The sequence below is a fragment of the Cinclus cinclus genome, chromosome 12 (assembly GCF_963662255.1).
Source record: "Cinclus cinclus chromosome 12, bCinCin1.1, whole genome shotgun sequence".
In the NCBI taxonomy this organism is placed as follows: domain Eukaryota; kingdom Metazoa; phylum Chordata; class Aves; order Passeriformes; family Cinclidae; genus Cinclus; species Cinclus cinclus.
Genome location: NC_085057.1, coordinates 11,903,208 through 12,006,826, shown reverse-complemented (window position 1 = coordinate 12,006,826; position 103,619 = coordinate 11,903,208). Strand labels below are relative to the sequence as shown.

Sequence of the window (103,619 nt, the reverse complement as noted above, 5' to 3'; positions counted from 1 at the left end):
GGGACAGGATCCCTTTGGCCACCTGCCCACCTTGTCAGGAGGGATGGAGAGGCTTCAGTGGCACAGACATGGTGGGGGCTGTTTTTTTGAGACCTGAGGTTCTGGAGCTGTGGAGTCCCTGTGCTGCTGCTCATTCGATGAAGGTGGCAGGCAGGGTGGCATGATGGAGACCAGTGTATCTCCTGTGTCCTCTGTGCCCTCATTGCATCCAGAGCATGTCCCTTCTCCGACCCCACCATTGGGGCCACTTGTCCCAGAACCTGACTGTGCCTCGACAGGTTGGACAGCTCCTGTCTGAGCCAGAAAAGCCTATTTCCCTTCACAAGCTGAGAGATAAACCTAAAAATAACTTTGTTATCTTCCACTTGATCCAAATCAGCATCAGTCCCAGCTATAAATAGCCATGCATATGTCCAGGTGGGTTGCAGGGTGTGGAGCACAGTGGGGAGACTCTCCCCTGTCAGGGGGGTCTCTGCACCAGGCTGCAAAGTTGCTGCTTTGGCCCCACCAAATGCTGGCCATGCTGAGAAGGGCTGCGCCCTCAAGGTAGCTGCATGCCAGTGGGTACAGAGGCTCTGTCCCATTGCAAAACAGGTCACAGAAATAGCTGGATAAACACTACTCCATGCGCCCTCTCTGACATGGGACCTTGCCCAACATGCTATCCGAAAATCCTCTGGCACCATTATAACTGCAAGGCTTGGCCTGGAGGGGTTGCTGTGTGGGTCCTACCCAGCCTCCTCCTGCCCATGGTCTCACCCACACTGTTGTGTTGTGCTATGCTGTGCCACCCAGGGCTTGCTGCAGCCCCATGTGGTACTCCGCAGTTGCCAAGGGTGGGCTCCCAGCATCCTATAATTTGATACTTTCACCCCAGAATTTTCTGCTCCCCTGTGCTAATCTTCCCCATCCCCAGGGAGCTGTGTGTTCTCCCAGCTGCAAATGCAGAGGATTTTTGGGATGGAGGCAGCAAAAAAACTGTCAGAGGGGAACATGGTAGGGCTGGGTGGGTCAGTGAAAAGGATGAGCAACTGGGTATTTGGAATAGGAGCCTGTGCTGTTACCTCCAGGTTAGGAAGAAATTGTTACACTGGTTAATCTATTGGCTTAGCCAATAGGAACAGCCAAACTGGGACAAATCCCTTCTTTTGCAGTTGCATGTACCTTCTGGGAACGGGTTCTGCTCCCTCACAATATGGCCATGTGTCTTCAGACACATCACCTGGCAGTGATGTCAAGCTGCACATTTTACACCAGCTCCAAGGTGTGGTTTGCTCTGGCCTGGCTGGGTGATGCCTGATGGCAGTGGCAGCCACATGTGTGCCCACCTGTCTCTCTCCCCAGCTGTCCCAGGCTGGGAAATGCCTGTGGTGGCATGCTGGGTGAGGGAAATGATGCAGTGATCTGCAGTGTGCTGGGGGGAGCCTAGCCCTTGTCTTGGCACCAGCAGGCACATGCAGCAGCAATGCAAGAGGGACAGAGCAGGCTGGGACTGCATCAGCTGCAGGTTTGGAAACCAGAGGTGTAGGTGCTGCTGTTGGGGTGATACTACAGCCTGGGGCTGTTCTGGGGCTCGGGGTCACAAGCAGCCCTTTGCAGAAGGGCTGGGCCTTTGCTGGCTTTGCAGAAGTGGCAGGGCAGGGAGCCCATGGTGTCCCCAGTGCTGGGTCCTGGCCAGTGCCCTTGTGCTTCTCTCTGAGCACTGAAATTAACCACCAACATCAAAGAGGACAGGGTTAAAAAAGAGAGGAGAGGTTCTGTTTACTTGAAACAAAAATAATTTGTGGCAGTGCATCTTCTTCCAAGGCAAACACTGCAGGAGCCTGTCCTTGCTAATTTGGGAAGCTGAAAGGGAGTTAAATAAAAACATGAATGTCTGACAGGGAAACAAGTGGTCTAGTGCGCTAAAATAGAGCCAGGGACGCCAGTGAACTGGGGTTGGAGGAGCTGGGGAAGGCCTGGGAGGGAGGGGTGAGATCCAGGGCAGCAGGAGGGAGGAAACCCACTATGCTCCAACATTGTGCAATAACAGATAATTCACTCTGTGCTGAGCCCTGCACTAGCAGCCAGGTCCAACCTGCACCCTGGGTGGGCAGGGCTGGGGTGCTTGCAGGGAGGGGATCTGCTTGTGTGCTGTACAGGGGGTTTATATGTCTGTGTGTCTGCCCGCTGTGCTCAGGACTGAAGCTTGGGACCCAAAAGGCCCATGTGAGGAGACACACAGACCCCCCAAAACTGATGTGTGTGACCAGAACTGCAGGAAGAGAATTGTTACCTCCTACCATTCTCATGATACCTAAATAGCTGTTGTTGTCCCCGGCATAAGGGTGTCACCACCCTTAGCAGCAATAACCTGGGGGTCGGCACAGCCCGGGGACCCCCTTGCAAAGGCTTCAGGAGGTTGTGGGGTAGTGATGGTCCTGGCCCAAGGCAGCAGACAAGCTGTGGGAAAGGGTCTGGGCGCTGCCACTGTGGGACATCCCCTCCAGCTGTGTTCCTGCTGCAGGTTTTGTGTGCCCCAGGAGGCAGGGAAGCCCTGAGCTGGGCAGTGCTGCTGCGTGCTGCAGAGCAGGCAGCCGAGCTGCAGGAAAGGTGGCTCCAGGTCCCCGTGCTGCCAGGTGAGGTGGCACAAAGTGTCACCTCCGATCGGTGCTGAGCGTCACCAGGAGGCTGCTGAAAGGCCTCTGGCATGTCACCGTGCCGCTGGCACCCGCCCACGGAGGTGTGACCGCAGGGAGCCGGATACGAAATCCAGGTGCTTTAATGAGCTTGCGATGTGTTCCGGCAGCGGGGAGGAATGTGCGACATCCGTGCCCGCTGTGGGAACAGCACGGGCTGTACTGGGCTGCAAACCTGTTCTGGCAAGTTTCTATATGCTCCGAGGGGCACCCGGGATATGCCCCCAGTGTCAGCTCTACCGGGAGCTGAGGGACTCCTCAGCACTGCAAAACACTGATAAGAAGACCCTGCAGTGTGTTGAAGAGGCTGGGACCCAATCGAGCCTGCTGGGGCACGACAGGGATGGGGAACCAGCCAGCAGGTTTTCTGGGGGTGCTTCTGTGTGGCTGCTGGGACATTTTCCACTAGATACGGTGCTTGATCTTGCTCAGCTCCAGCCCCATTGCGGCTTTCCTGTGGCCAAAAGCAACTCAGATTTTGCCTCTGGGGTCAGCACCTAATAACACAATGGGCAGCATGGTGGGACACCAGGGTACCAGCACCAAGGGCTGCAGAAGCCCCATGTCATCAAACACTAGAAATTGTTTCTGAGTTAATGGTAGATCTGAGCCTTGGCTGTGCAGGGACAGGGGTCCATCTGGTGAAAGGGGTGTGGGCGACAAAGGACATGTCTTGGGAAGGGCGGAACTTCAGCCCAGTGTTTACCAGCAGAAATGTGCTGCCTTGACAGTCAAGACCTGTCAGTCAGACCTTACTTGCTCAGGATTTTTTACATTGGCATGGTTTGTCTTCTTGTCCTCACCTGTTTTCTGTGGAGTGAGGAATGTCCCGCCTCTCAGAAAGGGATTAATAGCTTGTCTGTATTTTTAGCCGGTATAGTTTGAAATTATCTGAAACTGGAGCAAAGGGGAATGTGGCACCAGGGTGCTCAAAACATCAGGGGTAGCAGTTTGAGCTGCACCCTGGTAAGTGTTCAGCTGGAACTGCAGGAACAGTTACCAAGGAATACAAGGGAGCATGTACAGCACTCAAAGCAAACAGAGCTACCCACAACCCCCAGATCTGCACCTCTGCTAATGACAGGGCTGGGTGGCTCTGGGGGAGGCTGGCACAGGTCTTTGAAGAAAGCACATGTACATCTGGCCATGCCAGCTTCTTAAAATAACCAGATAGCAAGTCTGTTTAATGCAAGCAAAGTAAAACCAAGGCAGTTTCTCATTTTGTCTTTGGCACAGTCCTGAAGCAGAGGGCTTCAATAGAGTTGTGCAGACATACCAGCCAAGTTGCAGCAGTGCCTCACCAGTCTCATCAAATATAGACATTTTTCAAGGCTGCCCATGTCTGTGTCACCCCAGCCTATTCCTGTGAGGCAAGTATAGGCTGATGTCATAGTTAGTAATATGACACATGGGCATTTTCCCCAAGGGCATTTCTTTGAGAAATTGGACTGAGGAGCAACCTTCCACTAAGTACAGTTAATTGCTAACAGGAGCAGGGAGTTGAGGGGTGCCAGCCCTGATGCATAGGGTGGGGAGGGAGGGAGATGTGGTAATTTGACATTCCCTTCCCATCCAGGTAAATTTGCAGCATTTTCCAAAACTTAAGTGACTCAGCCCTACCTGGTTGCCCAAGACAGAGGACACTGGAGCAGGTGAGCTCCTGTGAGAAGCCATTGGTTGGCTCCAGCATCAGATGGCTGTGGAGGGGGAGCATTGCAAGGATGTTTCCTGGCAAATCATTACATTTGTGACTCAAGTTGCCCTTAGAGAAGCAAGCACAGCCTGATCCCTACTGAGTTGCACAGCAGGGAGGTGATGTCACATCTGTTGGGATCACAAGCCTGTGTGTGACACTATTGCCTCCCTCTGCATCAGCACAGTGGGATGTCTCATATACTGAAATTTAATGGTCCCTGCTTAGCCTGCTTAGCTCGGGGCATGCAGGACCCCACACCAGGAGGAGTTGTGAGTGTGCTGGAACAGAGGGTTTGGGTTTTGCTCTGTGCGTCACCAGCCCAGGGGGGTGACTTCTCTGTGGTTTCTCCCTGGAACATTGGTGGTTGACAGTCAATTTTGTCTGTTCCCCCTCCCTGCTGTGCCCTGGGTGCTGTGAGGATGGTGGTTTATGTCCTGGGGGCCAAGGCAGTGGGCCTTGGTCCTCTAGGGGTTTCTCCCCCTGCAGTTTCTACAGAGGGCTGAAGGTTTTGAATTGCTGAAACCAGCACAGTTGAACCCAGAACTTGCTTCTGCCCAGCTGTGTGCACAAGAGAATACTGGTGTGGGGACATGGGCAGTTGCCTCTTCTCCCCTGCAAGAGCCTTTGCCACTGTGCTGGGAAAGGTTTATTTCCTCAGGCATATTATAACCCATTAATTAGGTAATGGACACTGTGGGTTGAGGTTTGGGTTTCACCCACTGTGGTGTCAAATGGAGGTCAGGCTCTTAGCTCATCCCCTGCCCTCATTTAAGGGCTGTGCTGTCTGTGGCTGTTATGAGGGCAGAAGGGCATCTCTGCTGCCTGTCCTGTGCTTGGCATGGGCAGGTGTTTGGGGCTGGGACTGGCATGCATGGTATAGCTGTTTGTGGTGCAGCAGCTGCTCCTTTGAGTCTCAAGGGTGGGGAAAGAAGACAAAGGGTCTCCAGGACATCCCCCAGCATTCCAGTTCAAGACATGGAGGACTGTAGAGAGGTTGGGGTGACCCCAGCATAAACTCATGCTTGAAGTGTTCCCATTTTTGCCAGGTGAGGGAGGTGGCACATGCTGTTAGCTGGCACAGGAGCAGGTTGACAGTGCTGGCTGCAACCCGTCTGCTATCCCAGCATGCCTACAGCTATTTTTATAGCCCAGAAATATTGCATTCCCTAACCCATGGGTTAACAAAAGTTCTGGCATCAACTGCAGCATCTTCCTTGTGACTTGGAAACGTGCAAGGATCCAAGGGCTAGTGCTCATTAGTCCTTGGGGACCCAGAGTGGGAGTGATGTGCAGCCAGACTTTACCCTGGTATGCAACCTGGTGAAATCCATGCACAGCCACCCCAGCCTGGAGGGAGGAGATCCATCTGCCCCATGAAGGCTCATTGCATCACTGCCAGTGTATCCATGCATCCTGCTGCTCATTTTAACATGTTTTTCTCATTTGCTATACCGTTATTTTGTCCTGAAAGAACTTCAGGAGATTGCTTTGTGTCTATCCTGCTGGGAGAAGCAGAGGGGTACTCTGCTCTCCTTGCTCGTTGGTGTAAGGAGGCCTTTCTTTTCCCCTTTTATTTTAGCACTTTGATGCCATCATCATTTATTTTTGCAGCAGAGTTGTTTTCATGATAAAATGGAAATGTTTCTCATGGGTGGCTTTGGAATGAAAGGCTGAGTGAGAAGGCTAAAAATAGCATAATGTGAGCCTCTGGCTGCATGAGTGACTGGGCTGGGCAGGGGCTGCTTGCAGAGCTGTCCAGGGGACTTGCTCCCCAGGGCTCCTTGTGTGAGCTCTTGATGGCTGGATGAGGACACAGAATCCCCACAGGAGTATTGCAAATGGCATGGGTGCACAAAGCAGAGCTAGTCAGGGGATGCTGAAACCCCCAGCTTCTCCCCACCTCCAGAAAGGAGAAAGTCAGAAGCTGATGAGGCTAAAGAACCATAACTGAATAGCTGGGTCTTCCCAGCCCCTGCCTCTCTCCCCAAGGGTGCATCGAGGCTGCTTCTGTGGGAGTTGGATGTGTCCTGAACAGGATGTGGCTGTCAGCCTTTATCCACTGGAAGTAGTGCTGCTGGGGAGAGCTCTCCCAGTAATGTCTCTCATTACATGAACTGACTGCCCCGTTAGGAGGAAAGTTCATTCCTGTTTACCCTGTTGACTCATCTTCCCTTTCATCTTCTCTCTCAGATGTAGCTTATTATATGGTGCTATAAATAGGGTTTGCTCCTGATTACATGTGCCCAGCTCTTACCGTTTCTTGCCCAGGCATGATGTCAGCAGAGAGCCTCCCGGCAGGCTTGTGTAACATTTCGTTATGGCTCTGGGAATGCGAGTGGGTGAGTGAGCTTCTCTGGGGCTGTCTCCTCCTTTTATTCTTGATGGCAATAGCTCTGAGGATGCCTCTGACCAAACCTCATCACAGCATCCCTTTCTGCTGCTCACTCACATCTCTTCTGTCCTCCAAGTGCTGACCCCAAAGTCCTGCTGCTGTATGCCAGGCCCACTGCCTGGCTCCCCTTGTCCTGGAACTGCAGAGCAGAACTGTTCAGGCTGTGACCTTGCTCCAGAGTAGCTGAGAGCAGCTGGGCAGCACAGCAGATCCCTGTCCTGGTGGACAGAGACAATGCAGTCACTTGGTGTCTCATGCTTCAGTTACGTATTAGCAGAACCCAGCAGATTTCCTGAGCGTGGCTTCAGAGCCTTGTAAGTGTGTCATGAATGGCAGGAAGACCATCATAGGAGCTTTTTTTTTGCAGTGTAGGTGCACCAAGTCACCCTGCAGCCTGACGAGGAGGTGCCAGGCTGGCTGGCCTGGCACAGCAACACTCCCAGGAAGCGTCAGCACATTGCTCAAAGGCGTTTGATATAAATAGATGGGCGGCTCAAACCGAAAGCTGAAATCACATATGTGCCAGCACGAGACAGGAATGGGTAAACACAGGTGGCTGCTGTGTCCACCAAATGCTGCTCAATGACACCACCAGCACCTCACAAGTGTGGCCTAGTGACATAAATATCCTCAGCATGGCTGTGAGGTGGGGAGCAGGATGAGCAAAGCCCACAGCTCTGATAGGATGGCAGAGTCAGCAGAGATTATGGGTCCTTTGGCCTCCTTGTCCTCCATACAAATCCACACCTGGGAAGTTAAGGACACTGAAAATGATGGCACAGATTGAGCTGACCTTGACAGTGATCACTGGTGCCAAGAATGACTGTTTGGTAGCAGTCTCTGCAGGGTTTGGGGGCTGGTGATGCAGCTGAGGCACAGTGAAGTCAGCCTTTTATTGAGAAATTACTTTCAGTTGCATGCAGGTGGGGTTAAATTGCAGATGATAATTTATGGCATTCAAATTAGCACAGTGATCTTCCGGGTTGGGAAACCTTGATCACCAATTCCTTTGTTGAGCAGAAATGTTGGCAAGTTGGTGGCTTTGCCCAGCTCTGGTCTTGCCACAGAGAGTGTAGACTAGCTAGCCTTGTTTCCCAGTGCTGTCCCTGGGAGATACCGATTCCCTGTGGGTTTTTGGTGACAGTCACAGTGGGTGAAAGTTCTGGGTTGTGCTGCCAGGTTTCTAAGGCCAGGAAAAACAATGATCTCCATTAAGTGGATGTGTTCCATAATAGGGACTATTGTGACTGTTACATTTCTTGGTCACCATTTGGGTGGTTTATTACCCTTGCTCTTAAGTAAACAGATAATTGTGCCTTATTGAAGGGAGGATGTTGAAGACACAAAAGTTGGGGTATGGGATCTGCTTATCTCAATTGCAGAGAGCTTATCTCCTTGCAGGAGCTACTGTTCCTCAAGGACCTGCCATGAAGGAGAAAGGTAGATAGCTGCTATACCAAGGATGGTGCTGCATCTCCAGACCATGGGTCACCAATGCAGCTCTGCCTTGAACCTCCTACGACACTTTAAGGAGCCTGTCTCTATAGATCTGGGGTGATTTTTGATGAATTTGCATGACTCAGTGAATAGGGAATTGATCACTTGCCAACAGGGCTGGCGTCACCAGCCCATGTGAGAGAAATTTGATGGGAGCAATCAGTATTTATTGAGGTGCTGGCACTGGAAGTGTCATGGTGAGGGCCCTGGGGAAGAGGCTGGGACTGGAGAGCCTGGGTTTCCCAGCAGATTTAGGCAGCAGGATCTGGGCAGCCTCAAGCAGGTAGAAGCAGAAAACCTTATTGCCATAATGACTGTTGTGCCATTGTTCCTGGTTTTGCTTTGCATTGATGGTCACAGACTTACTAGTTTTAACTAGTAAGTTAAAACTAGTAACTGAGATGCTGGAAACTGCCCCAGTGATAACGAGTGTATCAGGGCAGGGCCATGCAAGCTCATGCTGTGATGTACCCACTTCGCCCTTTCCAAAGCCCTCAGTGACAAGAAAGGCAGGAAAATGAAGAACCACAAATTCACACTTTGAAGAATTTCTCTTTTCACCTAAAATAAGGGGCAGAAGAGGCCGAGTGTATTTTCTCATCCTCCCCAGAGCAACCCACAGATTGGTGAGGCTGCCTTGAAGCTGCCCAAGTAGAGATGCAGGATATGGGACTCCGCAGGGGGTTAAGGAAAACTCTCATGTATGGGTTCCTGCACATGACACAGGTGCTCTGTCTGTGATGCTGATTTGCTGTGGATTGCCTCTGTGGCACCAACCATGGCAGGATGGCACATGCTGTGCTCCAAAAGCCTGGGGATAGGGCAAATAGGACTGGAGAGATGCTCAAAGAGGGCTGCAGCCCTGTCTAAGCCACACAAACTGTCCCTGTGGGGTGACAGTGATAAGAGGTGACAAAAATCCCTGCCAGTTTTCAGCAGAGGTGTGCCACGGGCTTCACAAGCAAGCATCAAGTGGGCCTCTTGTCAACTTCCCAAAGATGGAAAAGCCAGTGCCAGCCCCTTCAGATCCCTGTGGCTCCCAGCACGTGTGCCCACCACCAGCCTTGTGCCTCCCCACTGGCACACAGCCAAGCTGCTTGCAATGAGGGAACCAAAACACAGCAGCCAGGAGGATTTTGCAGGCTCTTTCATTAACCTTGGCCCAGATACGGTTTGGTTTAATAATCCCTGCACAGATTGCCCAGATCAGGGCAGCATTTGCCTCATCTCTGAGATGAGATACAGAGAAAATCATCAGGAATATTTTTTTCAGAAAAGTTCATCATCTCCATGACCCATCTGACAGATTGGCCTAGGAAGGGGGGCTGCTGCCCTGCTCCATGCCAGACACAGCTCACGTTCCGGCATGGCTGATGCACTCACTCAGCTTATGCAGCCTGCCCTACTTTGGATCAGCCCACAGCATCTTTGATTTTGAGGTCAGTGACAGCTGCTGGCAAGCCTGCACGCCCTTACGCCGTGTTTATTTTTTAAGCAGCTCAATGTAAATTCAGAACTAACGGCTTCCTTGAGCTGCTTTAACTGTTTCAGTATTCCTGCAGAGGAATTCGGTATGAATTGGTATGGAGCTCACAGCCTTCATATAGCTGTGGTTTTGCACTGGATGAAACTTCAATTCTTCTGCTTAATTCTGGGTTTGATTATTGAGCCCTCACTAATAACTGAAGAGGAGACTGGGAGGACTTCATCATGATCTATAGCTTCCTCTTGAGGGGAAGCAGAGGGGCAGGCACTGATCTTTTCTCATGATGAGCAGTGACAGAACCCAAGGGAATAGCATGGAACTGTGTCAGGTGAGGTTCAGGTTGGATATCAGGAAAAGGTTTTTCACCCAGAGGGTGGTTGGGCATTGGAACAGGCTCCCCAGGAAAGTGGTAACGGCACCAAAGCTGTCAGAGGTCACAAAGTGCCCAGTGCTCTCAGGAACACGGTGTGACTTTCTAGAGTTGTTCTGTGCAGGATCAGGAGTTGGACTCAGTGATCCTTGTGGGTCCCTTTCTCAGGGGTATTCTATTATTCTATGAATTTGTGATAATTGCTTTATGTACACACATAATCTGTAACCTATTACTCCTTTTACTTTGGGAGATGGAGAGGATCTTTGCAATTCTCTGATGACCTTCTATAGCCTCTTCCCTTTGGGGAATGCTGAGCTTTTCTGGTGAGGTGTTTGCCCCATGCCACTGACAATGCACCCCCTGCCAGCCCTTCCCCGGGGAGAGGCACCAGGATATACCCTCCAGTTCTTCTCCACTGGCCAACCCCTCCTGCTGCCTCACTGGGAGAGCCTCAGCCCGTGGTGACAGGCAGCTGGAGAGCAGCAGGAGGCCAGCAAGATGTCATCTCTGTTCTAGGAGAACATGCTGTTCCCTTCTATGAATGACTCGGGAGGAAGGAATTTAACTCAGAATTTCCTCCTTAAGAGCTCCAGCCTTTGTTCTGGCCAGATGCTTCTGAGAGAGGAATTTTGGCCAGCTGGAATGCAGGAGGAGGGCAGAGGGTGACTTTAGGGACAGGATGCCCCTGGGTAGGGGGGCTGAGGGTTTGGATCCTCTTATTTCCTAATTTCTGCTAGTGGCTGTGGCACAGATTTCTGTCGCTGGCTACCAGGGAAGTTCTGGGAGCTCAGTGAGATGGAGAGGTGGGGAAGAGAGAGGTTAAAACTCATTGTAGCTCAGGCAGCCTCTGCAGGGCCCCAGAGGTCCTGGTACACATGGAGACAGCGTCAGCATGCCTGGGAAGGCACTCCAAGCACTTGCAGCCTCTCTGGCATGCCAAGGGCCTGAAGGAGAACCCCTGCCCCTCCTTGCTGCCCTGGGCCTGTAACACTTGCCCTGGGCAAGCTGCCCACAGCTGTCCACCCAGGGGCTGTGGGGACCCCCATGTGTTCTTGGAAAAGAGGTGCCAGGTGAAGCTTCCTCTTCGCCACGTGGCTGCTTGTACCACCTTACAAACTGAGCTACCCTTCCACGTGGCTGGTCAGCACGTGAACTACTCTTGCCCAGTTGCCAGGCAGGAAATCATGACATCCCTGCCACAGCAGCTCTTTTTTACTTGCTCCAGAGCCGTGATGTTCTTGTTTTGGCTTAGCAGTAGGTTCTGTGAACAGCTGGCATAATTAGTGCTTTTGGTGCCACTTGCTCATCATGGGCATTGAAACCCTCTGCAAATTTCTCTACAAGAAGTAGGTCAGCATAAACGCTCTCTTTGGAAAGAGGAGAAGCACAGAGGATTAATTAACTTGCTTGGCATTGCACAGCTAGGCAATGGCAGTGCTGTCAGAAAGCATCCCCCAGTCCCAAGGGAAGCAGGGGCTCTTGCAGCAGGGTGCTCCTCTTCCCTGCTGGACATGATTGAGAGGCTCCATCCACCAGCTCCCTCGTGCAGCCTGGCTGTCTGCTGGCTGAGTGATAAAGTTCCCATCCTTACAACCTTACAGCTCATGGTTGCTGATGCCTGAATGTTTGCAGCCGCTGCCTGTTTCAAAGCAGCAGATGCTGGCAGTGATGTAACCAGGTACTAAAAATAGCCTGAGGAAGAGTTCCTGAAGCAGCATGAGGAGCTGCAGGGAAGGGGTAGATGAGAGAACTGAATTCACAAGAAATTACATTCCCAGTCAATGCTGATTCAGTCTATCCACTTGGCATTGCCTGGAGGGCTGCAGGGGCAATGGGCCAGGAGCACTTGCTGCTGCCAACTCCCTGGGTCCTGAAGACCTGATGGAGCATGTTCATCTCAGTTGGGAGACGGCTGTGCTCATCCCCATCCTTCCCAGCTCTCATGTGGGTCTTCTGGTTTGCATTTTTATCTGTGGAGAGCTGGTGGGGAAAGCTGCTGGAGAAAACCATAGCTGGATGGTAGGGAAGGATTGAGAGCCTTCAGCAAGGGACAGGAGGGTGCAAGTCACAGCCATGGACATGCACACTGCAGCATTTTTTTGGGACTGGTCTGCTAGTGAGTGAAGCAATCTGCTTGGGAAGCCCCCATGAACTAACTGTGGAATCAGCAGTAGTTCAGCCCATTCTTCTGTGTTGCCCATCACATGGAGCTGAGTATCCCTCCATGGGCATGGCTCCAAGTAGTCCTTGGAACTCATAGCCACTGCCAGCCTGCCCTGCAGTACTGTGGACTCTGCCTTCAGCACCATTAGCTCTTCAGGGGGAACAAATCCATTGAAGGGAAGGGTTTTGTTCTTCCATGACTAAAGAGATTTACATTTATTTTCATATGAGCTAGACCTCCTTGCTTAGGACAACCTGGCAGAGATTTTCCCTTCAAGGTGGGATGAAAATGCTTTTCTGTAAAGCTAAAAGGTACATGGGGTTATGTTCTGACTTCAACAGCATCATCTCCTCCTGATGGCTGCGGTAATGTGCATGACTGCTCAGGGGAAACCAACAGGAAGAGCAGGCAAGAGGAAGGAACAGGAGGAAACCCACAACCAAGTTCCTCCACATCAGATAAAATGTGAGAGCAGTGGCGGGGGCTGCCTCTGTGGGGCACACTAAGGGGTGAAAGGGAAAAGGAGGGAGGCTTTGGTTCCTGCAGTGGGGCATTAGTGCTGGAGCATCTGCAGCCTGAGCCTGAGGTCATTTGGTTTCTGCGGGCTTGGCAGACAGGGGACAGAGCTGCTGGTGAGTCTGTGCTGTCACAAGCTGTAGCCACACTTGATTTCTGTAAGGAGGGAGGTATTGCAATCAACACCTGCCCCATCTGCAGCAAGATGGATTGTGCCAAGTGAGTGAGGCTTCAGAAGCCCTTCCTGCACAAAAGGCGCCCTGTGATGTGTGAAATACAGACAGTCCCCTCTCAATTGCTATTTCTGCCAGCTTTTATTTCTCTCATTTGACTTACTGGTGTAAAATCTTGCAAGCATTAAGTCTGTTGAATGGGGATTAGAAGTTTTAACCAGTTCTTTACCTGAGGGACTCAATGAGGGATGTCTGCAGCTGCTGAGACAAAGCTCTTGACCTTCTCTTGCCTGCAGACACCTCCCAAAAAGTCTGCTATGACTGACCTTGATCCCACAAAAGTGGGAGCAGGATTTATGGTGTATCTCTGGGCAAAACCAGGCTGTGCAAAGTGGCCACAGAAGTGAAAATGGCATTCAAAGGCCAGGGGTGGAAGGTTTAAAGCAGCTGAAGGACAAGCTTATTTTGATTGATGTTTATATCTGAACCAACTTACCCAGCCCAAAATAATCTGCACTGCTGTGATGCACTGAGCAGTGCTGGTGACATTTTGGCAGTATCAGGTGGGTAGGTGTAGTGGGGCGTGTGTCTGGGACACCAGCCAAAGTCCAGTATCACCCAGCTTGGGAAGTTGCCCAGATGTTCACTGGAGGAGTTTGAGCTCTTAGTCATGCTGCTGTGCATGCTGGGGAGGTGGGCCTGTTTTGCTGAAGGCAAAATCATGAAATTGTGACTGTACAGAGGGCAGAGAGCAGTGCTGCAGGGTGAGGTCTGGGTGCACCAGCCAAGACTGAGGTCTCTGGCCAAAGTCTGGAGCAGAAAGCACAATCCCAGACACAGGGATCTGGCCTTAAACCAGATAACCCTCATGATTAACGTAAGTATTCCACAAATAATAATACAAATGGAGATAATTAGTCCAGCCTGCTGGAACGACCATTGTACCACTACCTGGTCCTGTGGGATAGAGAAAGGAGCAGAGGGACTTATACACCAAGGAGTGCCTAAGGGAGGCTCAGAAGAAGGAGAATCAGCCAGTGAAGCTGCGGGAGATCAGGCACTGGGGGATGGGGCTGCTGCAGCCTATGAGCACAAGAGGAAACTGAAACTGAAGGCTCTGTCTGGCTTCAGCTGTAGCTGAGATGGTCGCCCACAGAGCACCATGGCATTGACATGGAAGACAGGAATAAGGAGTTCATCCAAACCTTTGTGTGTTGAAGTTTTCACTCTGGCTGCCATGTGCTGCCCCCAACAAAGCCCACCAACCTGACAGAATCTCTCCCAACAGTGCTGGAAGACCATGTGTGGGTGATATCACTGTGCCAGGGTGGGCATGGCTGTGTACCTGAAGAGTTACCAGTACCCACTAGGAGTTGGGGTCCTGTCTGTGCATTTAAAGGCTTTGCCTTGCCCAGCAGGAAAACTTAGAAAAGATTGTATGGAAAAAATCCCTCTGGCTCCTCCTAACATTTGGGAACTTGCTATCTCAGTATTGTTCTTTTCGTGTGTTTTTTGGCAAGCTGTTTCATCCTACAATAGCACATTAATTCTGCTGTGACAGCAGATCACTAGGTAGGAGTCCCACTGGAGAGTTACAGCCTGGGCAGACAGGACTGGTGAAGAGAGGGTAGTGAGGAGACACAGCTGTAACTGGCATTTTGTTGGCAGGAGACCAAGCCAGATCTCTGTTAGGATCCCATGGACAGTTTCCGGAGTGCTGTATGGCAGATTGACAAGAGAAGCTTTCTGAGGCTAGGGATCTCATCTAGGGATCTCACAGGAGTGGATTTGGGAGTGGGTCTGTCAAGGGTCCTTGCTCTCTGAAGAGGCTGAAGGTCTCTTGTGTTGGGCCAGGTAGAGGTTTGCATGTGTCACTGGTTCAGAGACAGCTCTTTGTTGCTGAGCTCTTTTCTGATTGCACTCCTTCCTCTTCCCCAGGCAGCAGAGCAGGCTGCAGCAGGATGTGGGCACAAACAACCAGTTCAGACTCCTGCAGAAACCCAGCAAGCACAGGCAGCTGGGCTGTGACACTCAGTCCCTTCCCAGCAGTGCACTGCTGGGCACTGCTGCTGGCCCTATTACCAACACAGGCGGGTCACAGGTGCTCCCTGCTTCCCTGAAGCCCAGCCAACAAATTAAACCTTAAACCATAAATTACAGATGATTTTTTGGCCTGTGGTTCCTGGATCTGGTCAGATCAGTTGAAAGGAGCTTGGGGTGGAGAAAACCCTTTCCATTATCACAGCCTTTTTCAAGAAAGCACTGATCCTCCACCTGCAATTCCTCACACCTTGCCTGGTGGAGCAGCAGCTGCCAGTTCTCTGTCCCTATAGCTCTTGAGAAATTACAGAGCTGTGCTTCTATCCAGTAAACAAAGTCCAGTTGTGTTTTTCTTACACGACCCATCCATTGATATGTGACTGCTCAGGAGTAACAAAAAGTGCCTGGCAAGGGACAGGGTTGCCCAGAGGATGAATGGCTGGGGCTTTGCTGGCTTTGTTGCTGCCCCATGCAAAAAAAAAAAAAAAAACCAAAAAAAACCCAAAAAAACAAAAACAACTCGTTGCTATACTTCTTCTCCTAGCTCCATTCTCATAATTACTTCTTTTGTCCTTGGGAGGACTGAGGATAGAGCATGGGATCTATTTCCATGGAAGACACCTTTAAAGCATGATGTTTCCCTGCTACTTCATTAAGTACTATCCTCCTTTAGTGGCCTGGCTTTTCCAGTCCTGAATCAGGCACATCATCTGATGAAATGTTTTGCAAGTAAATAATAACTAGAACCATGTGCATTAATTTGAGCCACCACAGACACACAAAAATGGCACAGACCACACCATCCAAACAAAGCATGGGATTAAGATTGTTGGTAAGGAATATGCTGTCAGAACATTATATTGGGTTGAAACTGGGTTAGTGAGAAGTGGTTGAATTTTGAGAGGTTTATAATTATTTGATTCAGGGTCTTGGTTTTTTAATATAAATGAAATTTTGCAACCCTCACATGGTAAGAATAATACTGAATTAGGGAACTTTATAATAGTCCACTGCTTCCTGTAAAAGGTTCAATTCTTAGATCCTTAGCAAGGGAGAAGAAAAAAGAAAAATTCAGTAACTTTGTGCTTGTAGGTATGTCCTCTGGATTGTGGATTTGACAACCCAGGAGGGAGAAGCTTACTCTGCTGCTTCCTGCATTGTACCAGTTTACAATAACAGGAAGTGCTTGTTCTTTTAAACTGTCAGTCTGGCACTTAATTGTACATATGTGTATATATACACAGTGTACACAAGGGAGAAGAAGGTGTTTGTGGAATCAGAAGGTTTGTTGTCTGTTTTGTGAATGCTTTTGGCAGAGGGAGAAACTGCCTGCATGAGCAGATCCTCACTGGCTTAAATGCATGTCCTTTGCCTTGACGAGGAGGAGGAGGAGAAGGAGAAGGGTTGAGTTGTGCTGCTATTGCAGTGACTCCTGCAGCTAAAGCTCCTTACATTGGCCTCACACCATTGCTCAGGGGAAATGCTCTCAAGAAGTGCTGTGGGGTCACCATACATTCCCTGTGTGTCTTGGGAGCACAGTGCTGGAGGTTCATTCTGGACCTGATGGGATGGGGGGCTGGAAGTTTAGGAAGTGACTGTAGGACGTATGCAGGCAAGAGCAGTGTGGGAATGAAAGGCTTGCCAAGCTAAACTCGATGCTGACATCTTATTACAGGCATGAACTGTATCAGGGAAGCTGATCGTGGAGGAGGCAGGAGATGCCAAGTAACTCAAATAGCCTGGAATTACTCCCCCGCTAATTAAGAAGAACGCAAAGAATTGCAGTGAGGAGAGAGGCTTGAAGAAACCTATTGCTGCTGTGAGCACGTGGGAGTATTCCCAGCCTCTGGAGGGATCATGCAGCCACCCACTGAGGAAGGGTCCCACGGTCACCTCAGATCCCCTCTCCCTGTGGCAAGGGAACATAAATTACATGTGAGCCCTAGGCTAGCTCTGGACTTGCAAGCACAGATTAAAACTAGTAGCACATGTCAATAACCTCCAGTCATAACTGCCAGTCTGATTTCTTCAGTAAATTACAGACCTGCCCTCCCAAGACCAGCTTCAGCCTGAAGAGACTAGATTTGAAACAAAATTTTTAAATATCCAAGGGCAGTCACCAGGTTTAAATAGTGAGAGACACACAAAACCAGATTTTTATATTAAGGTAATCATGATGGCACCAGCCAGATAAATGAGAACACTCTCACCAAGCAGGTCTGCTTGGCTTTGACTGTCAGCCTGATGAATAAGAGGCATATTTTATGCAGTGAGAACCAAGGGGTACAATTGTCTCTTACACAAGACTCTAGCCATGCTTTTATTTTAGAACAATTAGAAACCAGAGATCTCTTGCCCTCTAAACCTCTTTGGTGAACCAATGCTCACCTCCCCAAACCAAGGAGTCATTCCTGAGCCAGAGAAGCCTGAGGCCCACACACAGGGAGGCAGTGGGAAAGCCAAAGTGGGAGGTTTCAGCAAGATGCCCTATGCAGCCCTGCCATGGCAGCTCAGAGCCACAATGGCTGGGTCCCTTCTAGAGAAAAAAAAAGGATGCCTGTTGCTGGGTGTGTTGTGCCACAGAAGCGTGCTGGCTTGTGTGGCTTTTAGCTCTCTGACCTTTATTTAAATGAAATGCAGAGTGATTTGTATCTAAGTGGAGTTGTTCTGTCTCATTAGTGTGATTAAATAGATGGCAGAGCGTTACTAAGTTCATTGTCAGAGAGACTGTTGCTTAGTAATTTAAACTGCAATTATCTCATTATTCTTTTTTTCCTTACAATGATGATGGCTGTGCTGCTACCCACAGTTCATGGCTTTGCATTGAAACCTTGACGACTGTGGTTGCATTTTGAACATCAGGCACCGGACCCGAAAAAGTCATCCAGGGTAAAGCTGAGTGGGGAGAGCCTCAAGGACTTTCAGCTGCGTTTGCCCAAGATTATAGCAAAAGCAGCACAGGCTGTGCAGTGAGCTCAGGCACGCAGCCCTACCAGCCTCCTCTGCTCCACGGGCTCTGCAGACGCTGCGCCGGAGCCCTGCAGCCATGCCCTGAGCCCGTCCGAGCTGACCCAGGGACGAACGATTCTCAGGCAGGCACCGAGGGGAAGTTACGGAGAGCCCTGTCCACGGCCGCTGCGGCCTGCGGAGGAGGAATCCACAGGTCAAGGAGGTGAACGGAACAGGCCCCGGCCTGTGCATGCCTGGGTGGTGCCTCCACGCTCGGGGCCACGGCCGGCTGGCCAGCGCTGCCCGCTCGGGCGGAGGCTGTGCCCTGCGTTTACCTGGCGGAGCGGAGGCAGCGCCCGCTGGGAGACCCTGAGGGCTCGCCTGTCCCCGCCGCCCCTGCTCCGGTGGAAGGGGCGCGCGGCCGCGCCGGGCTGCGGAGGGAGAGCGAAGCCGCTCCTGCCCCGCTCCCCTGGCAACAGCGGCACCGGCGGCGCCCAATCAGCGCGCGGCGGTGCGCGCCCAGCCAATGGTGAGGCGGCCGGGAGGGCGGGGCGCGCCGGAGCGAGGAGGGCCGGCCACGCGCCGCGCCGCCATCTTGACGTCTGAGGAACAAAAGCGCTGAGGCCGCCGCGGGCGCCGGCCCAGCACCAGGTAACGGGCGCGCCCCGCTCTCCCTGCCGCTGCCCCTGCCCCCGGGGCGGTCTCCGCTGAGGGGACGGCTGCAGCCCCGCCCTCAGATCGGTGCCTGGCCCGTCGAGGTGGGGACGGGCGGCTACCCGGAGGGGATGCTCGGTGGCTGCCTCGGGGCATTGCCGGGCGCAGCGGGCGGGGAGGGGGGGGTGCTGGCCAGGGGTCACCTCAGGGGTGCGAGGATGGCGGGGAGACAACGGTGACAGCGTTCGCGGAGTATCCCCCGGCCGTACGGCGCTTCCAGCGCTCCCCGCGGGGCTTACGCCGTGGGGGCTGCCGGCCGCGCTGGCCCGGGCTTGGCGCGGGGAGGGCCCGCACTTGTGGCTGCTGGCCCCGGGGCTGGTGGTCGCCTCACGGTGTTACTCAGCAGTTCTGTGAATCGGCAGGCGTTGTCTGGCCGTTTTGCCCGGGTGATGGGTGTCCTGCGGCTCTGACGGCTGCTTGGTACGCCCGGTAATAGTTCTAAATGAAAAACGGGTGCTGCGGGATGTGTTGCATAAGTGGATGTGATGCTCAAGAATACCCTTTTTCTCTGTAAACTGGAAGTTCTGGGTGATGCCTTGTTGAGAACTGGGTTGAGAATCACGATTTTGTAATACCTTGTTAACGTAGCTACAGACGGTTTGAACAAAAACACTTGCGGTTGAGGCTTTGGAAATAAGCATTCTGCTTAAAAAAATAAATGTTGTCGTTGTTGATAGAATAACAACTTCTTGGTGGTTACACCCTGATATGCCCTTGGCCTTAATTCCACTGTGAAAAGTACGCATGTTTAACACTGATATCTTTCCAGATATATGCTGGCATTTAATCGCCCTCTACTCCCCCCCCCCCCCCCTCCTTTTTTTTTTTTTTTGCCTTATGTGTCCCATATACTCAGGTGTTTTAGAAAGGCATCCAGTGCCCCAGTGTTTTTTGTGAACATCTAAGAGGGCAGTTTTGTTTCAAATACTGTAATTAGTTTTTTGCTTTGATATTTGTTCTGGAATATTAATGTTTGGTTTAACTTCTTAGTCAGGAGATGTATTGTTGGTCATTTACTCAACATGCAGCACTGAAATGGTAGTAGAACAGTTCAGATCTGACACTTGGGGGGATAACAAAGTCAGGGCTGTTTTGGCCAAGAACTGGCCTCTTTGCTCACAATTTTTCTCATACGCAAGACAAAACTGATTTGTAAATTTTTCTTTAAGTTAAATTGTGTGTTTTCAGGACTTATTAGTAACATTATGGAATGGAAACTGGGTTTATATACCCGTGCATCCACACATAAATATGTGTGTTTCAAAAATGAACTCAGTTTGTTTACTTCTGCTGATTTATTGTCTTCCAGATTGCTGTTACATCTTTTTCTTTAATAAATGAGGAAGAACCCTGTGATTTAACTGCCAGAATTCAGGAAAGTTTATTTTAACAATATTTTTTATTTTAATTTTCAAATTTTAAAAGAGCATTCAGAAGTGTATCCTGGTTAAGCATTGTGGGAAGGATTACAGCCATTCACATGTACTTGTTTGTAAGAGATTGTAGACATTAAACTTGGCCATGTAGCTTTTCATAAATTTACATTCATTTAATTGAAAAACTGGTTTTTTGCCTTTCCTGTCTTTGATATTTATACCTTTCTGAAGTAACAGTCTTTTATCTTGTCTGTGGTACTTCAGTTATACAAGCAATGGAAGCTTTATGTTGCTGTTTCTGTTGGAGGAATGGTAGATCAGAGTTGTCATAACCATGTGGTATGGTAGTTTGGAAGCAGCTGGAAAACTGGACAGTGGTCAATCATATGAATCCTGGGCTTTGTACTCTGAAAAATTCTTTCCCTACCAGTTGCTTTGAAGGAAGATTTAACATTTGTCAGTCATGAGGTTTTGAAAAGCCAGGATGAGAAAAGATGTTAAAGAACCTCTGCTGCCTGTCAGTGGTTGGGTTTCCATCCAGATCAGTGGTGTTGGTGTTGCTTTGGTTGTTCCCCAGTCAGGTGGGGAGTGAGTGTGAGGATATTTTGGGGATGTTTTTTCTTTTGAAGGCTAGGAGAAGGGTGCAAACCTCGAGGCACTGAGGGTGTCTCCGTCTATCAGCAGTGGTGACACACAAATGTCTGCCCTTTTTGGGTTAGCTGGAGGCAGGGAAATGTGTGCTGTCAGGTTGTCAGTAAAAGATCTACTTCACTAGTGATGTACAATATCCTTGTGGAATTTACCTACAGAGATAAATTAAATAGAAACCATTCTTTAGAAATCTCTAGCTCTTTACTGTCTGAGTACTCTGAAGGAATTGAATTAGATAAGATCTAGGGATATTCTGGAGTAAATTGTATTAAATGTCAATTATTTTCAATGATTCTTAATTTGATGGTCATTAGAAACTGGGAGATAGCTGAGGTGTTTCTTTGAGAGGTCAGTTCTACTCCTGCAGCCAAGTTAATTCCTGCCTGAGCTTGAGAGCAGGTCCAGGATCAGAATAGGCAAAACAAGTGGGAAAGGCTGGGAGCAAAGGCTGGCTTTTGAAATGAAACAAGAGTTGATGTGGTTTTTGATGCTAAGCCAAGGTATAGGCTCTTCCTTTTTGATGTAATTCACCAGTTTCCTTAATGTTTCTGCACCCTTGCTTAAACTTGTTAAACATAAAGTGTTTAATGGGTAGGAATACATTCCAAAAATTCACATACCGCATCCAGAGATTGAGAAGGGCAGAAACTGAGGTACAGCTAAAATTTTTATCTTGTGTAGGGTATTTACTGCTCTAGTTGTACCCAAAGTGTGAGGGTAGGAGCCAAATATAGAGCAGTTTGAAGCTTTCTTAAGCTGACATTTTACATTCCTAATAATTCATGTTTATCTAGTGAGCATGGGCTAGAACCAGTATCTGGAAGCTGTTAGGTTTTTACATTGACGTGTGGAAAAACCTTGCTGCCTCTCATTCAGTTCATCCACTTACCAGCTGTTGAATTTGCTGATGCTTAGCTCCTCCCTGTTGGCAAGAAGCTGTGGTTGGTCTCCAGGCAACGCAGGTCCGGCTGAGCATCTCTGCCTTGCTTGAAGAGATGAAAATTTTCCATTGCGGGGAGAGGATTTTTCCTCTTGCTAATTCTTTTATCTGGCTTCTTGTCTTGTCCAAGGTCATTGAATCTTTGAAACAATACAGGGATAGTTCACAATTATCAATAGGTTGTATTTTAAGAGTTTTACGGTATAACTGCAGATATGTGTTTCTGTAACTTTTGTTAGAAATATCTTATTAGAATGGTAATTTTGGGCCTTTCATAGTAATTATTGTAAAAAAGTTCTTTACCCTTTCTGCAAAAAGCGGCATGACATTGTATCACTTCCTGCAAGGAGCTAGAAAATTCTCCTGCAAAATCTGAAATACTGGAAGGCATAATGGAAACAAAATTGTTTGTTCCAATGAAGGTCTGTCATTGGTTGTGTTTAATCAGATGTTCAGAGCTTGAAATCTGAAATCTTCTGCAAATTCTTGGCTTGTGTGGCACAAAGCCATTGCAGCCCTTCCTGTGTCTCTGAAAGACAGGCTGTATTAGAATAAGGGAATGATAATCTTCATAATAGGTACAGAACGTACCACTGTGCTGTTATCAGCTATCAACATGCAGCCTTTGACCCTCTGTCCAGATTGCTCCTGAATGTGGGGGATTCTGTATTGGAGACAGTTACTGCCCAGTTTTGCATTTTTACTGGAAAAAGAAAGGCTTGCTCATAGAATGGTTTTGACCACTGAGAGTCTTGCTTTGTGTGTGTGCCATGATGGATGGTAGGACGTGAGGGATGATGGGGCAAGAGGTGGCCCAGGCAGTGCCTGGTTTGGAGCTGAGCACGTGCTCATCAGCCAGTTAAGAGTCCAAAAGATCAGGGAACACACAGTAGCCATTCAGCTGCACTGCCTCTCTTGGTCCCTGCCTTCTGTCTTGCTGTGCTGGCAACCAGAAGGTTGGAAGGAATGAAAAAATAATTTGGATGACTTGCTTAAACTGGTTAATAGTGCCCGGGGTTGTTGAGACTTAAAATGAATAGACTCGAGGGCAGAAGATACAATTCTTGAGGTTATTTTTTGTTAGAAAAAGCAAGGGTTTGGGGGGTTTATGCCAAAGTCTGTATTAGAATGAGCACAGCAAAACCAGTTTTACTTTCTTGAGTCACAGAGGGCTTTAAGCATACCCAAATAGCTGTGCAGTGCTGTGATGCAGAAATTTTCTACACTGCCTGAAACCTTGTCAGGAACGTGGGTACTGCTTAAGTTCATGCTTATTGAAGATGATCTTTTTGTCTTTTAACATTTGCTCTTTTCCTTTTTCATATCTTTTTCCAGAAAAATGGCAATTCATTTGCCTTGTGCTTTGCATGTATTGAGACAGTGTTTGACAGCAATTGATTTTTTTTAAATGACATAATTTAGTTTAATGAGGCTACAGAAATGAGAAGTGAAACTGCCTGACATGATAGGCCTCATCTTTATCTTTCTAAGGTGTTAGCACTTTCAGGTGGCTGATTCAATTTAACAGGAGATACAAGGTTAAATCGATGGGTAGGTGTGTTCATACTAATATAACTGTCATTGCAACTGGGAATCTGTTCAGGATACCTTAGGAAAATTGGTTCTGGTTTAATAGAACCAGTCAATTTTCTGAAGAGACATCTGTGGGTATTAAAGTTGGGCTATAGTTTGAGATAACCCTGACCAAAGTTACATAAGAAAAAATTAAAAGTTGTATCATTTCCAACAGGGAGAGAACAAAATAGTTGGGGGTGTAATTTGGAATTTGTGGAGATAGATAAGTAGTCTCTTGAGGATGAAGGTAGATGAAGTAAATGCTGATGGAGCTGCAGTGAATTGCCTGGTGAGAGGATGACTGACTTCAAGTTGTTCCATTAAACAAAGCCTTTGATGTATTTAAACCCAAGCACTGAATCGTGATTGTTTTAAAGTGCAAATAACATTTTAACATAACTATGTGCAAAGTTTGCTTTCAAAAAATAAAGTGTTTTTTTTTCACAAGCTTGATTTCTTGAAATATTTTTTCCCCTCATAGTGTGCTGTTTTTTGGAAATGCAGAATTGGAACATCAGCACACTGTGCATGGTGGTGCAATGTTGTGGAATTTTGAAGAGAAAATAGTTTTTTTGCAATCCTGTCTGATTCTTCCCTTTTTGGTGAGTGATGGTTTCTCTTTGAAGACAGTTGTGCAGCGCACACTTGCTGGCTGCTATAAAAATTGCTTCTAAAGCAACAGATATTTTTAAGGGAATAAGGCAAAATACAGCTGTGTCCTATTGCCTGGGCTATTTAAACTAGCTAGCTCTTATGTATCATAAAATGTGTTTCATGCTGCAAGGATAAGTGCAATACAGCCAAGCTCCTGATGAAGCTTCTTTTTCTAGATTACTGAAATTTATAATTTTTTTTTCAAGTGATGTTGTATTGCTGTTTGAATATGTAAACTGTATGAGATTAAAATGGATTAATTCTTTGGCAGTGATTATTATGCTAAGCCTGTAACTGGCCCTAGATGGTGTAACAGCAGATCACTGAACAATGAAAAATGAAATAAATAATTTTTTAAGCATTTTTAAAGTACTGTGCAGGTGTACTTGTAGAAAAGGTCATTTACCTGGGAAGAAACTGTTCTTGAAGTGAGTTGCATTTACCAGAGGAAACAGTCTAGATTTTTTCCCTTGGTTTTATTGTGAGAGTCTGTCTGGTAAAACGTCTGTCCTTATTTGCTCTTGTCCAATCTGCTGCAGTTAAACAAGAAGCACATGGAAATTATTCTACTGTATCTTTTGCATGTGAACTTCTATAATTGCACTGGCATCCCTGTAGGGAGCTAAGGTCTTGGGTCCCAGTTACTTTCAACTCTTTAGGGAAAGAGCCTATAGGGATCACTGAATCATACAAACTCTTCCCTTTAAGATGCAAATCTGGGTTGTATTATCTGAATTGAGATGTGTTTGCAGTAGTTTGAGATGTTTTGAAACATAAATGCAGTTCTAAAATATATATTAAATGCATCTCATTACTGTGACCTGTTCTGGAGCAAAAACTCCATTGATTTTTGTCATCAGAAATATTCTTGGAACCTACATTTGTAGAACTACAGTTAAAAATGGAGATGAGCATTCCAAGGCATAATGACTATCTCTTTCTGGGCTACTTTTCAATCATTTTTCCACATAAAGGGACTAAATTCCTTCTGAGGGGTGTTTATAAATGAGAAGCATGAAATCGGTAACTGTGCATTTCGGGTACCATTCTTCCTATAATTTGTTAGTGATCTTTGCTGTGCATTCCTTGGGAAGTTTTTGATCAAGGAGTTACCTTGGATTGTAGGATTTAGGCATCAAAGCTTTAATTTAGCACTCTTGTCCTTTGAGCCCCTACAGCTTATGGTATAAAAAGCATTAGAGGTTGGGATTTCTAAAGGAATTACATGGAGACAAAATCTTTGTGTAGCTAAATGAGGGTGGACTTTGAAAGGGACTTGACACTTGTCCTATATGAACATTATTTTTCTTCTCATACATGACAGATGGGTTACAGCTGAAGGGCTGGTCACAAAGATTTCATGTTCTTTCATTGAGTGACTCGAAATACAGCTCCCAGACTGCTAAATTCATGGTGATGAGAAAGGCATAGGCTTGGATTTATTTTAATCTTAATGCTGGAATTTCTTGGGGGTGTTGGTGTCTTGAATAATACTTTCATGTGTGTAATTCACACAATTTAGTTCTTGCTGTCATATTTTCAGAAGATTAAAGGCTGAGTGCTATTTTGGTTTCTCCATGACAAAGGGTGGTACTGTCTTTTTGTAGCAACTGGTGATTTTGGCCTCGGATGCCAGAATACTGTTTTAAGATGGATCAGTTTCTAAATAGGAAGTTTAAGTAGCTTAGTTTTGGTGGTTCAGGTTTCTTAGTTTCCATGGCATTTTTACTTGGAAAAGAGACTGGTTCTTAAATTACACAATCCCTGAAAAAACTGCATGGGTCAGAATTGCATGCTCTTTTCTGTCTGAATATGTTTAGTAACTTGTAACTTGGCTTTATTTTAGTTCCAGGGAGATAAAATAGCTTTACTTGAGAGGTAAAACTGGCATTTTTCCAGAACTTTGTGTATGTAGGTGTTAAGATTACAGATTACAAATGGTGTAAGGAAAGCTGAAAACTGTTGCTGTTTTTTAGATGTTGAAATATCAGTTGCACTGGGTACATAACCTCCTTGCTGAATTTTAAGAAATTGTAGCTGAGGGGCTGCTGTGCATGCTTATATTAAGAAGCTAGAAGTTCTGGGAGATGGCCTTGGTGACTTGTCTTTCATAGACAAAAGGATTGGGGAAATGAGTTTCTCCTAATAATGTAGAGCTGGTTTAAGGAAGATAGGAATAATAATTGTGTGTGAGGAATAAGTCATAGAACATTGTGCAGCTTCAGATGGGTTTGTGTGTGGTTTGCTCCCTTAATATGCTATGCCTGATGTTTCATAATTCTTAGTTTTGTCTGTTAAAACTGTATTCAAAAGTCTTTTTGGTATAGGAGGTGGCTCTGCAGCTATGGTGTTAAATATACAGGTATAAATACATATCTTAACCTCTCTGGCAGTGTTTATTGTCTGTGTTTGGATTATATTTAAAGGAAGACAAAACTAGAACTCCATGTTTAGGAACTAAAAGGAGATAGGATAAACATGTTGCTAGTTAAAAAAAATGTTTTGCATTGAAAGAGCGCATCTTTATACATTTTTCAACATCTCAGTGTATGGTCTTTCATTTCTGTCTTAGAGACAAAATTCTTAGTGAATAGGAAAGGCTTGATGCTCTGGTTACAAGAAAGGATATCTCAGGGTGCTATCTTACACTCCTGAGGAACAGCAGACCAGGACTTTAATGTAGCACTTGTGAGTCCTTTGCCATTGTAGCTGCTGTTGGACTGTCCCTGTCCTTTCAGAGTAGAAGAAATACCTGGAGGAGTAGTACCTTTTGGTGTGATACAGCTGAAATCCTCAGAAGAAACTAGGGCATTTCAAGGTATTTTATGGCAGTTTGAAAGCAGAAAAATGTGTTCTTCCTTGATGGGAATCTTTTGTTTGCTAATGTTAAACGTTTGCTAATGTTTTGAAAGCTAATGTTAAAAAGAGGATTAGCTTTCTAACTGCTATGGAGTCATTATGTTCCCAAAGGATTTTGCATACATGTTTTACAGGAATTTTGTGCACAAGTTCATGTATAGTTCTGGGATTCTAGATTCCATCTGTTATGCATGATTAAGTAAATTATGATCCTTGTGGGTCCTTTCTGACTCAGAATTTTCTGTGGACAGCCTGTATGCCTCTGCAGTACATAGCCCTTAATTTGTGAGATTAATCCAAGGCATTTGTTTTATCTGGAGACATTACTTAATTTTTCTAAACTGCAGCAATGTAGTGCTGCAATTACCAGCCATTTAGTAAAGGTAAGATTAAAAAAAAAAAAAAGACATTATATCAATATTTTTAAGAAGCAGGTGGCTTCTTTTATTGGTCTAGCCCAAGCGCATGGCATGCAACAAGGAAAATTTGCTTTTTCTTGGCTTTTTGTGTCTGTAGGTGGTTATGATGGATGTACCACTACGGTGTCTGACTCCCAGCCACCCTCATGATTTACCACTAAAAGCTATAGTGGAAGTGTATCTGCTTCCAAAGGCAATGCACACATAGACTGAATATGTGGGTCTGAAGGAGTTGGTTACTCTTGAGTTTAAGTGTTCTGCTGAGTGTTTTTACAAAACGTGCTTACTCATCCCTGAGTAATTTAATGATCATTATATTGATTGATTTGCTGCAGAAGAGCTTAAATAACCTTGACTTGCATAGAAAGTTACAGCTCAGCATCACTTCATCATCACAACTACCTGTTTCAAGTTATGCTTAATGAAAAAGAGGGGGTTTTCCTCCCCCAGTCTCTTTTAAAGTATTTCCTCCCCCTTGACGCTATGATACTGTCCCTCTACCCCTCATAGGGTTGAAGACTATTGTCTGCTTTATTAAATTTGAATTATTTGATGCTTATAATACTTTTTTGTTTATAAATAAAAAAATTCTGAGAACTGACAATGTCAGTGCACTTTTCTACTAAAGATAAACTTTCCCCTCCAAATTAGTTACCAAAATAGACATTTGCTTTTTGTAATCATGTAGAATTTAGGGTTGCTTTTAAGACTTTTCCCAAAACTGCAGATTCATACAAGCACATTATTATGTAGGCTTTGCATTTCTGTCCCAGTGAGTTAAAAATTATAAACTATAGCTTTTACTGCTTAGTTATATTAATTCTACTGTAGATACAGAAGGCTTCAAAAAGTATCCTAGTGTGGGATTTGCATTATATGTAGAGGTATAATGTATCCTTAAAATGAGGAATTTATTAAAACAATTGTGATGAATGCCGAGCTCATTTTTCTGTTAAGAATTAGAAACACTTATTTTAAAAAGTTTGCTCCCTAATCTGATGTAGTTAATTTTAAAAATGTATTTCTGATACTGTTCTAAGGCAGCTGACAGGACACTAGAGGATACGAGTATCTACATTCTAATCTTAAGAACTTCTGGAAACAGAGCACATCAGAGTAACTTCAGTTCCTGAGCCAAGCAGTAGCTAGAGTGAATGTAAGAACTCTGGGCACATTTACTAATAAAACAGTGTTTTGTGTGGAGGAATAGCATTGATTTTCATCAAAATTAATCACAAGCTGTGCAAGACCTTTTAACCTGAGCATGTTAAACGTATCTAATGCATTTAATAGTCTAAAGTTGCATCCTCTGCTTTCTCTGATTCAAGGAATGTGCCTTGCTATTTGTAAAGTACCACGTTATTAGTAGCAGAACAAGTAGTTCAGTCATATGAGGAGTCGTAAAATTCCTGTAGCTATTCTTGCTTTATAGGTGTATTATTTTAAGCTCTTATAATGTGTTTGTCCTGCTTCAGTTGTGAAAGATCATTCTCTTTGAGCAATGTAATGACTTACCAACTCAGACCTCAAGTACCTTTTCAATGTTGAGCATGCAACAGGTGTTGGGGTGGGCTCTCGGAAACATACCATGTTTTCCACCTTGTTATTTGCATCTCCTGTGTCCATTCTCAGCTTTGTTGTTTCTTCATGAGTGTTCTTTGGGCTGAAGCAGCATTCTCTTTGGCTGATCTAATAAGTCACTGATACTCTTCTCTCCTGTTAGCTAACTGTGCCATTCCTCTGTTTCCTAGTATATTGATTTGGCACGGCCTGGTTTTTGGTAGCTGGGGGACCACAGAGGCAGCTCCTGTCCTTGGAGGACTTCACACCATGGAAAGACACCCACATCACAGCAGTTTTGAGAGGACTGTGTGCCCCTGGGGGGAGTTCAATTTGCAGCAGGTGCTGTAGACCTTCTGCTCGTGAGATTGGAACCACACTGGAGACCTGTTGCCTGTGGGTAGGACCCTGTGGTCTCACAGGGAAAGCACTCAGCTCCCAGTGGAAGAAAACCTCAGTGATGAACTGACCAAAAACCCCCATGCTTTGTCTCCCTGTGCTGTTAGTGGGAAAGAGGGAGGAGCTGGGGGGAGAAGGTGTTCTAAAGGCTTATTTTACTTCTCTTTATGCTCTTCTGATTGTGTTAGTAATAAATTCACTTTGCAACCTTACGTTGAGCCTGTTTTGCCCTTGAAGTGTTTTCTCCCAGTCCTTATCTCAATTTGTGAACCCTCTGTTAATTTTTTTCTCTCCTCTGTGCAGCTGTGGCAGGGGAGGGGGAGCGAGCGACTCTTGTGGGTGCATGGTGTTGTGCCAGTGTCAAACCATGACACCTTGGAACCTTGGGAAGGGGCTTTGCTTTGTCTGATTCAGCACCCTGCAGCATCTCTGCTCTGCAGATCTCTGCCCTGTCAGCTTCCTCTGCACTCCCCAGTGAACTGAGAAAAAAGGACAGGCAGAAAGCATTGCTGCCTTGCTATTTCTGTCCCCGTAAAGCTGATTTATGGCTACGTGGAGTTGAAGATGCTAACCATGCAAAGTAAAAAGCCTGAACTAGGGAGAACCCAGTTTTAACAGAAGGGCAGCTCTACATCAGTAGTTTTACCATGACAAAGTTTTGGCAGGACGTGTATTATTTTTGAGATTGTTATGAAGGAAGAAGCTGCTGGTTAATTGAGACCTGTGCTCTCCAGAGGATGTGTTCATTAATGCAATTATGTGTGGGACTAAGTCAAGAATCTGTAATGACATGAAGTACCTTCCAAAGAATGAAGTCACCTGAGATTAATATTAAAACCCTGAAAACATGAATTAATTGTGGTATTCTTTTGATGGTCATTGTCATATGTGATGGGGATAGGATGTCTATAAATGTCACTTATGGTTTGCAGGTTTGGGTTTTAAGCATCTTTTTCTGCTTGCTGTAGGAATGACATTGCTCAAGCTAATGTTACTGTGTCTAGGCACATGTTTGTTTGCTCCTTCAAGTTATGTCAGATTTTTTTAAAATGCTTGACATGTGCAGGGTTAGTAAATCTGCTTTTTTGGCTGATGTGTTATTTGAACAAAAACTCTTAGTCAAAGGCACGTAAAAGCATGTAGGAGGAAAAGGGCAGGGTACAGCGAGCTTGCATTTGCTGTCTGGGAAGATTGCCTAAAAACAGCTGTTCTGGGCTCTTTCTTCCCCAAAGAGCATTGAGAACAAACTGGGTGTAGAATCAGAGGAAAGGCAGTGAAGAACTGCATTGTGCTTGTGCTGGTCAACATCAATGCCACTTGAAACTGTCGGTCTTAGGTGAAAGCTTTTATTTGTAAGGAACTGCAACCATGTTGGCATATTGTGAGGCTGTTTATGGAGTTAAGGTATTTCTAAATGAAACAGTGCAAAGCATTTCTGATGGACATTACAGTTGTGCTCCAGGCCCTGTTAAATCTGAATGGCAAAATTCTGAATGTTAAGGAGAGCCAAAACCACAAAGAAATCCTGATTGTTAGTGATAGTAATATTAAGGCATGCAGCAGAAAAAAAAGATCATAAGACCTTACTCAAAACCTTTGTGCAAGTGAGAAGAATGTCATTGACTGAAAACAGACTGTATTTATTAGGCAAACAGTGCTTCTTGAATGGCTAGAAGATATTAATTGATCAGAGTGAAAACTAAAGCCTCATTGAAATCTAAGTTGTTTACAAGATTGAGGTCTTGCTGCTATCTTCTTGAGCACTATTACTATGTTCAAATCATACCTGTTTTAGGTTCAGAAAAAGGCACAAAGTTGCCTTGCACAATTACGGAGCTCAGCTAAAGGCTTTATAGCAAGTAACTCTTTGCTGACACAGCCTTCAGCAGTCCTTGCATACTGTGTCTGCTGCAGAGCTGTATTAATAAAGCTTTTACAGCAGGGATATGTACTACAAAAATTCAGTCGTAGAAACGGAACATGGGGGAGTTGTGCTGTAGTGTTTGGAAGATAAAAACAGAAGAGAGCTTACTAATACAGGCACAGTAAACTCATCTCCATTTGTGTGAGCCTCCCCCTTTATTTCTGATAGAGATTCACATTTGTCTTGTGGTAGTGCTGACTGTGTTGGCCTACGTATAAATGCTTCTAACCTTTCTCTCAAAAAAAACCCAAAACACCCTTATCTAAATACTGTGTAACTTATAATAACTTATAAAATAATTTATATAACATCAGAGCACTAAAAAACCTTGATTTCTTTTTCCTCGAATAGGAAGTTAGACTGTGTGATGTGCGGCCAGATTTTACTTGTTCAGGAAGGGGTGAAGTAGAATGAGTAGTCCTGTCCTATTCTGTGCTTGGCAGTTCCGTTGCTGAGTTCGTGGGGTGATCTGCATGCAAGTATTGTCCAGATCACTTGGGCATCCGTGAAAACAAACAAGTTGAGCTGCTGCTAATGAGCTCCCTGAAGATGTGTTGGGTAAACAAGGTGTACATTATCTGTGTTGGAGGTGATTTTGCTAGAGTAATTTCTGTGGCATAAGTATCTTCCAGATTTAACTCCTGGTGCAACTGTAACACAGGAGGAATGGGACAGATTTAAGTGCTTGAGGTTAAAGGATGTTGCAAGGTACTTTCTCAGTCTGAATCCCTGCAGTTGGCAATCAGTGTCTCTCTTTCGGGTAATTAGAAAGACAGCCACAGAATGGTGATACTATCTTGGAAAAACTGTTCTTTTTGTTCTGCAAGGCTGTTAAATGTGGCTGTGCCAGTGTAAAGCTCTGGCACTACAAGATCATGTACATGTGTTACCACACCTCCAGTGAAACCTGGTACACTTCTGGCTTTCCCTCGGAAATTCCAGACACCGGAGGCATTATTGGCTCTAGAAAATCCTAATGAAAACTCAAGAGTTGTAAAATTACTGGTGCAGTATACAGATTGATGCTTATAATTTCTGTAAGAGAAAATGGAAACAATTCTCAGAGTTCACTCAGGAGCTAATGTGGCTTGTCAAGTACGTGTTTGGAGACATCTCCAAGTGTGTTACACATGTGCTGGTAAGTCAGCTTGCAGGTGAGCCTTAGTGAAGAGCAGTGTGGCTGTGCATGGGGTGGGTGCTGCTGTGGTGGGAGTCATGGAGAAATAAATCTGTCACTGGATCAGTAGCAGTACTCCCTTCTGACTGAGGCAGCTGAGGAGCTACAGTGGACTGCCCGGACGTGGGGACAAGCCATGGTTACGTGGCTTTTTGCACTTCAGCTTGGCTGCTCAGCTTGGTGCAGCTGGGTAAGTTTTTTTGAAGTGGCTTGTGTTTGGGGTGTAACTGAGAGGTTTTTATATGTGTGTCTCTGAGTTGTTGAATTGTTGATGCTGAGGTAGGTGAGAAAATTCTGTGGTGATGCAGTAGCTGCATTAGAAAAAAACAGTAGGAAATTAAAAGTAGTACAAAGAGAAATGAAACTTTATTGATATTGCTTTAATAATAATACAGCTTATCAGAAGACAGTATTGCTTCTGGGGAATACTATTCCAGATTAAAGGGGGGGGAAGAAAAAAAGAAAAACCTGATACGATTTTGTCAAATAAGGCACTTGGAAGAGAGGAGTGTAAAAAAAAAAAAACAACACCAAAAGTCCTACCAACAAAAACACATTCACCTCTTATTGACCTGTTATCCTTAGGTGCAGGTAAACATTCCAGGACCTGGAGTTCATTCAGTTGATCGATCTGTTGTTTCTTTAAGCAGTTTAGTTGTTAAATTCAATTAATGCTCTTATGTCCAGGACATGCTGTAGGCGTCGGTAGTTCTGGTAGTGCCACTGCTTTAAGCCTGCAGGTCTTTGCTTTTCCAGTTAATGTAAAGCTGTTAAATATCTAAGGAGGACAAATAAAAATAGACCTGTGACCTAGAACACTTTGTCGTCTCTTTGAATTAAGTGCATTATTGTTCGTGTAACTATCTTCAGGCAAAATGAGTATGAGGTTGTTTTTAGCCTCAAAAAGTTAATCTTTAAAGCTTTGGTCTAAAATTAGAGTAACGCAACTTAAAAATTTACTGGAAGGCAGAGAGCAAGATAGTCATGTTCTGATTTTCAGCGTCGCTCCTTTAATTGCTTTCTGAAATGCAGGTTGCACGAAACTGGCGTCTGCCCAGAACCGAGCAGCTGAGGTCACAGGGTACAGAAGCAGATCCTTTGGATGCAGCTGGCACAAAGCACTGCCTTCTGCTGAATGTAGGGAAATAAACGTTCTTGGGAAATGGCACATTAGCGTTATGGCTTGCCTGTAAAGAGCTTGCACCTACGCTATATTTTCGGTATCTGACATGTAGTTGTGAATGAAGCGGTGAAATAAACGTCCCACCCTGGACGTCTGTTGGTTGCAATCCTTGCCTGGAACGGAGCGATTGTACGCTCGGTGTTAATTCCCGGTGTTAATTTCTCGGACTGGCCTGCGGAGGAGGCCGGGGTGTCGTTGGGAGCGCTGGCGCGCCTGTCCCCGCGGTCGGGCGCTGGAGTCCGATCGCGACAGGCCCGGTGGTGGCGGGAGCGGCCGGGTGGCCACGGGCGGCTTTCCTCGGAGGAAATGGCGAACGGCACTGGCCCCCGCGCTCCCTCTGCCGCTCCGCGCCTGCGCTTCGTGCGCTGGCCGCCCCGCCCCGCGAAGCCTCCCATTGGCTGCGGCTCGGCGGGGGCGTGTCCCCCAGAGCTTTCGTGACTACGCTCCGCGTTCGCCCGCAGTCGGCCGCGTTCGGAGCGAGAGCGACGTGCGCTCGGCCGTACTCGGCCCCGTTTCGCCCTCGCCGCGCTGCCCGGGCCGCACCGTGCGCAGACACTGACGGCCGCCGCTCTCTTGTGTTTGCCTTAACAGACTTTTCAGTCAGAGTTAAACACCTGCGCGTCTCGGCGGCTTCAGGCTCTGAGCTGCCTTCACTACTGTCGCCGCCTTCTGTCTAATGTGCTACAAGGATGAGCCCAGCATTTGGAGCAATGGAAGTGGAACACTATTCCAAGGGTGTCCTGCTCGAGCCTTTTGTCCACCAAGTTGGAGGACACTCCTGTGTCCTCCGGTTTAATGACAAGACCATCTGTAAACCTCTTATTCAGAGAGAACACCAGTTCTATGAGACTCTCCCAACAGAAATGCGTAAATTCACTCCACAATATGAGGGTAAGTTACCAAACCTTTGAATGGGGTTGGTTGGGCCTTTCGTTTCTGTTAATGCAAGTGTGCTGTGCTTTCTGTTCTCTCTGAAATCTCTTCTGGTGGAAGAGATTTTAGGGGTTTTTTTTCATGTATTTTGATGTTGTCTGAGGCAGGCTGTGGAGATGCAGGGTGGAAATGCTTGCCAAGTTGGTGTTTGGGCTGACTAACAGCATTAGAGTAGAGCAACTCTGCTGGTGATAGCCCATATATCTCCCTTAGGCACAGGTAAGTAACTAACAGCTTGAGAACATTTTCAGTAATTATCTGCTGGTGGGGTGTTTTTTTTGTTTTATTTTTTGGGGGGCTGATTTTTTGGTTTTGGCTTTTTTTGGTGGAGTTTAAATTTTTTTTTTTTTTGCCACTTGTTTAATGTTTGTTTACAAAGGATTTGGTAAGGATGGATAACAGTGTTTTGTGTAAGCTTAGGTGTGGTCTCTTTCGTGCTTTGATTTCTCCTCTGACTTTCATTTCGATTGCAATAAGTACATGCCAGTAAGGTGTCTTGTTGAATACTTGAAGTGTTATTTCTGCCATTAAGGAAATTAAAATTCATGGCACTTAGCTAGGCAAGGATCAAGTAGCTGTGATGAGGCTGAGTCAGAAATATAGGAGTGGAAATTCCAGTTCTCCTAAGAACTGAACTAGTTAACAGGAATACTTCTTTTTCTTTCTCCTATTCAATCAACTGCTGCCTGATGATTAATAAATAGTATGTCTGAAGCACTTTTTTAAATGGAATTGCTTTTTAAAGCACATTAATTTTAACAATTGTGATGGTAATGAAGTTTTGTGTTCTGTTTGTGAAAGATTTGTTGGAAGACTTAAGTGATGTTTCAGAGTTAATGTTCTCTGCTCATTTACAGAGACTTTTTGCCATGTCTAATTGCAAGTTCTGTTGGACTGGAAGAAAATCTGATCTTTGAATGATACTTTTCAAAATGTAATAGCACAATTGTACTAGTGTATGTGGCTTTCTGGGAAGTATGGGGAGGGAAGGAGCCTCACTTGGTCCACCTCTGGGGTTTTTTTTGTTGTTGTTTTTTTTTTTTTTTTTTTTGTTTTTTGTTTTTTTTTTTTTTTTTTCTTCCAGAGTAAAGGCAAAGAAGCCATTTGCTAGCTGGCTCCCCCACCCTTTTTCCCATTGTCCTTTCCTTTGTGACAGCGGGACAGTCAGAGTTTCTGTACTCCGTGCTCCAGCCACTGCAGGTCTGGGAGCTGCCTGCCCAGCTTGGAAATTCCAGTCTCTCACCAAGACTTCTCCCCTAGCTAGTGATGAGCTGCAAGAGCTGTGCAGACTGATTGGTCTGAAATAGAGGACTGGAAAACAAAATAAAAACCAATTCAAATAATTGCTATGGCTTCTCTATTAACCTATGAGACTTTTTCACATAGCACTGGGCACATCTTTCAGTGCTCCACTAAGAGTCTTAAAATGCAATGCAGTGTTCTAGAGACTCTTGAGGGGAGGATGAGGAGAAAAAAATGCTTTAGAGGTTCACCATATTTCTGTACCACAAACAGATTTGCTTTGTATTGCATTTTTGTTACTTATTCCACAAGATTGCTGCGTAACCAGTATCAATAAAATATATTCCAAAAAAATAGAAGAAAATGTGTAATTTAACATGGTGATTTTAAGTGGAAGCTTTTGGACTAGTTTCTATTGTAATGTGACATTTCCCTTGTTTTGCTCTCCTTGCACATCTTTCCTTTCCCTTAGGGATCTGTTAACCAAGTATTGCTTGGATACGTGCTTTTTGCTTTGCTGTCGTGCAAAATTTAAGGAGTTTTTGGTGTGAGTTATTTTTTTGTGCAGGTCCCTTTTCACTGCAAGATGTTAACAAATGTTTTGCATCTCACTTAGAATCAGACCAGTCAGATTTATTTTTTTTAATTAATAAAAAGATTTATTAATTGAAATTGTGTCCTGTTATTATTTGATTGTTACTTCACTGCCTCAGAGAGAAAATTACCTTTTGTATCATTGCTGTGCCAATATGATAAATTGTCTTTTGTGAGGTGTCATTTTTGTCTAGCTCTTTTGATATTTGTTAGGTTGGCAGATGAGGTTTGGCCTGTGGCAAGATAGAAACTAAGGACTGGGGTAAGAGAAAAAATAAAGTTGCTGTATTCTTAGTGTAAAAGAGTGTGTTCTACAAGGCTTAGTTGTCACTTGAGCAATTCATAACTGTCTGGGTCCTTTTTCTCTTCAGGTGTGGTATCAGTGAGCTTTGAAGAGGATGAAGATGGAAACTTATGTCTAATAGCATATCCATTAAATGGGGACCACGATAACTTAGAAAACTTAGATAACTCTGACTGTGAACCCAAAAGTAAGCTATTGCGGTGGACTAACAAAAAGACAATGTTGTTAGAAAATGAGAAGATATCTAAGGAATGGGTCCGGCAGCACAGGAAAGAGGAAAAAATGAAAAGGTGAGTTTCACTTTTAGCTGTCTGATTGTTTCCAGAGAATTCTCCAGAACTCTTTCGCTTTCATTTCCTTCTTGTTTCTTTTGTTTTTCCTGATCTCTTCAGTGCAGACAGGTCCACTAGTGAAACTAGTATGTTCTTAGCCCTCAGTAAAGGCTAAATTGAGTAATTTCATTTTTTTCTGCTGTGGTCAGCTGAAACAGATTTCCCAAAGTTATTTCTGAAGCTTCAGAAAGAAGAAGAAAAAAAAAACGCAAAACAAACAAACCTGGCCACAAAAAAGCACCCCTACAAACAAACAAAAAGCATTCACCCACCTGCAGAAGAGCAATAGTTAAAAAAAAAAACCCAAACATATTTAAGTCCTACCATGTATGGCATACTTTGTTAGGAATCCTGCTTTATCCCTGCTAGTGACATTTTCCCCTTTGTTCATTACTATTAATAGTGCCCACCATAAAGTCTGAGCTGTGATGTGTTGTGCTGAAAACAGTGACCTTAGCAAAGGATAAACCTTCAAGTGCATCACTACCTCTTGCATTGTAATGGTTGAAATGCTACTCATGGGCATCTTGTTCACATGTACAGAGAGGAAAACAAAACTTTTGCTTACTGTCAGTGATGGTGAGCAAAATAACTTGTAAAGTTAAATCCATCGATAACCCCTCTTCAACAGTTTGTTTTTCCTCTTGATCTGTAATTTGTTATGTTATTCTGTGTTTCTAGTCACAAACTGGAGGAAGAATTTGAGTGGCTGAAGAAATCTGAAGTCTTGTATTATACTGTAGAGAAAAAAGGAAATGTCAGTTCTCAGTTCAAACACCATAATCCTTGGAGCATGAAATGTCACCAGCAACAGTTACAGCGGATGAAGGAAAATGCAAAGCACCGAAATCAGTATAGTATCCTTTCCTGAAAGTACCTCATAACAATGGAACGAGTAGGGCTCTGCCTTTTATTTCTTGAACATTCCAGATAAGAGTACAGAGCAGGCTTAACTGCAGTCCCGAGAGACTCTCTGAAGCTGAGATTTATTTGGCATCTTTGAAAGGTTTGCCAGCACTTTCTAGACATGGGTTTTTCCAGCATGTAACAAACTACTTAAGCTAGGAAATACAGAGAACCTAATTAAAATCTTCACATTGTGGGTTAGTGGACAGGTTCTACAGCACAATGTGTTTGGTGTCTTCCACATGAGGAGTTTCTAATGGGAGTTTTCAAAGGAGATGAGTTCTGTCACTTTTTATTACTGTTTTGCTATTGGTAATCTTAAGAACCAGTGTGCTCTTCCTCTTTTCATTAGTTTCTTAAATATTGAGGATGTTCTAGTAGCCTCTCTTTAATGAGTGTTAAGGGAAGTTGAATATAAACAGTCATGTAGGATTGGAGCATGAGAAACAAAATCTGACTGAATCCATGAAGGCTGAAGCACACTGGGTTTGTGCTGTGGTACCATAGGCAAATATCTCCACCCTGAGTATTCCAGCAAAAAATGATCTTGATGTAGGCTTGGATACAACTGATACATCCTGCAAAAGTAGTAGTATCTAAATGCTGAGTTAAACAAATTTCTCATGTGTGAGGAGTTTCAGTGATGAAATACTGAAACATCCATGACTAATAAATTATCAAATTGATAGGATTTTTTGGCTGGTACCCTCACCATTTCACTATAGATTATTATTCACTTGCCTAAGAAGTATCTGATATCTTTGGAACAGTAATAATATAAATGTTACTGGTTTTGAATGGTAGTACAAACACACCAAATCTTCACTTCCCACAGAAAAAAAGTCCCTTGCTAGACAGGAAATACTTCATAATTCAAAGTCAGCTGCCACGTTATATTTCTGTATAACCCTGGTTGCTTTTGGTTTTCACATAAAGTGGAAATTCGCTAGTCTCTCAAGACCAGTAAAGCTGTAACTAGCTTAAAACAGAATGGGCATCTTAAGTTTATGTAACTGTAACTTTTCTAGATTACTTTATATTAGACAAGTTTTAGATATGCCTAAAATTAAGAGTGAGGCACTATAAAATCTGTGGTAATGTTTTTAAAACCTGTATTCCTCATTGTGAGGCTTGTTCCTTAACTGATCAGAATTCATTTTGCTGGAGAACCTGACATCTCGCTACGAGGTTCCATGTGTGCTGGACCTGAAGATGGGGACCCGGCAGCACGGCGACGACGCGTCCGAGGAGAAGAAGGCAAATCAGATCCGCAAGTGTCAGCAGAGCACCTCGGCCGTGATCGGAGTGCGGGTCTGTGGCATGCAGGTGAGAGGAGAATCATCCTGTCTGACCAGCAGTTTTGCACCTGTTTCTGTCAGTGGAGTTTTGGCTTTATGTAGTCATCTCACAAGTTGTTATACTTGAGCTGCTGTGCTTCGTTTCCTTCGCGGAGGGGAGTGAGGACTTTGAATATCTCTGATCAGTTGGAGGTGGCAGCATCTGCAGGAGCAAACTGCATCCCGTGTTCTGCATCAGTGAGTGCAGGCTCTGGATATACAGCCTCCTGCACCATGTCAGCAGTTCCAAACTGTCAAAACTACCAATTCAATTAACATTTCAGGACAGCATAGGGAACAGTTACAGGGGGTCAGTTATATGCATTTTGAGTTAAGCATGTGGAAATTTGTCAAAATATTAACAAGCAATCAGTTCTATTTTGTAACTTTGAAAAGCCACAGATCTTTCACTGCTTAAGTTGCAAAGTGCAGGCAGTAAGTTATTGGTAAATGTGATAAGACTTGTTGCCAGATGAGGAGGCATTGTGTGGACTTTCACCTGAATTTTTGTTTACTTGTTTCTGTATTCCTAGAGTGACAAATGGGAAACAACATGTTTGTGTTTGAGTTTTTTTTCCTGAAGCTTCTCTCCTCCTATCCAGTAGATTCCAGGAATGCTAGCAGTTTGCTAGGACTTGTTCCACAGCAGGACTGTTGGCATGTTGTGGTGTTCAGCTTACTGTTCAGCTTCAGAGAAAAACATGAGGCAGAAATGAAAGTGTGGGAGCTGCATTTCTAACCGCGGAGTGCTGAGATTTGAGCAGGGCATGGCCATTGTTCACTTTCCAGTGTTGACTTTTGCTGGAAAACAAAGAGGGACTTTGGAAGCACCTGCAATCCTTTCTTGACCCAGATGTTCAAGCATTATTGAACTATCGGTTGTATATACCACTCTCCTGTGCCTTCCTGCAGGAGCACCTCTGATTTCTTGAAATACAGATGATTATGGGGTACCACCTTAGTTTTGTGTAGGAGTGTTTGCTGTCACTCAGATCATAGCATGCTGCGAATCAACTGGTACATCCTAGAGCAGAGGCAGGTAATGAGCTGAATGAGTGGTGTGGTACAAGTTGCAGCTTGACTTCGGAGATTCTGGCTGCAGCCTTTCAAATCTCACTTGAAGTCCTTGTTCTTACATTCTGGGTGGAAAAACTCAAATCTAAACTGAAGGAACTTTCCACTTCCTCTGAGTTGCACAGGCACTGCTGGATCTGTTGATAGCAATTTCTGTAATTGTGCAAGAGCAATTTTAGAGTAGTATGTCATCTTGTAAAAGCTTTAAGGAGCGTGCGTTCTTTAGTTTTTAATTTTTCTTTGTGTCCCCCTCAAGGCTTTGGTGTCAGTGTACCAGCAATTTTAACGATTCCTTATTTCTTGTCTTGTGTTTACATATGCAGGTCTACCAGGCAGGCACTGGCCAGCTGATGTTCATGAACAAATACCATGGAAGAAAACTCTCAGTCCAAGGATTTAAAGAAGCACTTTACCAGTTCTTTCACAATGGCAAATACCTGCGCAGGGAACTCTTTGAGTCGGTTATTAAAAAACTTACTGAACTCAAGTCTGTGCTGGAGAAACAGGAGTCTTATCGTTTCTATTCAAGCTCCTTGCTGATCATCTATGATGGAAAGGAAAGGCAGGAAGTTGCCGTTGACTCGGATCCAGAGGACATAGAGGACCTTTCAGAGGAATCTTCAGATGAGTCAGCAGGAGCCTATGCCTACAAACCAACTGCCAGTACTGTCGATGTCCGCATGATAGACTTTGCCCACACAACCTGCAAGTACTATGGAGAAGATAGTGTGGTGCATGAGGGCCAAGACACGGGTTACGTTTTTGGACTCCAGAATTTAATAGATATTATTAAAGAAATAAGAGACGAAAGTAGTGAATAAACAGTGTGAATGCACATCAGTAGAAAGCACTATTGTGACTCTCTGTATTCCAAAATTATTGGCCACTTTCTGGTGGTAGGAATCTTTACAGGCTCTGCAGGGATGGTCCTGTCAGAGTCAGACTTATTCAGAGGGCATTTATTTACATTGGTGCTGGACCTAGCACTGGCAAAACTTGGTATCCTTATTTATTTTAACTTTCTTAAACATTCCATATTTGATTACTCAGATACCTCTGTTATCCCTGTGTGTATATGTTCCAATAAAATTCTTTTTGTTCATTGTAAGTGATGCTTCTGTTGTTGCTGGTGACTGAGGAGGAGCAGAAGCTCAGATCTCTGGTTTCTGGTGTAATGCAGAAGCAGCATATGAACAGCAAGGCTTACCTGCCTCATGAGACCACCTTGTCTGTCCTGGGCCTCCTGTCAAGAGCAATGAGCAAGCCCAGCAGAGCCACTGAGCTGGCAGGGCCTAGCACCTGCCCTTTGAGGAGAGGCTGAGACAGCAGGGCCTGTGTAGATGGGGTGAAGACAGCTCCCAAGAGGCCTCCGGGGTCCCTTCCAGCCAGAATGAGGACTGATCTGTGGACAACTTGCTCTTGAAATCAACAACCTGTTTCTTGTTCCTGCATCTTGTAACTAGATCTTACACTGTGTAACCTATTTCTAGAGAGCTATAGATGTTATTTAACCTAAGCTAAGGCAAAATGTGTAAAACTTGCACAGGAATAGCTGCAACAGCAGAAACCAAGGCACAGCTGCCAAGCCTGAAAAGTAGTACCTTAAGCAGTTTAAAATCTTACTTGGGACAAACTGACAGGAAGGAAGCATCAGGAGGTGAGAGGGTAGTGAGTAACTGAAATAACAAAGTAACTAAATCAACGGTTCTGTTAAGAGGAGCATTTATCTAACCATTTTTAGATACAGGACTTCTCCCCTTGAGAGGTTTGTACGTCATCATGATAGTGCTTGAGAAAAATGGGTGTGGAAGTTCTTGTTACAGATAATCAGAATGAAGGAGTCAGTTTGTGCAGAAAAGTCAGGTGAATCATCTTCCTGGCCCATACTTTGCCTGCAGGCATGTTGAAAAGAGGAGAGGTGGGATGTGACAGGAAGGCTGCAGATCTGCTTGTGGAAGGTCACCCTCTTCAGCTGGCTATAACCCTGTAGCTTCCGTTTCATATTCCCAAGCAGTTGCTATCAAGTTCTCTTGATCAAAGTCTGTTTGGTGGCTCTCCTGTGCTCCTTTGTACTTTTTAAAGAAGATTTTTATCTTCGCTCATACATGAGTTTATGGGTGGGGTTTTTTTGTTTGGTTTTTGTTCAGGTTTGTGTTGTTCCACAGAGTTTAGGCACTGACTGATGTTGGTTTTAAACGGGTATTTTTACATCTTGCAGTCACCTCAGTATTTTATGCCGGTACATGGGTTGTTGTCTCTGCAGATGGGCTTGTCCAGCCCATCTGAACAGGCCATGTGTTGCTTCTGGGTGAGACTCTAGTGGTGAGTGCAGCTGACAGGGCCTTGTGAACCTCTCTTGGCACTGGCTGCAAAAAGCCTTGGGCAAGAGGGGAGGATGGGGCTACTTACTCTTGGCATCTCAGCTGCAAAATGTGTTCAACATTGATGAGCAACTCTCCTGCCTGTTGTTTCCAGGATGTGCTCAGCACAAGAAGAGGAGCCATGGCTGCAAGGTGATGTTTCCTTTTGAGTTCTCCAGTCTAGGATATGATGATGTCCTCTGCTAATGAGCTAATGACGAATCTCTTGGCAAGCACTGTAATCGCCTATCATTGCTGCTACTTATGAATAAGCCTCTCTGTGCAGATGCATCTGATACATGGTTTGACTTTGTAGTCTGAAATTAGCAGGGATAAAGTCCCCTAAAGTACTTCTGTTACGTAGGAACTCCGGGGGGAATTCATAAAATCCAGTGAGAACAATCACATTTGCTCTGATGAAAGCTGCCTCCAGAACAAGCCTGCAGACACAGCCCTGGGTACAGGCAGGGAGCTGCAGAAACACTGCCAGCGGGGTAAGCTTGGTCTACGCGTGGTTTCAGCAGCATGGTGTCAGCAGCCAGAGCTAGAGCACTAGGGGCTCCACATAGAAAATAGCAAACCCTCAGGTGTAATTGGTGCTGCTGCAGGAAGGCAGAGGGACCTGCCCCTGTGGGCTCAGGCCAGCACTGTTAAAATTCTTTCACCAATATTGTCTGGGGATTAAGAGATGCTCTGCCAGGGCTCCAAAGCAACAAAGTGGTTGGGAGCTTCCTGGGCTGTAGCAGCTGGGAGTGGGGAAGCAGAAATAGAGAAGTTACTTTGAGGTATGTTACGGCAAAAACATCAGGAGGAAAAATCCCTTCCTTGCACCACATCCTTGAAGGTTAAAAAAGGGGAAACACTTTTGCAAGTAACTCTAAATGGCATACTATCTTGCAAAGTTCAAGAGCAGGTTTCTTTTCCTTCCATGCTGCTCTGCACACACCCCTCTGAGCAATTCCTTGTTTGTGGAAAGGCAATTGTGTAACTGCCAGCGTGCTGGGGTAGGAATTGGGTTACCACAATCCCTGTAAATGAGCCCCTAGCCCTGTGCCTGGGCTTCTTGGAGGACAGAAATGGGATGAGCAGGGGTTGGGGTTGAGGAGGATGTTCGTGGTCAACTGCCTGCTGGACCATGGCAAAGGACAGAATGAGGCAATAATGGGAGAGCAGCAGTTGTGCTTGGGAATAGACTCGAGGGGTGTTTTTGTTCCTGTGCATGCTCTTTTGTGGCAGCAAGAACACTGCGAAGGGGCAGCTGGGCTGGTTCCCTCATGTGTCCTGGGGAACCCTGCATCATGGAAAGGCACTTCCACAGAGCAGCGCTGCTGCTGGGATGGGGAACAGGAGTTGGGACAGCCTGTGCCCTGACAGGGACCCCCCATTCTGTAGTTTCTGCAGCCTCTGCTCCATGGAGGACAATGCTGAGTGCACGTCCCTGTTCCTTAAGGCTCCCTTGTGTCTGGTCTCCTCCCTGTCTGCTTCCTGATGCTTGGAGAAGACCCACCTTTTCCTTCCAGCCCTGCCCTAGCAGGACCATTGCCCAGGGTGGCTGTAGTGTGCTGAGCCTGACCCTACACTGCTGGCTTTGCAGGGGCTGGGTGAGATACAGCATGTGGTCCAGCCTGGCTGGGTTCAGGCCCCTATGCACCTGCTCCTGCTTTCCTCTGGCTGCCCCTGGAGGATGCTGCACCAGCCCCAGGTTTGTGGGGAGCTTGCCTTACATAAATAGGCCGCTTCTAGACCAAAACTGGGGTGACTGATGGGAATTGCCATGCATCAGCTGGCTAGAGATGAAACACATTCCTGCAGCTGGAACTGGTTTCTCTAGGGGATTGAGCTCTGCTTTGCTGGCAGGGCACTGGGGACTGAGGTGGGGGGTGAGTGGCACTCTGTGGACCTGCCAGGATGTTTTGGTAGGTGGCCTCCCTGGCACTAGGGCTGGGTAGGGCAGAGGCAAGAGGTAGGGGCCAGTCCCTGGCCTTGCTGGAGGAGAGGGCACCTTTGTCCCTGCACTGTCCCCATCCCGTGCTGCTGGCTCTTGAGTAGCTGTTGGACTTCTTCCACTGAGCTGGGTCTGTGCCAGTAGGGAGGGACACACAAATGCCTTTTATGGAGCGAGAACAAAGTATTTCCTTGTGGCCAAGTAATGACATTTCACAGGGCAGCAGCCCGAAGTTGCTGTGCTCCCTGCCCAGGGGAGAATGGTTCATTGCCCTGGGCCTGCAAAAGGGCTCAGACCCAAGACGCTGGGACACGGTGGTTCTCAGTGCACAGGAGCAGAGGCACCCTGTGCCTTGATGCCTCTGTGGCACCCACTACTGCAGACAGAGGTCCTGTGTGTGGCCCAGCAGCTGTGTCTTCCCTGTTTCTAATAGTGGAGGACTTAAGTTTATTTAACTGGAGGTTAACAAAACTGGTGAGGCTGTAGTGGGACTGAGTGCCACTGTCTGTCCATCCTGTGCTGGATCCATCCTTAGCACAGGGTGAGGGTCCTGTACTGCCCTATGGCCATCTCCAGTGGTGCCCAAGCATTGGAGTTATGTAAGACAGGGCAGAGGGGGCAGGGAACGAAAGGCTTGTGTCCATGGCTGGGAGCAAAGCCACCTTCCTTCAATTGTATGGAAATGAGGGTTAACTAAGGGGCCTCCCCCAACCCTCTGTTGCCTGTCCTTCATTTGAAGCTTGTAACTCAGACACCTGAATGAAAGCAGAGCAAACCTTGGAGGCAGCCTCCACCATGCTGAGCACCCTATTCCATCAGTGGGGATCCCCATCCCAGCACCCCTCACCTGCTCACCAGGGCCTGTTGCATCCACCCACCAGACCAGGGCTCCCCCTCATGGAAAGGATGTAAGTAGGGCTATGGTCCCTGTCCCTCCTGCCCCACAAACCATATGGGCAGCAAAGGGTGACGCTTGGTCACTTGTGGGGGCTGATGCCTGCCGTGCTGGGCTGCCAGCTCCAGATGAGGTGATGGGCTCTGTCTTCTCTTGGGTTTGCACCACAGCACTGTCCCTGCCAGCTGAGCTGTGACAGGCTGCATTGGCCTCATGGTGTCTTCTCAATTTCTCTTTGAAAGAGAAGCAGAAGAGCTCCTGCAACCCACAGAGGCAGGTTCCGCTGCTGCACCCCAGGCAACCCCTTGTTCTGCAGCTCTTCCCACATGCAAAGAGCAGGACGTGAGCAGGGTGGTGTTGGGCAAGGCAGCATTGGAGACAGATGTGAAGCCAAGAGTGTCCTTCATCAGGCAGCCCTGCGGCTGGAAGGACAGTGTAGGGAGCTCAGGGACTGGTGCTCTCGCTGCCAAGCACCTTACCCCTGTGCCCCACTTCCCTCAGCTTCTTAATTCCTTCTATGTGCCTATTGGGTTGGTGGCAGAGGAAGTGACATTGTCCTGAGCCGCTTGTTCCCGCAGCATGGCATTGGAGCCTGCAGAGCTGCCCTGGCCGGGAGAGCTGGGAAGGAGCCGTGCCGGCCCACAGAGTGCGTGGGCTGGCAAGGAGCTCTTCAGGTCTGGACGCGAGCAGAGTTTAACAAAGAACAGGGAACTGTGTGAAGCCAAAGAGCTTGTTTTCCTGAAGAGAAGCTACAGGGCAGGCTGCGCTGCACGCTGCTCTCCTTGTAACCTGCAGCGCCTCAATCCCTCCTGCAGCATCCCCCGGGCCCCCCTCCATCATCCCTCAACTCTCCCGACCTTCTGTCTTCTTCGTTTCTAGGAAGTGCAGCTGTTGGCAGGCACTGGCTGCTCCTTCCTCCAGCCGCAGGAGGGGTCTGGGCCCCAGCCAGCCCCGGCTTTGTGCAGGACGGGTTGCGCAAGGAGCCCTGCGGGCACCTCGGCCCCGCAGGCAGGCGGAACAGAGCGGTCCCAGAGCCACCCACAGCCGCGGCAGCTTCTCCACGTGCTGTGCCCTACGGGGAAGCCAAAAGAGCAGCCCCTCGAGGGTGTTTTGGGGCTCAGCACGGATCACTGTGTTCCTTGCAAGAGGCACGAGCAGAGCTTGCTCCTGCCGGGTGGAGCGCCCTTCCTTCCCAGATTGCTGGAAGGAGCGCTGGTTTGGGGGCCTCTGTAAGGGAGCAGATGTAGTTGCAGAGGTGAGATCTTCTGGAAGCGATACTGATGTATGCAAGTGAGGGGTCCTATCCACAGCCTTTTAATGAGGTTTTCCAGGAGGTAGGGTCGTCAAGACCCTGGGAAATAGGAACATGTCTAAGAAGTATTCCAATGCCTGGCCATTCTGGCCATGAACACTCCCAGGCCCTGCAGGACACACTGAAGGACACTGTCCCTGGAGCTGTGGGCCCAGGGTCCTCACAAAACCTCACATTCCTATGACTTTTCACCCAGAGAGGGCTCTTGGGAGTGCAATAATATTTGTATACCTAAAAGTAGAGCGATTGATCCCACTGCTGTTTTGCAACGTGTTGACGAGCAGACGGTGCAGAATTATATAAGTATATGTGGAGCTGGCAAGTTTGTGTTCCAGTCATATGAGTGCTGTTGTGCAACGCTTCCCCTCCGCAGCTCTGGAGGAAAACAGGAGTGTGGGGGCTGCTACACATGCACTGAGCCCTTCAGGGCTTACAGTGATCCCAGTTCCCAAGGCTCTGAGGGCAAGGGATGTAAAGTATTATTTCCTGAGGTCTCAAGTTCAGCTTTAAAAGTCACCTGCAAGTGACGCAGCAGGATCCTTGCTCATTGCTGCTCCCTGTCCAATATAAATCACCTGGCACTTGCAATTCAAAGCTAATTCCTCAGCAACTGGAATTTGTCTTGGGCTCTGCATTCTACCGGGATGCAGAAGGATTTGCAGGTGCCTTTAAAGAGGAAATCCTTCCCAGATGCTGTCTGGCAGAGGTGGGATGCTGTACTAAGCAGAGGAAGAGACTGGGGTGCTGCTGCTGCTGCTGTGCATGTGGATGGTGGGTGCCTGCATCCCCCTCAGCTGCCTCTGCCTGCCAGCACAGCCTGTGCTGCTGATTTCACAGAAACAAAGTGCTGTTATTCCAGCACAAACAGCTGGGTTGGTGCCAGGGAGTGGCCAGGGTTCACCTGGAGTGGGGACACAGTAGCAGGGTGAACACTGCAGCCAAACCTGACAGGGGATGGGCAAGCAAAGAATCCTGTTCCCGTGGGATACAGGTGGTACCTAGAATAATGACTCCACAAGTGGGTTTTCTCTCCTGCAGTGGTGATCCCTGGCTGCCCAGTCCTTGCCCATTGTCATGCTGTTCCCTGCTGGTCATCTGGATGGGACTGTCACCAGGCAGGAAGTTCAGACCTGAAAGGCTCCTGGATTCAGCCCTGATTACATCTCACAGTTCCCAATTAAAGCACTCCACTGTTTTTCCAGCATGAGTGTGCCCAGCTTCAGCTCACTGCAGCGATTCCAGTACCCACCGCAGTGGGGGAGTCTAGGCAACAGCTCACTCCCACTCCATCCTCCATCCCTGCATAACCAGGATCAGCCAGAATTACCTGACTGCCAGTGCTGGGAAAAGTGAGGGCCTGGGTGGGCTGTGCTGGGAGCAGGCAGGGTGTTGTGGCCACTGCAGCCTGGTTTTTACTGTATTACCACGGGTTGGATTTGGTTGTGAATGGTTTCTGAATGAATTACACTCCCCCGTAACTGTGAGTGGGGATCTGTGGACTGTTCCATCTCTGCATCCCTGCATCCCGGCGGGATGGGGGTGAGCAGGATGGGTAAGAGGTGTCTTTGTGGTGGGCTTGGCTGCAGGAGTATGTACTAGTCCCACTGGGGTGCTGTAATCAGGTCCCCACCCACTGTGCTCCAGGCTCTGTGCTGGCTTTGACAGGCGGAAAATGTATCTTGTTCCTAGCGTGGAGAAAGCCCTGGCTGGGGAAGAGGGAAGGGGGATCATGCTCTGCAGGGCTGCCACCCACTTCTCCGGGACAGTGAGAAGGGCTCAAATCCTTGGGCAATGGGGACCAAGGGAAGCTGCTGATGTCTTTTAGGAATGATGAGATCTTGCAGGGGTCTTGGGCTACTTGGGGTAGTGTCCCAAAGGGTTGTTTTCCTGGAACGGGGCAAGGAGATGAATGGGGCTGGGGGCTGCTGTGTCTTCATGGACAACTCCAGGCCTGACAGGCCGTGTCCCATGTCCCCACGGCCACCTGCCATGTCACTGTGTTCGCTGTGGGTCAGAGGCAGCCTGGGTCATGCCCTGATCCCATGCTGGGAGAGTGGCGGGGAATGTGACTGACCCAGGGAAGCTCACTGGAGGGAAGCGCTTGTGCACCCAGGGTGGGGCTGGTGGACACACAAGGACTGGGGGGACACAGTGGTGCTGGGTGCTTCAATATGGGATTCCGAGAGGAGGGGCTGCTCGGGGACACTGGCCAGGACTGGTGGATTTAGTGAGGAAGCAATGTGCCTGGGGGAAGTGGGGCTCAGAGGGGCCAGGCACAGGTGGGCGATGGGTGGTAGGGGAGGGAGCAGTGACCCCAGGAGCTGGGAGTGACCCAGCACCCATGTCATTGAGGAGGGACACAAACGGGCCAGGAAAGTGTCCATGCTTAATGGACCCTGCCAAAGGCCCCTCAGAGGTCGGTACCGGGGATCAGTCCTGGGGGCAGTGCCCAGTGCTGGGTGCTGGGCGTCTGTTCTGGGGGTGTCAGTCCCAGGTGCCAGTGCTGGGGGTCTGTCCTGGGGCTTAGTCCCATGGGTCATTCCCATTGGTCATTTCCATTGGTCATTCCTATTGGTCATTCCCATGGGTCAGTTCCATGGTCATTCCCATTGGTCAGTCCCATTGGTCAGTTCCATGGGTCATTCCCATTGGTCATTCCCATGGTAATTCCCATTGGTCAGTCCCATGGTCAGTCCCATTGGTCAGTCCCATGGTCATTCCCATGGGTGTTCCCATTGGTCATTCCCATGGTTATTCCCATTGGTCAGTCCCATGGGTCATTCCCATTGGTCAGTTCCATAGGCCGGTGCCGTCTCTCTCCCCTCAGTGACGCTGCGCGAGCCTCTGGCGCCCCCTGCCGGCCGAGCGGACAGCACGGGCGGTACGGGGGGAACGGTGTCGCCGCGCCGCCAGGGGGCGGTACCGCGCGGGGGGGCGGGGCCGAGGGGGCGGGGCGGGGCCGGGCCGGGCCGGGCCGGGCGGGCGGGCGGAGGTGCCGGTGCTGCCGGTGCTGCCGGTGCCGCTGCCGGTGCCGCCGCCATGTACCGGGCCCTCTACAGCTTCCGTTCGGCTGAGCCCAACTCGCTGCCCTTCGCTGCCGGAGAGACCTTCCTGCTGCTGGAGCGCAGCAACCAGCACTGGTGGCTCGTCACCCGCGCCGGCTCTGGCGAGACGGGCTACGCGCCGGCCTCCTACCTCCAGCGGCTGCAGGTGGGCCGGGCCGGGCGGGGGCGGTTCTGCCGGGGGTCCCGGGGCTGGGCGGCTCTGCCCTGGCCCCTCGCAGGCAGCGGGGCTTTCTTGGCAGTCCCAGGCTGGGTTTGTACCGGGGCGGTGGCAGAGCACAGCCCGGTACCCCCTGCTCTGAGCAGCCCACCCCAGCCGCTCGTGGTCCCTCGCGTGTCCTGTCTGGGAGCCGCTGCGGAAACAAACGGATGTGCGATTTCTGTGGCCGTGGCTGCCCCTGCAGTGTCTTCGGCAGGCGGGAACAGTCTGGGACACTGTGGGATAGGTAGTTGCAGGGAGGCAGGAGACATCTCCTGTGGTGTCAGGTTTGGGGAGCACCAGCCCTGCGAGTCAGGGACAAAGTGAGAGCTCAGCAGGCTTATCCGGAGGAAGGGGGCTGGGAATGGGTCCCCATGGTGCCATCTCTAGGGCATGGAAGTCTGGGGGGCTGTTCACTGCTGCAGAACTGGGAAAGGAAGATAGGAAAATCCCTGGGGGATAAGGAGGGGGTTTCTCCTCCCTAGAGTAAACGTGATTATAGGTAAACTGGAATCTCCCGGCCAGCAGCCCAGTGGTTGGTGTAAGTTAGTGGCACTCCTATGGCCATCTCCATGCTGGCTGTTCAGCCTGGGGTCTCTGTGTGTGTGGTACCTCCACACTGAGAGGATAATGAGGGGTGATTGCCCTCCTTCCACTAACACACCATTACACCCACAGCACACCTCTGCTGTCCTGGGGGCAGGGAGAAGCCATGGCAGCTGCCTACGGTGGCACCACTTACAGCCAAGTCAGTGATACCGGGAACTGCAGAAGGTCCAAGCACCTGCTGTGGCCCTAACTGGGGTCAGAGCATGGAACACACCTTTTGCTGTTGGAGTGTGAGCACTGTACCCATGCAGGTGTCATGGGAAAGAGGTTGCATGTGGCTTGTACAGTGCAGGAGCTGCTTAGTGGAGGCTTCTGAGGGAAAACATGGCTTCTAAAATTAAAATAGGCATTTCATCTAGAACTTATTCATGGGTGCTTTTTGTACTTTTGGGCCTCGGGATAGCTGTGGGACCTGGATGCTGAAGACTCTTTGCATCACTGAATGGGTAACTGCACAGAAATGCATGTGCGTGTTACAAATGGGCCTTTTGGTGTCTGTCTGAAAATGGTGACAACCCCCGTTATTTTAGTGTGCTGCTGCTGCTCCTCCTTCAGATGCCATCGAATTTCTGATTAGCAGCAACTCGGGCTGTAAGTAAGTGTGGGTGTGGGCTTTGCAGAACACTCCAGTGAGACGAGCATTAAGAGCGTGTGTACGTGTGTTAGGGCAAGACCAGGTCCCTTTGGGCGCTTGGTCCATCTGTCCTGTGAAGCTGGGGCTCTTCTGCAGCCTGGCAGGATGGCCTGATGGAAGGGGATATCTTGTGTATCAATAAGCCCTTAATAAGCTATTTACAGGAGCTATTTAGTTACAGAGCAAAGACCTTATTAACTGCTAGATTTTAAAACCCAACAGTGGCATAGCTCCAGGTTGCTGCTCATGAGTTTCGTCTCTGCAGTCTCTTACTTCATTTGCTTGTGTGGCATGACGTCTTCTCGCTGCTGTGGGTGCTGGAGCCTTCTCCTAGGCTGCTCACTCATACCAGTTTTTCTTGCAGGTACCTTGCTAGTATGCATCTCAAAATCTTACAGGAGAAGTGTTTGTTCTATGACTTTACATTCATTTCTAACATTGTATTTTGCTACAGCCTCAATATAGCCTTGCAGCCTGCCAGGCTAACTCCTGACATGTTAGTAATGCTGGTATTAAAGCAGCATTGCTGGTGACTTTGTGAGCATTCTCTATAGTTCAGCTTTAACTTTCCCTAATGCCTTTAGACCTTGTTGCAGGAAACAGAGCCTTCCCTGTACCTGCTCATCTGTGTTTTGGCTATTAAATTTCCAGCACCTGAATTTGTTGATGATGTGTGAAGCAGCAGGTTCTAATTTGCTTCTCTGCAGTTGCAGTCGTCCTGCGTGTCTGTGACTGACTTTCTGTTGTTGCATCCTACCAGCTCTGAAGAGCTGATGTGAAGTCAAAACATGCGTTTATTCACAGCAGAAAGCATCTGCTCACTGAGAGTGTGCTTGAGACTGTTTGCTCAATGTCCAGGAGGAGTGCAAACAATTTTTCACCCCGTTTTTGTTTAATAAGGGCACTGAGACCAATTAGTGACAGCGGTTTGGGAGGCAATTAATGCTGCCCCCATCACAGCAGGGAAAAAACACTTCTAATGATTAGTGTTAGTGGGGAGAGAGAGTGGCCAACAGGAGTCACCATTGTAAAGGTAAGCTTGGCCTTCCTAAGCAGTGCAGTTAGGTTCCAGGTGAACAATAGGTTGGAGAACAATCACAGCCCCTCACAGCAACCTGCTGAGAGGATACTCATGGGGAAGGCTTGGGCTGCTGTTGCTGCTGTGCACATTAGGAACAGTAGTTTTTTTCTGAGCTCCTCTTGGATTTCAGGTTTGTTTTTTTATTTTTTTTTTCCTCAGCTTTCATAGATATGGGATATTGATGCTGTGACTTCTGTAAAAGAAAAAAGTAATTCCCAGTTATTATTTAATGCTTATATTTGTCTGATGTCTTTTTGCAGGACTTTTGTACTGAAATTCTTGTGGCTCAGTGTTGCTGTTAAAGGAGAGTTAGTTGTAGGGGGGTGAAAAGCTCCACCAACAAATCCTTCTTAGAATGCCCCTAAGAAACAAGTTGGGGCTCAGCCAGAGCACCAGAAGGTGCAGATGATGTGAAGTTAATTTGAGTCAATTAGAAACGCCCAACTTCAGCTGATATTCCTGCTGATTTTGTTCTTCTGTAGTTCCCTTTTAGCTCCTGTTTGGGTTATTAAGAGTAATTTCAAGCTGAGTGCCATTCTGGGGATAGATGCTGAAGCCATCAAGCAGCGAGGGGGAAGGATTGGGCTGTGCTGCTGAGTGGGGCAGCTTGTGGATGGCTGAGTTGTGAACAGGGAGAGTTGCCTGTTGAAACAGTGGCCTCACATGTGGCTTAGCCCTGGCTCTGCATGCCCGTGGTGGAGAGCTTGGGGGCCATGACACCAGCAGGCATGACGGTGCCCAGCAAAGTCTTGTACTCAGGGGCTGTGGGTGCTGCTGCTGGACTAGTGAAAACATGTACCTAGCACTGTGCTGGTGACAGCATGAGGGCAGTTGCCTCCAGCTACTGGTGGAGCAAGAAATGTGCTAATATCTAATGCCAGGTGAATACTGCTGCAGCAAGACTGTCTGCTCAAGTGCCAGACCTTCCTATTGAACAGCAAGGTGCCCGTCAGCATGAGGTTGGCCTTTTGTCTCCAGCTGTATGCTGATGCTTAAGTGATTTATGAATGGCAGAGAAATGTGGAGATTAAAATGGAGCTTAGGGTGTCCTCTGGAGTCAGACAGTCACTCCAGAAGATAGGCTTTTCAAGGCTTTATGTGCAGCTGTAAAATATTCAATTTGGACAGCTTGCTTAGGCACAGGAGGCTCACTCAGTGTCAGGAAGGGACAAATGCCAAGTCTAGCAAATAATAAGGTTCCGTTCTGTGGAATAAATAGCTTTTTGTTGCTGTTATTATGATGGAACCTGGAATTCTGTAATGGGAATGTGGAGTTATTCCAGATCTGGATGAAGATTTCAGGCTGTAGCACAGGGGGAGTGGTTGTCCTGGAGGATGCTGAGCTATGGGTGACACTTGGCCTGCCAGGAAAGCTGATCTACTCTGCTCCTGGCAGGACAGGGGCTTGCCATGGTTTGGGAGCTCCTGCTGTGGGAGCCACATCCAGGAGCAGCAGGGCTGCTTCAGCTGTCAGCTTCACCAGGCACCACAACTGATCTTATCTTGTCTCATGTCTGCACCGACCCAGGCTGCATTCTCTGTCAATGAAAGTGTTAACATTAAATGCTGAGGAGGAGAATGGCAGCTTTAAAATGCTGTACTGGTAAATGTCAGGGGTGCAAAAATAAGTGCTAAGTCGCAGGGAGATGTTTCCTGATGAAGTGGGAATGGTTTAGCCTGCTGGCTCTTACAAATCAGCTGTTCAGCTGTATTAAGCCATTAGGAAACAGCTTTGGAATTATTATTATTATTATCATCATTTTCAAAATTACCTTAAGTTTATTTGGAATAACTGAAAAATGGTTTGTAATGTGGATTTTGAGTCTCTGTTCATGCTTTCACATTGTACCTCTGGAAGAGCAAGAAAAGGTCTTTCTGGGTGCAAAGGTGTGTATGCTGATGGCCAAGAAGCATTGGACTATCTGGTGAGAAAATGGAGCCAAGCAAAGAGTAGCATTTTGAGGATGCCTTGGATGGCTGTTTGCTGTGTCTTTTTCTACAAGAATAAACAGACGTGATAAAAATAAGAGACTGCTTTGTGCAGCCTAGCAACAACTTAAAATTCTCCTGCAGCATGAGCAAGTGCACAACAGCAGAGTACAGGTAGTCCCAGCCAGGCAGGCACAGGAGTGGTGTGTCACCTCCCCAGCTGCAAGGAAGACAGGTTTCTGTGAGTGAGTGAAATTTGAACAGTCTCTGTTTACCCAAACCATTCTGTCCTGTTTCTTGTTGTAGCATTGACCTGGGTTCAGGACTGGAATTGTGTGGTCCAGAGTGAGGTAGTGCAGGAGCTGCCTTTCCTTGCAGACCAGGGCATGCCAGGGCTCAGAATGTGGGTCTCACAGCTCCTGGCCACTCCTCCCACATCCTACACCTGGCCCTGCTGTCCAGCCTTCCCCTAAGCTTCCTCTGCTCTTTTCAGCCCCACTCTCAGTTAACTCCACCAGCTTGCTGGAAAACTCCTTGTTTCTAATTGTGTTGCTTCTCTGCCAGGATCACACATTCAGGGATGGAGCAGTATGTGCCAAGGCTGGTGCTGTGTGGGATCATTGTGGAAGCTCAGGTACTGTCAAACCTTCCACACTGCCATGGAGACAATGGTTGTGGAACACAGAATCATAGAATAGCCTGAATTGGGGGGGACTTCAAAGATCATCAAGTTCCAACTCCCCAGTTGGTTGTACATTGTCAATCACAGAATAGTTTGGGTTGGAAGGGACCTCTGGAGATCATCCAGTACAATGGCCTGCCAAGGCAGGGCCACCTGGAGCAGGTGACACAGGAACGTGTCCAGGTGGGTTTTGAATGCCTCCAGAGAAGGAGATACTACAGCCTCCCTGGGCTTCCTGGAAACTGAGTTTTGGCAATTGTTGTTTGCTGTAAGTTTCTTTCTCCATCTGCTTAAAATCCAGCTTTAAACTTGGTGCTCCTGACCCTTGGCTGAGTTGCTGAAACTGTTCCTGAACAGGTGGTGATTGTACAGACTGTTGTATGGACTGTCCCTGCACTGGAGCCTGCAGCATTATTTGTCATCTGCTGCAGGTTTGACAGAGCTTTCAATGGGCGTGTGAGCTTAATTGCAATACTCACACAGATCCTGAGTAGTGCTTAAGCTAAAGATAAAGTTTTATTTTGGAGAATAAGCAGCTGGTAGCGCTTTGCAGCTGAGGCTGCGTTTCTTGACACATGCAAGAAAGTGAAAGAACAAAGCAATTTTCTCTGGGCTCTCACCCTAGCAGAGATGCTGTTGTGTCAGAGCTGCTCGTGCTTTGAGATGAAGTTTTATTCTTGAGACTAAATTACACAGTCAGGGGAATTATAGCCATTTCTAATTACTGTAGCTAAACACTTGAAATTTTAGCCAGAAGTTCTACAGTCTTCCATGGTCAAGAATGATTAAAGTAGAGCTATAGTAATGATCTTTAGTCTTGACTATGAAGAGATGTTCTTCTCACTTTTACTCTAATTAAAAATAATTAGGCTTTTTGATACCAGATAAAATTTGTCTTTGTGGCCTGGACACCCATGTATGAACAGCACTGGTGGTGTGGTCTTATCACTCCTGTGTCATGGGTGGAGTGAAACTGGTGGATACAGTTGGGTTGGAATATCAAGCCTGTTTCAGAGTTGAACAACATGGAGGTTGCTTTGATGAGAAGTGAGCAGGCAGTAGGGACATGTCTGAGAGTCCATGTCCCCTCTTGAGCAATGTGGCTGCAGCTGTCTTTGCTTTGGAGGAAGGGCAAGGTGTGGGGGCAGACTGGGAAGAAGAAATGTGCCATTTTCTTTCCAGCCTTTGAAGAGACACTTGCCCAGAGCACACAGACATAGATTGGTTCCCAACTTCCCTGTGGTGTCACAGTGTCTTCATTTGCACCCCTCCTTTCTAGTGCAGGGATGCAATGCTGTGAGTATTTCAGAGTGTTGCACAGGTGATCACCTGCTGTTACCTTGCAATTTTATTGATCAAATCTGTGATTTTGTTTCTCCTACTGTATGGTGTTTGAATGCTTTTCATCATGAGAAGATGGCTAGACTTTCTTTCCTTGTTTACATCTGGATGATGATGAGCTTCTTATTGCAAAGGGAAGAAATGCCAGCTTTGAACTAGGAATATCCTGCTCTGTTTGCAGGATGCATCACTTCTCACAATCCCATTCTTGTATTTCCTTTGAGGATTTTCAGCATCCCATCACGTGAGCTATATTAGAAAAAACAACAAACCCAAACCACAAAAAAAAAAAAAAAAAACAAAAAAAAAGAAAACAAAGGAGATTTGTACTGAAAGAAATATGAAAACAATAAACTAGAAAGTTCATGGAAATTGATTTTCTTGTGATTGTTGCTCTGTGTGAAGTACAGCGGGAGCAAGGCATTGAAGAGCAGGGAGGAATTCATGTTGCTTGTTCTTGGAGAAAAATGAGCTGTTAGTGATGATGGGAAAATAATGTGAAGAGTCCTTCTTGCAAGAGAAGAGTAGCTTCCATGCTCGGGACAGCCTGTAAACTGGGAAGGGCTTTGACAAATGCAGACTATATCATGGTCACTGGCTGATCTAAGAAAATCCCATGCAAGGCCTTGGGCTTATTAATGCCCGTGTGGGAGGTCAAATGCCACGGTATAAAGAGGGTATTTGCATCTGTCGATGGTTGAAACATGAAAAACAGCTGAACCTCTCTGCTGAGGAGAGCTCTGCTTCTGGAACAGAAGCAGCATCGTTATTCTGTTCCTTTTGTATTTCAGATGTACATAAAAACAGAGTTTATAAGCATCCCAGATTTACTCCCTTATGAACAATTTAAACTTTGTTGTTCCTAGACAGGATTATGTATTCAGTGTGTGAGCTGTTAGCCTGGGTATTGGAAGAAGGACGAAATCCAGAAGGGTTTTATAAGGAGGGAAGTACATGCAGTCTTAGTATGCAACTATAGCATTAGATGGACTGTAAGAAAATTAGACTTCACAGATGTTAGCATTATGTGTGGCCACTGCCATAACCAATTTTTTTCAAGCCACAAGTTCTAACAGAGCTCTGTGTGCAGAGATCTTAAAATTAAAATGCATGTGCATGATATTTCTTCCTGAGACAAAACTTAAATTGAGGTTTTCATCTTGGCCATATCAGCAAGAGTTGGCTCAATTTATTTCACTAGAGGAGTGTATTTGTGTACAGGCTTGCAGGGGCTGTGAGGGCTGGAGGTGTTTGGTGTTGGACTGGGGAGTCAGCTGGTCCTGCAGGGCTGGTGATCTCTGCCTCCCAGAGTGGCTGTTGCTGTGTGTGCAGGTTGCTGCGTGATGGGTGCCAGCTTCTGGTGGGAAGGAGGTCTTGTTTCCAGGGCTCCAGGGAGAAGTGGGTGCTAGCATTCTTGGAGGACCCCAGTTTGTGCTTTTTCTGTGAGTTGGCACCTGCATCTGAAAGCTCCTTGTTGTATTTATAGGAAAAATTCTGATTTGAAGTGGCAAGCCACTGGAAATTCTTTCTGTGGACCCTGACTGACCTCATTGCCTCGGGTCTGAGTCGCAGCAGGAATTGTGGGTCCTGGTCCTCCTTCTGGAGGACCATCACTTTGCTTCCCCAACCAGTGGCTCACAAATCAAATTTTGACCTTTAAAAGAGGGTCTTGTCAAACCTCATTTGTCTTGACTTTTATCACATGGCAAAACCTTTGATTTTAAAACCAGGGTTTTGAAGCTTATCATGTGAGAAGTGGAACAGAGGACACGATTCATGACTGCATCTGTTTGTCTCTGCTCCCCTTCAGCCCCCATTGCATTCTCACCACAGGGATATTGAGCACTCTTCTGGGGAAAGCTCCATCAGTCCCAATGGCCAGATAGAGTTGTCCGAAAGACAAGACCCTCCACCATGGGAGAAGAGGCTCAGCTTCATGGGAGATCATCTGTGTTCATGCCCTGCAATGCAGAGCTTGTGTGGCAGAGCTGTTTGCTTCCCTTTCAAAGGAGCAAAGAACTAAAACTTGTCCTCTTTTAGCATGAGGCTTAGGCAAGAAGGGGAAGTAAGATATTGTCAGCTTTTTAGAGTGAGGTGGGAAGTCCATGGGTTTGTTTTTCCTGGTTATTTGCTTGCCTGTTGAAGTTGTTTAGAAGAAGTTGTCACTCCTTTCCTCCTTGGAAGCTGCTTGCTTCTTGTGAAGCCACTGTCCTTCCTCCTGTCCATCTGGACCAGCTAAAAAGGCAGTGTTGCCCAACTCCAAGTGCAGTGAACTCATTCCTCTCACTCAGGCTGCCTTTCATGCTAGTGGGATGTGCTTTTGAATAGAAATCTCCTGTCATGCTAATGATGGGAGGGGACCATCTGTGCTGCTTTGTCCCCCTTGCTGCTCAGGCTAGGGTGGTGAGTGTGAAAGTGGTCTGCAAGGTGTTGTTTTTTTCTGTGATCTGGAAATGCCACCATAGGCTGATATTTTAGGTTGTTCAGCTGCTCAAGAGTTATAATTAATTTTTTTTAAAAAAATCAAGCTGTAGGACTAAGCATGCTAGATAATTCCAGTCTGTGGGTCGCTTCTTCTAAATCACTGGTTTCAAGTTCAGATTAGATCTTTTCTAAGTAATAACTATTAATTATTTCTGTTTTTTTTTTTTTGTAATGCAAGTAGGGACACTGCCTTGTAGTATGGAAACCTTAGGGCAGGCCTCAGGCCTCCAAACCTTCTATTATATTGAATGAAAAACAAAGGTTTGAGGGAGAAGATGAGGCAAGAGCTGCAAAGATAGACACTCACCCACAAGGAGGGGGGAATTGCTGAGATGATGTCTTGATGAAAAGGTCTTGGAATATCTATCCATGAGGTATAGGCTGGGGCCATACCTCCTCAGCTGCTGATGTAGCTGGGGTGTTGTCTTCCACTGTTCCTGCTGCCTGCTCCCCCTCCACTGCCCTTGAGCTTACTGGCTGGGAGGCTGAGCTCAGCCTCTGAGCTTCATCCTCTTTCTCTGGAGGTGGGAAGAAGGCCTTGATGAACCACACAGGTGCCTTTCACCCACTTGCTCCTGGGGGATGGAAGTGGTTGGACAGCTTTTTGGGGCAGAGGGCTCTCTGTCAGCAGAGTTCAGTCAGGGTCTGTGTGCTGCAGTGAGAACCAGGGCAGCTCCTGTGAAAACCAGATGGCCTCCTAGAGACATCAAGTTGAAGCTCTTCACTGAGCAGACAAATGCAAATCTCCACAGCCTCTGAATCTGATGTGGTGACAATTCCTTTTTATGTAAACTCTGTGAATTCTGTGCCTTTCCAGATTTCCTTTTTCCTTTTCCTGAGGAAAGGATGCGTGTTTGCAGGGGGATGGATGGACCATGGCTTGAACAACAGTTTGCATCCTAGTGACCTCCCAGAAGGCAGGTCAATGGGCCCTTTCTTTCTATGTTTAGCCTTAGCTGTCCCTGGGGAGTATTTGGGGAAAAACTCAAATATCAGGAAAGTCTACATTTTTAGCATGTTAAAAGAATAATTCCATGAAATTCCAGCACCTCAAGTAAGAATGATGATCATAAAAAATTCATTACCTACTTACTGCAGAAGCTTAGGGACTTCCCCGAGCCTGGCCAAATCAAAGCGTTTATAGATGAAGACTTTCTCCATTTGACATAAAACAATGTCCCTTGATGTGCCAAGTTCCAAGTAATGAAGTTTTTAACCTAAAATCACCTTTATTGACTTAAACTGTAAAGTGCATCCCCTTTAGTTTGGTTTTTTTTTTTAATTGATTTCATACGTCTGTCTTCCATCAGCTTGATGACAAGAGATAGCAGCAGCAGCATGGAAATAATTGTGCAGTTATTATCAAGAGGTCTGCACAGTATAATTTTTTATATCAGGGACAGAAAATATCCAGTTTTGGGAAGCATCATCTTGCCTGTGGTCTTGGGCGCTGCCTTAGAAGGATTGCCCAGTGATGTAGGACAGCATCTGAGCCTTCCACATGCATGAGCCCATGTGAACTGACTGTGTTTTTGAGCTTGAGATCTGAAAATCATATTGAGCTCTGGTCACTTTACAACCTTTTAAATCCTATTTGTATTCTGTTAGTGATTGAGCATAAAAGTTTTCTCAACAAAATCGCCTGTTGGCAATGTTTGGTCTCATGTGACTGTGGATGGGTGTGTAGGACCACACCAACCTTGTAGCTGGGCTGAAGGGAGTTAGGAATGGTGAAGGGTGATCAGCCCTGACCTGGAAGAGTTTAGAGGGATGGGAGAGAGAAAACACACACGAGTTGTGCAAACCACGCAGCTTCAGAGTTACTGCCACCCTTTGCTTGCTGTTAAGCAGCTCCAGACCTGCATGCAGGAGGTGAGCTGACTCCTGGCCATCTCCATTCCTACAGGATTTGTCCCACACAATATGTGCTGGGGAGATTTTCTGAAATACAGTGGTTTGCTCTTGCTGACGCCTCTGAGTGAGATGGGTGCTGACACAGGCGAATGTGGCATGAGAAGAAGCAGATGCAAGAAATCAATCCTGTAATGAGTCATGGGAGCTGGGAGCAACTTTTGCACATGGGAAATGAACAGTCTAACAAATGTAGGTTTTTTTTGTTCACTGCCTGGGGAAGTGAGGAAAACAAGATTATGGCTGTTTTGCTGCCTGAAGCACAATGTCTTATGAGGACATTCCCCTCCTGTCCCCATTTCTTTGTGTTTGCTGGGGATCCTGTGCCACTCTAAGCTGCGAAAGGAGATGGGATTATAAATTGCAGCTAAAGCAGAGGCTGTTTTTCTCCTGCAGATAGTGTGGGACACTAATGAATTGCATTTCTTCCATGACTCACCTCTTACTTCCTTGTAGGTGAAATGTCAGCAAATCCAGTTGAACCCTTTAAAATTTTTAAGCCCACCGAAAGAGTGGAACTGAAAAAGCTCACTGAACAAACCTGGGAATTTGTTCTTGAACTGATTCTGGGGATAACAGCAAGTTAGCCTCATTCCTTTGATAAACAAAGCTAAACTTGAAATTCTCAAGGTACTTTTGTAGGTCAGTGAGAATTGTCAGTCTGTTTAAGTTTTGCAGCACAGAAAAATAACATTCTGCTGTCTGCCAGTCAAAAACAACTGCAGGATTTTTAGTTCAAAGTTTTCTGGGGTTTATTTTGGCTTTTGCTGTTATCTGTATGATCACACATGTAACAGTGTAACCACCGAGTTCTGCAGCATTGTCTCTTTTCACTGATTTTGGGGTATGAATTAGCTTTAGTTTTATCACTGTCCCAGTAAACCTTGATGGCATTGACTCTCTGGATTTGGTGAGAGTCAGGAACAGAAACATCAGCAAAAACATCCACTTTACCAAGAATAAATGTGCATGCAGAAGCAACTCTCAGCTGACAAGGATGTGTGCACACTTGGGTATTTTGTATGTGACCAATTAACACGATCTCTCTCTTGACAGTGAAGCGTGCATGGAGCATTTCAGTCCCTCTGATACCCCCTCCATTGCTGCCCTACACCTGCACCTTCAACAGTCCTTAAATGGCTCTGCTATGGAAATAAATTGTGGGGGGAAACTGAGCCTTCCTCTTTGAATGCTATAAGAAGAACCAGGACTTGCAGAGTTTTCCCGTCTTGTTCTTTCCTCCGGGCTCTGACCTTGCACCTTATTCTGGCAGCTCTTGGCAAACCTGATTAACTGCAAAGAGAGTTTTGTGGCTGGATCTTCATCCTGCATCCATGTTTTTGCCAACTCAATCAAAGCAAAGATGGGCTGAGATTAGTACCTTGCACTCTTCCCAGCACTCTGGGAACTTAGAAATTAGTTGCATTTTTGATCATAATTAATATAGGGGCTTTCTTACAGACCTGTGCTAATTCTGTGGAAGTGATCTTGGAGCTGTGCTGAATCTTAGTGAGCAAACAACATCTGTACCAGTTTCTTGGGTTGCCAAACTGACAACTACACAAAGTCTGGCAAAACCCTTTCTGTTGGGCTTTTATTCAGTTTCAAATGCTAATATGTCAAAAGTCTTGGTATACTTCTAGCCTTGCCTTGCAGTATGTTTCCTTCCACCTTGATATATCCTGGTTCATAATCCTGACTTTTCATCAAAGCAGAGGATATCTACTGTTTGTTTTTTTTTTTTTCAGTGTAGATGGTAACTCCAATGTATGTATGTATATACATTTTGTTTATTTATGTATCAGCAGAAATGTAAATTTTCCTGCACAGATGTCACAGTTGATCATGTCAGGTACTGACTTGACAGCTGTGTGCAAAAATGATGCTGAACAGGTGATCCTGAAGAGAGGGGCAGCTCTGTTGTCTGGCAGCTGTTCACCTGGGGCAGGCTGAGCCAGGGAAGTCCCCTGAAGCACTGAGAGCAGTTACAATTAAGGCAGCAGGGAACAGCAAGATATGTAAGTATGTGTTGATTGTTTTATTTTAAAAATTTCTGTGTCTGCTTTTATCCTCTTAAACTGTTTTGGTATGAGACACATGTTCTGGTCACTGGAGAGTGCAAAATTATGAGGGGAGAGAATCAGAGGCCAATTCTGGTCACTGTGGCCAGTAAACAGGGTCTGAGCATGGCTGGAGAGACCTAGGATAAAGCATTTCCACCTCGGGAAGTACAAGCACTCAGTGCTGGGTTGCATGCATTCTGTTGTCCCTCAGCCTGTGTCTGCCCCCTTCTCCCTAACTCCGAGGCTTCCTGCTCTTGGGAGAGAAATTGTTTGAGGCTTGGTTACTGAGCATCCCTCTGCTGCCTTTAGGGTTCTGTTTGTTCCAATGCCTTTTGTACTGTCCTTAGTTAGTGTATCTCTTTGCCAGGAGCTCTGGCTTTTGCTTTAGCATCATTTGCACAGCTTAAGCCCTTTCCCTGGCTATCCTTTCTTTTCATTTCCCATTTGTGCCGGCTGTCCGCTCGAGTGGCTGCTGTCAGCACACAGTGGAAAAACACCGATTCCGAGAGAGAAACGCACTATAGCATATCAGCAGGAATTCCTGGGCTGCTTCTGGGCTGCCTCTTTGTCACAAGAGCTCAGCCGTGTCTTTGTTTTCTCCACAGCGAGTCAGAGATGCTGCAGGTTTGTTTGGAGCTTTAGTCATCTTATTTGCTCAGTAACCAGGGCAGTTGCCCATTGTTTCGCTTGCGTTTTTGTTGTGTGTTTTTGAGTGCCGCGGGGCACAATATCTTCATGCCGGCAAGAATAAGTTAATGCATCTCTCTTAGCCAACAGCCTGGGGACTAAAAATTTCTGATATGGGTTGCAAAAAGGGAAGGGAGCTGAATTTTCCCCAGCAATGCAAAAAACCAAAATTCAGCCTATTTGTTTGAGCTGTGTGGTTCCAAAGGGGGAACTCTGATGTGGCACATCACTGCCACAGACAAAGGATAGTTAGTTTTTGTAAGTTGGTGCTGCTGATCATTTCAGTCTGGAAGGAATAAACATGCAGACAGTCTGTCGGTGACTGGGGGTGAAGGGCATGTGACCTAGGAGGTGGTTCCTCTGATTTGTGTAACAAAGAACCAGCCTGTGCCTCTGTATGCCAGCAGGATAAATACACTAATTTCACCAGTGGTCCGTGTCAGTGCAGCTGCGTGAAAACTGAGCTGTCACTGGAGACAAAACTTTGTCTGTCCTTTGTTGTCATGTTGTGAAAGCTGGGGCAGTGAGATGAGGGTGAAGATGAACAGCCCTGCCTGGGCACCCCTCTGGCTGCAGAGGCAGCTGCAGGCATGAGGGCACCGATTCCTGCACGTGAAGAAAAGCAAATGCCCTTGATCACTAAAAAACGGGGAGGTAGGAGGAGAAAAAAACCTATGTTTTCTTGGATCAGCCCCCTATGGAGGCAAAGAAAAGCCTGCCATAAGTTAATGGGCCACTTTCATAAATGTGGGAGCCTTGTGCACAGAGTGGCTCAGCCTGTCTGAGCTGATGCAGCTGTCAGCCTGTTTGTCTAGAAAATGCTTTTCTGAAAGGTATGATTATTCTAGACTGTTGAGCAAGTTCTTCTGTGTGAGTGCATTTAAACAACACCAGTGGTACATGTAGAAAGATTACAAAAAAAAAAAGAGGAGGGAGCAACATTTTCGATAGCTTAGGGAGGACAGGAGAGGAAGTTGTGCTGCATGTACAATAAGTACACCTGTAGTGTTTTCTGAATTGCTCAGGTCTCTCACCAGCCTGTGTGACACATCCTGTGCAGGTGTGCTCTTTTGGGGAGACTGCTCTTGAGGCAGTGAGGATGAGAGCAGTGTGAGGCATGGGGATAGATGCTTTCCTGCCTCTACATGGCCATGCCCTGTGATGGCCATGCTTAGGTAATCACAAGACATTCTGGAAGGATACTTCTTAAAAGCTTGTCTTTGGCCCTGGGAAAGGCGTCCTTCCCCACCTAGCTCGGGGTGTGCAAAGCACCCCAAGGCAGTGCTGAGGTCTGGCTCTCTTCTCATCAGGTGTGGAGGATATTGACAGCAGGCTCTAGGGAGACCTTTTGTTTGCTTGTGTTATTAGCAAGGAGCGAGGAAATAATGATTTATTGATGCTTCTGTGATTCTCCTACACCAGGCTATGAAGGAAGAAATTCAGTTTCCTGGCTGATAATTATGGCTCTAATTGAGCAGTACCATGTTTCTTGCAGAGCAGCTGGCCTGTGAGGTGCTGGCAGTAGCCCTGGTTCTCTGATACAGTGCCCCGTAGCCAGAATGGCCTGTGCTCACCAAGGGTCACTTCTTTGCTCTTCCCCTGCTGCTGGCCATCACCAGGCTGGTGGAGACATGCTGCTCATAGAGCCCAGCACTTCTCTGCTGCAGCTTTGTTTGATTAAACCAGAAATATCTCATAGAGGGGGTGGCAGCCACTCCCTTCTGGGGTGGGGCACCAGTGGGAATGTGTAATCAATACCTCATCAAATACTCCTTGATATTCATGGTATGTTGGGCAGAAGGTTGATACCTCTTGGCCGTGGCCTGGGCACCATCACTCCATGCTCACTGAGGAGACACCTACGCTCACCCCATGAGGGCTGGTGTCTTCCACTGCCATCACTGCCCTGTACCTGCCCTGTCCCTGCCACTTTCTCTGCCTTCCCAGAGTGGATGGCATGGCTGCGCCTGCTTGCTGAGCCAGTAACTGGTGAAGGGCACAGTTAATGGCTCACATGCTGCACTGGTTGCTCAGGGCTTTGCCAACCCCCATCATGCAGCCTCAGTAAATCCAGCTGAATTCCTGGATTTTGCTTGCTACGTCTCCTCTGACAGCCCTCTGTACAGCAATGCCTTTTTCAGGCATTCCCTTGCTTCTATGTGAGCCTTAGCTTATGAACAGGGTTTCAGCTCTGTAGCCTGGAGCATAGGATGGGGCAGGACTGCAGTGCAGTCCCAGCTGCCAGCATCCTCAGGAATAAGTGCTGGAGGCAGGCAGGATTCCCGTGTCCTGCAGAGTGATTGATCTCCTTAGATTGCATGGGGAGAATAGCAAGGCACTGCCCAGAATTGCTATGAGCACATAATCCTTAGGGAGAAGGAGATCATAGGTGAGACCTTGGCAAACCAGACTTTTGCCTCATTGTAATCTGCACTCATTTCAACTGCAATGTGCTTTTCCATCCATCCATCCATCCATCCATCCATCCATCCATCCATCCATCCATCCATCCCCCTTTAAAAAAAGCAGTGCCATTTTGGTTAACCTGAGGAGTGTGCAGATTCCTTTGAATCACATGATCTATCCAGAATACTGATATTTATTTTTTAACTTTATGACTACAATGCAGGGGATCCCTGATGCTGGGTATTCTACAAACTGAGAATGTGAGGCAACCCCTGTGCTGAAGACCCTGCCATTTCCCCCCCCACCCCAGCATGCACTCTCCCAGCTCAGCTGAGCAAGGGAGATGTTTTATGAGCAGCATCAGTGATGTCATAAAGTGAAAATGGCAAGTTAATGCTGCTCTTTTATTCCAGCCCTTTGACAGGGCCTTTTTAATAGAAGGTTGGGAACAAACAAAAGGAAAGGGCACAGCAGCTAAAAGCCAGTTGTCACAGCACCGCTGCATTAGTGTGAAAATGCTGTTTTTATCAGAAAGGAAGCACTCACTCCTTAATAAATGGCATTGCACAGCAAGGAGCAGTACCATAAGAGCACCCCTCCTGTGGAGGCAGGCTGAGAGAGTGGGATTGTTCAGCCTGGAGAAGGCTGTAGGGTAACCTCATTGCCTGCAGTACTTAAAGAAGGGAGCTTATAAAAAGATGGACAATGACTTTTTACATTGGCAGGTAGTGCTAAGACAAGGGGGTATGGTTTCAAACTGAAAAAGGTGAGGATTAGTTGGATGTTAGGAGGAAATTCTTTAACTGGAGAGTGGTGAGGAACTGGAAGAGGTTGCCCAGAGAAGCTGTGGATGCCCCATCCCTGGAAGTGTTCAAGGCCAGGTTGGATGGGACCTTGGGCAGTCTGGTCTAGTGAGTGACATTCCTTCTTATGGTCGGGGGTTGGAAGTAGAAAATGTAAAAGATCCCTTCCAACCCAAACCATTCGATGATGCCAGCCTGCGGATGGATTCCTGTGAACTATGCTGGTGTGCTCTCTGGAAGAGGGCAGAGATGCTGAACTGTTCAGTAGGATTCAGTGCTCTGTAGTGCTGTCTTCCCTGGGATTATCAGACTGAGAAAGGGTTTAAACCCATGTGGGTGAAAGCAGGGAAGACTGGGAGGAGTGGACTAGGGGGGATTCATGTGGGAGTGCAGGAGGGCAGGTGGGGTGTGCAGAGGACAGGGGTCTGGGGCTCTCAGAGCAACACTGGCATTCTCCTGGAGACAGCAGTGCTGGAGACTTCTGCACTGCTTCCCTTTCCCAGAGCGAGCATGCAGCTTGCTGTAATTTTCTCTTATCTTCTCAGAAACTGAGGTGAATTCACTGAAATAACTTGCTGTTCCTTTCAACCCTCCTCGGAATGTGTTCAAATACGCTTTGCTCCATTTCCTTAGTTCTGTAGTTAGAGGTGGTGAAATGCTCCCTTAGGCCTTATCCCTAGGCCACATGGGGCTGTTTGGAGGCTTCATCCCAAAGTTGAGTTTTGACTGTTGGTTTTGTTCTTGACCTGATACTTTAACAAATTTCTTTTTTTAAGTTTTCCCCAGTTGCTTTCTTCCCTATCTTCCTTGGGCAAACAAACCAGCAAAAAAACAAAACAAACAAACAAACCAAAAAAAAAAAAAAAAAGCAAAAAACAAAAAAAAAACCCTCTCCTAAATTTTTCAAAGCTTAATATTGCAGAAGAGGCCTCTCATCCACACCTTGTTTTTTTTCCCCACAGTCTGTGGTAGCTGTTAATTCACATTTGGTTAAGCAATTAACCAGGATATAAATAATACATAGCATGTTATCAGAAATTGCATGCCAGTGTTATGGAGGCAGGCACTTTTGGCCCTGGTGGGGAGGGCTTCCCTTCTGTGCTCTGCAGCCCCTTAAGGCCAATTAAAGTGCATCCTTGATGAGAATCCAGCCGCTGCTTGGCTGGATAAAATAGTTGCTCTGACTCAGGGAGTGGGGGGGCCAAAGTAAATGAAAGAGAGGTTTAGTGTTCAAACAGCTGCAGTGAGCACTGGAGTCTGAGCGTTCCCCTCCTCCCCTTGTGCATGGGCTGAGGCTGGAGCAGTGGGGCTGAATGGATGGTGCTGACCCCAGGGGCAGCTTATGGGAAACCTGTGGGTCAGAGACTCAGTAGCATGTCCTTTGCCTTCTGCCTTAGTCCTGTAAAAGTCTTTTCTCCTGAAAGCATGACAGTTGTTGATAAACAAAGCCTTTTAGAGTGTCACCTGCTTTATCTTCCCCTTCCATCTTCCTCTGTGAGCTCAGGGAGTGGCATCTTTGCTATCTCTTCTTTCGAGGTTGCTGTTTATTTTAACTGCTGTAACAAGTGCTAATCTGGCTGGTGGGAGGAATAAATGTGGCAGCTTGGGTGGAGATTTAATAAGTCCAAGTGCAGAGTCCTGCATTTTGGCCACAGTAACCCCCTGCAATGTTATAGGTTGGGGATGGTGTGGCTGGACAGTGCCCAGGCCGAAAGGGACCTGTGGGTACTGGTCAACAGTGACTGAACATGAGCCAGCAGTGTGTCCTGGTCTGTATCAGGAATGGTGTGGCCAGCAGGAGCAGGGAGGACATTCTTCCTCTGTACTTGGCACTGGTGAGGCCACATCCTGAGTGCTGTGTCCAGTTCTGTTTAGGAAGGACGTTGAGACACTTGAGAGCATCCAGAGGAGGCAACGAGGCTGGTGAGGGACTTGGAACTCAAACCCTCTGAGGAACGGCTGAGGGAGCTGGGGTTGTTCAGCCTGGAGAAAAGGAGACTCAGAGGTGACTTTATCACTCTGTAACTCCCTGAAAGGTGGCTGTGCTCAGGTGTGGGTTGGTCTCTTTCTCCAGGCAGCACTGACAGAACCAGAGGACGTGGTCTTAAGCTGCACCAAGGGAAATTTAGGTCGGATATTAAGGAAAAGTTTACTTATGGAAGGAGTGATAAAGTACTGGAATGGTCTGCCTGGGGAGGTGGTGGAGTCACCATCCCTGGATGTGTTTAATAAAAGTCTGGATGTGGCACTTGGTGCCATGGTTTAGTTGAGGTGTTAGGGCATGGGTTGGACTCAATGATATTGAAGGTCTCTTCCAATCTAGTTATTTTGTGATTTGGAAAAGATGCTTCAAATTACAAAACAAGTATAAAATCCATCAAGAAAAAAGTGAGCAAAAAAGAAACAAACATCCAGAGCTGATAGACTCTGAAGACCACCAGATTTTAACTGTCGCATTCACAGTTGTGAATTTACTCCACAGTAAGGCAGCAAAAGCAGGAATAACTTGGCTTGGGATGAGCCTGGCTTTGCAGTGGGATCTCTAAACCTCCCTGCAGCAGGCTAAATACTCAAGGCTGCTGCATGGTCTTGAAGCTTTGTCTCTGGTTTCTTTGTAGGCATCACTGGGCTTTGGTGCTTGTAACAGTGACTTTCTTTCCCCGACATAATCTCTGGGAATTTACTGAACTGTGGTCTCTCCTGCCATGACCTCTGGTGCAGAAGAACCTCAGCTGGAGGGCACAGTAACATGTTGGATGTTGTTTTTCAGGTGCTGGAGCAGGATGTGGTTCTCCAGTCCATTGACCGTGCCATTGAGGCTGTGCACAATGCAGCCATGAAGAATGGGGGGAAATACAATCTGGAGCAGAGAGATGTCCTCCAGTAAGTATGATGGGCATCTGGGAGAGCTGGCAGGTGGAGGGTGGTCACAGTGTCATTCCTTGGGGGATGTTGGATGTCACTGGTTTGAGCCCCTGTGCTGCAAAGTGCTGCTGCACTCAGAGAACTACCCAGTGTTTGAGCTGTGTTTCTCCTCCTGACAACTGTGTCCAGCAAAGTAGAGCTTTGGCCTTGTTCCTCTGTCTCAGTGCATGCCAAGAAGAGGAGATTCTCAGCCACACTGCAGGCTTGGAGGAGAAATCCAAAACCTTTCTGGCTTCATTTTCTCTGCTTTACCAGCCAGGAAGTGTAGAGGCTTTTGGCTTGTGACACAAGGTCTTTAGTATGTTCTCAAATAATTGCTTGTGAGGAGAATTTTTGTTTTCTCTGACACCTCTGTACTGAGGCATGCTGGTTTAATCTCAGTTGAACAGCAATTCTAAAGTGCAGGCAATTTCTGAAGCTTGCAGTGCAATATGTGACTCTCCCCCGAGGAGGAGGCATTTTTCTCCAGTGAACTGATGAATAAATTATGGGCCCTTGCAAAGACTCTTCCTTCCTCCCCCATAAGTGCTTCCTTAGTTGTTAATGAAACTGGAGTTGGTGTTCAGAGTAATGCAGCCCATTCTGGTATATATAGCCTAAATGCAATAAATCATTAAAAAAATAATTTAAATGTTGCAGCACGGTCACTCCCTTGACCTTTGCTCTTCCTGATGTCGTCATTCCGTTTCAGAAAACTGATCCATCACCGGAAGGAGACTGTGTCCCGTAAAAGCCACTCTCCCACCCCACAGGGGACAGTTATGACTCAGTCCTCCAGTGATCACCACCTGGATGTGTCCCGGCAGCCCAACGGGGTGTGCCGGACAGGCTACGAGCGCCACCACAGCCTCCCCAACACCGAGTTCGAGGGGGACGATGAAGGTCTCTATCAGGTATCAGTGGCTGGACACTTGCTGTGTTTCTCCTTGGGTGGTGTGACACGTCTTGTCCCGTTTAATAAAATGCCTTTGCAGCTGAAGTTACAAATCAGGTGTTTGTGCTGCTGACCTGGGATTACTGCAGTGTAAGAAATCTGGAACAGTCCCTCTGCCACTTACATTTGTCATGCTTTTTGGAATCCTTGAGGGTTCATGGTTTTATGTGAAAACATGTGAAATCCACTCGATATTGTGTGACTATCTCTTGGCAATTTTCTAAAAGAGTTGCAGGCTCCCTGGAAAATGCTTTGAAAAGCAGTTTTGACATGAGAAGAAGAGCTCCCTCTGAGCACTCAGCACTGCTTCATTTCCCCCTTGTTATGTCTGCACATTGGTCCTTAAGCATTTTATCTGCTGTGGCTGCCTATTTATACTACTCAAAACAAAACAAAAAGCCAAAAAATCCCCAGAGATCCTGCTTTGTCTGAAGGTTGCTTATCATGATGAATTAGAGGCAAATTGCAGGAAATAATATTTAAAGCAGGTCTTTTTTTATCTCAGTGACACCCAGTTCCAAGGTTACAGTGCGGCATCAGTGAGGCTTCAAAGCAGCAGCCCAGGATGAGGTTGTGCCTGTTGGGGATGAATGATGTGCCAAATTTTCTTGTGTAGGTGTAGCTGAATGTTAGGGCTAAAGGCACCAAGCAAGGATGAGCGTGGAGATTTTTTATTTCTCCTACAGTCAAACACATGCACTGTAATTTTTCTTCATCTCTCTAGACTGAGTGTTTGGAGGTATTGTGTTCATAAGGCACTGATCTGCTGTCACCCCTAGCAGATGAGGCTTGTTTTACACTTGAAGAACTGTAAGTTTGGAGAGATGAAAGGTAGCTCTGGCTCACTCTGGCTGAACACAGCAATTCCTACAAACCCCATTTTTCTCCTCAGTGTTCATTTTTGTTCTTTGGCAGTCAAACTAGCTCCATTCTCAAGCTTGTGCATTATGGGCTGAGCAAATGGGACACCTTACAGCCCATTCTCCATGCTGATTCCCTGTCTTTATCTGGTCTGTGTTTTGGTTGCTTGCCAAGAAGGAGGAAGATGAATTTCCTTGGCTGACAAAGAACTGTTTCTGTCTGGGTGGCACTGAGGATGCAGTTGAAGGGCTTCCAGCTTAGCCCTGTACTGAAAGGGCTCCTTGAGATTTTAACTGCTTGGTGGATTTCCCAAGTGCTTTAAAAGTACAAAGTGGAGGAAGCCGCATTGCTTTCTTCCACTGGTTATGCAGGACCCTAAGAAGAGACCTACTGAAACCTAAACTTTCTCACTAGCTCCGGAGGAGCAGAGGTCTTGGCATGTGCTTTTCAGTGCTTGGTATTTTCAGGTGCATTCAGTGTTTGCATCTGAAAACCTAAGCAAAATTTGAGGCTTCCTCTTAATGGTTTTGCTCCCAGGACTGAACTGGCTGCAGTAGTTGGTGAGGGCATTTGTCCTTCAGCTTTTATAGTCAGCATAAGGTGGGAGGCTGGGGTTGCTGCCATACCAGCTGCCAAGGGTGGAGGTTGGGCTCATGGAGTATTTTAGTCAGTCTGCTGCATTTGTGCATGCTCAGTGAGTTTGTGATGCTCATCTCCAGAAACCTTTGCTACAGACCAGTGTGTCTGGCTTAGCAGAGTTTGCCTGGAGGAGGTAGCGGGTGGGAGATTGTTCATTTGGTTTACTGTTTTATTATTTTGCTTAAAGGGTACTACTGCAATAATGTTGTTCCCAGGAGTCAGAGTGGTGATGTTCTCTGCCTGCTTGGCTGCAAAGGGAATGGGAGTGTTGTGGTTGAGTCAGCTCTTGTCTTTGAGCAGCGCAGGGAGCACAGCCTGCTATCAGTCCTTGCAAAAGGGTAAGGGACAGGCAGCAGATGTGTAAAAATCAGTGGATTTGAGGAAGTTCACGGTGCCTTAATAGAGGTCTGGGGAAAGGGAGGCTTTCAACACAAGTACAGTTGCTTCTCTCTAAACCTTTGGTAAGGCCCCTCATCTTTTCACTTCTGGACAGGTGGGATCTGAACTTCAAGGACTCCTGCATGGTCATCTTGTGCATGGCAGCTGCACAGAGGAGGGGGATTTCCCTTTTGGGGTTTTGGTATTGTACATCCTCCTATTGGCCCCAAGCAGTGGCTGGGATGTGGGGTGGAGGGCGGGGGGGGGATGGCCATCAGTTACACCTCACACCTCCTGACCATGCAGCTTGGGCAAGCACAGGGAAATTCCTGTGGTGCTTTATGTTCTCGCAGCTGCTTGTACTGTGGTGTGTGGCTGTCTAAACTGGCAGGGGCTGAGCTAGCATTATGTGTACATCTTTAATTTAAGCACTAGCCTGTGATAACTGTGTTAAACTTGTGTGGTAAATTTGGAAAGGCTAATGAAGCCATGGAAATATTCCAGAATGACCCAACCCTTGCTATCTCCAAACAATGTCACGCATCTGCACTAAGCTCTGAGCCTGCTCTGAGTCTGCTAAATCCCACTGCCTCAGTAATCGTGGCTGTGCTGTGCCAAGCAGCTCTGACTCGTGCTGTGAGCCCCAGCATTCTGCAGACAAGGCTCTGCTTTTAGCACAGCTGAGCTTTCTGGATTTGGGGCCAGCCTGCCAACCATGGCAATGCAGAGACCCCTCCTGATCTGCTTGACCTCTTTCAGCTGTGCAGTCTCTTTTTGGACCAACACAGAAAATTTTTGAAGCTGTATGCAAGTATCAGATAACATTCCACCCAGAGAACAATGTGGGGTGGATTGACAAGAGCCGAGAGTGCAGGCAGGGAGTCTGCAGCAGTGTCTCGTACTAATTCACCAGCTGAAGGCACTTGTAAATAAGGGGTGTTTTATATGACATGGTATAGGTTGGAAATATTTGATTTTGGGTGGGAAAGGTACTAAGAGATCCTTTTTTAAAAGTCTTTGTGCAAACTGTTGTCTTCACTTGTCTAGTGTATCTAGACATGAGCTGTGAGCACACTGTTAGCTTTTGGCATTGAGTCTTGAACATTTGAGGTGGCTTTTGAAGGTGGTTTTATTTACAGGAATATCTTTGCTCCCATTTCAGATAAAGTTTTTGTCCTTCCTGGATCTGTGGGAAAAAAATACATTTTTCATTCTCCTTCTAGTGAGCTACGTAAGATAGAGACCCTTCAAGTACCTGTCTCAGATTTTCCCTGTGGGGTGGCAGAGCTCTGTGCTCTGTGTGGTGTTTACATATAGGTCTATTCAGCGATGACAGTGCACAGAAAAGCTTCTCTTCCAGAGCTGAACAAACCTGAAAAATTTTCACTTGTGGTGGACTGAATGTCATTATAGATTCCAAGTGATTGAAGCCGGGTTACCCAAGGCATTCAGACCATCACCTCCTTTCCCTTCCTGTGCTCCACTGGGAGGTTTGGCCACAGACAGAGATTGCAATATCCCATAAAAGCAGAGGCACATTTGAGGCAGCAGGCTCTGAATCCCACCAGTCCCAAGAGATCCCAAGCAGTGTGTCCTGGGCCTGAGCCGCTGGGGACTGGCATATTGATGCAATGTGCTCCCACCTCACTTGGCTGCTGTGTTCAGTGATGCCCTGCTGATTAGAGGTTAACCCTGAGGCTGCACCTCACTGGAGTAATTGTGAATGAATGTGATATTGGTGTTTATATCTGACAGGAAAAGATAGGTGTAGGAGTCTGGGTCTGGGGCTTGTACATTGCTGGCTTGGCAATCCTAGAAGACTTGCACGAGAAACCCCAGACATGGAGCTAATGAAACTCCCTGGCAAAGCTTCCTCCAGTGTGTCTTACTATAGGTAGCATAGTGTTGCACTGTAGGGCCAAACCCTATTTTCTCCCTGCATGAACAGAAATAGCTTTGAAAGCATGGAGAAGGCAGTTACGTTTCCAGTCCTTGCTTTGTCTTTTTGCAAGGGTATTTGTAGGTGCTGTAATGGATCTCTCCAGAAGAGTGTGTAAACTCACACTCTTGTTTGCAGCCTCTGTGGAGCTATTGAGAGTAGTGTGGAGACATGGTAAGTGTGTGGGATGGCATTTGGAATAAAGGAGGAGTAAATGCTTGACAGGTCTACACGACATATGTGCCGTGTGCTGCTGAACACAGCAATTAAACAAGGGCTGCTTTGCCTGTCACAGGGAGGGGATGAAGTCAGTTTGAGTCCTGCTTTGTTCTTCTAGGAGGCCACCTATTAGCATCTGTCCTCCTGAGAAAACTGTCCCGAATGACAAGAGAGATGTAAGGACAAATCTACACATGCACGTGAGAAAGAAACCTCTGTAAAAGAGAATATCTTTATTGTCAACCTCCTTTGATTGCTCTGAAATCTTTCCTTGTAGATCCCACCACAGGCTCGTCGTGCTGCTCCTGTCACCCCCCCACCTCCAGAGAAGCGCAAGAACACACAGATTGCTGCTCCCATTAAAAGTAAGGACAAACTGCTCTCCAGGTCTTGGGCATGGAGCAGACACTGGGTGGTGTAACAACCATGAAGCCTGAATGCTTCTGCTTTGTGCTTAGATGAGCTCCTTATCCATTCCCTGAATTCCTATATGGTTTATATCCTTACAAATATATCTATAAAATTATACAGCTGTAGGTTTTAGGGCTTGTGGTCCTGAGCTGGTGACCTGTGTTCCTTCAAGCCTGTTCTGATTTGGAAGAGTCTGAGCAGCTTGTGGATGAGTGCCAGCTACAGCATCCCCCTGCTCTTTCAGTGTCTGTGGCCCTGGGAATCATAGTTCTCTCCAAGGAGCAGCTCTCTGCCTGCTCATGTGGCTAGTCTGGCTAGTGCACAATGTCAGTGGTTTAAGATCCTTTTTCTCCCACAGACACCATGGCTGTCTCCCAATATGGCAAAGGGAGCATTCCCTTGCAGTGCAGTGTGTGATACTTCACCATAGGAACTCACTGGCTTTTAATGCAGTTTCAGGTCTTGTCTTTGACTCCCAATCTGTTGAACACGTTCTTTGTACAGTGGCTGGATTTGCATGAATTCAGTGGCTGGTGCCTGTAAGGAGCAGTAATAATATCAGGGACACATCTGCCTATGTGCTGCCCACAGGCAGAGGAGCAGCTAGGGAGAAACACTTGAGAGCAGGACAGTAGGGTCAGAGCTGGAGCTTCTCCATCTTCAGCGTGGTTGGTCTGACAGAGCAGTGTGTATCCTTCTGACGTGCTGCCAGCTTACCTGAGTGCTCTGCTGTGCTGTGACAGTGATGCTGTTGGTGACACTCAGCCCATCTCAAGCCCACTTGTCCCCTTGTGTGGAGCAGGGCAGAGCTAATGATTTACAGGTAATGGAGACCTGGGACCAGCCTCCTTAATGGTACTTAATGGTATTGAGCCATTTTTCACTGGAGTAGTGGGAGTTTGCAAAGGTCAGTTTCCTTCAACTCATTATTTTAATTTAATGAAGCATGGGGGGAGCTATGATTCAGGAACGATCCTCTGTGAGGAGGAGGAAAAATAGGGATGCTGGACCTGTGTGGGAGTGAGGGGCCCAGTTTTTCTGCCTAGCTGGTGTTTACTTTGGGAGGAGTGGTGGATGGACTAGTGGAGGGCTCCAAGTACTGATGGAGCAGGAATGGTTGGAGTTGCCTGCAGAAGGGCAGCAAAGGCATTTCACATCAGTCCCACTGCTCCTTCCTTTGGGCATGTGTGTGTGTGTGAGTGACTGCCTTCAGTAAGAGCAGAGCTTCCCATGGAGTGCAGCTCCTCCTCTTCCAGCACCAACACCAGCCGCTCTTGGGAAGCTCCAGCTCGCCCACCTTTTGTCCAAGTAATTGTTTTCATAGTCAGGGAAGAACCCGGATACATTTCTGCCCACTAGAAACAAATGGATAAGATTAACCAAAACTATATATAAGACTGAGTTAAAGGAAAAAAAAAAAAAAAAACAAAACTTAGTATCTCTTTGCTTGTTGTGGATTTTTTTTCCCTTGGAAGGTGGTACTCCCACTACCAGAGCTAGACAAAACTAGAGGTGAGGGGAGAAATACCGTAGAGCAGATAGTGTGGAGGCTAGTGAAATCAGTGGGTGCTAGCAGGACTGCAGGGCTCGTGATCAAATGGTGGAGAGTGCTGAAAGGGAGGGACTAAAGAGGTTGTCAGTCAAGTGTTTCCTCCACTGTCAGTGCTAACCTTGAGGTCTGTGCAAAAGGGAGGTGCAGGCTTGTGTGTGAAGCCTTCTGTGTCTTGCAGTTCTGAGGCACCATCTTTCAGAAGTGAGGGCTTATGTCCTTAATGCAGAAAAAGCCTAAGCCAGGGGGAAAAGACTTTTCTGTCCCTTAGTTCGGTCCATGTCTCCCTCCCTTCCCCTGTGTGAAACACTAAGCCCTTTGAAAGGTATTCATCTCAGCAGAGTAGCTTTCCCATTTCTAAAGAGGTGATTGTGTGGGAATGCTCCAGAGAGAACTGGTACATTTTTGCTTTGAGATAAGTGAGGCAGGAAGAGGAGTTAAACTGCTCTGGTCGAATGCACAATGAGCCCTTTAATGGACCGTGCTGTAGCAATTTGGGTTTTTTCTTTTTTCCTTTGATGCTGTTGCTAAGGCATGTTTAATTGTTCCCTTTCAGATGCTGTTGAAATTATTCCTGGGTCAGCCTCTAGTGCCTCCTCTATAAGCACAACATCCCTGGATACCTTGTACACTGCTTCTTCTGTATCTGAGACCGCTCTCCCAACAGCCACCTCCAGCCCTGCCAACACTCCACCCCCTGTCCCAAGCCGCAGTGTCCACACCACGATCACACGCAATTTGGACAGCGGCTCTGTGACCCATTCCCGTTACGGGACTTCCCCAAAGGATACCAGCAAATCTCCCCAGTCCAAGAGGGTTGCCCCAGCACCGCCAGCTGAAGGGGGGACCCAGAGGTCCCACAATGTGGATGGGGAGAAGACTTCTCAGGTAAAGAAAACTGCCCCGCCCCCCCCTGCAAGCTTGGATGCCTTCAGCAGCCTCTGCCTGGAGGATAAGAAGGCAGCTGGGGTGGAGTCGCTGTCAGCAGAACCCAGCGGCCTGGTGGCCTCCGTGCCCAAGACAATTGGTGCCGAACTGATCGAGCTGGTGCGCAGGAACACCCACCTGAGCTACGAGCTGTCCCGTGTGGCCATTGGCATTGTCATCGGTCACATCCAGACCTCTGTCCCTGCAACCAGCAGCATCATGGAGCAGATCCTCATCTCCGTGGTGGAGAGTAAGGTAATATGTGTGAGGCTGGAGCAGAGACTGCTGCACACCACCTCAGAGCATCAATGATAAGGTGGTATGAGCTCAATGAGCTCCTGATGTTTGGGATGAGAAATGCAGCGAGATGCCAAATGGAAAGGTGCTAGATGGAGGTAAATGTCCAGCCAGGAGAACCAGGGGTTTAAGCCAGGTGCTAGTACTGTTAGCAGAGAAGTGGAAAACAGGTGAGTTTATTCCTCAGATGAGCTGCAGATGTACAACATAACCTTGAGTTAAAGCATTATCTTGAGCTTGTTATAAATAAAACTTATGTCAAAATAATCCTATTTTTCCTTCTGCATCACTCATTGAAATGGTGAAGTGCACCTGGGCAGCCCTCTGCTTTAGCTGGAGGGATAATAAATTTCAGCTCCCACTTGCTCAGTGCAGCTCTGAGGAGTGCGCATCATATAAACTTTTAAGATTGGAATTCCATTGCTGGTGGCAAGATTATAATGAACTGTTCAGAGGCATTTGAATATGGAGAACTAATGACATTCAAATTTTACATCAAATCATAATCTAGTTGACTGTTTTCACTGAACAGAGGCCTTGTAAGCAATCATCAAGTCTCTTTGCAGCCATGACCTAGTGGTTAATTGCTTCCTTCTCCAATAATAATGCCCTGTCAATATGTGATCTAGATTCAGCAAAAAAATTTAGCTGTTTCAACCAAGTGTTCTGTCTCTGTCTTGCATGCTGAGAAGTTCAGTTCTCTGATATTTGCATCTTGTCCAAGATTTGAATATTATTTTTATCATGAATACCTGTACTCAGGATGCTATAAGCTTAATTCCACACAAGTTATTTAGTGCCAGGTTTCTGCAGAGGAGATTTGAAAGCCTTAATTTCACAGCCATTGTTGCAGACCAGCCTGAAAAAGATGAGAAAAAGTGATGCTGGTGCAGGGAGGAGTATGGATCTTCTGGTAACTGTCATCTAGGACATCTGTGGGATTTTAAAATGAGCAGTAATGTATGGAGACACAGCAGAAGACTCTGCCCCATCTCATAATACCTCATCATACCTATCTTGAGCAGTACTGATTTCAGAAGGAGAGGGCCCTGCATGGGCTTGCACTGTGCTCAGGTGTAAATGTTGTGGACCCCGTGTGCGTTTTTTCTCAGTATCCCACACAGATGATATAGCTCTACTGATATGTGGGGGCCTGGTCCCAGGTGAGGTTGCTCACCTGGTGTTGAAGACCAGCTCTAACAGTTGGAAAGGTGGTCACTTGTATTTTTGGGGTGGCTGCACTCCTGTAGCTTCTCTAGTGTGGTTTAGTGATACAAATTATTATTGTTGACTTTGTGTTGTTCATTAAACCAAATCCTTCCACAGTCTCGGGGGTTTCTTTGTAGAATTGTTGCTGAGTTGTCAGTTCTAGGTCAAGAATTTTTTTTTTAATTTGTAGCTTCTGAAATCCCTCTACTCCCCAGTCCATGCAAATAGATGGGCAGCTCATCACTTGCATATTTTTCAAGGTTTTTCTTTGACTCCCTAAAACAGAGTAAGATATTAGCTATGATTTAAAGCTTTGGTCTGCTCATAGTAGATACCATACCTGCTTCAACCTTTTGTATAATTTTCTATAATTAGTTATATCCTTATTATTCCTATTCTAGTCTTAATTGAAAGTCAACTCACTGGTTTACTAAATCAATTCTAGAATCCATTACCTTGCTTCTATCCCCAGTGCCTTGTGAAGGTTGAATAGTACTTCCATCTTATTTACCTTGCTGCTCTTCCAGTGTGGAGTCTGTACAGGCACATGGATTTTTTAGAGACTAAAAGATGCTGGGACAGCATCCTGCTGCTGCTTTTTGAGAGGTAGTGTAAAACTAAGTTGGGGAACAGCAGAGACAAGGAGGGTGTTGAGGAGCTCACACCTTAGGAAAGATACTTCAGAGGTACTATACTATTTGGGGAACACTGATCTGCAGGAGCAAACCTGCCACGTTGGCTTCCCTATGTCAGCATTTGGCCTGGCCTTGGAAATGGTCCCTCTTCTTGTCCATGAGCTAGCTCCTGGTAAATGTCACAGTGACTGGGTAAGATGCACAAAGGGACTGAAACCTGTTTTCAAAGGCAGCATTGCAGTGACTGTCTAAACTGGAGCTGGCTTTCATGGGAACTTGTTGGAAATTTGGACATATGTAAAGATGCTCCCTGGTCTTTGGGCTTCTAGAGAATTGCTTGGATCCGTAGGTTTTGGTGATATGTGATTGCTTTCAGCTCTGTTGGATTATCTCCTGTTCTGAGAGGAGGTGATATTATGTCTAAGGAGTCTTGCAGATTTATTAAACTTAGTGTGAGATGACCAGAAGCGCCCAATGCTCAAGCTAGTTGCACCTTGAGAGGGAGAACTCAGAAACCACTTACCTGCTTTTTACTAAAATTTCATTGCTGTGTTGTAGTTGTAACTCAGACCCATCTTCTGGTTGGCTTAAATTTAAGCTTGAAAACTGCTGACAAAGATGTGTAATGTAGATTGGTCTTCTGGTTGAGCCTAGGCTGCTGAGTGGGGTCAAACTATTCTTGGATGTGTCAGAGATGAGTAAGTCAGAAAGTTGGTGTGGGAGGTGATGTGTTTGCAAGAGGGGGTTTCTCTTGTAATGCTGGGCTGTGACCTGCTCCCGGTTGCCCATCACCAGCACCTGCTGTCCTCAACAAGCTGTGACAAACCTCATGGCTAATGTGACTGAAACCCTCTCCTTCCCCTGAAGCTGCCTTCCTGTTCATTCATTGATTCAGCTTTGCTTAAAGGAGACTTGCTTTTGACAAGACACAAAGGCTGCTCTGGGCTCAGCTTCTTCCCAGGGGAGCTCTGTTCCCATACTCAGCAGAGACAAGGCAAGGTCAGCAGGGTGAGTGCTTTTAAGGCTGGGTGCTTTGGCTGGGCTGCTAGAAGGGCTCCTCAGTGAAATAGAGTAACAAAACAAAAGGGAATCTGGGAGGGGTGGGGGACGAATGCCTTAGTGCCTGGGCAGGCCTTTTCCTCCTTAATTTCTGGTAGAGGCTTTGTGAAGGTCTGTGGCGGTCCTGGCTCAGCTGTAGATGGTCCCACTCCTGAGCAGTGAAGGCTGCAGAGACCTTCCCAAGGCAAACTAACGTGGGGGTTGAAAGCCAAGTGCTGCTTTCTCCCTGAGACACCTACAGGTCTGCATGGCTGACATTGCCTCTCTGCAGAGCTGACCTGCCCTGGACGTAGCTGGGTCAGCTGGGAGAAGACCTGCTGCTGCTGCAAGAGTGTGTGTGAAAGGCCTGCCCTGGGACATTCAGTTCAGCTGAAGTCAGACATCTCTCTTGCACCACGTTTCATCTCATTTAGCAGCTGCTGAGGAGCCTGGTGGTCTGTATGTGTGGGGACCAGTGTTAGCTTTCTGGTTTCTGGATAATGTGGGAATGGTTTGCAGCCCAGAGGAATGGAGGAATTCCCAGAGCAGTCCCCATGAAATGTGTCTGAAAACCTGCTATGTGGTTTTGGGGCTCATCTGGAGGGAAGATATATGTACCCATGGTACTGGTGATCCACTGCACGTGCTGGTGTGATTGGGGGGGAGGGAGGCATGGGAGTGGGAAAAGAGGAGATGGTCAGGACAGAAGCTAGATTTGTATGGCAGGTGTGGCCATCTCTGAGCAGTGTGGGTATGATGAAGTTCCCAAAATGTTTTTGGGCTGCTCAGGAAGAATGAAATCCCTGTAGCAGCTTGTTCTGCTGGGGTGGGAGCAGGGAGCTATTTGAAGCGACAAGATAATGCAAAGTGGCATTGTTAGAAATACTGAAACCTCTTTCTGCTTATGGGCTCTCCAGCAGATTCCTAGAAATGACCCTACGATGATGCTGCAGGTTATAGTAGCTGCCAGGATATTTAATAAGCACCCTGATCCTGGTGAAGGGAGGGTTTAGAATGGTGTTGAAAGTGTGCACTGAGACAGTGCGAGGTGTAGTTACATGGTCAGATGGAAGAGCTTGTTAATGGATTGATCTCATCCAAGTCCATCCAAGCTTGATGCTCAGTGGAGTCATTAAGGGCTGCAGATGAAGGATTGGAGAAAGTAGATTAGTGGTAAGAGGCTGAATAGAATTATTGTTAAAATGAATACTCATTAAAATGATCATCTAAAAAGAGTCCCAGCAGTGAATTGAGGTAGGACTGGCCCTGCAGTGCTGCAGTGAGGAGGATGTGAGTAAGGCACATAATGGAGAACCTTCTCCCAAGCAGCTGGGACACTTGAGGGCATGCAGGTGACACTGCAGTGCTGTAGGTCTTCCTAAGGAGAAGCAGGGAGATGGCAAGATGAAGTGAGTCTCTTAATGTATTTGCTTCTGATAAATCACCATTCAGAGGGAAATTCTCATGCTTGTACTCAGCTGCTGAATACTGTTGTGCTCTCTCGCAGCTGGCTACCTGCTTTTCTGCTAGGCCACCCACAGCTTCCCAAAATTTCAAGAGTGTACAGAGGCTTATGTTAAACCTGCATGCTTCTTCCTTCATTACCTGCCTGACAAAAATTATGTAAGAAGCAGCAACAAGAAAACTTCTTTCTTTTATAACTGAAGCATGGACTTGAAATCCTAAATTAATTCATACCCCAAAGGAAATTACTAACAGTTCTGTTTCTAATAGAGCAGACAAGACATTAGTGTTAAACATGGAGTGGTTTCCCCAGAGAGGGCTGGGGGCTGGGATATAGGCAGGAAGGGTGCAGCTCCTGCACTTGGCCATCCACGTGCAGGCAACTGGCACAAGGCACGGGCTCGTGTCTCCATACCAAATCTATCTGCTCTGCTCTGCTCCCAAAGTGAAGTCTGCCTAAAGGCTTGCTGCCCCTGCCTGCAGAGCCAGCCTGTTGGAAGGACTAAGTCTTCTCTGAGATTCCAGGAGATGTCCTGGCTGGTAAGTTATAAAGGCCTTTTCTCATTGATTGATCATGGCTTGTTGCTGCATGTAGAAAGACAGCATTCAAAAATTTTTCAGGAATTTGGTCTCAACGAGTGGATTTTTTGTGTTGTTTGAATTTCTCAGCTTGGTTCTCTTCTACCTTGCTGGTCTCCTGCTGCTTGTTGTCACTGCTGCCAAACCCTTGCATATATAATTTAAGCTCTTTCACAAATTAGTCTGTACCTCTCTTAATGGTGCCTGGGCTTATCACCTGTGATCAGCTCAGTTCCATGTATTGAACCCCCCCTTCTTGCCTTGCTTTCAGGAAACCAAGTGATTCATATGATATACATAGGTCTTAGAGGCTTATCCTAAATTGCAGAGCACAGCAGCTGTTTGGGTGGGTTAAATGCTCCCTCACCACTCTCCTCTTTCTTGAAGGAGAGGAAGAGCAAAGGAAAGACAATTGAAGAGTGAGACCTTCTTGACAAGGGCTATGTATGAGGCAGAAGTGGTGGGGATGCAGTTGACATAAGTTTGAGAAAGGAATGCATGCAATAAGATTTACTGAGTGGCTACATACTTCAGAGCTGTGGTGAACAGTGGAGCCCTGCTGTTTAGAATGAAGCAAAACCAAAGCAGCCCATGACTAATTGGTTCCTGTTCTTGCTGCAGAGGATCCAGGCCTAGAGCAGCTGGCATGGAGAGCAAGTCCTTGTTCTTGAGCCAAGAATTCAAGGCAGATCTGTCCCTTTCAGGCTGGAGGGAGTGGGCAGCAGAGGGAACTTCTGCCTTAAGGTAGCTGTGCAGTGTGGTGGTCTGCTGTCCAGGACATGTCTGTTCTACTGGAGGTTCTCAGCTGCTGCCTGACAGTGGTCCTGGCTCATACCAGGCTGGTTTTCCCTTTCTCAGGATGATTTCCAGAATCTACAAAGGGTATAGGCTCCAAAAGTATGACATCTGATATAACGTGTCATAAACTTACTGCCAGCTCTTGACTGAATGAGGTCATCTGCCAGTTGTGAGACAAGATTGCAGGAAACAGGCACCCAAACAACAGCCAGCTGTCAGGGCCCCACTAACCAGTGGTTTTGCTCTCGTGCAGAACCTGAGTGCGGGGCTGCCCTCAGGTCAGATCTGCCACGACGAGCAGCGGCTGGAGGTGATCTTTGCAGATCTGGCCAGGCACAAAGATGATGCTCAGCAGCGCAGCTGGGCACTCTATGAGGATGAGAATGTCATCTGCTGCTACCTGGAGGAGCTGCTTCGCATCCTGGTGAGTAAATTCCTCTCTTTACAGGCAGAGAAGACAGTGCTGATGAAGCTCTTTATTTTTAACCTCCTTCACCCCTGGAAAGGGTTGCCACTGGCACTGCTGTTTTGGGGGCACAGATTTTTTGTGCATCCCTTGCTGTCAGTAAGCCTTTCCGTTCTCTGTGGGCTCTGCAGTGCACCTGAGCTGCTTTACTCTCCATTCCACCTTACAAAGCTGTCCTGAAAAGTGTTACTGAGCTGTTCATGGTAGTTTTGGTATTTACCTATCACAAGAGGTTATAAACCCTCACCTCCAAAAAACCCAAGCACCCACAGAAAACCTGGAAGTCTCTGGTGAGGGTTGCTGCATTCCTAAGCCCATTTAAAACGTCTTCCACTTAAGATATCCTCCATTGCTGGGATGTACCTGTGGGGTTAAGCTCATTAAATGCAAAGAATATTCTTTGGTTGCCTTGAAAGTGAGCTTTAAAGCTGTTTTTGTGAGAAAGTATAAATCATCTCACAGATCTCTGCATACAGGAGAAGAACATGCCCATAGTAAACAGCAGTGGTAATGTTGTCCCAGCACTCACTTGTGTGTGCAAGGCCACCTGAGTCTGGGGATGATTTGGGGACTGCCCTCAGAGCAGTGACATGGTCTGTGTTAGGGGTACTGGTGTGGGGTTTGCTCTGGCACTATTTTATAGTTCTCTCCAGTTCTGACATAAACAGAACAGGTAAATTTTCTGTAATAAATACCAGGGTCTTTGTCACTCTGCATACAGGCTGTGCTGCCTTGCTGTGGGCCTGCAGGGCAAGGCTGAGTGGGGTTTTGCGCAACCATTTCCTCATAACTTAGGGGTGGGAGGAGACATACTTCTCAGGATGGGAGCAGTGCTGGAGCTGTCCTGTATAACTGTGTGATGCTCTCAATCAGGTGCTGTTTGGGTCATGTTTTAGATACTTTCAGCCCAAGATGTGCTCTATGGCAGAGGCGTTCCTCAAGAATCCACTTTGATGGTGAAGGATGATGGTTCTTGATCTGTTTCGTTGTGAGATGTTTGGGCTACTGAGATCTGAAAGCAAGTGGACTCCTTTGAGGTCCCTGCAGCAGGCACCTTCTGCTTTGATGTGTCACTGCGTTATCTGTCCATTCCTTCTTCCAGACAGATGCAGACCCAGAAGTTTGCAAGAAAATGTGCAAGAAGAATGAGTTTGAATCTGTCCTGTCCCTTGTGGCGTATTATCAGATGGTAAGGTGGCAGTATGCACCAAATCTCCTTTTGAGGTTTCCCTGAATATGCAAAAGAGCGGGTTTGGTACAATGAATGTGTATTAGATATTTCCCTGGGATAGGGAAGTGGTCTCACTGAAATTGCAGCATATCCCTTTTGAGTGCTGGCTAATGTCAATGCTATGCATGAAAGCTGTGTGAAAGAGCAGAGGATGCTGTAGACTTTGAAGCACTAGCTAGCACTTGGCAAGGGTAAAGCTTGCTGCTTTTCCTGGCCTGTTGAGGGACAGCATTGGCATCACTGGTATCTAGAGGAAGGATTTCAGAGGATGCCTTGGGAGATCTGACAGGTGGGGATTGCTCTTCTTCTAATGCATTCCTGTGCATTACTAAATAACTTTGCTTAGGAAAGTAGATAGTGAATAGAGGCCTTGGAGTGAGGAAGGAAATCAATATATAGAGGAAGAAATTGAAGTGTTGCCTTAAACACCTATGTAGTGTTGCTTTGCCCCTCTCCTTCCTGGAATGTTCTGCTGTAGGACTCTGTGGGAGTAAAAAACATGTCCCCATCTTGTCCCTAAGTCCCCAGCTACAGCACATCAAGGCTTGTGGAATTTTGCTTTCATCTGGCACTTCTGTGTCTGAACCCAGATCTCGGCATCAGGGGTCCATAGCATAGCTGAGAGCAGCAGGAAGGCAGGCTGGGCATAACAGAGCCTGCTGACTTTCACTGCCTGCTCTTCTCTGACTTTGTTTCAAGGAGGCCTGACCAGGTAGGGAGCAGTTGGGTGTCTTGTCCTGGCTGCTGTCATGCCCAGTGCCAGGGCTTGGCTCACTTGAGTTCTCTGAACCCTGGTGTTGTTGGCTGAGGGTGGAGTATTCAGGTTATCTCAGCATCAGAGATCCTGCATGGGAGATGCAGGCTGAGCATCATCTTTGCTAGAATCCTTGTGCGTCCCAAAGCTTTCTGAAGAGAGCTTGCAAATGTTACCTTGTCAGGAAACCTTAATCAGAACAGTGTTCACAAAACCGTAGTATGCTCAGAGAATCCTGGCTACCCAGCACATCCAGTCTCTTTTCTGGGGACATGTATGGGTTGTGGGTGTGTTACCATATTTAGTGGATGATGTGGAACATGTCAGTTCTGAGCTCTGGCTGCCACATGCCCTCTGATGACAGGTGCCAACAACCTGTAGCCAGCCCAATTGTGAACATTACTGTAAAGTGATTCCTGTACTATTGTTAAAAGCTTTTAGAGCTTCTGAGTACATGTCACCCTGGCAAGTTCCCAGCAACATGAACTTCTAGAAGCTGTGTCTCTGACTTAGAGTGAGCTCTCCTCTAGAACATGGTTTGATCTAACAAATTGGTTTTGCAGGAACACAGGGTGCCATTGCGCCTGCTGCTGTTGAAGTGCTTTGGAGCCATGTGCAACTTGGATGCTGCCGTTATCTCAACACTTGTGAATTCTGTGCTGCCAATGGAGCTGGCCCGGGACATGCAGACTCACACACAGGGTGAGCCAGAGCTGCTGTTCCCACAGCCCTGGGAATATGTCTTCCCATTACATGATTAGCAGCAGTGGCCCCCATTGCCTGGCTGCTCTACATGCCCAGTGCTCGGGGGGGAATGGTGTCTGGTTTTAAAGTTATTCAGGTTATTACAGCTGTAACTGGGGAATGCACAGGGAGGGATATTACAGTCCAACAGTGTGAGGCCCTCCAGCTTTTGAATGTGCCATTAATAATCTGTGTCACTTCTTGTAGATATCTTAAAACACATTTTGAGTTGTTCCAGTTTTGTTTCATAATGCTGACAAGAGACACCTGCAGATCTCAAGGAAGATCACTGCAGTTTCTTAAAGAGTTTTTTCCAGAGTTCTATACTCAATTTTTGTGGTGTTTGATTGTGGTGAATGAGATGTGTGCTGGTTAAGGGAAAGGGCCTTCTCTCCACCACTGTGCCAAGAGAGGTGGTAGTGCTGTTGTTAGCATTGCAGTCCTGGTCCTCTGCAGTATAGTGCCATGGCCCAGGTCTTCCCAGCTCTTTGTTTTCCATACTCAGGCTTTGCCCTTATGCTCTTTTTACTTCATGCTCCCCCATTTATAAGGATGACCTGTCCCTGCTAGTAACAGGAATGTCCTTCTTGCCCTCAGAGCTCCTGCTTAGCCCAGTGGCCTTTATTTCCAAGCAGCCAGAAGCAAATGCTGGGGAAAAGCCTAAGGCTAAGGTGAACATATAGTAATTCTCCCCTGGTGTTACCTTCCAGTTACCCATACGTGCGTGGTCCTGGACAGTCAGAGCTTTGCTCCCCATTTTGAAGCCACCTGTAGGCCACCAGTGCTGGCAGTGGCATATTTCCGTTAAAAGGACATTGAAAATCCATTGTCTTGTGCTAATTGTGACCCACAATTAGAGTAGCTGTTAAGTGACTATGTGTATCAAATCAGAAGAGCCTGGTGTGTGCAGCCTGTTGCTGCCCTGGTTGCAGTATGTTAGTTTGTTGTGGGTGTCCTGAAGCTGTGGAGGGGTGTAATTTGGTGATGAGATTGTGTAGGGGTTGACAGGTCTGCAGAGAACAGGGGCTGTCCCATGTGTTTCATGTGAGCCAAGTTCATGTCCTACATGACTACTTTGAACCTGCATAATCCTGTCCTCAGCATCCTACCACAGACTGCCAACCTGACTGTGGTAGACAACATTAACAGGGCTCATCTTCTGTCTGGAAAGGGCTATGGGAGATGAAAATCAAGCATGTTGCAGAAGGCTTTGCATTTGTCTCTGCTTAGATGCTTTGAAGTGCAGGCATTACAGAGGAGAGGAGGGTGGCATTTCAGGGCAGGGCAAAGGGCTGGTGGTGTGGGACTTCAGGTATTACTCCTGTATTTGCTCTTTTGTTACTGCTGCTTATAAATTCTGTGCTGTGAACTTACCACACTCTTGGGTGTTTAATCTGGTTATGCCTGAGAAGCATCTTCTCCAGGCTAAGGTTTTACTGCCCAAGAAGCAAATGCTACTTGGTTATGGGACTAATTTGCTCCTGTGGCAACATTTCTGCTGATTTTGTGCTGCCAAAAATAAACTTTATTGTGCCTCCATCATTCATTCACAAAGACTGTCTCCAAGTGAGCATCCTGTGCACCTTCCCAAACAGGTTTCTGTCTCCTGCCCTGTTCCTGAGCTGTCTTTGTGCAGGCAGAGTGGACTGGTCACCCTTCTTACTCCTTGCATGGTTGCAGTGATGCTGTGTTTTCCCTGGGGCTGTGTCATCCCAGACAGCACAGCTGATTCAGCCTCTTGGTGGGTATGGAGCTTTGAGCTCTGATCTATTGACTTCTGCACACCTCTGCTGATGTCCAGGTAGTATTTAGGCTGGAGCAGGCCTATGTCTCAGCAAGCCTTAGCTCTGCTTTGGGGTCCTAAAAGTATGGCAGTGGAAGTGGGTGAGAAGTGTCTCTACTGTGTCCTCTGAGCTGCCAACCTGCAGCTCTGCAGCATCTCCCTTTCCCCAGCATCATCTGAAGGTGAGGTTTTTTTCTCTCCTTGCTGTAAGGTAATCCAGTTGGAGGGTGAAAAGCTTTTTCCCTCCTCCTTTACTGACAGACCACTGTGTGGATACAGGAGCCTCACAAATCAATGTTCTCATCCTGTGCTGCTTTCCTTGTGCTAAGCTTTATGATAGGCATTTGTGCAATGACATCTGTGCATCATCCAGTCCTCTCAGCCTTCACAGTGGGGCTGCAGGGGGGTAACCATCCTTGGCCCAAATGTGTCTGTCCTTCAGAGGTGTTTCAGGGCATTAGCAGTTCCCTCCTGCCACTCTGGTGCTTTACTGCTTCATGTGCTGCCAGCAAATGGCAAGCTTGTGTGAAAACATGACCTTGAATCCTAGAATGACTTGAGCTTATTTTGGTACTAAAAACTGGGAATAGCAGCTGGTCTGTGACATGCTGTGGAATAGCTAATCCCTTCTGTGGGTGACTGGGGCCAGAGCAGTCAGTGCCAACACTACACACCTGGGAGTGTGGAACTGGCTGCAGCATTTCTGTGGGGTTCCTCCTGGCTTATTGAAGAGCAACGGAGGCAGAAGCTCTGTCTGTGGATACTGGGTGCCTTTGGTGAGAAAGACTTTACCTTGGGACTGATGCAAGCATGTTGGCTGCTGGCCAGTTCTTCTGCAGATGTTTGGATCTTACTGCTTCTGGACAGCTCCCTCCCTGTGCTGCAGCTGGCCTGCACATCTATCCATGTTAGAATACCTTATAATAAGCCACTGCAAGACAGAATTAAGCAGAATAATTCCAGAGAAAACAGACAGGGATAATCCAGTCTGTAATCATGACCTTCTCCCTTGTTGCAGCACAGTTTACATGCAAGTCAGCTGTTGGGCTCTTCTCCCTTCAGTCATAAACAATTGTGTCTGCTCACAATGCTCACCTTTCACACTGCTGTGTTCAGAAGGTGGAAGCAAGGTTTTCAAAGGCCTCTGAGAAATGCTTTTCATACATGATTGCAGTTTCTTACCACTATCTCAGTGGACTTCAGCAATGCAGTTTGGTAAGCAAACAGCTGTATCTCTCCTGTTTGTCATGGCTGTTTCAGTGATGCTTATCAGTCTGTCGTCAGCAGTCCCTCTGCTTCAGGAGAGCTGCATTGATTCTGTTTAATTTCTGACAGCCACTGGTGCTGCTTTGTAAAGTAAAAAAAGTAAACAACACTGTCAGTGTTTTGACTGACAGTTACTCTGTTCTTCAGTATGGTGTGAGTCTTGTCCTGCTGCAGCTGGGACACTCCCAGATATTTAGAGCCTGTGTTCATCTGGATTCACCCCAAGTTCAGGTTTCTGGCTGGTTTCAGCATCCTTTGATTTGTCATATTTAGGGAAATACAAGATTTGTCTCCTAATCATGTAGATTACTGTCAACCAAGATTAATGGACAACAGTTAATGGCTGTTAATATCAAGTTAGTTAATACCAAGGAGGTATAAAACTAGTCTACTCCCTCCCACCTCTAGTCTGTTCCTCCATATTTGCTACTGCCATGTTTATCACTGACTTCTTGCTCTCACTTTATTTAATTGCTCCTGATGTAATGAGACAAAATGTTTTGTTGACGAAAGAAAGCCTTTCTAGGAACATAAGAGCAGCTCCCTGTGTCTGCCTACTGCAGTGTCCTGCCTCTGAGATCCAGCTCCTGTAGCCATGGAGGAAAGAATGAAGGAATCATGTGGTGAACAGTTTGTCAGATCCCTTTTCTGCTACAATGTGCTTTGGCATCACTGTCACCTTATAGCTGAGAACTTCTTATATAAGAAGTACGAATTACATTTAAGTCAGTAAATGTCCTCCCTCTCTGTTTACAGAGAGTAAACACCAGTTTTCAGCCTTCCTTTGCTGCCACATGGTCTACAAACTCCTTAATCTTGTTCATACTGTAGTATCTGGTTAAGCTGCAAATTATCTATTTTTACTCAAAGTACTTGCTGATTGAAAACTCAGGCATCATGTGGAACTGTGACAGTGTGCGTGTGCTTTGAGTGGAGAGGCTTTGCTGACAAGAGCTGACTTTCCAGGGGGCACAGGTCTGCAATGACTCAGTAGCGTTTTGTCCCCCTTGCTTGACAGGAAACCTGAGAGATGCCAAATGTTGCAAGTCCTTTGGCCAAATCCAGGAATAAGTGGTGACAATGAAGGCATCAGCCAAGCTGCAGGGTGCAGATGCTTAGAGATGGGTTGATTTGTGCATGAAGTGAAATATCTTAAAGGGTTTGGAGGGGGCACTGAAACTGGTGTGTATTGTGCAGGGCAGCAGTATGGCCAGGAAAAGCATCATAGATTAAAGGGGCCTTTTTTTCCTCTGATGAAAAGTAGTTTTGGTCAGTTTTTCATAATTAGAGCTTCAGTTTTCTTGTGCCTCAGGACTCTTTTCTGGCAGATATAGCTGAACTTTATTTAGCTAGTATGTGTGGTAACCTATATATAATACTAATTTTCCTATTGCCTTCAGACTTGCTGAACTGGACAGAGGCTACATTGGATGAGGGCACAGATCCTATTTTTTTTTGTTGTTGTTGTTGTTGTTCTGCAAATATCTATTGAGACGTATCCATTAATTAAAATTCAGGAGAGACACTGACAGGGGTTCTTTGGAGCATTTACATATAGCTGCTGCCAGCAAAAATTGTGTTGGACTAGCAGTCTGTGGGATGTATCAGTGCTGGAGATGTGTGGCCTGGGAGGTGGGCAGATGTACAGCCTGAGCAGTGATCTGGTCTCCCCAGGGACCTTTTACACCTTCAGTCGAAGCTGAGGTAGCAAAAGTAGAGCAGTGCAGAGATGGTAACAAGCAGCATGGCTGTCTGGGGGAGGTGTTGGTTGGAACAGGCAGTATTTTGAGCTGGCCAGATGGATGTTTTTTCTGGGTTCAATAATTACATAACTATGGGATGTGTCCTGAGACTGTGCAGGGGAGGTTTTTAATTTTTCAGATCAAGTTTGCCCAGATCCTCTGAAGTGGAGGGGAAAAAATAGAGGACTCTCATGATTATTTTTAAATTGCTTTGGAAACACACGGCACAGAAGGCGTGTGGTGTGCTAAAATGGGGAAAAACACCCTTACTGCTCAGTCAATACAGGAATGAGGAGTGGGCTAATCAGTGTTAAATGCCTCTAGTAAATGTGTGACTTCCCAACTGCAGCTGGGGAAAGGTTTCACATCTTGGGAAGAACTAATGACAGGACCTTTGTCTTGCAGATCATCAGAAGATGTGTTACTCTGCACTGGTGCTGGCCATGATGTTCTCCATGGGGGAGCCCCTGCCATATCACCACTATGGTAAGAGTGGGTTGTGCTCATCACAGAGCTGGTGGTAGGATGTCTGGGGCATGCTGGCAGACACAGGGAAGGGACTTTTCCTGATGGTCAAGGTGGGGGACAGCCAAGTGGAGGGCCCAGCAAGAGTAGGGTCTGTTCTTTATCAATAGAGCCTGGCAGCTGAAGCACTGAGCTGAGATGCCAGGTTTCCAAAGAGCAGCACAAATCTGGGTTAGAGCAGTGGAGGACTGAATTCCATGCTGCAGGCGACCTGGATTTGCCCATCCCTGTGACTAAGTGGCATTTTGTTTTACCTCTGGCCTGTGTAAAAGCACAGACCTCTTACTTGCTTTGGAAACTGTCTGCTGATGCGGCTGAGATCCCAGATCCCAGCACAAACACCCACTGAAAGGCTGTCAGCTGCATAATGTGGCCTCTTTCTGGTCTCTCTTCTAGCAGGATAGTGCAGCCCTCTGTAGTTCGGGCTCTTAGGGAAAGTGGAGATGATTAAGGGTATTGCAGTCAATAACGGAGTGCAAATATTCTCCCTGTTTTAACCCCTGTCCTTTCATTTCAGCCAGAAAGCCCTGCCCACTTCTTCCCAAGGCTATGGCATATTTGGGAAATTCTGGGCTTAATTTTCCTAGAAATGCAGTAGAGATTTTTATAAGTATCTCATCAACAGCTTTACCTTAATACCAGATAAACCTGTATAAGATTTAAACTGGTGCAGTTGAAACCTGAATGAGCCTCTACACCTCCTGTTTTTCTCTCTTTGTGTAACCCTGGCAGTTATTTCCTGCAGGTGGACTTACTTGCATGAACTCCTGAGCTTTCCTAATAGCTGAATTGAAAACTGGGTTATTACTAATGATCTAGATTATTAGGGGATTTTTAAAGAGATTGGTATTCTTGACCACTGGTTTAATTAATCTCTTTCTACCTTGAAGCCTTCACTGGTGGCATTGGCTCTGCAACAGTTAGAGCAGGATTTGGTGTTTTGTTTACTCAAAAAAAAATTGCCAGTTGGGGTACCAAATTTCAGCAATCCCCTGCACTGTCTCTCACACAAAGATGCTTCAGTGGTCTGTCTAGTCCACTTGAATAGCTCTTCATTCCCTGGAGGCTGATGCTAGCACTCCACTAATGGTTTTTAAGCATTAAAGAACAGAGAAGTGACTTGGATGGTCCCTTGCTGGTTAGTTTATTTTCACTATGCTGTAAATGCCCCTTTCTCCTTGTGCAGAACATCTCAACTCTCAGTTTGTGCAGTTCCTGCTGGATGTCATTGAGGATGGGCTGCCCTCAGACACCACTGACCAGCTGCCTGACTTGTTTGTCAACGTCCTTCTGGCCTTCAATCTCCACATTCCAGGTTAAACTGGTGCTGCTCTGCCTTGGCAGGATTTCAGTCGTCTAGAGTGAGAGTGTGAAAAATGGGGAGGGAGAATCTTACTGGGTCTTGATGGTGCTAGAACTACCAACCAGCTCTCCTAGTCTCTGGCACTACACTGTGTTTAAATATTGTGTAAAACTCTAGAGGGGAAAAAAATGGTCTGAGAGCCCCTGCCCTGTAGCTCTGGGCAGCTCAGTGGATTTGTCACTGGGCTTCCACAGTGCCCAATCAAAAGTTTGGCTGTACTTGCAGAGCATGAGTGGGGTTAATTTATAGGCACAGGTGACTTGGGAGAGAACATGATTCTGTGGGCATTTCTCGACACCAATTCAGAACAAAAGTCCTCTGCATTCTGTGGGTCTTGGCAAAGCATCTGCTTCCCTGTCTGCACTGCCTGAAGCTCATTCAGTGCCAAGTTGTTGAGACCAGGCCCTTCAGCATTGGCCTGAGCTGTGCTCTCCCCTGTTTGCTCTTGTTCTCTGTCCTCCCTGCCCTTCTGAGCTCCATGAAAACAGACAGCAGATCAGGTCCTTAGGGAAGAGCATCTTCCTTCCCTCTGCCTGCACGTTTTGAAGCCTGTTGGAAGATTGGAGTATAGTTCCAGATCCTGCTAAGAGAGGCTATTCCTTAACCCAGTCTCCTGTTGCTCCAGTTGTCTTTAGTTAATTCCTTACCCTTGATCTGCTTCATTATATTGTCCTTGATTTTTTGGAGAAAGGGGAGAATAAAGCAGCAATGATATGTCCAGTAATTTACCTGTTATTTTGGGTTGTGCATCATTAAAATTTAAGCAAAAGTTTCTAATTTCATGTGAAATTTGATTGCACAGAGACTGATTAAGTATATCTCTGCTTTCATTCATTACCCCTTCCCACACCTATATCCTTGCTGGCTGCAGTAATTAGGCAGTAGTGCATGACATGCAGTGTTTTTCTGGGACTTGTTGCCCACCTGGGGGTAGCCAAGAGCAGTGACTTGTTCTCTGATGCTAAGAACATGTTAAATGATGTTCACATTGCTTATTGGTGGATTGAATATTTTATCCCTAGGTCTGCAAGATTCATTTATCATGGAGTTCAGTGGTGCAGCATTAGTTCAAAAACTCTCTTATGTGCATATTATATTGACACCCTTCAGGATCCTGAAACACTTTGCAACCTGTGAAATACTACAGGCCACAGAAATAGCCACACTGTGCTTTTGTGATTGCATGTGCACACTGCCACACACACACATATAAGATCTGCAAGGGTAAATGTATTTTACACCAAATCACCCCAGAGCAGGCAAGGGGATGTTCCTAGAACCACCCTGTACTCTTGCACATCACAGTGCTGAGTGCTGGGAAAAACTTTTCTCTTCTGGGATGCTCCTGGCACCCTTCTTAAGAGAACTTGTAAGACTCTAAGTTCCAGAAGGGTACTGCTGACAGGAAGTAAGAAGGTACCAAAGAATGAAGCCCTTGGCTGCAGAGGGTTGTGAGCAGAGGTGATGTTTGATAAGATATTTTCCCAGTGTTTGGCTGGCAAGGTGGGAACCTAAACAGGAATCAGATATATGGAGAAAGCACAAAGTCACAAGTGTTTCATGTGCTGCTTCTAGATTTATTTCACCTTCTCTCTCCCTGCACACCCACTCTGTGGCCTGAAGCATTTTGTAGTCCTGATAGACTGTGGTTCCCCAAAGCTCCCTAGAGTACTGATGTGAAATAGGAGACACACATTATGTGGTTTTATTACCGTGGTCTTCGGGAGACAAAGGGAGATACTGAACAGGTTTCTCCCTTAGTTCCAGAACACAGTGTGATCATGACTACAATAAGCAAACACTCCAACGTCAAGACTTTCACAGAGAAGCTGCTGCTGCTGCTGAACAGAGGAGGTGAGTGTGTGTGGCACTGTTACATGCCTGGCAGGGGGTGCACATAGACAACTGGGGGGACAAGCCCCATGCTTCTTACACGATGGGATGTCAGGAATGCGGGTAGCTGAGGAGCTGTCAGCTCAGGGTGTGCTGTGCTGCTTCCTGGTGTGTTTGTGAGGGTGATAGTCTGCATTGCTGAGGATGATGCTGCACAAGGAATAAGGTAATGGCTAATGGCATCTGTGGAGAGAGGAGTGGCTGCCATTTCCATACTTCTGGTTCACATCAGCTTCATCTCAGAGCATGGACCAGCTGCCATGGGCAAGCTCTTGTCTGGGAGGAAAGCTGGTCCTGGGCCACTTCAGTCCTTGGACGGGCAGAGGACTCAATGTGTGCTGGCGCACAAACCTCTGCCTGTGCTGGCAAACATTTGCCCTGGGGGACAGATGCATAGGGAGCTTTTGTCTTCCAAAATGCTGCTTATCCATCTCTGAATTGCCAGCAGAGGGTTAGCCTTGTGTTTGCTTCAGGCATGGAGTAAAATCCAGTGTACTTGTAGAGCTGTTGTTGCAGAGCAGATTGCTGGAACACTGGAGATATCTGCAAGAAGAGTGGTGCCAGGTCTTTCAGCCTGTGCTGCAGGCCACTGTTGTGCTTTCCAATACCTTCTGGAGCACAGGAGCTTTGCTGCCTGAGAGAGATCATTTTGTTGAGTTGCTGGAAATAACCCATCCTGTGATGCATGCAGTTCATCTTGCTCTGGCTTTAGTTCTCTTTGGGGCTGCAAATCACTTTCTCCATACTATATCAGCTTGAGGGCAGCAGGCACCTCAGTGCTCCTCTCTCTGGCCTCCTCCCAAAGCCTTTGTTTAGCTCTTCCCCTGCCAGATTCCCTGCAGAGATCACCTTACAGTGAGGAGCTGGGAGAAGAAAGAGAGGTCCCATAACCTAATGAAGATGCTTCTCTTTTGCCTGCCTTCTTGACAATTGCTGGGGGAGCTGCTATGGCCCAGAGTCCCTCTTGGAGTCTGCAGGGATGTGTTTTGCAGGAAAACGGAATGTGGTGGCTCATTTAAACTTGGAAGTGTTTCTTTTCTTGCTTCTGGGACAGTACTAGCCTGGTCTCTGGTGAAAGGTTGTTTTTGGTACAGGTTCTGATGGGCTTTTCAGAGGGGTTATTGGACTCCTCCTAACAAACCAGGGAGAAAATGAGTGGTGGCCATTGAGCAAAAACGGAAGATACTGAGAGGCAATGTGCTGATGTGCTCTCACCTGGGATGGTAGGTGAAACATAAACAGTGATTAATGCTAATCATAATGAGTTTGCTCTCATCTTGGTAGCCTGCCGAGCTGCCATCTTGATTACATACCTTTGCAGAAGGCACTGAAGTGTTAGGGCACAAAGGCTATCCATGGACAGGGAGTGGCTGGCCATGGGCAGGGCAGCATCTTCTCCAGAGAGTCTAATGAAGGGAAGTGCACTGAAGATGGAGCAGACGGGCAATGGGAGTGTGTGGCTCAGCACAGTCTCTCTGCCTCCCCCAGATGATCCAGTTTGCATCTTCAAGCATCAGCCTCAGCCACCACACTCAGTGCTGAAGTTTCTGCAGGACATCTTTGCCAGCAAGGATACTGCCAGCATCTTCTATCACACAGACATGATGGTCCTGATCGACATCCTGGTGCGGCAGATTGCTGATCTCTCCCCTGGAGACAAGGTGCTCACAGTAGCCCATGGGCACTGGGAAAGGGAGCACAGTCCCAAAGCAATGGTATTTTTCCTGGCCCCTCATGGGACCTGCTGGTGCAGGCAAGAGTGGAGTTCTGGGGTGGGCACAACATTTCTGGGTGCTTAAATCAACCTTGGGAGCTGAGGAGGAAGGGAGGATTTATCCTGCCCAGCAGACCAGCATATGTGAAGAAAGATCTGCCAGGCTTCTGGTGGTCTGCACACTACTGACCAGGGACCTTTGGGAAGAGAGACCCTCTGTGAGTAGTAGTAGGCAGAATCTCTTGTTTGCTATTGCAAGAGGCAGGGGATGTGCACGTGCCCAAGGGCAGGGGAGGAGCAGCACTCTTGCTGTGGGAAAAGCAGTTTTTCACAGTTACTAATGATACTTGAGGAAAAGCAGGTGCCTCTGGAGATGTGCTCTGGTTGATGGTGCAGCAGCAGCTGTTCCTGTGCTCATGTTGTAATGGAGGCTGGCATGCTTGTTTATCTTTGCTCTGTGGTTTCTCTCCCTCCCATTTGGCAGCTGAGGATGGAGTATCTGTCCCTGATGCATGCCATCATCCGCTCCACTCCCTATCTGCAGCACCAGCACCGCCTCGCTGACCTGCAGGGCATCCTGCAGCGCATCCTGGGCGAGGAGGAGGACGACCAGCAGTGCCAGATGGAGAAACTGATCATCTTGGAGATTTATAAGGAGTTCCCAGAAATCTCCTCTGGTACCAGCTAATGCTCCTCAACTCGGACTGGAGTTTGAACCACTTGGATTGACTATGTCTTTTGTTGACACTTTCTCCCCATTCCCTCCCAGTACAGCTCATACCTTATATCCCTCTGTGTGAGGCCTAAGGTTGGGACAGCGTTCACCGGCCCTTTGGAAGCGCCAGTGGCAGAGAGGGTGTGGGGTGCCCCTGGGGCCTGGTGCCTGGGGCAGGCAGAGCAGGGTGGGCGCTGGTGTGTGATTTGCCTGCAAGACTCAGCAGAAGCTATTTGGGCAGCTGGTGTTAGTGGAAGGGCAGAGAGGTTGTGGAGGCTTAGCAGCCAGCATGAGGGGATGTTTAGCTGCACTGGTGTCCCGAGGTCCTGAAGAGAAAGGCCTTTGCCTTAGAGTATCACTTCTTTTCCATGTGCGTCTCTCTCCCCGCAGTGACCAAGTGGAGTCTGCTGGTGCTTGGAAGAAGCTTTTGTAACATCTGTTTTGTTTCCTGCTGCTAGTGCCAATGTGCTGCAGCCCTGCCAAGGGAAAGTAGCTGCTCGCTGTCTAACGCCTTGTCTAGTGAGCCTTTCACTCCCTCCTAGCCTTCAGCTTTGCCTCTGGGCAGCAGCCCACCTTGGGTCATGGAGGTCTTACCCCAGCAGCTGCTTTTCAATCTGCTTTCTATAGTGATGTTTAAATCAGAATTTCTTGCAGACTGGCAGCCTAGAAGTAAGAGCCACGTGGGTGACACTGCCCTTAGGAAGCCCTTGGCCAGACACAGCACAAAGATGTGTCCTGCCAAGTGAAGCTGCCACTTGCCACCTCTGTTGCAGCATTGCCTCGAGCAGAGGGGCTGCCCTTGGGCAGGCACGCTCTGTTCGTGAAGCGCGTGCATTTCTTGCCTTGAGCTTTGAAGTAGCTCTGCCTCGCTGCCCTCCCTGTCCCCATGGCAGTGCTCAGAGGCAGCGTGAGCCTGGTGTCCAGTAGCTGTTTGTGACTATGCTAATTGTGGGGAACCCTTATTTTTATTTCCTTTAGGTTTCTAGCAAACGGGATTAACCTGTGTCCCTGGTCCAGATAGTCACATACACTAACATGGGTCTCTTAGATATTTATGTGCACAGTGTGGTCACTCCCTGTCCCCAGGTCGTATTTTGCAGTAGCTAGTGTAGGGGCTGTGAAACTGGAAATACTAGGCACTGTATTTACTTTAATTTTTTGGTTTATTGTTAGCTTGAGGGGATGGCACAAGCTCTGCAGGCCTGGGCTAGCCACTGGGGCAGTGATGCTTTGAAAACAGAGGGGGGTGGCCTGGCAGCCAAGGGGGGAAAGGAAGTCAGCCTGGGATTGCCCAATCTTAATAACCACTCTAGTAGAGAAACCTATTTTTTCCCTGTAAAAATGTATGAATGTCAAAAGGGATCCTGTATTTTCTTAAACACTAAGTGTAACCTGCAGAAGAATAAAAATGTCTTAAACTGGACTTCTGTGAGTGTAGCCCTGCCTGCCCAATCCTGTTGTGGGGGCACCAAAGCATCAGGGGTGGTTGGGTGCCTGCTGCCCAGAGGTAAAGCAGTGGGTGCTGATCTCCAAACGGGGTGGGGTAATACAGTTATTTTCCCTCATTCAGCTTCTTGCCTTGTCTATTTCTGCCATGTTGCTGGCTCACAAGGAAGGGTGGAGGGCAGCAGCCCTTGCTAGGGGCACAGCCATCATTCCTGGGGCCTGCCCAGCATCGCTGCTCCACGTGAAAGGTTTGGCAGAGCTGGACTCACAGTTCACTTCCCACAAGGTCTGTGCAGCCTCAGCTGGCTCCCAGCAGAGCTGCCAAGGCAGGGAGCCTGGGCAAGGAAGGGTTTAATGGTCTGTATTGAGTGTAATGAATCGTGCTCAGGCTGTGGATATGTGCTCCCAAATCTCAGCTGTGTCTGCAGCTCTGGGAGAGGGGAGGACAGCAGGCACTGGACAGAGCACTACGTTGGCAGCAGGAAGCTCTGTGCCAAGGGAGCCAGCCAGGCCATGGGCACAGCCCTGCCAGGGCAGGGGTGTAAATGCCAGGTGCAAGCTGTGCCACTCCCAATGCAGGGATGGCATCAAACACGGCTACCTGCAGAATTGGGGTCAGGACTGTCCCAGCACGTGCCTCTTTGGCCTCTCTCCAAAGTCCCCAGGCATGTGGCCTTGAAGTGTGCAGTTTGCGCTGGGATCAGTTGTGATGAAGAAGGGCTGCCAGTACTCACTGGTGTGTCCCCCCATGGTGGGTCTCCTGTGCCCCATTGCTCTGTGCAACACATGGTTGCATGTGCCCCTGAGCCAACCTCAGCTTGCTTCCGAGTGCTGCTGGGGCTTGTTCTTGGCCCATGACCTGCTGCTGTGGCGAGATGTTCTTCTGGCACTTGCTGTTAGTGATGCAGCATAGGCTTTGCTGTGCCAGCTGTGGCAGGACCTCCGAGTCTGCTTGCCAGGAGCCCAGACTGCAGAGCTGGTGGCTCCCATTGGCATCCCCGAGCCCTTGCTGTCCATGGAGTTGCTCACCCTATCCCAACTGCACATAATACCCTCTGCCCCACCACCCTGCTGCCACTCAGCCAAGGGCTGGAAGAGCTGGGGAGGGGAGGGCAGCTGGCTGGGGCTCCAGGGGCAGAGATCCACCTGCTGCCCAGGAAAGGCCTTTACCCATTACAGGGAATCAAACTGTAGCACGTAAACTCACTGTCTCTAGCCTGCTCAGCAGGTCCTGCTCTCCATGTAGGTGAGACACTCAGGATTGTTTGCTGTAATTAGGCACAATTAGTGCAGTGTCTCCTCATATTGGTGTTTTTTATTGTGGTGTAACAATGAGCGGTGTTGGGGGCTGGCACGGTGGGAGTGATACATTGCCTGTGACCTGCGCTTCTGCTTTATTGTCTGGAATGATTCAATTACAACTATTTTGTGCCAGTAATACCCTGATAATTTTTTCTTCCTCCCCTGAGCTGTCAGCTGGATAATTAGAACAAATAAACTTGAAAGCCTTCATTACTTTTAAAAAGTATTGCCTCTCCTGATTTGGTTTTGTGATGGCACATCCCCGTTTTTAGGAGGTGTGATGTATGATCCAGCTAGAATCTTCCTGTAGCATGTGAGTGATGAGCTGCCCTATGTTAAATGAGGTTTCTTAGGTGAGCTGTGTGCAGGGCCAGGGCTGCTCTGGCATTATCCCAGCAGCACTGAGAGGGCTCAAGTAGGTCTGTAGGGGAGAATATAAATCCCCCAAGAGCACAGTGTGCCCACAGCTAGTATGGCCACAGCCCTGTCAGTGCTGGTGCTGGACCACACAAGCCAGAGGTGTTATGTGGTGGTTGAGGAGTTAATCACAGCAGATTACCCATCCTATGGAGCTCATAAATTAACGTGTTGTCTTCTCCAGGGGCTTAGACATTCACACTCAGTGTGTGTCAGCCCTGAGCATTGTGTAAGCACCAGGGGAACTTCTCAGGCTGAGTGTGCTGTGGTGGCCCTACCACGTTAGGGCCTGCCTGGTATTTCCCATCATGGTCCTACAACACAAGCATCAGGGCAAGGACAAGCCCTGCCTGCTATGTCCACCCTGTGGCTTCCCCAGTGATGGCCACGCCTTGGCTTCTGCAGGGCTGATGGTGGTGGGAGGGAATTACCAGCCCTGCATGAGGCTAGCCAGGTTTGGGGACATAATGGGTGTGCTGCAGAACTCATATTTCCTTGGTTTCCACTCTAGGAATGGAACCCTGCTTGCTGTCAGAACCCTGATCAGTGGGCAGTGTGTGCTCTTCCCACCCCCTCTTTTCCACTAACAGTAATTGCTAGATGATCATCTGTCACCATTGGTGGAACCGAAGCTGGGTGAGAGCTGATAGTGGCCACGGCTAGTGGGGGAACACTGGAACATGGAGCAGAGAAGCAAAGCACTGGTGCTACCAGGATTCAGTGCTGTGGCAGCAGCATGTGGGATACCATGGCCCTAACCACAGCTGGAGCAGAGGGTACCACCAGGACAGTGGCAGCAGGACTCCCTTGAGGTCCCCAGACCTGCTTTGCCATGGGACCAACACATCTCCTGTGAGCTCTCCTTGCTGTGCAGATGGCCTGAGCTGTCCAAAACAGTGTGCAACTCCCAAGCAGCCACTTGGATTTCTGCAAGGGGATGGTGGGACCTTGCACAGCCCTGTGTTGTTTCCTGTGGGGTGGGAGTGTGTTGGAGAGTGAGCTTGGCTCCTGCAGTGCTGGGAGTGACAGCTGAGCAGTGGAGTGCCACCTCCAGTGAATCCACCCCACTGGCAATTTGTGACTTTGTTTTGGAAGCCATGCAGGGCCCGTACAAGGGCTGCCAGCAAGGTCTAGCCTGGCTGTGGTGTGGATATGGGGGTCCTCCTGCTCTCCAGCCTACACACCCAGAACAACAGTCCATCCAGTACAGCAGCACAGGAGGCACTTGCAGCCGCTTTGGAGCTGGGATGTGCGCTGGATGGAGCCACAGTGTATCCCATGTATGTCCTGCCCTTCCCTATGCCATCCTAAACTCTCCCCATCTTCCAGATTTGCTGTATTTTCCGCCCTGGCATGGTTCTTTCTTCCCTAGCATTTGCCCCAGTGTGCTCTCTCCTTCAGCAGGACATGGCCAAGGATGTCCCTCTATCATGGCATGCGAAACACTACTGAGGACCTAAACCCTGTTATTCCTAAACCTGTTATAAACTCCAGTGCATTAGGATATTAGTTGATTGAATCAAACTAACAACTAAATTGTGAGGCTGATGCATTAATGAATCATCATAATGCAAGGGTCTCAAAATTTTCCTTGGAAAAGTGTAGGTTGGGGTTTTTTTTGTTTTTTGTTTTTTTTTTTCAATTAGGCATGCAGGAAGCAAAATCTGCAGCTTTCCATCTGGTGATGATGCCACACCTTGTGAGTGCTGGCAGCTGGGGTCTGTGTCAAGGAAGCAGAGCAGGATGGCTAAATTTGTGCTGAGCACTTAGGTGCCCATGGGTGAGGCGCTGGGGTGGCAGGGGCTGTGACACTACTGGAAGAGCGGGACGCAGGGAAGCCCGTCCTCATTCACACAGTAAAACCCATCCTTGCAGATGCCCAAGGTGGTGCTGCTTCCATATGGGCACGGCGGAGTGGAAGGTGTCAGTGGGGCTGCCAAGGCATGGCAGCGCTCCGTGCCTAAGTGCTGGCGTTTCCTGCCTCGCCCTTTCTGCCGGCGGCAGGGCAGCTGTGCCCCGGATCTCCTCGGGTACGGGGGCACAGCCGGACCCAGGGGACGCTGGCGGTGTCACGGGGACCGTTCTGGCACCTGGGGCACGGGCAGGTCCGCAGCAGCGGCTCGACGGGCTCAGCAGTTGTGCGCATGGTGTGCCGGTGTCCGCGGGCCCTGCGGTTTTAGCAGGGAGGCTCCGGGACCCGCTCGTGTGAAGCCGGTCGGTGCAAAGAAAGCAAAAGACCGGGGCGGCAGCGCTGAGCCCGCGGGGCTCACTCGCGGGCGGCACAGCCCGCTCCAGGGCCGGCAGCGGCCAGCGCGGGGGACGCGCGCTCCGCAGAGCGCCGGGACGTCCCGCCGCACGGAGCGCGGGCCGCGGCACGGAGCGCCCACCGCCGCACGGAGCGCGGGCCGCGGCACGGAGCGCCCACCGCCGCAAGGAGCGCGGGCCGCGGCACGGAGCGCCCACCGCCGCACGGAGCGCGCACCCCGACCCCTCCGCCCGCGCTCAAGATGGCGGCGCAGGGCGGGCGGGGGCGCGGCGGGGCGGGGCGGCGGGAGCCATGTTGGGGCTGCGGGAGGAGCCGCCACCACCCCCGGCAGCGGCGGCGGCGGTGGCGGCGGCGGTGGGGCAGGGGGCGGCCATCGCCGGCGGACCGGGGGCGGCGCCGAGCCCATCGCCGTGCGCCCGGGCCGGGCGGCGGCCGCCGAGGCACCATGGCAGCCGCGGAGGAGCCGGTGGCCGCCCCGAGCCGCTCCTGCCGCCGCCGCCGCCACCACCGGGAGCCGCCGCCGCCGCCGCTACTGGTGCTGCTACCGCTCCTGCTGCTCCCTTTGTTCCCCTCCGGGCTGGGGGCTACCGCGCCGCCGCCGCCTGCGGGCTGGGGGCCGCCGGGCCGCTGGGGCTGTCCCGCCGCCGCCGTGCCGTGCCGGGCGGCGGCC

General features: G+C 47.6%; 2 protein-coding genes across 8 annotated transcripts; both read left to right on the top strand.

Moving 5' to 3' along the window:
• Positions 1 to 18,519: 18,519 nt before the first annotated feature.
• Positions 18,520 to 41,225, top strand: IP6K2 (inositol hexakisphosphate kinase 2). 5 transcript variants are annotated; one of them, XM_062500551.1, is made up of 6 exons: positions 18,520 to 18,615; positions 33,987 to 34,286; positions 36,536 to 36,758; positions 37,482 to 37,657; positions 38,857 to 39,032; positions 40,441 to 41,225. In XM_062500551.1, exons 2-6 carry the CDS (start codon positions 34,085 to 34,087, stop codon positions 40,936 to 40,938), a joined length of 1,275 nt encoding a protein of 424 aa, XP_062356535.1. In that variant the 5' UTR covers positions 18,520 to 18,615; positions 33,987 to 34,084; the 3' UTR covers positions 40,939 to 41,225. The 5 variants fall into 5 exon arrangements, with proteins under 5 accessions (XP_062356535.1, XP_062356536.1, XP_062356534.1 ...); XM_062500552.1 differs by lacking the exon at positions 18,520 to 18,615 and adding an exon at positions 23,800 to 23,822; XM_062500550.1 differs by lacking the exon at positions 18,520 to 18,615 and adding an exon at positions 26,670 to 26,692.
• Positions 41,226 to 49,660: 8,435 nt separating this feature from the next.
• Positions 49,661 to 98,941, top strand: NCKIPSD (NCK interacting protein with SH3 domain). 3 transcript variants are annotated; one of them, XM_062500755.1, is made up of 13 exons: positions 49,661 to 49,839; positions 69,291 to 69,403; positions 70,137 to 70,338; positions 74,693 to 74,780; positions 76,932 to 77,557; positions 83,576 to 83,746; positions 84,891 to 84,977; positions 86,337 to 86,475; positions 91,714 to 91,794; positions 93,020 to 93,148; positions 94,958 to 95,050; positions 96,578 to 96,750; positions 97,288 to 98,941. In XM_062500755.1, the coding sequence occupies exons 1-13, from the start codon at positions 49,669 to 49,671 to the stop codon at positions 97,489 to 97,491; spliced, it is 2,277 nt and encodes a 758-aa protein (XP_062356739.1). In that variant the 5' UTR covers positions 49,661 to 49,668; the 3' UTR covers positions 97,492 to 98,941. The 3 variants fall into 3 exon arrangements, with proteins under 3 accessions (XP_062356739.1, XP_062356740.1, XP_062356741.1); XM_062500756.1 differs by having other exon boundaries at positions 74,693 to 74,802; positions 76,966 to 77,557; XM_062500757.1 differs by lacking the exon at positions 93,020 to 93,148.
• Positions 98,942 to 103,619: the final 4,678 nt, after the last annotated feature.

Bases quoted from the DNA above. Each gene is read 5' to 3' on its own strand.
- IP6K2 (XM_062500551.1), top strand. From the start codon at position 34,085: ATGAGCCCAGCATTTGGAGCAATGGAAGTGGAACACTATTCCAAGGGT. The intron at 34,287-36,535 runs GTAAGTTACCAA...TTTTCTCTTCAG, and splicing joins ATTCACTCCACAATATGAGG to GTGTGGTATCAGTGAGCTTT. The intron at 36,759-37,481 runs GTGAGTTTCACT...CTGTGTTTCTAG, and splicing joins AAAGAGGAAAAAATGAAAAG to TCACAAACTGGAGGAAGAAT.
- NCKIPSD (XM_062500755.1), top strand. From the start codon at position 49,669: ATGTACCGGGCCCTCTACAGCTTCCGTTCGGCTGAGCCCAACTCGCTG. The intron at 77,558-83,575 runs GTAATATGTGTG...GCTCTCGTGCAG, and splicing joins TCTCCGTGGTGGAGAGTAAG to AACCTGAGTGCGGGGCTGCC. The intron at 93,149-94,957 runs GTTAAACTGGTG...TTTCTCCCTTAG, and splicing joins CTTCAATCTCCACATTCCAG to TTCCAGAACACAGTGTGATC.